Genomic DNA, 132883 nt, shown 5'->3' on the forward strand with positions numbered 1-132883 from the left:
CTCGGGCTGCTCCCGGTGTGCAAGCCCCCACGGACAGAGGGTGTTGTGAGCAAGTAACAGACATTGTACTGCGCGGATAAAACGGGTACCTGATAGAGCCGCTCCAGAAGCTTCCTTTCCTGCTATCACACAAGCGCCTGGAGAACCCTATGGAAAATTCCTTGATCGGCTCCAAAATGCAGTAGAGAGACAAGTAGATAACCGAGCAGCTCTTGATATCCTTATCATAGAATCATAGAATCATCCAGGTTGGAAGAGACCCTTGGGATCATCGAGTCCAACCATCTACCCTACACTACAAAGTTCTCCCCTATATCGTATCCCCCAACAACACATCTAAAAACTGTTATGAAACAGCGTTCGAAAATGCTGATGCTGATTGTCGTAAAGTATTGCGAACAATTAAGAATGTTAATCCTTCTATCACGATATCTATCACTTTATCATGATAAAAGCATGCCAAGATACCGGCACAGAAACTCATAAAAGGAGTCTCTTAGCTGATGCATTGTCAACACACCTCACTGGGGGCTGCTCAAAAGGCAGACTGCTGTAATTGCGGAAAGCCTGGGCATCTTAAAAAAGATTGTCCCTGTGCCCTGTACTTTATGGGGCCGAGACTTGTTAAGCCAGTGGGGAATCCTCCTGAAAACAAATTTTTAATAGTGGCTATTGACAAGCAGCAGGGCCTTTCATTGACATGGAAATCAGAAAACCATGTTTGGGTAGATCAATGGCCCCTGAAAAAGGACAAACTGCTGCATTTGCATGACAGTACAAGAACAACTGGCTGCTGGGCACATTGTACCCACCACCAGCCCCCGGAACACTCCTGTGTTTGTAATACCAAAGAAAAGAGGCAAGTGGCGATTGTTAGAAGACCTTCGAGCTATAAATGCAGTCATTGAGCCTATGGGTGCTCTGTAGCCTGGTCTTCCTTCACCTTCTATGCTGCCTCAAAATTGGCCAATAGCTATAATTGATCTAAAAGACTGGTTTTTTGCTATTCCTCTACACCCAAGGGATGCACCCCGGTTTGCATTCTCTGTACCATCTATAAATCGGCAACAGCCCACACGACGATATCATTGGACTGTGTTGCCACAAGGTGTGCTAAATAGCCCGACTGTCTGCCAGCTAACTGTAGCAAATGCTTTGCAACCTGTCCGAAATGCAAACCCTCATGTTATAATTTATCATTACATGGATGACACACTTTTAGCTGCTGAAAAAGACAAAGACCTGCAGACAGACTTCTGCCAAGTCTGCCTTGCTGTCCAAGGAGCAGGCTTGCAGATAGCCGAGGAAAAGGGCCAACATGAACCACCCTGGAAATACCTAGGATGGAAAATTACAACTCACACCATCCAGCCACAAGCACTGAAGCTGGCGTTACAAATAAAGACTCTGTGAATGGTCTGCAAAAATTGTTAGGAACCATCAACTGGCTCAGACCTTTTCTAGGTATCACTACACAAGATCTACACCCCCTGTTACAATTATTAAAGGGTGACCCTGACCTAAACTCTATAAGACAGCTGACACCTACTGGACTGCAATGTCTACAGCAAGTAATGGAGGCTTTACAGACGCGTCAAAGTCACTGTCTTTGTTTAATGCTTCCAGTGTATTTAGTCATCATTCAAAATACCTTTGAGCCATATGCCCTTCTAAGCCAATGGGATTCAACAAAAAAAGACCCACTTGTGATATTAGAGTGGCTCTTTTTGCCTTATGCATTTACAAAGACTGTAACTTCACGATTAGAAATGTTTGCCAACTTGATTCAGAAAGGTCGTCACTGACTTCAGACTCTAAAAGCTAGTGATTCAGAATTCATTTATATTCCCACCAACAAAAAAGACTTGGACTGGATGTTAACAGAATCTCTCGGTGTGCAGACTGCACTTGCAGATTACACTGGTCAAATTTTGATCCATTTACCTAAACATTGTCTGTTAAATTCTTTAGAAGAATTACCCCTGACCAATTGAAACTTAATTTCTTATACCCCACTTTCTAATGCAGTTAAAATACACAGGGCGGTAGTCCTTTGGCAATCCACTGACAATCTCTGGAACCAAGATATAAAATGTGTCGATGGATCGCCCCAAGTTGTTGAGCTTGCAGCTGTTGCGCGTGCTTTTCAGCTTTTTTCTGATGTAAATCTCAAGATCATAACTGATTCTTTGTATGTTACAGGAATTGTTCAGTGTATAGAAGGCACTTTCCTAAAGGAAGTCAGCAACCCAGTGTTATTTGCACAACTTAAAAAATTATGGCATTATGTTTCCTATAGCAAATTACCCTATTATATCACACATACACGGTCACATACCTCTCTGCCAGGACCCCTAGCCGAGAGCAACCGTGCTGCTGATAAAGCCACAGTCGCCCTCGCCACACCACAATTATTTCAACAAGCACAGCTCTCACATAGTTTTTTTCACCAAAACAGGAAGGCACTGCAAAAGCAATTTCAGCTAACCACTGACCAAGCATGTAATATCTTCTTGACATGCCCTGAATGCCAGTCTATAGCCCCGTTGCCACAATTGGGAGTTAACCCATGTGGCACCTCAGCACTGCAAATTTGGCAAACAGATGTTACACATTTTGGACAATTTGGCCACCTAAAGTATGTACATGTCACTGTTGATACTTTTTTTAATTATATTTTTGCCACTGCACATACAGGAGAAAAGAGTTGAGATGTGCGATGACACTGGCTAGCAGCCATCGCTGCTATGGCTATACCAGAAACCATCAAGACAGACAATGGCCCTGCGTATGTATCTAAAACCACACAACTTTTTTTACAGGAATGGGGCATTCACCACATCACTGGAATTCCACACTCCCCTACAGGGCAGGTGATTGTTGAGCGTGCCCATCAAATGCTAAAGCAATTGCTAATTAAACAAAAAAGGGGGAGTCTGGGAGATCCACCACAGGAACGACTATGGAAAGCCACTTTTGTTTCAAATTTTCTAAACAGAGACAACAGTGATGTGACACGAGTAAGTCAACACTTTGGAGCTTCCTCAATGTTCAAAACACGGCCAATGGTCCGTATTCGTGATATGGCCACTGGACAATGGGAAAGCCCCGTGCCATTGATAACCTGGGGGTGAGGATACGCTTGTGTTTCCACAGGAAATGGTCCCAAGTGGATCCCAACACGATACGTTCGTATCTAGAAGCCGAGCATCGTGAACAACCATCAGAAACGACAGAGCAATGAATCTTTTCTGTTCACAAAAGTATTGTTCGTTTTGATGTTACCAGCCTGGTAGTTCTGTTGATAATTATGTTATGTTTGCCATGTTATACAAGCATAAATCAAGTCATGTATGCTCAAATGCACACTGTACTGGTACACTGGCAGGGCACAACCCACAAACAGCGTCTAACGACCCTACTGATTGAGGGGGATTCCGCCCCTCTGGCAGTTGGGGGTTGCAGGGGCGTGTTGTCTGGGAAAGAAGATACTTAGCGCTATATAAGCTGCGTATTTGTTGGAATAAACGATTCTGGTTGCACCTCCGACCGGGGTCCGTGCCTTCATATGCTACACCACCCCAGTGCCCTGTGCTGCCCACCCATGGCCTGGGGAGCCCTCAGGAGACCCCCAGGGCTTCTGGGCCCCAGGAGAGCGATGGAGCACAGGGACAGCACTGTTCCGTGAGCCCTGAGACTGTGAGGCGGGGGGAAAGGCTGTGGTGACCCTGGCAGAGGAAGGCAATATTCCATCCTCTGACACACAGAAGACAGGGCAAAGTCAGGCAGTACTCAGGAATCAGGAGCTGAAGCTCCCAGAGTGTATTTGGACTGAAATATATATATATATACACATATATATATAGGTTGTGTTAAAAATCATGACATTATTAGGGCACAGCAAGGATGTTAAATAACACATTTCTGCTGTTTGCCTCTGGTTTCTGAGTCCCCAGGCATGTTCCCCTCACACTTTCAAGATGTGCCCAACCACTGAAAGCAAAATTTTTCTTTGCTTTAAAGGAAGGCTACGAAAAGCAAACAAACCACCAACCCCTTGAGACACACATAAGGTTTTTAATTCCCCTCTCATGGCAGAGGTACCTCCCAAGTCCACCCCACAGAAAGAGGCAGGAGACAGTGCCTTCTCCTGAGTGTGCTTCCAGGGGAATGTGGCAGCCCTCAGGCCCCAGACAACCACTTCTCCAGGCAGGATGGCCATAGGCTCAGGGATAAATGCCTCCACCTTGTTGGGTTTGGAATAGAAAAATTTGATTATAAGATGTTCACAGGAAGGGTCCAGCTCTGCCTGGGGTCCAGCTGAAGAGAAGTTCTCAGGGTTAAGATTACAAAGAAATGTCCAGTTACCCACTGTGTGTCTGTCCACACAAGTGGCAAAGTTTTCTGGAAGGAACAGGGCAACCATTTCACCACCTCCACTTACAAGCTTTTCGTCCTCTGTGGATGTTTTGCCTGTCTCTGGTACGCCAAGATTGCAATCCGTAGTTAACTCTGCTTCCAGATCTTCTTGTGGTTGCCATGGCCTCCCCCTCAGCTGCTACACACACAGCTGGGGCTGGAAGATAGGATTGCTAATGGGAAGTCCCATTCGTCATTCCTGATATCCCCTGATAGGCAGTGAGCATGGAGTCACGGACCTGCTCAGTGAGCTTGGGAACATCGTCTGGACACAGGCCAACAGTATCCACTTCTGGCAGGATCTGGATGACACTTTTCCCTGGAATAGTGAGACAGGAGGGTCAGAGATAGGGCAAGGAAATATAGGCATGGTGTAGAAGAGCAAGAGAAGATACAGTGAAGTGATCAGTACAAGTGAAGGAACCAGACAGAAACCAAGAGAGATGTCCTCTTTCATACACCAACAGCTGGGCAGCAACCCAGCCATGTCCCAGATGCACAGAGCAAAAACCCAAACCAGACTTTTCCCATCCACAGACCACAAAAATCATAAATACAGAAACAGGTGAATCTATCCTCAAATATATTCAATGCAATGATTCATATCAAATAAGCTTTCACAGTGGAAAAACCTCAGGATCTGTCTGGCTCACAGCCAAGAGAATGAGATGTCTGTAATACAACACATCCAAACTGGCCGTGCTCTGGTCTGTGTATACCAAACTCAGCAGAATCCCTCCTTCCAGAAACATGCTTTGAGATGAGAGAAATTGAGCCCAAGACCAAGGTGAGTCAATACTCCTCCTGGGAAGCTCCACTGAGCAATGGACTGGTGCAAACAGAAAGAATATACTGGGGAGCTATCAACATGCTCTCGCACCCAGTAGCCCTTTTTCTGGCCAGTGGAGACAAAACGCTGCCTGCAGAAACACCCACCTAAGGATTCGGGGAGTGTCTGTGTTATTTTTTAACTGTCTCGCATGTAGGAAATGAGATCCAGAAATGTGGCAAGTAGAGCCATTCAAGGGAGGCAAAACAGAAGCATAGAGAAGGGCTTCACTAAAGAAGAGGGCATGCTCCCTGCCTGCACATCCTACATCCAAAGCTAGGAGTCTACTCTGCTTCACTTGGTCCTACAGAAGAAGCTGACTGATGACGGGGCTATGCTGAAGAGGCAGGTCTGTTGGGGTATAACACACTTCCAGCAAGCACCAGACTTCCTCCATGCATGACACTGAACACACACTGGACACAGAGTTGATCTTTCCAGAAGCTCATCAGCATGCCCAGAGCCACTGTGGACATGACAAGCTGTCCTGACCTGAGGAACAGCCTGCTCAATGCGCAGAAATCTTGGCCATGTGCAGCACATCTTCAGAATCAGCCTTGGCAAAACTTGCAGGTGGGAAAAGTGTGGAGGTACAGGAAGAGCTAACTGTGGTTCTTCCTCCAGCAGTGAAGGTCCTACTTGTTTAACAGCAACTAAGAAAAGGGCTTAGGGGTCAGCTAACCACAAATTCCCAGGATAAAGTTATTATAAAGGCAAATGTACATTCAGCTGCAGAGTTTTTCCTAAAAAGCTCAGGGAGGTTGTAAAATCTTCCTTGGAGTTACTCCAAACTTGGCTGGACAAGGCACAGAGCAAACTCATCTGTCTTTGGAGTTCGCCTTGCTTAAAGCAAAAGGTTGAGCCGCTGCAGAGATCCCTCCCCACTGGGTTATTCTCCTTGGTTGCCCAACTGAGCAGGGATGTGATGGGGAGGAGAGGGCTAGCAGAGCAGCACTGACATGCCTGCTCATGCTCCTATTGACCCTGCCACGGGGCAATGCTTCCAGTACCAAAAGCCTTTGATATGTGGCCAACGGAGACAGGATAGACCCAGCAGGTGAAAGATGAGTAGAAACAGACAATGCTATGTTAAGTGTTTGCACCTACTCTGTCTTCCAGGTGTGTGTCCTGCAAAGAATGCCTACATCCAGGTACAAACAATGGGAGGAATGAGAATTTCAGATGCAAATCCTCCCCTTGGGAAAGGACAGGGCTTGCCTTGGGGAGGGTGGGACGTGGCAGAAGCCCATTTTGGGGTGCATCTCAGGGAAGGAATTGGAGGAACAGAGTGGGTTACTTTTCTCTGTTGGAACTGGAAAGATTTTTTCTGCATTTTCCTTCTGAAGTCCATGACTTACATCTTTTTTTTCCCCATAAAATTTTATCAGTTACCAGCAGAAATTTTTGTCACTGTAAATGGATGAAACATGGAAAGAACAGAGTAACTAGGAGGAAAAATGCCCTCAGCATGACTTTTGCTGAGAGCTCCATGTTTGCTATTGATCCCCAACTCTCCATGCACCTGCAGATCCAAGGACAGCATGGCGGGGGCAAGGCAGGCTCTGCCCCAGGACTCTGCTGCTTCTCCAGGCTCCCTCATATGGGTATTGGACAAGCTGTGAGAACAGTCTAGACTGTGCTTTTGCCAAGAAAGGTCACACCAGATGATGCTTGAGGTCCCTTCCAAGCTGGTGTTCTATAATTGAAATATAAGGGGAGACGCAAAAGTGATGCCTGAAATCCCCCATTCCCTCCCTCCTCTTCTGAGAAGACAGAAACTGCCATTTTCCTGCTGCTCTCTTCACATCGCACATGATCCCACCTTATGGTTCCCTCTAAGGACTGAGCTTACACCAACAACCAGCCCAGTCTCTGCACCAAGTCATCCTTACCTGGTGTAAATCTCTTCTCTTTCTGGTTGTAGAAGTCCTGGTAGGAAGAGATCACTACAGGAATAATGGGGACCTGGAAGGGAGGAAATCTACGTTGAATTTACACATTTCCCCATTCCTCCCCCAAAACAGAACTCGTGTTCTTAGGTGAAACCTGCACATTGCTGTAATTATCCCAGTCAGCTCTATAGTAGGCTCTCAGAGGGATATTTAGATCATTTAACTGTATCACACCATGTCCTCACTGTTAGTATTTGCACTTTCATCTCTATATTTAGGCCAACAATGCATGGATTGCCAAATCAGTATGTACAGAGGCCTGTTCAGCAGAAACTCCCCCGGTCAGGTCCAGGGCTTTTGTCAAGGTCCCCCCGCTTTTTTCCCAAGCTGTGTCATGAAGATTTTTCACCTGTCCCTGAAACAGCCTGTCCTGCTGGCTCTTGGATGCATGCTTGGTCCAAAGGGAAGCCAGGGACCAGAAACCACATATTCCTGGTTACTGGAGGACCATGGTAGGCAAACTGCACCCCAAGGGGCAGGAGGAAGGTGGCTCTCACCTGGGCTTTCACAGCCAGCTGGAAGGCCCCACGTTTGAAGGGCAACATGGAGCCACCATGATTGCGAGTTCCTTCAGGGAAGACCAAGACGCGGAACTGTAGGAGAGAGAAGACATTGAGAGAGAGGGATCTCCAGTTACTATTCTAAACCACTGCACAGATGTACTTCCCTGGGACCAATCTGTCTGCTCCTGACCATGCAGAGACATCCAATTCCTCCACTTCAGGCACTCTAAGAGCACACAACACACTGAACCCACCAGAGATGCTCTTACTCTGTTCTGCACAGTGCCCAGCCCAGAGACAAAGATCCCTTTCCAGCTGCATCAAGGTTCAAAAATGTTTTCCAGTGGCTCCTCACCAAGAGTCCTCCCTACTCACATTTTCTTTGTGCAGAGAGTGTGCCACCTCTGTCAAGGTAGTGATGGACTCGTCCCTCTTCTTGCGGTCAATGAAGATGAGCCCTGAAAGCCAGCATGCTAGGCCAAAAGTGCCCATGTATAGGATTTCCTTCTTTGCAATGGGCACACAGCGATTTGGTAACATCTCCATCATCACTGGAAGGGGAAAACAAGGACAGAACAAGTCGTCATCTGCACTGAGGTTTCCTCCAGATTCTGGGCTACAGTCCTCTCCTCTAGGACATGCCATACCTGCAGAGCTTATCCAGCTTCATAGGATCAGAAACATGTTGGGAAAGGGATTCTGGGGGTCTCCAGACTAACCACCCACGTAGAGGAGGACTATTGTTGACACCGAATGACAGCAGCTATGACACGGCTATGGTCAACTGACACTCTCATCCCCATTCTCTTGGAAAGGATGAAGCTGATTTAGCTTGAAAATACCTATTTGGCTCTATTACCCTGAAGAACAGCTCTGTTTTGGGACTATCTGGTAATGGACTACATAACAGCTGTTCCTGCCCCTCTGTGTGTGGTACTTGGGATTTTTTACTACCCTCCCGTACAGATACCTGGGGTCAGGGACAGAAGGCAGGATCACCACGTACCCATAATGTCAAGGGATGTCTGGTGATTCAACACGAGGACAAAAGGTTTCTTAGTCCTGAGGTTCTCCTTGCCCTTCACCACTATCTTGATCCCAAAAATGTATTTGAGAGGCAGCAATGACATGCGGAAATACCTGTGGAAAAGGAGAGCAGACATAAGCCAAAGAGATGGTGAAATTGGGTAAAGGAACCAAACACCATTCTTCCAGACCAGCCCATCTCACAGATTGCCTCTGCAGCCTGCTTCTCTGCATTCCTAGATTCGACCCGTGACTTGGAGAAGAGCAACTAGTGCATGTCTTCAGGTCATCACTTCATTGGAGAAGACAAATACACCTGGTAGATTTTCTTCAAGCTAGGCTAGACCAACGGCCAAGCAACTTCAGCTACAGCAATTCTGTGCATCAGCCAAATATTAGCTAATGCCCAAATTCATAGTGCTCCTGTTTGTACTCCCCTGCCCACCTTGCTGAATAGTGAACACATGCCATGCACTGAACTCCGCTATTGCCTGTGCTGTGGAAAGAGAGAATCTGCCCCTGGGTGACATTAGACTGTAATTCTAGTAGTCATATTTTAACAGATACTGGAAAAATAAAGAAAAAAAAAACCTCAGGCACAAAAGTCAAAAACTGAAGAAAATTTCTTAAAGTGACAGGCTGATGCTCAGTTAAGAGAGAACTCCCACTGCAGCATACAACGATGATCCTGCCTCTGCAGCACTTCAGGAGGCTACAAGCACTACGCTGCTCTGTAGCTGGGTCAGCTTCCAGCCCCCACTCAGCCCACAGCCCAAGTTACTAATGTCCATCACTGCTAATCACAGGCGTACACCCAGCCTCTGGGTCAGTCTGGCAGCTCCTTGCAGAGGCAATAACGAGGGGATGGGCAGCAATGTCTGCTCGTGCCTGTTCAGGTGGGCGCTGGCTCAGAACAAAGTTGAGAAAGAGAAGAGCACCTGCCGAGGCTTTCCCAACACAACTTAGAAAGGGAATGACCAGCCACACGGAGGAGGGAAATACAGCTCTGAAGACCAGATAGGAGTAAGTTACTTTACTTGTGCAGAGCATCCAGCTTGTTGGCATTACCTAGTCTGTTAAATTTATGTCATGTTTTACATCCTTTCCCTCCATCATTCATCATTCTTTTTATCAACTCAATCACAATACTGAAGCCCACATCCCTTCTCTGAATTGCAGAGCCTGGCAACTCTCCACACCAGTACACAGCTAATTGCTCCCCACTGCAGTGCAGCTCCCAGACAAAAACAGAGCTTGGGTTGACCCTACCCATGCCCAGAGCAGAAAGAAGCCACAGACAACTTACTTCATGTTTTCCACGTTACGTCCGCGAGGAATACTCAACACAATAACCAGAATGCTTAGGGTGAAGAGCCACAACTTATAGAAGGTCATCTTGCAGAAGTATCTGAATGCAGGATTCACCTGGTAAAGGACTAGAAACGCGATGAACAGAAAAGTAAATGGGTAGTGAAGGAGCAAAAGCTCCATCCTTCCAGCTCAGAGTTAACCAGAGGAGTGTTGCACGGAGCAGTAAATGAGTCATGAGCACCCGATGTTGTGGAGCAGAGTTCCCTTGATCAGCTACATGTGGGTGGTGCAAAGCTGGAACGAGATTTGGGAGCGATGCTTCAAAAGGGCTGTGTTGGTTCCTCAGAGCTAAACTAACCACGGGAAGCCGGTTTAACAAGGGATCTCCAGCAGCACGGTGTGTAGGAGCTGGCTGGCAAGCAGGGCAAACACGCAATAGCAAGGCTGCCGATGTGCAGGGGGTGCGTGGCTCTGGGCTGGTAGAGTAATGACTGCTCGGAGACACAGTCCCAAGTCTGGGGGGGCTCTGTGCATCAGGACACTGAGAACTTCTATGAAAATTGTTACCGGTTGGGGGCAGGTTGTGTCGGACACCACAGACACCAGTCTGTCTCTGCGCAAACACTGAACTTCACCAACAAGTGAGCTGGTTGCAAGATGTCCAGGAAACCAGAAATTAGTGTTATGGAGGAGAGAAAGAGAAAACCGGTGATCCAAGCAGCTGGCTCCTGCCCCATATGCCGAGGCATTAGAGGAACTAAGTCAAGCAAGTGGACATTCCTCAAATAGAGTAGGAAAAGTGGAAAAAGTGCCACATGTCTAGACAAAAAGATAAACAAAGCAAGAGCAGCTACTCCTGATGTTTCCATGGCCAGAGGCAGGCACATGTTTAGACACATCTGCATATGTAAGAAATAAATCATGAAAATGCAAGTATAACCTGGGGGCGCTCCAGCTGCATTTCATGTCCTAAAACCACTGCACGAAAAGGATCTTTGCAACAAGTACAATGACTAGGCTGAAAAACAAAAGTTTCATGTTTCATCATCTGCACGACAGATCTTGCTCAAGCAGCTCTCACTTAAGAGGAGCAACAATATTAAATTCCAGCCAGGACTGAAAGGTGCATATTCTCAGAAGGGAATGAGGAGGTCTGAGGACCCATCAACCCACATTGATTGTCGCTTGCAACATAAAGATGAAGATCAAATCCCTGAGGGCAGTAAAATGGAAAAGACTCAGCAGTATTTAATAAGAAACTGGGGAAATCATAATAAAGGCATTGGCTGTGCTCCCTGCTGCCTTGGCTTAGCCAGGAACTTGTCATCTCATGTCTTTCATGGGAAAACTGGAGAGAAGTGACTGAATGCCCTGCTGCTCAGACCTCCCAAGGCTTCCCTGCAACCACAGGAGAGGTAGCCAAAGCAAAGAGCTTCATCCACAGCCTCCTCACTGTCCCTGCACCAGCACATGGAAAAGACAAGCACCTCGTGTGTGCACATTTGGCCCAGGCACTGCGACCCCTCTGTGCTGGAGCTGCAGAGATGAGCTCCCTTTTGGAGACGGTTCATAGAAACTAGCCATGGCTGCTTTGTGCTTATCCAAGGCCTGATCCAACAAACAGTTAGTTACTTAATGCCTATTTACTTTCTTAATATCTCATCAATTATGGCCTTTCACAGTTGGGTGGAGGTTGATTTGATATGCAACTGGTTCATCCTGACCTACCAGGAGAGAGGTAAAGTCAGTTTGCCGTGGTGTCGGCTGGGATAGGGTTAACATTTTTACTAGCAGCTGGTATAGTGCTATGTTTTGGATTTGGGATGAGAAATAGTGTTAATAGCGCACTGGTGGCTTTAGTTGTTGCTGAGGTCTCAAGGCCTTTTCTGCTCCTCACCCCACCCTGCCAGCAATGGGCTGGGGGGCACGAGGAGTTGGGACGGGCCGGGACAGCTGACCCCAGCTGACCAAAGGGACATTCCATACCATGGGACGTCACGCGCAGTATATAAAGCTGGGGAAGAAGAAGGAAAGGGGGGACGTTTGGAGTGATGGCGTTTGTCTTCCCAAGTCACCGTTGCATGTGATGAGCCCTGCTGTCCTGGGGATGGCTGAGCACCTGCCTGCCCACGGGAAGCGGTGAATTAATTCCTTGTTTGCTTTGCTTGTGTATGCGGCTTTTGCTTTACTTATTCAACTGTCTTTATCTCAACTCATGAGCTTTTCCTCACTTTTACTCTTCCCCATTGCAACTCGGGGAGTGAGCGAGTGGCTGCAGGGTCCTAGCTGCTGACTGGCGTTAAACCAGGACACAGCAAAAGGCTGGAAGGACAGTCATAGCTTTCAGATCAAGCCTGCCTTTGTCAGGCTCCTAATGCAAGAGGAATATCTTACACGATGACATGGAAACTCATCCAGAATGTCTAGGGACAGGGAAGCGTGCAAATAGGAATTCATCACAAATTACTGAGGAGCTTTACTTTTAAGTCACTGACAGTAATTTACAAGTATTTCTATTAAGGCTGTAGGGAAATCATGTTCCTGCAGTGTACTACCAAATAGGTACTAAGCTGATGACTTACCCAAAGGAGCACAGCAACCCTAAAATACAGCTGGTCTACAAGAACAAAAGATCCTGAACCTGAGGGAAAGACAGAAAAACGTCTCCAGCACAAATGGCAGCCTCCATGTGGACAAAACAAAGCATAATTAGAGAAGGACCCACATAAGCAGATTTACAAGTTAGACTCTCACATTGCAAATTTATGAGAGGAGTTGCTTCTCCATGGCACCACCAAATTGAGGAATAACCAACATCGGCTGGGCATCGCTGAGCTGCTCCATGGAGAAAGGCTACTCCACACACTCAGAGCACTGAGGACAGACACACTCTCAAGAAGACATTAGATATGCGAGAGTTTGAAGCTAGACTAATGGTTATTTGGGGCTTTCAACAGCTGCTAAGTATCTCTGATGAGTATGGGAAAAGGCAAGGACATAAAGAGATAATAAAAATTATGCCATTCCCAGCTCACCACGGAGAGACAGTCAGCTCAGATCTAACAAAACACTTGGGCTCCAAACCCACAGATACCAAAATCCTCAGCTATAATTTTCTTCTGTTGCAAGGCTCCCTAGCACCAAGATCCATCATGCTCCCATGTCAAAAGCCGTCAGGTCTTGCCTAACCTGTAAGGTGTTTCCAGAAACTACAGCTCTAATGAAGCTCCCAGTTTCCAGAGCAAGTGTATCCATGCTCAGTTGCCTCCCTTTTGCCCCTGGGTCTTTGCACCTTTTTCAGAGCCTGGCACAATTTAAGTGAATCTTAGATAGGAGGAGGAGGGGCTTGCTCATATCATGAGCTTTCATGACTCTCCTACTCACCAACTCTAAGCCACACATTGGCCAGAAGAGAGGAGGAGGCAGGGAAGGTGATCTAATCTAATTAGAAAAGGCTAAGGAAATTGTCTTGTTCACAGTAGGTGAATGAAAGCTCCGAAGAAAACGGACTGTCAATACAGCAACACTGAGAGAGAGAAGAGTTGCTTAAGTTGATGATCACAATTGACTTTTAAATGCAAAAGCAATGATTTCAGGACAAAATAAGAGGGCTGGATTCTGAAATGGGAGCAATTTCCACTGGAAACTGCTGACAAAATAGCTCCACTGGAACAGACTGGAACAAGCTATGAAAAGGCAAAGTGTTGGGACTGCTCAGTGCCAAGGACCACATCAGCCACCCAGTCTTCAATAGGAGAACAGTGCTAAAGGGAACTCATCTAGTGCATAGTTACTATGCAGTTCAATAGAGGCATTAACATTGATATTAAAAACTTCAGAGAGATTCCAGGGTAAATATATTAGAGACAGGTCATCAAGGCTGAGGAAACTGTATTTATCATGTTCCAGCTGCAGCTCCATGATGAATCCATGCATCACTCAGTTTTACAAGGCACAGATTAGCTTTGAATACCTACTTATGAGCAAAGACATAGCTGGGAATTTTCATAATGGCAGGAGGAGTTTCTCATTAAGGTATCTGTGGCATCCAGACAGCCCTGACAGAAACGTAATGTGACAGCCTAGAGCAGCTTGTGCTCTAGGACTTACATTCAAGGGTCTAGTACAGGCAGGTGAATTGTGGGCTAGAAAATAAATCAGTTTATCACTTTAATCACAGAAAAATTGAAGTGGGGAGGGACCTCTGGAGGACTGCAGTCCAACCAGCTACTCGAACAGGTTAACAGGAAATGCCGTACATGCATTTCATGGGTTTGATCAGGCAATCAAGCTGATAAACTAGATTATATTTTCCAAATTTCAGTCTTTTTGGCTAAAATTGGAAAATTAGGTCCTCTGTGCTTAGTGTATGCAGAAAGATTTGAGCCAGTCATTTAGTCTCCCTTAAGTTAATTGCTGAAGTCAAGAGGTGATGAATGAGACCTCCTCTGTTCCCAAGAGGCTGAATAGACGCTGGAGGTGCAGACATTAGGCAACTAGTACTAGTAAACTAAAGCTAGAGAGACTGAGACGCATCCCCCATGTAGTCGGGCATCTCACACCCCTCAAATCTGTTGACTAAGCCCTTGTATCTCTCAGCACCAGGAACTCACCCAAGAAACGGTGGGCTCCAACCCGCTCCTAATGCAAGTTTGCATGCTTTCTGCCTTCAGAACGTGCCCAGGCCTATGTTTATCAGCTACACACCCGGGCCGTTACGCAGCCCCAGCATCGCCCCTCCACCCTGGCCAGGGGCTGGCAGAAGTCAGTAACTATGCCTGTTCTTTTTCTCCGAGGATCTCATGAGGAGTCTTCCCATTTTGGGGGTGATAAGGAGGAGATTATTGTCAAATATTTGTTGGAAATAAATTCTGCACCAGCCCCTTTCTCTGAAGAGTATTTCATAGAGCCACAAGACACAGGAGTACAGATTAGAGACTTAAGCAAGAAATTTCTTCTATCATTAAAAACACACATGTTCTTGAATTTTCTGTGTCCAGTATCCCCATACAAAAACTACCACCATCCTCCACTAACCTGTGGTTAGTGTACCTTTTACAAAGTGCAAGGTACATTTTGGCCTCAGCTCAAAATTGCAATTTTTTGATCGATAACGGTTACACAGTGTCACCAAAGTCGGGAGTAAATCTCTTAACACCAATATAGTCTTAAGAAGCAGGCATTCTCTTTATTCGGCCCCGGGGACGTGGGGGATCTCTCCACCCAACACGTGCATTGAATGAGAGACTCACAGAGACTTATACAGAATATACATAGTCATTACATTTCCCAGAACTCATTATAATATTCACATCACCCTGGCACACACACATTAAGCCAGTTAGGGGCTTCATGGAAGGTCTTGGTGGGTGGTCCCTAGTGGTGTTCAGTGGTCACCCAGGAGTGAACTCCTGGTTGTTCTTTTCATATGAGGCCTTGACTTGGGGCATCGTTCTGTTCGTCATGCTCTTTGACCACTGTGGCTGATAACTCTTTGTGTGGATTGGGGAAGATAAACGCCGAAGCTTTTTGCAACTCCTCCATTTATTTTGCAAGCTTGTAGAGTGGTTCTTTCTGATGGTATTGTTCACTGTTTGTTCTTGCTCGTGTTTGCGAAAGGCACCCTTAATCCTTTCAGTTACACATTTACATATCCGCTAGACTCATAGTTCCTGATTGTAACAACAGCAAACTACAAAGGAAGGGGAAAGCAGTTTTGATCCATTTCAAGCAAAGATATTGAGGGGACAAAGTTGGAGTAAGACCAGGTTAGCTTTAACTTTCTTGTGCTTTAAGACTGTTCTTATCTTTGCAGTTCACATCCGACCACCTCCACCTCCACCGCCCGGGGGGAAGTCACTCGGGCTCATGTCAGGCTGCAGGAATAACTTGTCACAGTTTTCCATCACACTAGATGATGCCTTAGGCATTCTGGACTAAGGGCAAAAAATGATGAGAGAACAGCTTTCTTCCAGGTGGACAATTTCTTCATTACATATTCAAGCAAAACCTGAAACAGGGCATTTTAAACAAGTCTATTTGGGGTACGTGAGAGCTATCGCTGCTTCACTCATAGGTACTATGAAATCAGTAGATTTTCTCTGGAAACTGAAGCGCATACTTTTTTTACACACAAAAAAAAAAAAAAAAAAAAGGAGAGCAAGAATAAGCAGTGATTCCAATGCCCAATATCTTTCTATGTAGGTTGGAAACTTTGAAAGGAGGGTCCAAAATATGTTTTTGACAGTAAACTTTACTGAAACCCAGTGCAAATGAAATTGCCTAAGCCAGCAGTTGATTTGATTGGGAGTCAGTCTCTGGTTAACTCATTTTGCTTTGTTTTGTGATATTGAGTGATTTGCACAGATCTGGAACATCTTTTCATTAAGTTCTTTTATTGCTGGACTTCATCTCACTGAAAAGGTTTCATGCAAACTAAATTGAGCAAATGACAGCAATCATGCCCAAACATTTCATGCAATAAAAGCATACACGCAGTAAAAAAAAAAAATTAAAAAAAAAGTCCATCTTAGTAGCTTCCCAAGTCCAGACTTCTGGGGAATCCTCAATGTTCAGCATTAAAAGTCACCAGAGGCTTCTTCTGCCAGACGTAAAAAGCAATGTGTTAGCAAAAGAGAAAAGGATATGCCATAGTTCCTTGTTATTCGTGTGATTTATTTCCACAGGTTAAGCTGGAAAAGAGGGACCAATAACTCCAGCATTAGTCTTGATTGCTCTAAAGACCTCCAGGGATCCCCCCTTGAAAAGAAGATCCTACGGGTCTCACTTGTTCTGGCACCATGAAGATGGCATTTACGGCTGTATGCAGCCATACTTTCAAGCTGATAATCCCATAGCCCTCTGGAGAATATAATGAACCATCCTCATGGAAAGTGGGAGCTGACAGCAGACGGAGCTGTCTGAGCTCCTAATGATTGCTGTTGGCTACAGAGATTTGCTCCTTCTCACAGCCTGGACATGGTCATAAGAGCATGGCAGGGCCTGACCATCAGAGCAAAGGAAAGATGGTGTTTTGTTAGGAAAAGGCATGGCCCTAAGGCACTGAAGCAGCCCAGGTTTCCCAGGGGAGAGCCACTCTTGCCTACGCCTACCTCCCAGGAATTTCAGAGAGCATTTTGGAAGAAAAGCATTAAACCTCAAGAACTTTACAAATCCTGAAGGCACCTGAGGGAAATACTGTAAATATGGGCAAAAAACTTTCCTAGCAGAAGTCAAACTCTCTTCCATAAAGTGGGAATCTCTATTCAAGTGCAGAGCTGCTTGTGGCCCGAGCAGGGTGTGCTGACAGGCTGCTCAGAGCTGTGCCAAAGACAGACCAGCCGTCTAGACAGAAAGACTAGCCTCCCTGATCCGGGCATCACTTCCCATGCAGAAAAGCAAGGGCATCAACAACAAAAAGCCAAACTGAAAAGTCTGTTCATCAGAAAACTCACAGAGCAACATCCTCAGCTTGGTCTTGCAATGCCGAAGCTGGAAAATCTGCGTGCTGGAGGAGCTGCTCACAGTGGCCCTGATGAAATGGAGTATCTAAACCTGTGCTAGATACGTACCTGGCACGTGTTCAGACCTGTGTTAGGAGCTCTGTTTTGGAGCTCTGATTACCTCACGTTTGCAGGCAGGAACTCTCTGCTGTTTGAAGCTTATACCTCGCTCTGTACTTTCCTCTGTCCTCTCCGACTTCCAGGCTGTGAGGTCCAGCTTTGGGATCTGGTTACAGCTCACAAAGCCAAAAGGGTATTTGTTGGCCTTGAAGATGTGTCTTGGCACTTCAGAGATGTGAGTGTTGTCACACATTATCTGTGACAAGAAGGTTTTGGCCAGGGAAGAGCACTGCTGAGAAGTGAAAAGCCCACTGTTCTCCCACCAAAACCTGCAGGAGAAAGAAGATGACACAACAGATTTTCCCCTTCTGGTTTCTTCACATTCAAGGCTCCTGCAACATTATTTCCCATTAACACCAATTACACATTTCTTTTGCCAAGAACAAATTTAAATTTCTGTTACTTAAATCAAGAGTCCTGGCTCACCAGCTGGATAATTTAAATTGCTTTTCTGCCATGGATATGTAATAAAGATACAATGGAATTAGAGCCTTTCCCTGTGTTCCCTCAAATGAGGCACAAGCACCCTCTTTCAAATAGAAAGGTCAGCACATACTGAATGCCGACTGTGGTTACATCCTCACGATTACCGTGCTGGAACCAGTCCTATAATTATTGTCTTTTTTAAAAAAAGTGTTCTTGTCTCCTGCCATAAGGACAAAATTTCTAGATGTGCAGTAGACTGTTTGCCTTTAAGTGCCCCATACCGGGTTTTGAGCTTATAGTAATTCTTTCTAGGCAGAAAAATTTCCAAGAAACACTGGTCTTAATCCCTTTTTCAGGCGATAGTGATAGCCAGTACAAGGACCTTGCTTCAGAAGTGCAGTTTAAAACGGGGCATATAACTCACTTCTGCACCTGATGCCCCTGAGCAAGTTCAAGGAGAAGGAGGAGTTCAGGTATGTTGAAAGAACAACACTGCTCAGATGATTTTGGCCAGCAAGCAAACCCCCACCCACCCATCTCCTGGTGCAAGCGAAGCCCAAACACTGCTACACATCAGACCACAGGGTTCCAACTCACAACTGGGATGAAAAGGAGAAACAGTGAAAAATCATAAGACTCCTGAGAAGTGCATAAGCCACTGTGATGGTGCAAAGTTGTGTATTGCAAACTCAGGATAAGGGAAGGTGGACAGATGTTCGACTTTTGGAGGGCACAGCAGCCCAGAAGGAGAGGTCCCAAAGAGAAGGGATGCTGCCAGTGCCAGGGAAGCAGCTTGGGCTGAGCGGCTGAGCTGGGACTTAACCAAGAGAGAGCAATGAATTTCTTTTACTCCCTGCAAAGCCTGAAAGTGTGTTAGTCTTTCAGCAACATCCCTTGGTCTGCAGGCAAATTTTCAAGATGACCCAAAGCACAAGCCACCACACAAAGAGATGCTGAGCATCTACTGTCAATGCAAGCCATTTAGGCTGATCAAACCTGACAGCTTTTCTTCTAATTGGTGAAGTCAAACCATCCTGGCTTTCCCATCTTTAGTCATACCTGTTTTTCTTGTTAACAAGCTTATATGTTTCCCTTTGCTGGAGTGAGCTGCTGTTTGAACACTCAGTAACATGGGCCTCCTTGAAACCACTTATCTGAAGGAGAAGGGCAATCCAATTTGGACAATTAGGGAATGGGCTGAGGGTGAAAACACTTGGCTGGGAAGGGACCTTAGCCCAGGATCTCAACCATGATAGATCTAGACAGGGAATAAGAACATCACCAGAAACAGAAAAGAACATTTGGAAGAGTAATGAAAAAATGAAAAACCAAAAAACTGGACAGTTTCCAAAGCTGCATAAAGAAACCTGCATAAACTCCAGTCTCCTTCTCTCCTTTGGGGTTTGTATACCCAGCTCCTCTCTTACCTCTCATGTCTCCATCATGAACATTCCTGAGCTGGGTGCCAATGAGACAAGTCATGAGAGGCCCAACTCTGCCTCCATTCACAAAGGACTCTGCAAGTGCCCCAATCCAAATACCAATATTCTTTGATGTCCCATACAGCTACATGAAGTTCTCTGCCAGACCATGATTCCTCAACACTTGAGCAAGTGTCTGCAATCCAGAGGGTTGTGAGAGCCCACAGAATTTTCTCCAGGAGTTATAACCTGCAAGGAGTTGGGTATCAGAGCAGGCAGAGGTCAGTAATGTGTTTTCCCCTCCTGGAAAGATTTTTTTCCTCTTTTCCCAAAGCTGGGGCACAGGTAGGTTCCCAATATGTTTAAAACATTTTTCTAAATTTTATTATATTTCTATTAGTGACATTGAATTTTCACTCCTCCAGAACCAGTTCATCTTTCCTGGCATTTCAGTGCTGTCTGTGGAAGGGCCATGCCTTTCCACTGCTCTCTGCTCGTGGGAGTTGCTCTATCATCTTCCAGTGCTGCTTTGCTGTTCCCCTCATCAGTAATCCAAGTGTCTGTGCACAGGCTCCAGAGCCATGGTGTGTCTGAAACAACCTCCTGGTGATGTGACCAAGGAACCATGGGAGACCCATGCCCTGCTGAAACTCAGCAGAGAGCCAGAGGGGTGACCTCAGGGCATTTCAAATAGCAAAGGAGACCTATGTTCAGGCATTTGCTCATCCATTTGCTGTGAATAGCTCAGGTGAAGGGTCTGGTCATGCCTAATGGCTGCCTCATTTTCACTGTGACCTAAGAACCCTAAGGAAGCTCAGGGAGCGCAGAGTCTCAGATACGTTTGGACAGAGCCACTGGAGAGAGGTTCTCACAAAACTCATTGATGTTTTCTTCACTGAAAGTGAATCTGGACAAGATGTTGATGCTACCTCTTTCTGTACAACTTGATAGTGGCCAAGTACTTCCCCACAGCTGGTCTCACTTGTGTCCCTGTCCCACAGGGACAAGCCATCCCACACTGCAAAGAGAGCTCAACATAGCCCAAGTTACTTCAGGTGGGAGACCACCAGACTTTGCCAGCTGGACTAATTTTTCTGTACTGCAAACAGCTGAAAATCCACTGAACCACAACTGGTGCATAATTCTGCATCTTGGCAGACAGGGCACATGCCCAGCAAAGGGCAATTTGCGACTCAGTGTCTTATCAAATGACTGCTTCAGTAGAGGAAAAGTCTACAGAGAACTAATGTGTCCTCCTACCTGCCAACCCAGCGAACTGTTAGGTGCAGAGATGAGATGATGCTGCAGCACACGTCTCTGCTGTGAGCAGGATGTCTCAAAACTAGGGATAATTCAGGGAAAAAGATACAGCATATGGTGCCTGGATGACACCACTATCGAACAATCCAAGGAGACTTTATCAGAAAAAGAATTAGGAAGTTTTTTTGATTTTGCTATACCATCATCATCTTCATAGGCTAACAACAAGGAGCGCAGCAGTACTCAGGGGTAGGCTGAGACCCAAAAGCTAGGAGCTAAACACAAATTCACACTAGAAATACACGTCAGTTCCACAGTAGTCAAAGCTATAAATTCAGGATTTGTGATCCAGATCAGGTTCTGCACAATAGTGTTCTTAAATAAAGCATGGAAAAAAATGACAAACTTCTGTTGCAACAAAGGCAGAGCAATCCTGTGACCTGCCCATGCACCTGGGTGTATTGCAAAGCCTCTGTCTGGGCTTAAAACCTGTGAATCCAGCACACTTTTCATCACAGTTTCCAAGCCAGCCCCATTGCATCTCCCAGGACATTACTGACACAGCAGCTCCAGGTGCTTACATCAGCCTAATAACACCCTTGAGCAATGACACACCCATGAGCCAGTTGTAAAGATCTATCAACAATCTATTTCTCAAGACCATCTTGCAATGCAATTACACTGGTTTTGCATCTGGCAGAGCCCTGAGAGTGGTTCTGACATGCTTTTTTTTCTGGGACACAGTCTTTATAGAGAAACTACAATGAGATTGTCCTCACATATTGCATTCTGCTCTTCCAGTCATGTGTGGCTGGACTGGACCACTACAGATGCTTGGAGAGAAGCCACGGGGGACTTCTGGCCCTAATTCCACTCCTGCAAACTTGTTGCTGAACTATTTTCCCAATTTTGCCATTTGAACAACAATAAAAATGAGTCAGTTACCAAACACTTGACTCTGGTCTGTGCAATGTGCCATGTTCTTCTGGTCATGTGCCTCCACATGTCTCTTCCAGCTTCACCCAGGCCCTGACTTCATCACTGAACCCCCTGTCCGCTTACCTATGGCTGTACAGAAATGATGAAAAGGTTTGAGAAAGAGTAATTTCAGCCAAGCATGGGCTGGAGATGTTTCTCAGTGTTCAATCACAAGAGCGCCTGATTTCTGTTTGTTTTCCTTTGGAAGTTCTGCTCCCACAACCAGCTCACCTGGAAGACCATGATCTCTGCCACGCTGCAAGTTAGGTGTGGGTAAATCAAACCCAATGCTTTCAGTCTGCTCAAACATCTGATCCCAGAGCTCATCCATGACCATTTGCTTCTGTGTCATCAGCTTGGCCTGGTTAGCCATCAGGCTCTGGAGAAAGGGATCAATACCACCTGCAATGGTTACACAGGGACTTGTGAGCAGTGCTGGGTGGCAAGTGGGTGTGGAAGAGGCTCTGGAGAGCTGAGCACAGCTCATGTTTAATTATAAGCTTCTACTGCAAGAGAATCAATTTTCCTGCACTTAAAGAATTAAAAAGAAAATACTTTGAATAATGTCCTTAGAGTCTACAGCAATTAAGCAATCAGGCTTCATAATAAGATGGGCTGTGTTTGACTGCAGAGAACAGTTATGTTGGGAAAAACTCTGGCTGGTAGTAAAGGTCATTTAATACATTCAAAGAAAACTACTTTTAAGTTTAACTGAAGCAGAAGCTCATCCAGAAAGGGCAGAAAATGCTGAATGAAATAAACTTACACTGCAGAGGTGCAAGAAAGGCTTTACCTTCTTTAACAATCCTCCAGATGGCAAAGGAGGTGTTTCAGAGTAGAATTTTGGGACCTATGGGCTTGTAATTTTGATTTAAGTGGTCAACAGTTGGGGGAACTGAAGTATGAGCAAAAGGAAAAGCCAGGGTGAAGTTATTGGACACTCGAGGATCCACAGACTCATTGTAGCCCCGGTAGCGAGGAACCAATCTCTGGAAACCACTCCCCAACAGAAGAGGGAGGAAGTCCCTGCAGGTTATAATCTAGGGGGAAATGAGGAAAGTGTGAATCATTAATGGCTTGGACATCAATTTCTTTGCAAGCAAAGTTATTGTTCATGTCTCAAACTACAGGTGCTCTCACACTGAACTTCTTTGATGGGGTTTACTTAGGAGATTTTGCCAGCACAGAAGCGGAGCAGAGAGGCTCCCCAGGTCCTGTGTTTCTTTCACCTCATCGGTCCTTCACCCAACTGCTCTGACAGTCTGGTGAGGATCCTTTCTGATGCTGTCAAGTGATGGTTTTGTTTCTTCAGCTCTGTGGCCTTGGTTCAAAGCCACTTCTGCACCTGGCCACTGTACCATGCCACAGGCAGCACAGCTCCAGGCATAGACACAGCAGGCCACTGCCCGGGCTCCTGGTTTCTCCAGCCCATGCACCCTCTAGCAGTGATGAAATTTGCATAAACATGCAGTGATTTGCATGAAAATGCAAAGTGGGCATAACTGCTTCAGGAACATTGGGAAGCAGCAGGACACTGGTCGTGCCTGACCCACGCTCCTCCTTCACTTGTGCACTGGGATCCTCTGCCCGTTGGTGCTGAGGACTTGGCACCAAGGTGTTCCCAGACATGCTCCTCCCTGCCTCAACGTCTTGGCAGGTCAGAGCAAGATGAAAGCCTGCCAAATCCTCCCAAATATTCCCTCCTTTCCTATAGGTAGAGGCCGTTCCCATTAGCCAGGTAGAACTGCATTTCCTCCCTCCCACCCTACATGCTTCAGATGACAGAGAAAAAGTCAACAATGCTGGCACAGGTGGTATCACCACCCACAGGCAGCTGTGTTAGTCCCCCCACAGCAGAGGTTTGCAAACCAGGTCTCATGTCTTTCTGGGATATTGAGGAGGCTGCACAATATAATTTAAAAAATAAAATTCTTTGTCAGTAGATGCAAATGTCTTAATTGTCTGAAAATTGCAAGAAGATTAAACCATTGATCTAAATGTGATGACGGAGACAATGCTTTTAGAGCAATTGTTTGAGTCTCTCCACATTGGCTTACCCAACATGTTTATTCAATAATACTATACTATTTAAATAGACGGTTTTAAAAACTTAAACTTTTATATTTCTTCTTTCTTTTTGTGTGTGTGTTTGTTGAACCAGCTCAGAACACATGTTTCTAATTAGGTGTGACTAAGCACTGCCTTTGGAAACCCCATGTCTTCTTCTCTCATAGGAGCCGGCCTTTTCTGTTGGCTGTGAACCTTCATCTGGCTTTGAAGCTCCAAACCAGAGGCTGGACAAAAGACCTTGAGATGTCCCTTCAAAGCACAGAAATATTTCTGTGACCTTGGGATTCCATCCAGGCTGAAGTCTGTGGTGTAGCACAGTCCCAAAGGGCTCTTTGCCACAAAGCAGTAAGGACAGAGGAATGCCATGGCTGGTTCCACCCACCAGCTCATGGGGCTTCTTTAGAGGAGGAGGCTCACAACCCAGAGGAACTTTAATCCAAATCTCCAAAACCATTTTTATCCCATACCAAACCCTGGTTACAAAAACTTTTCCATGGAAGGAGGCGAACGTCACGTTGGGAACTATTCACAGAGAAATGTTTAAATGTCTCGATATCTGCATTGTGAAGACGATGGGTAAGAAACACACAGGAGGAGAAGGAAAACAGGATCTGGGCCCCGGGGGTTGGAGAGCACCAGTGAAAAGCCAAATATCTGCTGAGACAGCAAAAGCCAAGATGTCACCATGGTTGTGGTCAGCATCCCAGAGAGATGGGGAAGGTTTTTTTCAAATAAGGGCTAGGAGCATTAACTTAAGAAACTAAATACATGTAGGTGTCCTCCAGGTTTCCATATCAGAGAGACAGTCTCCCAGCTCAAGAGAGAAATGAAAATGTGCAGAGGGATTCAGGATGGCCAAGGGAGCTCTGTAAGTTCCAAGGCATCCTTCGAACCAGCTGAAACTACGGCCAAAGCAAGGTGACAGTCACAATCAAGCTCTCTCATGAGTAAAAGTAAGGGCAAAATGAGTCACAACTTGAAGGAACAAATTACAAATAGTATCACTATGAAATATTCAATCCTTCTTCAAACATCTAGGGCAGGAAACCCAAGAGCAAGCAGGTGATGAAAGTATAAAGAGGCACTCATAGAAAAGTAAATGTCGTATTTAGTCCCTTAGTCCCATAGTAAATAGAGGGATTTGCTCTTGTTTTCAGCACAGAGCCCTTTTCATTTACTGTCAAAGGCTGTCTGTAAGAGACTGCGGAAGAAGAAACAAAAGAAGCACTGTGAGGTTTCCTCGAGCAGAATGCATCCACCCAGGGCTTCCAACAGAGCTCCAGCAAGAAATCACTGAACCCTGTTGGGCAACTGCGCACGTAAAATTTCCCCAGTTCTCAGGGACCGGAAAAGCCACAAATAAGACACTGAATTTTCAAAGGAGCTTCTGAGCCAGCCTGAACTGTTCACTGTAAATTCATAGAATCATAGAATTGTCTAGGTTGGAAGGGACCTTTACGATCATGTAGACCAACCATCAACCTAACTCTGATACCAAAAGCGTAACAAGGGATAAATGGAGCAGGAGGCTGTCTTGATGGACTGAAGGCCTGCGCTGATGTCCTGGCTGGTGTTCTGCCACTGCACCCCCAGCCTTGTCAGTGGTGGGGACACATCTTAAAAGGTCACTTTGGACTGTGGCTGTTCTCAGTCCAGCTGGGATCTAAGCTCCTCTCACAGTGCAGCAGACACACTGATGTGCAGCAGCATGGGCAAAAGTTTCATGGAGGTGACCCAGCCCAGCACCAACACACCTGTACTCATCCTGAGAGACAGCCACCAAAAGACACGTATGGACAAGCCATTGCCTTCAGGCCAGTCTGCTATTGCTGGGTTTGCTTGGCTCCATCATGGCATTGGTTCCCAGTCACCTCCAGCAGCCCTGTGTGCTCTCTGGGCTCTACACCAGCGCTGCCGAGCACAGATGGAACTCCAGGCATATAGTCACAAAGACTTGGAGACAAAGACCATTCTCCTACTTAGCACAGCCTGTCTCAGTCTTTCATGATGTTTTGCTATGCTCTTTTTTCTACTTAAATTAATGAACCAGGGCTGGTGGAAGTGTTCACTCTGTATTTCAGGATTAGGGGTCCCAGCACCCAACCTACCGGCAAAAAAGTAAGGGATTTTAGCTTCCCTGCTGACTTTAAGGCAGGGGTCCTTCTGCATGCTGTCAAAGGGCATATATGTCTTCTGACCACCTGTGAAATTCCAGTTAACAGCCAGAAAGCCCAGCTGGCTGGTCTGATCCCTCAGTTTGCTGGTCAAAGGCACTTCGCTGCCCTACACTACGGTGCCATCAAGAAAGGAGGTGATCGTATTGATCTGATCTCAAATTGCTCTGCCGCTGGTACAAGCAGGAGCTGAGTGGAAGAAAGGAAGGCAATCTCTTGGGTTTTTAATTCGTGGGTTATCAGGTGGGACCTGCAGAAAGATAAAAGAATAATTCATCACCAGTTCAGGGGTGGAGAAACTGCACTGTGACACTACAGCCATAAGAAAAGCCAGGCAGGAGCCATTTCAAAGGCAGTCCCCATGCTAGATAGTGTGGAGATCAGCCATAAATCCCAGATACGAAGGGTCAGATTGACAGCAGAGATGCTATTTTAGGAGCCCAAGTCCCAAATATGCATGAAAGCCTGGAGATGCCTAAATTTCCATAAAGCCCTATGCATACCTAAATGTTTTCCCCTGATTATATACATGTTCAGGTGTCTCATGTTGGACTCTAGAGACCATATCTACATTGTGGACAGTCATCATCCAGAACTTGTGACCCTGCCTGCATTCTTAAATGCATGCTGGGCAAATAGTCAGTGATGCTCCATCCTCTCACAGTTTTCCTTGAAAGGAAATACGGGTACATTGGAGAGCCAGAGCTGCAGTACATCTTCAAAGGCAGGAGAGCAGGGCTGCAGGGTGGACGTGCACATCATTGAGCATTTATTGGAGCAGACACTGCAACGTGACTATCGTGCTAATGTCTTAGCCGCTATTGAGAGATGCTCATCCCTTCCTTGCACCATGCACTACTGAGCATTTAACCATCAAATGGGCATGGATTTGCTGGGGTCTTGACACCCATCAGCTCCTGCCTTTGCCATGTTTACTATAATCCAGGCATCACCCATGTTGCCTTTGCACCATACCTCCAAAGCAAAGCCATATCATCAAGGGAGATGGGTAAATGGTTGGAAATGGGGAAAGACAGGCTGCGACTGCACCTGACATCTGGGGACAGCCCCTGGGATGCAGCACCACCACCACCTTACACAGAGCGGTCTGACCCCCTTGGCCTGCGCTGGGAGGATGTCCCTCCATGGCCAAGGCCCAGAAGAGCCACCAACATCTCCTGGTTGGAGCGCAGATACCCTCTCCCCCTCTTCCCTGCAAGAAGGCGGCTAGCTGTACCTCAATAGGAAAGCAAGGGGGCTGCTTGACACAGCTGGTGTCATAGTGCACCTTGCCACTGAAGGTGGGTTGTCTGAACTGAAATCCAGGTCATGGTCATGGTCAATAAACTGGCCCCACGATCGCTCATGAACATGAGCGATCTCTGCTGGTCCATCCTGAGCTGCTCCGGGGGAAGCAGACAATCTCATTGGACACTTTTCGAATCTACAGGCGATGAAGGCAGAAAATGCTGTGTTAGGAAATGACTTGTATGAGTGTGTGCATCAGTTTGTAGGGTCACCAGCAAAAATTCACAAGGCATTTGTTACACTTCACAGAAAAACACCCAAATCTCTGTCTGAGTTGGAAGGCATTACTGAGTGCACCTTTGCTGAGCATTGCATTGTTCTGGCTCTAGGCAGGTTTCTGAGCCTCTAGGCCAAGAGTAACCCTTGATGGACATATGAAAGCAGCAAAGCAAGAGCCGTACGGAATAGACTGGGAAAGGGAGGCACCAGATTTTAAAAGATGGCTTGAAATAGAAGTGTGGAACAAAATAGTCTTTGGGAATTTCTGATTATCAGTAAACTCCTTCTAGCAGGACACTCTCCCAAAGCCCTCTTCCCTTCTCATCCCTTCACTTCCATCACAATCCCCCCACAGTTCTTCCTTTGTATCTTACTACAGAAAAAGTGGTGAAAACTCTGCTCAAGCCCTGACACTGTGCGGTAGAGCAGAGTTAGGAAGTACCATGCAAGCACAACCACAAGGCACACAGAAAATTGCAGGGCTCCTCATTAGTGCTGCTGTTGTAGCAAACCCAAGAGACTAGAAATCACATCACAGTGGCCCTGTTCCTGTCCAGGTGCCATGAGAGCCACAAGCACCCCTTCAGGTCACCCTACCCATGGACCCACACACAGAATTTCTAGCTGGATATTTTTTTTCTGAGGATTTACTTATTCGTTTTATCCTCTGTCATATTGCTTTTTGGGAGACAACCAGCTTCCACAAACCAAACCAAAAAAGGTGAGTAAATTACTTTGGCTTAAATGCACTTAATTTAAAAGAACACGTTGCGTAATTCTTTCTTTATCCCACACTTCTGCAATAATCAGGTCAATTTTCCTTTGCTTTTCCTGACAGCATGGGTGTTAGAAAACATTTCTCTTACCTCACCCTGGAGATTCTCACACGATCAACCTGAAGCTGGTGAATTCAACTTCCTCCTCCTGATCACCAGCCACACCAGTTGGTGGATGTGCACTTTGGTGCCTGTGATCTCTCCAAGGACTGGCAATCCCTAAGCCCTGATACTGCATTTTCAGATGACTGGTACAAACATTACCAGCGGAGAGAGGAATCCAGAGAAACGCTTTCCTTCTGTCCACCTGCAGGGGAGTGACACACCATCCTCAAATTCTGCTGGTGCTATCTGACCAGGGCTCTGTTTGAAGCTCCTAGTGATGGGTTTCTCCTGACAGAGTGAGTGCAAGAACAGCAAAGTATTAGTGTCACCAAAATCACGGCAGGGCCAAGAGCTCATGGATGTGGAGAGAGACAGGAACCTTGGAATGGGACCACACAGTGATGCACAACAGCTGGGGAGCTGCTGTGGGTTTGGTGCTATTAATAAGCCTCAGGTTTAATAGTGATAACAACAATAATCGTAATATACACTGAGCCTCAGCTTCTTCCAGGCAAGAACTCAGGTTGCTGGTGACTTCTAGTGTCATCCAGCCTGAAGAAAGGCCCTCAGCCTCAGACTGTGGGTGGAAAACAAAGGTGAAAGCTTAATGTCAGAGAAAAGGGGCAGAGACTTAAGCCTGTTCATTGAATGGTATTAGGAGTAATCTCTAATACAAATGGGGTGATTTGGATTGTGTTACTATGCTGTAATTGGATTAAGTGATTATTATAGTTTGATTAGACCATTAAAGCCTTAATTAGACTAATAATATATTTAATATTGAAGTGCATGTATAAGATGTGTTCTCTGGTTGCCTGTCATACCCTGTGGGTGTAACGCTGCCTAGAGCCAAGCAATGGCGGGACAGAGAGCACAGGGCCCAGCTGAGCCCACCTTCTCCAGGGCTTCAGGGTCTGGTTCAGGTGTGATGGACCTGTCCTTATCCCAGAGTCCAGAGCCCTTTCCCGAATGAAGATACCACTGTCTGAAAATGGAAGGAGGCAGGTAGCTCTCTCCCTACTTCTTGTAGAGATACCTGAAGGCTAAAGCATCCCCTGGGCAGGCAGACCCGTCTGAGCTCCCTCCAGTGCCGGAGGTGTTCCCAGGAGATGCTCTGCCTAAGGGGTTCTTGGAAATAGGGGAGGGATGGGCAATGTTCCTATACCGTCCCTTCTAAAACATTCCACTCTTTAGCACAGCTTCCCCTTCATTACACCAGGAAATCTCTGGATACACTGAGAAATAGTTCTTATATCCCACATTACAGTCATGCCCCTACATTTGTCCAACCACAAGACATGCAGAGGGTGCTCTCTCCCAGCCGGTGTGCCCAGATTTCCCCCGAGGCACAATGTGGGTCATGGAAACGGTGAGATCATGCCCCAGTATGGGTTTGGGTCAGGAAGCGCTTTGAGACCCTGCAAAGGGGCAGAGCCAGAGAAAGCCCAGGAGAAAGCAGAAAGATGACAGAGACCCTGGGCTGGAGGGTCAGTCCCCAACACAGAGATATTTGCATTTTGGCCAAAGTGCTGGTTCAGGTACAACACCAAGAACCCTCAAAGCAAGACTGTAATTAAATCCCCACACATCAAGGAAACAACACTGTGGGGTGTAAAACCCTGAAGAATGCATCCTACGTGGCCGATCCTTGGGGATGTGGGTCTAGTTCTAGGGTGGAGGACCCTCCTGTTGACACAGCCCCCTCACCTGTTGTTGCACTCACCAGTGATCCTTCAGTAGAAGCGAGAAATGTCACAATCTATTTTCTTATCCTGCTGGTCACATCCAGTTGCCTTGAAAATCATCCCCAGCTGAGGTGGTGTCAGCAGGTCTGCCAGGTAACAACAGAGAACAAACATTCAGGAACGTGCCAGCCCTGCTGGGTCTGCGGTGCCTCCCAGGCCTGGGGAAAAGTTTTCCTTCTTGTACCCTTGAAATGTATCATCTAGGAGAGCACAAGGGGCTGCCATTTAAGGTTTCCCTGCTCAAAGCTGTGCTGAGGATGCTCTCTAGAGCAGCAGATTGCTTTCTCTGGTTTGGAAAGCATTAAACCCAACAAAGTTGTGGTCAAAACTTATTTATAATTACATGTTAGGTCTGTGCAGCAGCAGAATGATTTTCTAGTATTAGCAATCCTTTTTCCTTCCTCACCCCTCCCTTTTTATCTCCACCATAAATTTCTAACAGCTACAGTTAACAGTGGTGTGTTACCAGTTTTTTTACCCCTGTCAAGCAGCCAGCAGCAGGTACCACCACTGTTCGGAGCTGCCTGGAGAGAAACCACCAGGTGTCTGGGCTGCACAAGGGGATACTGGCTTTGCATTTCCACGAAGCAGATTTCCCTGTGCATGGGAGATAAGTGGCCGAGTCCAACCAGCAAAACCTTCCTGGCTATTGCTGCTAGCACAGCACGTCCTGAGTCCCTTGGAGGTTTCCTAGTCACTGCTGCCACCCACAGTCTGGGTCACAGCACGGTTCAAGAAGCCACTGTGGACTCCTGGGCAAACAGATGAGAGGTGGCAGCCGGCTGGTCTGGCAAGTCTCTGGGACAGTGCCGGAGAATCGGTGCTGGAGCATCGCTCCTGGATGGAGAGGCTGGAGCCGAGCACAGTCAGCCTTGTCTCCCTCTTCCTGCTCACCCCATGCTGGAGCGATGCTCAAGCACCCCCAGACGTGTGTCCTGGCCTGCCAGTGCTTTGCTGTAATAACGGGGATCCCCATGAGTCCATTTTACATGGCAGGAGCACTCCCTGTGCCTCCCTGACCTGTTTCTCTTACTGCCCTTAATTTGCCTTCTGCTCTCATCAAACTGCTCTTGCCAGGAGGCCAGGACTGCCACCTCATGGAGGACATCGCTCCTTCAAGACACGTGCTGAAATGTCCTTTCACATTGCTCTGTTCTCATTCTCTGTTTGCGCCTTTCTCACAGCATCCTGTTCCTGGTGCAGAACAATCTGGCAGTGACTTTGACTATTGTTAGCTGAAGTCCGACAGAAAAACCGCTTACCTTGGGGTTCAGCTATTGTGAGTCACATCCTCTGCGTTTGCTCATTCTCTACTCAAGGAAAATAGTATTTTCTACCAAAGTTTTACAAGCTTTGACCCATTGGTACATTAACCTCTATATTGCAGAAAGAACCAGCGGAGTGCACAAGTCACTTTCATGAACCGACCGACCCCCAAATAATTTTTTAAGACAGAAAGAGACCACAGAAAAATAACTCAGCTTTGCCTCACTGCAGGCGTGATTTGAGTTGAGGCCCATCATAACCCCCTTTCATTCCCTCCTCCTAAGCCCCAGTGAACAAGCCCCGTATCTTCCTCCTCTGTCTTCCTTCCAGCAGAGAGAGATCCCTGCCTGTGACATGGAAGTCCCCCCTCACAGCCCATCGCAGCTTCTCCGTGAGGAGGGTTCAGGGTGGTTTCCAAGTAATCTGCAGCCCGGATGACAGCCCAAGTCCCTGCCACCAGCTGTTTGAAATATCCCAGAAGCTCTACTGGGGTCAAGGCATCATTCTGCAGGTGCTCCTTTATGCTGCAAGGGAGAACAAAACAACGCCTGCAGGACTGAAACGGACCAAAGCCAAGAGTCCTGCAGGTTACACACCTGAGTGTCGGGCATCCCAGCTCTCCTGGCACGTTACGAGTCTGAACTGCAAACAAAGACAGAGCCGCCCACTTCCCTGCACGGTAGCTGGAAGAGACCAGGGCTGCTCCGGCCACCCTCGGCAGAGGAGCAGAGTGAGCTGCAGGAAGGGAATCTCTTAAATCGCCCAGCTCCACCTGCCAGAAGACAAATCTTAGGTATTTACATCCTTGAGGCAACCCAACCTCACTCAACTTTTATCCAGCTCATCTGTATCTGCATGTGATTCTCTCCATCCAGAGGTCCCAAATGTCTCCAAGTCACCCTGTCTTAATGCTGCTGGAGCCTCCTCCCAAATGAAGGGGTCCCTGAGGCAGCGAGGGGTTTCAGAGGATGGCTACTGAAGAAGTGTATAGGCTGGTAGGAAGCCATACACTCCCAAAACGTGGTGGCAAAAGATGGGCTCTCCTGTCAGATCCCACAAAGTGTCCCCACTGCAGCCTACAGCGGTTTGCTCCCTCCGTAGGAGGGAACCACTAGAAATCAACAGGAGCCTGTGCTGGCTCCAGTCCTGCTCGGAGTATCCCTGGGGGATGGAGCAGAGCCAAGCAATACTGAGCTGGGAGGGACGGCATGCAGGGAGTAGAGTTACTGCTCTTAGTGACCCAACAGACTGGAGATGTGGTGTCAAGAGGGGGAAGGCAGGCAAAATGCTGCATTACAGCCCACTGTGCTTCTGGAGTTCCTCACACCCTTGCCCGCTCTGCTGGAGAGTAGGGGGAAAGCTGGTGATGCTGCAGTGCCAGCAGGGCATGTGGCGTACGCCCGTGACCGAGCCTGGCCCTGACTCTCACTGGTCCTGCCTGCACTTGTAGGCTGTGTCCACCAGCCTCTTGGCCTCCTCCACGATGCTGAGGAAGGACATGACCGACAGCTCCGCTGGCAGGTCTCGGCAAGGGAGAGGGAAGAGCAGGGGTGAGAGCACCATCTCCCACTTGGGAGTGGCAGTGGCGCTCTCGTTGTGCCTCCAGCACCCAGGGATATCAGCACAGCAGCGCTGGAAGTAATTGCTGCTGCTCATTCTCCAGACAGAGAGACAGCCGTGTATACAACGATTCCTTAGGGGCGTCTGAGGGAGTCACCGCTGGGCATGAAAAGGGTCTCTCCATCAATGGAGGCTTCAAATAGCCAGAGTGAGAGAGGTAGGCATCATCCCTCCTGCCGTTTCACAGGAGAACAGTTGCTACTTCTTCAAGATATTTTGCAGCCCCAATTAGTGTGATTCATCTTATTTCTATGCCTCCAGTCATAGCTGCCTCCAGAGAGCCTGCACAGGTACCGCCGGCTGCCATAACAAGGTTTAAGAGCCCTCGTCTGCTGTTTTTTCTCATCACTGTCTTTACTACCCCATTTTTAGCCTAGGTTGGTTATAGCCTCATTGACCTATGGTGAGTTTGGGTCCTTCCCCATGGCACCACCCGGCCAAAGCCCATATATGGGCTTTGGCCCATATATACATATATATATATATATATATATATATATATCCCCCTGCACCCCAAGGAAGAAGGATACGCAGCCCTATTTCCCCACTGCTTCCCTAGTCCATCCTGCAGCCTCCTGCCACCCTTACTGATCCCTCTCCTTCTTGGGGGAGCTCCCAAAAATGAATTGTGTCCCCACCATCTGCTGGCTGCAGGTCACAGAACAGGCGGGGACAGCCTCTGGTGGGGCTTCTCTTTTCTTACAACTTCTAGGGAAGAAGAAAACTTCACAAACCGGCACAAAGGGGATAAATATCTCCAGATTCTCCCCAGATTCTTTAAAATATCTTCCCTGATCAGCCCAGGGTTCATCTCTCTGACAATCTTGGTGAGAAAAATTATTGCCTGCACTTCATTTGAGACAAATGAAAGGTCAGGCATGTGCATTCCATAAGGATTTTACGTTGGAAATGTTAATTAAGAGGTCTCTCTGCTTTGGAGCAGTGATTCAGGGCTGGAACAGAGTCAAGCGGCTGCCCCATCCCCAAATGCCACAGCCCCTGGTAGCTCCAGTTCACCAAACGCTGCAGCGGCTGCAATGATTTTGCTTAAGGGACAATAATTCATTCCTCGCTTTGAGAGCAGGAACCAGCCCCCTCGATGAGAGTCCAATTTTCAGCCTCCACCAAAACCAACAATAATGGAGTGAGGGAGCTGCTGCCGCCACCGGCACCGTGGTGCTGCGCTCTCCCCTTTGCTCAGTGTGCGGGGAGGGAGATCCATGGGCCCTGGGGATGGAGAGGTTCTGGGAACTGACCTCTCCTTTAATGGGATTTTAAGAAATCAGACCAGACGTTAACGGATAAAAACGTGAAACAGCTGGGATTGCTGCCACCGCAGACACAAGCTGACTGTGCTCCTTCTGACACATCTCCAAGACTTTGTTGCTTACAATAGAATAATTCAGGCTCTTCCAGACTTAATCTTTCCTACTCAGAAAAGCCCCTGATCTGCAAAACTGGCGAAAAGGACAATACCATAGGAAGAACATACAGATGCCTGGAACAGGCTGAGGACCACCAGCAACTCCAGGAAGATTTCTGCCTTCATCCCTGCAAAGAAATGCAAGAAGTGAAGAAAACCAAGCCTCTGTGGCTCTCGCCACGCATTGGGAAGGTCAGTGCCCACGCTGCTGGTGGCAGGTGTTGGGGGAGCTCATGAGGTGTCCCCTTCCCAATGCAACGCTCCCCAAAAGCAAGTGTCCTTGCAGTGGCACACGGAGAGGGAGTTGCCTCCTGCCCTGGGGATCTCAGGCACTGGTGGGAACACGCTGATGTGGGACTATGGGGGCAGCACAAAGGGAGCAGGACGTGGCCAGCACTGCAGGCAGGCAGCTTGTCAGGAAGTCCAGGCAGCAACACTGACTATGCTCCTTCTGACACCTCTTCAGGGAGAGCGGGTGCGTGGGGTGCATGGGGTTAGAAGAGCTGGAGGGGAAAAGAGATCAGCCAGGGCAGCATGGGAGATCCTCTACACATAGGCATTCGGGGTGTTTTTGCCCAAAGCTGACCCACTCCCCTCCCAAGGCAGCTCCAGAGCAATCAGCTCCATTGGAATGAGCCCGGAGCTGTGGGCTGTGCCTACTGCACGTGCCTTAGTACCCACCATGGACCTGCCAGCAAAGGTAGCCCAGAGTCCACCCTAAAATCCTGAGCAAAACCCACTGTGGAGGAACCCACAGACACAGCACCAATGTGGCCCAGCCACATCCTTGCCACGCTCCAGCTGCGCTTGGTGCCCGGTGGACAGTGGCTCTGCCAGCCCCGGAGCTGGGAAATCTGTCACACAAGCAGTGGGAAGCTCAGACCTCAGCTGGATCCTCCAAACACAGTCCTTCACCCCCAGCACAGAAACAAGTGCTCCAGCAGGCGTGCGATGGGCTGCGCTCTCACCTGAGATGCTCTGCTGTCCCCACCACCGCCCCCTCCATCCCTGTGCTTTTATCTGCAGCGGGGTGTTACCTGCAGCACGGGCTGACACACGGAGCTTGGAAACTCCCCCAGGGGTGCCAAGGCAGCGCAGCACCCACCTCCCACCCCAGCTCCTGTGCACCCACCTGGATACACAGCCTGATGCTCAAGCAGAGCGTTCCCAGCTGTTTTTTAGGCGCTACAACTTAGAGCTGCTGCAACTTTATTACTTCCAGACGTTCAGTCCATCCTTGCCCTGACCCTGACCTTGCCCACCACAGGAGACAGGGGTTCACTGCAATATCCTCCTGGAACATCTGCCTCCAAGGTGCAGCAGGTTCCCAACCGAGTCCCTCCTGCCAGGGGAATCCTGCAAAATCCCCAGAAAAGCCCACAGGGACTTCTGCCACCTCGGCTGCATTCCCAGAGGACTGAGGCGCAGAACTGCCCCTCCACACGACTGACCCCACGTTTGGGTGCCAGTGGCCTCCGCAGAGCCCAGTGTCAAGTGCGCACATTTCCACTGGTGGGACTATGAGGCATCAGCTACTCAATGAGTCTCAGAGCAAGGTACCGAGCCGAGACCTGCGGTCCGACTTCAGGGCTTCTGGGGATTCCTTATTTTTTCCCTTCTTTTAGCCAATGTATATTGCAGTGTGTAAAGACTATCACCCGGCTGAACTGTTCCAGCTGGATGAGAGGGGAAAACCACATTTTATCTTCTCCTTTCTTGGGGTCGGATGCCACAGACAGCAGCTTGCTCAGCTCCAGATGTCTTCTAGGTAAATAGGCCGAAAAATTGCAACTCCCAGCAAGACTTGGGGAAAGCTCCATCTGTCCCCAGCATCTCCACCCTTCTCCTGCCAGATCAGAGAGACCACACAGGGTTGAGGCCCTGCAGAACAGAGCAGCTGGAGCAGGTCGTCACAGGAGGACTGGACGTCGAGTAGCCCAAGACTCACGTGTCTGCTGTGGTGGCATTACAACAATCGACACCAATAATAATGGCATTGCTGATAATACACATTTAAGACTTTTGCATAGGGCAGCAGTCCCCATAACAACCCCAAACTGGGAGACAGAGCTGTGCTCTTCTCCAGGCACAGCACTGACTCAGGGCTCCTGGCAGGAGGCTGTTAATCCCTTGGTTAAGAGACATGGGAGAAGACCTTTGCAACAATCTCTGAGCAGCTGCTGGCAGTGCTTGGACAGGTTCTGCTCGGTGGCCAGGACCAGTCACTGCTGGCACAAAATGTGCCTGGACTCTCTGGAAGTTGCATCAGATATTCAGGAAGCCTGTAACTGGAGTGTAGATTCCACCTACAAGATCGTCGTGGTGGGACTGGTCTCAGTCTGTCACCTGAGCACTGCAGAGGCTGTGTCAGAAGACACAGTAACTGCAGAGAGTTGGTCCATCCCAGCCAAATTGTCCTGTCGGCAAAGCATGAGAAGAAGCCAACGTCTTCTAGCAGAACTCACCACTGACCTCTTGTTCTTTTGTTCTTTTCTAAAAATGAAATTGTCACGGAATGAAGCACCGAGGTCTGGATGCAGCCACCACACCTGAAGCTGCTTTCACTGCTCTGCCCCGTGGACACGACAGGGCAGTGTCGGCGCAGCTGCTCCCTGCAACCCCTCTGCAGAAGGTGTTCATTCAGCCCCCTGCCCTTCACTTCACATCTGGGAGCACCCTAACACGGGTCCCACCAAAAAGCAGAGAACAGGACTGTGGGAAGACACCCTGTGCAGATCCCCCAGGCTTGGTGGCACCCACAGGGAAGGGGTCCAGTGCCCAGACCCAGGGACTGGGGCTGCATGAAGCCACCCAGGCAGCGCAGGAGGGCTACGTGCACATCCAGCTCAGGTCTGGACAGGGTGTAACTGCGCTCAGGCACAGTACAACCCTGTGTAACCGCTTCCCGGTGCTGTCTCCTCTGGGATTAGGTCTCTGAAACAGGAGAGGCAAAGACTTTTCACTCCCAGAGCAGGCAGCTCACACCATGATGACAGGGAAGGCAGGCTCCTATATGAAGTGCTGCGCAGCATCCTCAAGGTGCAAGTGATTGGTATCATTTTTGCCTTTGCCCCGAACCCCCAGAAGAAGCATCACTGAATCTTTTGCTTTTTTAAGGAAAATGTATTTTTGTGAAAATAGACTTTATTATAATAAAATTTGATATTAAATAAAAACATACCGTATCACCAACACTCATGGACATTGTGCTGGCATCATTCATGTACCTCACATAACTGTCCTTCTCAAAACAAGTACCCACTGAAACATGCAAAGAAAGAAACACTGAAAAGGATAGAAACCATGTAGTACAAAACTCTCCGTGGCTTAGAAAGGGATGTGTCTTAACTCAAGGAACACATCATCTCATATGAAAATAGCTGCAAACTCTCCATCCCCAGCTCTGTTCTCCAAATGCTCCAGCTCAGGAGCAGCCCACTGAAACAGCCAAATAAAACTGTGAAAGAGGCAGACGAAAAATAAATACATAAATAAATAGATAGATAAATAAATAAATAAATAAATAAGGCGGAGTCCCCAGCCAGTGTGTGGTCAAGGTGAACCGGCCAGGAGCAGCCAAGAGCAGCTCACCCTACGGCAGAAGCATCGACCCCCGTCAGGGTATTGCTCCTTCCTCTGTGGGAACCCTCGTGCCGAAACGTGACTGAGGCAGCGTGGGATGCTCCTAGGCACAGCTGCGTATTTACAGGTTTACAGTACAAATAACTCACTCGTCAGCCCAGAGACAGCAAAGGGGGTTCACGGGAACAGAAAAGTGCAAATTTTCTTTGCAGGACGCGAAGGAGTTGACACAACCTCCTTTGGACCAGAGAAATACCAGGGTGTGTAGTACAAGGGATGTCTTCCTAAGGGGCCGGGGCTTTGCTGGGAAAAGCCATTTAGCTAACTTACAGCCAGAATATACTTTTAAAATTAAAATATTTACAGGAAACCGGTGCATTGAGGGCTGCATGGAGCAGGACACACTACTGTGGAGGTAGCTGTATCCTGGAGCTGAGGCCTCACACACACCCCAGTGCCATGACACTGTGTTCACAGCCACTGCCCATGCTGCACGGGCACCCACGGCCGGGCTCTCAGCAGAGACCACAGCGCACAGACCCACTGAAGAGTTTTCTCTATTCAACATACACTTTTTCCCCTATGAAAATACTCTAATCAACTTATTGCAGAAGGCTTCTCCTGAATTTTCAGTCCCTGTGTGTGTGGACTGCACAGGCAGTCTCTACAGAACAATAAATCCCTTGTTAATTTTTCTTACTGGACCCAAGTTTTTTGAAGAGCTTTTTTCCTTTGAAGAAGAAGCCTCTCTTCTTTTTACTCTGACCAGGTACATCACTGCATTTGAGAATGGCCAGCGATGCCTGCTCTGGACACTGCTCGCCCATGACAAGGCAGGAAGGTGGTAGAGTAGGAGGAGTTGGTGAGGAGTCGCTCTGATCAACAGACCCATCCGGACTTAACTGAGGGGGAAAAAGAGAAAACAAAAGAAAAAAAGCAGAAGTTAGAGCTGACAAAGGACATCACACCGACATAAACCTCAGCCAGAGAACCCTGCCTTCTCCCACCAGTCTGTCCCTCACCCTGCAAGGCTCAGCTCCTCCATGCAGTTGCAGATCCAGTCAGGAAGTTCCCAACGGATTTAAACTTTTCTGTACCCACTACCCAGACCCTGCCTGAGCTCAGATAGTCTGAAATTCCTCAACTTTGGGCTAACTTTGGACAGCAGAAAAGCCCCAAGTAGGACTTGGTGAAAGATACTGCTTCCCAGCTGAAGATGCTGTAAGTGAAGCACCTCCGTGAGAGCAGGGATGGACAGACACTGACGCATCCCTGTGCGCCTGGTGGGCTCCCAGCACACGCTGGGATGGAAGGCAGGACATTAAGAAAAACCCGATGTAATAAGAACAAGGGCAGTGCAAGACCTTCAGAAGCTCTGAAGGAGGCTGACTAAGCTGGGAGGCTTCTGCAACAGTAGCCATGGTCTGCCACGGTAAGAAGAGAAATTCGGGGTCTTGCAAGGCATCCATCAGATCTAGTCGCAGGAGGGGCAGAAGGCAAAGCCTGATGCTCTGCAGTAGCACCAATAATGGAGAAAAAGTTCATGATGGAGCAGGGCATGGAGAAGTCTCGGACCAAGCAGCACACAGCAACTGATGTGTTCCTAAGTCACCTGAGCACCTGAGAGCACTAACTGGGATCCACAGTCCCAAATGATGCACTTTATGCTGCTCCTTCTGGAAAGGTCTATTGGAAATCAGAAAGTGCCCTGGTCCTGGGCTCAGTTTGCTCTTCACAAAATACTAATGGCAGGTCAGTTCCCAGCAGCAGCCGTCTTTCCATGATTTCTTCTTGCTGGGTTTAGGCATCTGGACAGTGACCATTTCTGATGTGGCAGGGCAAGCTTTCCCAAGAAGCTACGAAGTTCACCAGGGAAGAAGCTCTGGGTTTCTGAGGCGCTGGAGAGCAGTTGTCCCACTGCCTTCTCTTCCACACAGCTTTCACAAACCAGCATCTCCCAAGCTCCCAGCTGTATCCCCTGTCTTGGCATTCCCCAAAACACAACATGACAGAAGCTGGAGTTGAAACATCATGCCTTCATCATCTCTCTGCTTGGGTCCCACCAAGTCAGGGAGAGTGGAGTGCATGTCCCTTCAGGGTCTGCAGGCAGCCACAGCTCCAAGAGGGGAGATGAGTTAATGACAGCAGCAGCACTGGGGAGGAAGCTCTACTGAAGAGCACAGACATTAGCCCTGCACAGCAAATGTGGAGAACCGGAGCAGCTGGAGTTCACTGGCAGGGGTGGACGTGGTCTGGTCGGGTCCCACACTCTGCCTGGGGGGAGCTGCTGAGTCCAGCAGATTCACAGACATAATGTTACTGCCACAGCAAGAGCACAGTCATACTTTTGTGTGCTGTGGGTTAGTTTATTTAAAGTTTCCTGGGGTCAAAAGCAAAACTCCTCTTTCGCCTTGCTGCTGTTTCAGGGGTGAAACACCTCCTGTGTGACCAAGAGCACAAAAAGCAGCTCCTCCTCTCACAGGTTGAAGTTCTGCTGCTGTATTCCAGTCACTTCTCTCTGCTGCAAGAAGAAAGCACTTCTGGTACAAGATGAGCAGAAACCTCTTCTGAAGTCACACTCAGTACATGCAACGCCTATAAGGTCAGCTCTGAGCAGACAGGAGCACAGTACTTTTAGGGAGCTCTGTCTTGGTGAGAATAGACAATCTCTCCCAACTCCAGAAAGTTGAGACTCAACTACTGTCTTACAGCAATGACTTTAAATCGTCTCAAGTCACAATGCCATCAGACTCCCTCTTACCTGAACTCAGGGTCTGTGGGTACAGGGACGGAGGTGTAACTCCTCTCCACCCCTCATCCTTACAGTAAACAGTACAGTGGCTGATTTTTCCTGAACTCACACTCTGTTTTCACTTGGAAATCTTGTTCCACACACTTTCAGAAGCACCTCTACGACTCTCCAGATACGCGGTGCTGTGTGGAAAAGCCAGCTACTGCCAAGGCCACACTGCAGAGGGCTCGATGGCACAGCCTGGACCATATGAAAGCTGCACTCTGCCAGCAAGATCCTCTCCTCCAACTAATGCTGCAGCATCAACTGCCATCTCCGTATCTCCTGGCTGCAGGCACATGCAAGATGCACACTTGGTGTTGATGGCCCAAGCACCAGTCAGGTCTGAAAACTCTAGAAATAAATCTGAATGAATCTAGATGAACCATTTCCAGCCCCTAATGCAAGATTTACAGAGGCAAAGAGAAGAAGTAAGCCAGATGAGGGTTAACTTGGTAGCCTACTATGTTAGCTGTGTGCGAAAGTAGGAATCCCTGGAGTCTGCTCCAGAGACTATTTATGCATTGTGCAATGAAGAATCCTTGGATAAAACGCACAAAAGCATTGGGCTGACAACAGAAGGGGTCTCACCAACACACAGCGAGTGATCTCCCCTACAAAGCTCAGGCCTTGTGCTGTCTGGCTCAGCAGTCCCAAAGGATGTAGAGCGATTGCGAAGGTCCCTGCACAGCCAGGGCAGCAGAGGATTGTTGCCCACCCACCACTGGGAACTGTTTTTCTGGCAAAGGTGGGACAGTTTTAGGGCAGTTCTGAAGTGGCCCAGCAAACCTCATAGAATTTCTCCTGTAGAGTGTAAAAGACTGCCTGCAAAACAAGAGGCAGGTACCCAGGCCAACTCACAAATGTCACAAATTATTTACTGTAATAAGGATTCCACAGCATCAACATCATTATCAAATAGCCAACAGTTAAGAGGAAGTGACTAACAGTTTCCTGTCTTTGTGGTCAAAAGTCCTGCTGATTCCCAGCCGTGGTACACATTGCCCAGGCAGCTTTCTACGCACAGAGGCACTCTCACCCACAAGCATGTGGAGATATTCTCAGAGGTCTCTATAAGACAGACAAGCAACAGAACCAGTTCACAGATTCATCTGGTAAGAGACAAATGATACTAAAATTAGGGTTTCTTCCCTAAGAGAAACATGAAGGAAAAACGGCTCTGTCAAGATCCTGATAAAATAAAAGCTGCTAGGGTTGATAAACAGAACAGTCACGTTAGTTTTCAGATGGCGGTTTTCAGTCTCAGGTATTATTGATTTGCTGTCTCAGGTATTACTGATTTGCACAATTTCAGGAAAACAATGCTTGAAATTAAGAAAAACACAGATCTCCTCCCCCTGTCCCCCAAAACAGGGGTCTCACCCCCCAGCCCCAGAATTGTTTCTTTAAGTGCTATCAAACAGAACAATTATCCACACAAGGTTGGTTTTAGGAACTAAATGTTACTACTTTAACTTGATGGCGTGCAGGGGTTTTTCAGGACTATGTTCAGGAAAGGGTAAAATCAAGAAGGAAAAAACCACAGGCTGAATATGGAGTGTGTCAGCCTGAGCAAGATCCTGCACAGGCTAAATGAAGCTTTGGTAAAACAGCCAGCTGAATTACAAAGCAGGTCTTTTCTAAACCTGAATATCCAGCACAGTCCCATCACGGTTCCCAAAACCACCAGATTTTTCCAAACAATTTTCCAAACAATTGCACTTCCTGTGCTGACCAGACTATGGCTTGTCTTTAATACAGAACCAATCATCTGGCAGGGAAAGGTCTGCCACCGGAGGATCTGAAGCTAACAGATTTGCTACCAGAGCCCCAAACCAGCCTGTCACACTACAAGGAAAATAAGGAGTAAACTGCAGGTGCAGGACCCTTGAATACACTCGGCTGGGTGGGAGATTGAAGAGATCTTCTCATACAAACTTACATGGTTGCTCTCTCTCTCTATGTATCATTCATATCTATCACTGGACTCTTCTCTTCCTCATTCTCTGAAGAAAAGAACCGTCACGGGTGCATAATACAGGCAGAAATAAATACATGAAATTAGAATCAAACACTTTCTGAAGATGCTTTACAATCAGTCTTTGACAGAAACTGCATATTACTGATGCAAAAATATTCGACAGCCGCAGCAGTGAAGCAATCGCTCTAAGTTGTGAGCATGCGCGTCTCAGGGCCCTGCCTTGTGATTGTAACTTCTTGGATACTCCTCTTTGGGTTGTATTTTTTATTGCTTAGTCAAATCCCCAAACATTGTCAGGTTGAAAGTTAAACTGCTTCACCTTTTTCAGTTGCCAGCATTTTAAGATTTGCTCAGAAATAATTCAAAATGATCCACCTTCCCCAGTTCAATTTGGAAAGTGAATTGTCCCTATTCTCAGGCCTTTGGCATTGCAGCAGGGAGAAGGGAAGGGTGAAGAACAGACAGGCTGGAAACATCAAATCCAAGAAGTTACAAGGGATTTAAAAATCACTCATGATCATGCCGGAGAAGCTTCTGTTAAGATCGGAACTACCTTTAATACAAGTCTAAAGCTCTGCCGTGATACCATGATGCATACGCATGTCCCTGGTGCGTGAGGTCTCAAATTCTGATGAATTTGAAGGGAGTCTGGTCTGCCCTGCTGTCTTTCGAAAGATTCAAACAATATTTCTCTAGAGGCTGCCAGGCACCTTTTGCCTTCGGTGATTTTTTGCATACTCCCCTCTCCCCCACCCCAAACAGCAGCTGCAAAGGTGCTTCTGTTTGTGCTGTATATGCCAACAACACACTACAACAAGCAAGTTCCTTAACTCTATGGAGTGAATGTGTCGCTGGGATTTGGGAAGCCCCAGGCATGGCTGTATCACTGTGGGAGTTCATTCCAGCTCAGGGATGGCCATTAGATTATTTATGTTTTACAGTGGGAGGTCTTCCTTCTGCCTCAGCCACCAGGTGTCCTGCCCACAGGCAGGGATGCTGCGACAGAGCCAAAAACTCAGTGGGCTCAGGTTCTGTCTCTCCTCGGTAATCACTACACATATATATATTCTATACGTACATTTAAGTATGTATGTATATAAATGTTTGCACATAATACAAGCTTGGTTATGAGCAGGGTAAATGTACCGCTTTTAAAAGAGGGCAAACATGGCCTTCACATTTGGAAGCTGCTTAGATGGATCCGGATTGCAAAGCCCAAGCAGGAGGCAGGACACACACAGAGCGCTGAGCCAGAACCACCCAGGGCAGGCATCCCGGTGACGCGGGGAGGCGGCGGGACAGGAGGCCATCTGCCACCGCACAGAGGCAGCCAACACAAAGTCATGCTTAGATAGTTAACGTGGATTGCCGCTGAAATAAAATTGGCTTAATCAACATCAGCTGAATTTTCCAAGTCCCCAGACTTCAGACTACAAGGAATGGATCGCTCATGGATCAATTGAGTACCAGAGCTGCTGTGCCCAGGGGAACCCAGCACCAGTGGAGAGCAGAGAGGAGAGCAGGGCAGCAGCAAGCCTCAGGGCAGCAAGTGGGAGCAGCTCCTGCTGCGGGCTCAGCAGCGGGGCGGGCAGGGCTTTGCTACCCTGTGAGGTCCGTGACAGAGACTGGGACACGGGAAGTCAAACTGGTGTCACAATTTCCTCACCGGTAAAACAGAAGAGAGGGATGCAAATAGGAATACTTGAAATAAGGGCAGATTTGTTGTATATGTCACCCTGTTTATCAGCAGAGTTCCTCTCTCTCACTTGCCCTTAATAAAACACCATTAGCTAAGCCAAACCCTTCACATTTGCAAGTGTCAGATCAGCTCTCTAAGCCCTGAAGGTTGCCTGAACTTCCCCACGGTTTCTGGGAGGACCCAGTCTGGGGGTGGAATAATGACCCCAGCACCTGAAACAGGCCCTTGTTGCTGCTGGCTGATGCTGGGGAGATGGGTTAGATCTGTAATAAGCTACACTATGAATTCAACCTGTATGAACCTTACTGGTTCAGGTCTCCTTTGGCACCCTCTGTTTCAATAGATGAGTAATTTGGGAAGAGCAAATCATTTGGAGACAGAAACTGAAGAAGGAAACCCACTCTGAATGCTTGTTTACCGCCAGGAAAGTCAGACCTGTGTAATCTCAGGGTTCTTAAACCCTGGTAGGAACAGCTAATTAACCTATGATTCCCCAGCATGGACCAACACTTATGGGCTGGGAGGAAAGGGACTGAGCATCCTAAACAGGTAAGCACAAGGGACCCAGACAACTTCTGAGTTTGGAAGACAATCCAGCACGCTACCCACAAACCTTATTTCTGAGTCAGGCCTGCCACCTGCTCTTCATATTCTTATGGCACCTTCTGGCACCAAGGCTCTAGTGCAAACCCTCTACCCACAAAGCCTGAAATGCCTGGAAGCAAGAGAAGAGGCTGCAGGTGAAGCCTAAGGGAGATCAGGCAGCATTTGAAGACAGAAACGGGAGGTGGGTACAAAGAAAAGGAAGAACTGAGCATGCTAAACAGGACAAGGAACACCGCAGAGAGCAGGAAAGCTAGCGTGGCACCAGTGGGGAGTTCAACAGAGGAGGATGCAGGGCCACTTCCTTAAGGGCTGGCTCAAAGCCAATCTGGGCCTGCTCTTACACACTTTTATAGGTCTGGCACCACTTGACGGTGCCAATAACCTCCCAGGAACTGAAGGTTGAATACATGCGAGCTGGGACCAAGCTGTGTCTCTCCCTGCCTCCCACCCTCTGGAATGACACAGCATACAAGGTCTGGGAGTGACCAGGGAGGAGCTACAATTTTGGTCTCACCTACTGAGGACTGACAGATGACTAAAATCTCCCACTTAAACATTTGTTTCAAAAATAACATAAAGCAAGGGGTTAGCTCAACCTTTGAATTCCCTGCATCTGTGGGATGCTTTCAAAGCCGTAGGATCCATTCCACAGATCTGTCTGGGAAACGACCCAATGTGTTTTGAATTTATCTGGAAGCACCTCGGATAGGATTAAGATATATCTAAACTCAGGATGGGTGGAAGAACATTGGTGTTTAGGTGTCCAGAACTCTTTGGCACGGATATGAGCATATCTGAGGAATTTCACATGTCTGGGGAGCTGGCTGAACTGCTTTGCTTGCAGCAGGATTCACCACTGACCCTTCTGGAGATCTAAAGAATTTGCTGGAGGGACCTGGGATGCTCCTTGCTCACCTGACCATAATGAGACTGAGGCCCCAGTGGATGTTGCTGCTTTGTGCCTCTTTTTTGCACTACAGCTAAGTCTTCAAGAATAGCGGCTTGCACTCCCCTCTAAACCTTTGAGCATCTCCCATGGGATGAACTGAGCGACATGCAATAATTTAAATGATTCCATCAGGTGCCGCATGCTGTGCAAAGCCCAATCTCCAGCCACACCACAGTTTGGGTGTCTGTACTATGCAGAGCCACAAAATCTTACCTGGCTCTCAGCACTCAGTGGAAAATCTTCTTTATCTTTTGAATGAATTTCCTCAACCATGCCTCCATCCGAAGTCACAGCTTCCAAGAAGTTAGATGGGACAAGCCCTCTCTGCTGGTTCAGCTCTCCCTGCAAGATCAACATGCATTTCTCACATCAGGTTTCCTGGCTGATGAAGAAGTAATAAATAGAGGAGCGGTCTCACAGCTAGGTTATGGTCTGAGAGAAGCCCAGGAACATGCTCAGGTTGGGAAGATCCTCAGCAAAGTTCATGATTCACATTCTTGCTTAGTTGTGGAACAATTTAGAGTGCAAAAACACAGAGGAGAGTAAAGGAACACAAGCTGGCAGCAAGCCATGACAAGTCTCTTCCAGCAACACGCTCCCTTTTACAATCTCAAAAAAATTTCCACTGCTATCCCAGACGCAACTGGAACATGACTGTGCCACAGGCTCTCTCAAGGCACTTGATTTGCTCTGGTATTTATTTATTTTTTTTAAAGAATGAGGTCCTACTGGTACAATGCCTGTAGGAATTGTCTCTGTGCTCACTAAGGTCCAGAGCTGCAAACCAAGCTTGGCTGTATTTCTAAAAAATTGTCTCCGGTTCAACAGCAGGTGGTTGGGTGAGACAAAACCAACCTCAGCAATGTTGTTTGGTCACCACTAAAGAAATCAAACAGAACTTTTCAATTTCAAAACAATTCACAATGATCCCCCTCCCGACTTTACCTGGAGCTGAACCTCAACTTTGACGTGTGAAGATACACTGCTTTCTGTGCAGTAAAAGGTGGAGGATCCAAGAGCCAAGGATGGTGTCTAGCACACAGCTCCTTGGCAAGCACAGTAAATTAAACAGATGCCAGTACTTATTGAAGTGTGGCCAGATGGGGGTGATCATACATTTTTATTCTCATGTAATCATTTTAGCCTCCTGCCCTGGATGAGACCACGTGTCTGAGTGCTCGGTGACAAATCACCTTGTAGCAGATGCTGATTCAGCTGATGTATGTACAGAAAAATGCACCCTAGGCTTCAGGAAACCTGCAGTCAAATTATGCCAGGACATAAACTGAGAACCATTTGGATATTGTGTTTACAGGAGAAGCATGGACTGCTAGAAACAACCTGCCCTGCACTAAACAGATACGGGTTTATTTTTTTTCCAGTAGCAGAATATTTTGTTCCCTGATTTGTGCTCTCCTGCCACTAGACGGACTCCCACGATTTCAGATGTAGCCACAGGACCTTCCCAACCCCTGTACTTACGTAATAGAATCCATCATCGTCCATGGACCCAAACACAGTGATAACGTCCCCTGCACTGAAAGTCAGTTCAGCCTGCAGAGAGCAAGAGAACAACGATCACAGGAGAAGCACTGCAGGAATTTCTCACCAGTAACACAAGGTCACCCAGGGCTTCTTGCACAATCTCAGGGGGGAGGACGGGAGGCCACAGTGTTAAGACTTGCAGGACCAGGATGCAGAAGAGCAACCAAAGTGGGTAGCTGTGGAATTAATTGCTAAGGAAGCATTTCATAAATTCACAGAATCACATAATAATATGGGGTCGGAAGGGACCTCTGGAGATCATCTAATCCAACCCCCCCTGCCAAAGCAGGTCCACCCAGAGCAGGTTGCACAGGAACGTGTCCAGGTGGGTTTTGAACGTCTCCAGAGAAGGAGACTCCACAACCTCTCTGGGGAGCCTGTTCCAGGGCTCTGCCACCCTCACAGGAAAAGTCCCTCCTCATGTTGAGATGGAACTTCCCATGTTCAAGTTTTTGCCCATTACCTCTTGTCCTGTCACTGGGCACCACTGAAAAAAGACTGGCCCCATCCTCCTGACACCCACCCTTCAAGTATTTATAGGCGTTGATCAGATCCCCCCTCAGTCTTCTCTTCTCCAGACTAAAAAGACCCTCAGCCTTTCGTCATAAAAGAGGTGTTCTAGGCCCCTAATCATCTTTGTAGCATCATTAAGACAGGAGCAAAGTCTGTTTCTTAAACCAATTTTGAAAGGCTTCAAAATAGTATCTACCACCCGTTCCGGAAAGGTATGTTGAGAACAAGCTGAACAAGCACCAGAAATACCTTTAATTTCTTTAAATGCAAATACTAAATCCCACTCCCTTGGATGAGCCTGTTCTGTATGCAAGGCTCAGGGATTAGTCACTAGCAGGAATGCATACAAATGGGAAGATTTGAGCTGGAAACAGAACATTGCTGCACAACACACGTGACCCTTCACCATCAGATCCGTCTGTCCTGTCAGCCACCTCAGCATGCCCTCCATGGAGCACAAGACTGAAGACAAAGGTCTACATAATCTCTTCTAATGGAAGGAACTGCCCAGTTACAGCAAGAGAGCTGCTCTAAGATAAAAAAGGTGGAATCTCCAAATAGGCCGTGTCCCACTCAAGACACACTGGTTTATATGCACTTCACAGAGTGTTAGCTGGAAGGGACCTACATCTAATATATTTACCTTATTATATCCCTAGTACTCTATTTATCTCTGGAGGCTGCAGGTTCCTCCTGTTGGCTGTGAATTACTTTGTTCTAGCAGAAAAACACTTGGAGGGAACTTCACTCCCAGACACAGAGTATGGCACAGCTGATGCTGCTGTGCCTGGGTGCGAGTTCCAACAGCAGCCTCAGAGCAACACAGGTGACCGCATTTTCTTGGAGTGCAAACGGGGAACATCTCCAACAATGCAACAGAACTGCACCAGCTTGTTTCAATAATTTCACCTCTGTTCACAGGAAAGGCTCTAAGGAATACCAAATCACTGCAAAAAGTAGTCATATTGTTGACAAGGGCTAAAAAGTGTTCTTTGGCCAGATGTATGAGTGCCTATACGGATGCTGGTTGATAGACGCTCTCACTGGATCTCTCCCAAAATAACCCACCATCCTTAAAACATTCTGTCCTCAGAGGCAGGCTGTCTTGCTCATCAGATACTCAGTTTGGGAGGCTACCATTACCTGAACTGTGCCACCTCTTGGCCATACGCTCCTTTCTAGATGCATGGAAAGAATCTGATCCCAAACCCCATGTTTATGTTTGCTCAGAGTAGACTAACGCTGCTAGGGAGAGAACAGAGCACGTTCCAATTTAGAAAGTCTTTTTGCAGAAAGGATTCTGCATTGCAATCTTTCCACCTGAAACAGACTCATCTACAAAAACACTGTTTGGATTATATAGAGGCAATCCCTGAAAAGAGGATCGCTCCATTAAATTGGAACTAAGTCTTCTTGCTTGCACAAAGACCTACCCAGGCAGTTAACACAAAAGACACGCTCACCTAAAGTATCACAAGTCCATTCACACTCCTGTGGGTGGGTGCCCTGGATCAGTTGCTAACACAGGGGCTGCTTCCTCCTGCCCCAAAACTGCTAAATCCTGTCTAAGCACTAGAGGATGCTACGAGGCCACAAGATGCTCACCAAGTTTCACTGAGACACATACCAAAAATCACTAGGGCTATGTCACTTCACGTTCTCCACAGATAACTGAACGCTGCTATCAGAGAATGCAGGAGAGAATCTATCAGCAAACTCTATGACTTCAGCCAATCTCTTTTAGCAGTTATATTACCAAGCTATAATCATCTTGGTTTTGATCAAAATGCTAAGTATCTTGGGATAGAAGTAAAAAGAGAGAAGAAAAAGAAGCCTGTAAGAGGAGTGAGCAGGTGGTTGTTACCTCTACATCTGCATTTGGAGAGCTCTCCTTGGGGTTATAGTCGAACACAGCCACCATACGTCGAGGAGTCAGCAGTTCAGCTTCAAAGTCCTGATGCTTCTGGCCTGCAGGACAAAAATAAAGCAAAATAGTCTGAGCTGGAAGCTGTAAGACAAAATCCCAAATCACAGCAACTCCTTCGGTGTTCTTGGAATGGACTGAGCAGAAAGAATACTAGGGGGAAATTGACTGGGGAGAGATCTTAGAGGCCCCAGGTAAAGCAGTTTTCTCATCTCCTGTATCACCTCACAAGCACAGAACTGGGGATATGTCCCCATTCCAGCACCCTGGTGTCCTGTCTATATATACAGGAATGTTTTATTTTATGTTTCCTACTTATACACACACACATATATATACACACACACAGAGGACAGCAGTCTCTTCACAGTGTCTTGAATAGACATTTCTAATCCCTCCAAGCCATGCTCTGGTATCGAGCTACAAAATTTATCCTCCAAGTGCCAGGGGAACAGCAAGAGCCCCGGGCAGCATCGGCTGGGACAAAGGCAAGAGCAGGCCTCGCCACCCAGGGAACACACTGCATTTTCACAACCACCTGCCTGCTCAGCCCCGTTTATTACAGACCTGCTCCGAGTCTGCAAACACAAAATCTGGTGTTACAGAAAACACACATTGTCCAGTCCTTTATCTTATGAATTTAATTGCTGCTTCGGGCCAGAACTGGAGGGTGTTTAAAGGGCTTTGGGGGTGTTTGAAGGGCAAGCAAGGGGTTTGAAGGCTTGGCCTCCTAGACATCAACAGCTGACGGTGCACCCAAGCAGAGTGAGCTTAGGTCCTTGCATTTTAGGGACCTTGGATTTTAAGGACTGCAGCATCAGATGAGGGAGAGATTTTCCTGCTCCTCCAAAGCACAACCATGCATGCCTTCCACCTACAAACACCCCCTGTTTAGTCAAAAAACCACTACTAAATAAAAGAACTAAACCTCTTATTTCCTGAGACTGACTGTTTTCTCACAGTGCTCTGAAGGAGCACTACAGGGTCTTGCATTGGCTCTTGACTGCAGAATGCATCTGTATTACGATCATGCAAACGTATCACCCCTCTTCTCCGTAAAAAAGAGCAAATCTCACCTGGCTGAGACTTGTATTTTTCCTGTTTATCCAGCCCTGCTGAGGGAAGAAAATGTCTCATCAGTGGGAGCTCATCTTTCAACAGTGACCACACGACATAACTGACAAACAACAATAAAAAGAACAAAGACCGAGGCAGCAAACCACAGAAGCAAACTGTTCATGCAACTCAAAGTCTACGCCAGTAACCATGACTGAGGGACGTAACAAGAAGCAGAGGTCAAGCTCCAAAACTATAAAAGACACCACTGTTGTTAAAAACTTAACACCAGCACAGGGATGGGCTCTCTTTCCACTTCCTAGCAGTTGTACAGAGACAAACAGCTGAGGATCCTGTAAGCAAGTAGTAAAAATTCAGTGCAGACTGTAACCCTAACGCAGAAATCAAAGAGGAAGCAGTGGGTGACACAGACCTTTCTTGGAGCGTCTGGGTTTTGGAGGAGGGACGGTTTGGCGGCGTGGAGGTGGAGAAAATGTGCCATTTCCTTAATAAAAATCCAAAAAAGCAAATAAATAGACAAGAGAAACAGACAGTGAATGGAAAGTGAAAAGCATCTTGAAGAGTGACCAAGCAACAGAGCAGCATGACGTGCTTCCCCTGGGAAGCAGACACCGTGATTCCTATGGGCAAAACCCAAATCTCCGTTTCTCTTATGTGGACTCAGATGAGGCATGATCCACATCTCAAATACACACAGAAACCCACATTGTATTTATGCCCATTAGCCATACCACAGTGCACAGCAGACAAACTTCCCTGCACTTTATCTTTTAGAAGCATCATCATAAGGATAAAATAAAACCTTGTACCATTGACACCTGAAAAAAGCCAGGTGAGGTGCAGCCAGTAAACTCCCTTGGGTGGGAAGGGACCCTGGGGAGGTCTCCAGCTAAAGCTTCTGCTCTTAGCAGGGTCAGTACTGGACGGGTCCCCAGATGAGCCTGCAGAAGGAGTTCCCAAACCAACCCCTCCAACACATTTTCTTAGTTATAAGGCCATAACATGGGTTTATGGGGACAGGTAACACCAGAGGTACACAAAGCCTGGCTGCCCAAGGACACAAGGTTCACTCTCTGATGCATGTGTAATGTCACCACCCTCCTGAAAACTTTCAAACACACTATGTTTCATGAAGTCTTCAGAGCTAGTAAGTTCCTTTATTCTTCGGAGAGAAAGCAGCGGAGCAGGAGACAGAGAGCCTTGCGCATCCACACAGGGACAAAGGGCACCACAGGCATCCAGCCATCTCTGGGCACCAGAGGACACACGCAGAAGAAACATTATGAATGTGTCGTGTGAAAAAAAGCCTTACTCGAATCTCTTCTCTCCCTAGACAGGAGAGAGGCCAAAGGACACAAACCTACCAAAAAATCACACAGCCACAAAGTGAAAGTTTTGCCCCCTGTGCTCCTTGGGATCAACCTTCCAGAGATCCACATTTCGGAGCTGGGCCCTGACAGCCCCTCAGCCTCTCAGGCTGGATACTGGGTCTCACAGCAGAGAAATGGAAAGAAGTTTGATCCTTCTGTTTCTTTCATTTTTTTTTTTCCTTTTATTGTTTTTCCTCCACTTCCTGTGAGAGGAGGTGAACAGCTCAGTCAATGTCAGGGCTTCTCTTTGCCCCCCCGAGCACCCATCAGACCCAGGCTTGTGCTGCTTTACCACGCTGAAGAATTTCCTCTTGTTTTAACAAGTGGAGCAGGTCAAATAATTGCCACTGGTGGCAGAGAGTACACAGAGAGGTGCTGGATGAGAGCTGGGAGGAACAAGGGACAGGCGCTGGGACCACTGTGTGTTGCCAGCAGTCTCGGGGCAACCACAGCCGCTGAACTGCAGCCTAACGCAGCCCCAGCTGATGATGGCTGCACAGCCCTCGGGAGGTTCCTCTCCTCTGAGTCCACGAGTGGGAAGAAACAGGAAAGTCTCTGCAGCGCATAAAGCACAAACCACCTACTTCAGAGAGTGAGTAAGGAGCAGCCCAAGGACCAGGTCTGCTCCCTGTACACTCCTGCCTGCCTGCCTGCCTTCCTGCCTCACACCCTTCCCCACAAGTGTCTTCCCATCCTTCTCCATTCCCAAGTCACAGACTCTCTCACCCAAGAGCAGGGTCACCCCTACAGATTCCAATTACAGACTCGCAAAACAAAGGAGAGAACACAGAAGTGAAAACTCTTGTTCACATCCTTCAGCTGCTCTTCAGACTTTTTTGATTCCCCTTCTCTAGTGAGGTTCAGCCTCTCACTCTCTGCGCTGAGTTCACAGACATGACACCTCAAGCACAGGAGCAGCTCCAGCTCACGCAGCCCGGGGCAGGGCTGTGTTCAGGGGTGAACTGAGACCTCAGAGCACCTGCCTCACTCATCCACCGAGACCTCCCTACTTCCTACTGCAACGACCACTAAACAAGCCTTCAGACCCTGGGGACCAGCCTGGGGACCAGGCCCTGCACTGGCCACACAGCTCGATAGCATGACTGAGCTTTCCACATTTCAACAAAGAAAGATGCTGACAATAGCACAGCACGTGTGTAAAGGAGATACAGTACCTACGCTCTCCACCGGTGTGTCGGCAGGCAGGAACCCTTGCTTTAGGAGCTGCTTCTTGATTTCATTATTCTCCACCTGGACTTCTGACACCATGTTGCAGGGGATGTACCCCTCCCTTCCCGCACATTCACCCCGGTAAAAGCCATCAGCGTCCTTGTCTCCACACACCTGCAGGGGAAGAGACAGGCCAGAGACTGTTTGTGCTACAGAGACTGAGATGCAGAGAGAAATGAGAAAGAGAAGCTAAGGAAACTCCTAAGATGAAGGAAGCTCTGCCTCCCAAGGTTTATGCTGTCCCTTGAACATCAGACGGATCCATACAGAGTAGGAGACGTCCACTAAGGTGTGCTCTTACTTTCAGGATCTGTCCCTCCTTAAACGGGAGCTCTTCTTCTGCTGCATCAGGATTAGGAGACATAGAAACGGGATCGTAGTCAAAGAGAGCTACAAATATTCTAATGTCATCATCTTTAACAGAGGTTTCTGAAGCAGTGCTCCTTGGAGGACCTGTGTGCAGACAGGGGACACAACAGAGAGACTGTCAGTGCCATCCCCTGCCACAGCCCTGCACAAACACTGCCTGTAGCCTCTCCCCACCACTCCCAACAGCCTCCCCCTCTCCTGCTTCCCAGCTCTCTCCCCCCCTGCCCACTCACCTGGGCTTGAGAGCAAAGGTTTCTGCATTTGGCTTCTTCTCATGCTCTTGTTCCCCCTCCTGCTGGGAGGCTGCCAGGCGGCAGAGCCAGGCAGCTCCTGGCCCCTCAGATCTTTGTTACCAGACGCCTGCAACAGGAACCACCAGAGAGTTAGGAGCAGCCTCCGCCTTGTGACTCACGTGAGCAGAGCTCAGCCCAAACAAAGAGCAGTGCATCCAAATGCAACATTCCTCTTCAGGGACACCAGAGCTGGAAATACCAAGGGAGTTGGAAAACAGGACTAAGCACAGGCAGGCACCCTGCCAGGCACCAGAGACGTGCCCTTTGGTGAGTGTGAGGATGCGGGAAAGGGCATTTCGAGGGGAGGCAATGACAGAGTCATCATCTACACAAGCTTTCACAAATCAGCTTATTTCACCAGGGATTTTCATTTGGGTCCCACAGCCTCCTGCCGTGGGGGAGGAAGACCCAGTGTGAAAAGGAATACTGCATCGGTGACACTCGGTCAGTTAGCAGGAAAAGCAGAAGCAGCTAATACAAGAAAAGCCACGGAGCAGCACAGAACTACAGAATCTCTCAGATATTCTTCCAGACAATCCTAGGGGAGGGTCCTTTTTCTGGACAACACCGAACAAAGCGAGATACAGGCAGGCCAGGGAAGCAGAGGGAAGCTAACGCCACTGCAAGCTGCTTCAAAGCCAGAATAGGAAAAGTCACCCAACCCTTTTGTGCAAGGAGGTGCTATGTATCCCCTTCGAAGGATGTTCGAGCCTCCTTCTCCAGCCAGGTGACTTACAGTCCAGCTCCCAGCCCTGCTCCTCAGAACTGCTCTCACATCTCAGCGCCTCCTTCTCCTGGCAGAAGAATCGCAGGCGCCGGCTCGGAGCCCCAGCCCACTCCATATTCTGCTCTTCCATCATCTCCAGTCTGGTCAGGTCCCTTCTGCTATCCATGTGGGCAACCTCAGATTGACTGGAGCAATCACTCCAGTCCCCCTGGCAGCTCTGGGACCTTTCTGGCCACCGCCTGCTCTCAGGGGGGGATGCACAGGTCGAATCCTGATCATCTTCGGAGTCGTATTCAATGTCTATTTCCAGGCTCCTGGAGCTGGAGCAGTGTGTTGCCATCACAGCAGGTTCTGCAAGCCCTGAAACCGCTGCTTTCCTGTGGCTTTTTCGTAAGGTGCCTTGTCTGGCACGACTGTACATATCAAACCCCTCCTTACCAGCAGCACTGCTCACAACGTCCAGCTCCTCCCTGAGGCTCGGAGCTCTGTACAACCTGCCTCCCATCGGGCTGCAGTTGCCCAGCAGACGACTGCAGTGCTCCGTTAAATCACTCTGTCTCTTCCTACCCATCTCAGGCCGACTCCGGATCTTCTCTCGATAATTATTTCCCTTCTTCTTACTCCAAGCAGGACTTGCCCCAGTCCCAGACTTCAGATCATTCTCCCAGTTCCAGTTTGCCGCCTTCTGACTCCAGGCCAGCTGGACAAAGGTGGGATTCGCACTGTCGCCATCCCCTCTGTTCTCCTTAACACCATGCTCCTCCCGCCGAGGCTGAGAGGACAGATCCATGGAGGTATTACTCCCATCTGCCTTTAGAAATGGCTCCTTGACGTTGAGCGGCTTCTCTGTCCTTCCTGAATGGCAGGTAAGCGTTTCCAAGGAGTCTGGAGGGTCTGCCTTTTCCTCCATAACACACTTCTCATCCTCATCTTCATCCTCATCCTCAGTCACTTCAGGGATGCTAAACAATTTCTTGCTATGGTTCTTCTGAAGCGGGAGCTCTAGTATTCTCTCCAGAATCTCCTCATCGCTGTCAGTATCACAAAGATCCATCTGTACCCAGCCCCCGAGAAAAGCCACAGCCAGGACAAGCAAAGGGAAAAAAAGAGGAAAGAAACATTAAAAAGAGAGGCAAAGTTACAGCCGATTCCCTCCCAGCACAGCAGTATGGAGCGGCGACGGTGGTCTGCAGCGAAGCAAGGGTTGGAAGCAAAGGAGAGCAATGGGTCTTCTGGCAAAAGACATTCAGATGAACCAGCAATGCAGCGGAAAGCGAGAACGGCCAATGCATGGAAGAGCTCCCTCCCAGCCTTTCCTCTACACACACAGCTGTCTGCAGCACCCTCCACCCTGCCCACTCGATTCCCCACAGCCTCAGCGTGCCCAGCTTGGGATGACAGGACACAGCTCCTCACTGCACCTGGAGCTGATGGGGTCTTCCCCCCTGCAGGGACGAGTCTCGCAGCCTGTGCTCACACAAGGACCCACAGTCCTCCCCCACCTCTCTGTCCTCGCACTGGAACAGAAGGAAGTGATCCTGTGCAGCAAGACACCTCTTGGAGATGTTGCTGCTGTGGGAGGACCTTCCCTAGGCCCTTCCCATCACCTGTCAAGGTCCAGCCCTGCAGTATTTACTGTTTGCAAATCCAGGTGAGCAGAGCTGCCACAAATACACATGAAAACCCTTTACCTTCAAAGGGGTCACACAGACTTGTATCTCACTTGCAGCTGAGTAAGAGCCTACCAGGTTACATAAAACTTTTGGGAAAACACTGCTGAATTTTAGAATTTGCCTTGGACCAGCTGTAGAATTTATGTTTTGTCTCTTACTACATTTACACTAAAATAAAAAGGTAGAATCCCAGATGCATAGTGCAATCAAGGTTGGAAGATACCTCTGGAGGTCTCTTGTTCAAATCCTGAAAAAGTTGGCTGAGGAGTCTTGAGATCACCCAAAATGTTACTAAATATGCAGAATCCTAGAGAAGAGCCCTGCTGAGACCTGGCTCGTTTCACTCACCACCTTCCTTCACTCCGTAAGGCAGCATTGGGAGCTCTGTGCCCTAAAGCTTCCCGCCTCTGATGCTCTCTCCCCATTCAGCATCTTGTCACACTCAGACCCTCAACTTGTCACTGCCAGAACAGGAAACAACCACTTTATCAGGTCAAGAAGCACCAGTTTGCTCAACTCAACAGGATGTGCATAGGGTTTTGGTGTTTCTTTTTCAGAAAAAAAGAAAAAAATCAAAACTGTTCAGGCAAATAAAACATCCAGGAAAAAGAGACAAAGAACAGTGTTCTTGACTGTTCTTATTTCCTCTTTTCTCCTTCCAGGGAAACTGTTTTTCTTCCATTTTGTTCCAGTGCAATCCCAACCCTGGAAGCCCTTTCAAGAACTCCTTCCCAGGCAGCCCCAGCATCTCCAGCCACCAGGCTCTCCTGGGGCTCCTGACACTGCAGATCCAAGCTCCCCACCCAGGACGCAGAACCCCCTTCAGAAGGAGAAGAGGAGCAGCAGCAAATCTCCTTCAGAATCATTACACTGTCTGCTACTGGCCATTTAATGCTCACCAGACCCCTCCCGTCTGTGCTGCAGACATGGGTCAGCATTGACAAACCACAGATGTTCTTTGGTCGCATGAAAAAAATGGGGGTGCTTTCCTGCTATCCAGGCATATCGCAATTCTTGCAAATCTGTCTCATTTCTCAGTCAACCTCAATACTTTCCCTCGTGCGCATTCATCTCAACTGCTGTAATTTGTATAATTTCATACCACTTTCCACTCGTGCAGCTTTAAGCAAATCCCCTGTCACACACACTAACTAGCTTTAACTGTGCTAACGTGAATTAACACGATCACTCACAGTTCAACTCAACCAGTGTTTCCCCACTCGCAATATTTGAGCTCAAAGCCATGGCTCCGCTTGTCCAAGCCGTCTGTTCCTACACACAGCACCAAGGGCTAAGCAAAATAATCTGCACTAAGTTATTCACATCCAGGACCGGTTGCAGGGCTGAGGCCAAAATATTCCTGTATTGCCTTAGGAGAGAAGGTGGCTTGGCACAGGATCTACAGATGGGTGGTCTTTACAGGCTCCTGTGCGCTCTCTGGTTATATCTGTATTAAGAACTTGATCAATAGGATTGATTTTTAACCCTGGGTTCGGAAGTTCACATTACATGGTGTGTTTTTCCAACTAATTAAACCCTGGGTGCACTCATTACAAACACACACCCTTCCGTCTCGCAAAGAACTTGCGTTTTCACTAGTTTATGACAACACCGGGAGTAAAAGCGGAGCAGGCAGGCACTTCACCAAGCACTGGGCTCAGCCTGGCAACTCCTCCTGTGAGCTGATGGCATGGGATGGCTGCACTGGAGCTCCCCGCAAGCATTACTCTGCTCCCAGTTACCTTTTCCCCATTCTCCCGGTAACATGGCTCTCTCTGCTCCCATTTCTTCTCTTCCAGAGCTTCTGAAGACAATTCATCTTCTTCCTCCTCTTCCAAAATATCTGAAAGGTCAGAACTACGGTTGTGCTCTGCAAAAAGGGTCAGCTGTCGTCTTCCCACTTCAGACATTTTTTCTTCTTGCTATTGAAAAGCAAAACAGATTTCCTCAGCCCTCTCAGGCACTCTATTTCAGCAATAAAGTAGCATTTTACCTTTCTCTAGTACAGATAGATCTAAAGTGTGAAATAAACTGGAAATAAATGCCCAGAAAATAAACTGGGCATCACCCAATGCAGCAACTGGCACGTGTGTACACACACACCCCCCAAAACTGGCAGACACGTTTTATGGCCTGCAGAAGAACCGTACTGTGCCAGGCTGTAAAACCAAGGGGTGTCACATACAATCCACATCCCTCCACGGGCAGAGACATTCAGCCAAGGTTACACAAACCTCTCTCTTCACTCTGGACATCTCTTTCATCACCTCCTGGCCAGGGGACAACCTCAGGAACTCCTGACAGCTGCTCCCACCCGCACTCGTGTCTCTGGAGGTGCCCTCTATCCCCTCAGCCTGGCCGGGGGAGGGCAGAGGCTCTGGGCTCAAGTGCTTCTCCTTTTCCTCTTTCTCTCTTTCAGTGCTGGGGTCTTTTGGCAGCTCTTCCACAGAGCAGGCATGACAGGTCTCCATACATATCTTCAGACTGCTGTCAGATGGGCTTTCCAGCTCTGGCGCTTTGGTTACAGATTGCTCCATCTGGGAAACAAACCAAAAAAAGATCATTGCAAACAATGAAACCTGGGAGAGATGTCATCCGATACGTGTGAACCAAAATGGGGACCTTACCCCCAAAAACTCTCTGAGAGAAACACCACGCATTCTCTGTCGTTGGCATATGAAGATCTTGGCAGGCAATTTGGAGCTGGGAAGGTTGGCCAGCTCTGGGACAAACCCCTCCCTGCCATTAACTGCAAGTACACACGTGGTATTTCCACTGCTGCGGCTGTGGCCACTGCACATGGCTCACGTTAGTCACAGAAGTGTATCAGCAATAACCAGTTTTAGAGCCACAAGAAGAGCCCAGCCTATACAACAAGGCCAGTTCCCACTCTCGTGTGCCAGAGGAATGTCCTACAGACCAGCCTGCAGGCCAGCTTGAGCTGAGGACACTACCCCAGTGCTTCTTGGAGCTAGTAAGGGCTGTGAAGAAAAGGCGAAGTAATGAAGAAGGGTGTACACAGAGAGTCGAACTGCACAGACTTGTGGTTAGGTCACCTAGTTGGATTACAGAAATTTTAAATTTTGGTCCGTTTTTCAGGCAGTTCAGTCTGGTGTTTAAGAAAACCTCTGGGAAATGGAGGAGTGAAGTCCAGGAATGAGGAGGGTAAGGCAGGTGGGCCTTCATCAGCCACACCTTTCTGTAACTCTTACTCTAAATTAAGGCAGCCTCCACCGTATTTGCAATGGAGCATGACCTTGTCCTTACACACCAGGCATGCTCTGAAAACATTTACAGGATCAGAGCCCTGGGGAGATTTAGATACCGCAGTGCCCAGTTTCTAAATGTCCCCTGGGCTCAAGAAAAAGGCAGATGGGTCTCGCTCTCATGTTTAATCTGACAGCTCAGATCCTTCTGCCCTGTTTCTCTTTGTTGACAGTCAAGTAAAGACACACATTCTGAGCAAGAAGGATCATTTGCACCCTGGAAGCACCCATTTCACTCCACTGACTCCAAGCAACCCACCCATGTGTAGCCATCTGCACTGGACATCTAACTGTGGGCAAATCAAACACAACAGCTGACCTAAGGTACCATGAGCAACAAATAACCAGAGGCTGAAGAATGATTATTGAAATTTTGGACTCAACATCTCAATTCTTCTGTGTATTTACCTGGCCTTTGGTCTTGGGCCCACACAGCTGCCAATGCTCCAGCAATTATCAGAAGTCTTCCCCACTTTTGTCTAACCCTGAGCCCTTGCAAACCACGATCAATAAGAACATGCTGAATTTGGCAGTCTGAAGCATTCCCTTGAATCTCCGATGTTAAAGGTCAGAATGGGAAAAAGATCCTTTTTCCTGACAATATGTCACACCCCAAGATCCACTTCCCTCCTGTCACACAGCAAGTACATTATAGATCATTTACCTGTTTTCTTATTGGGCTCTCCAACATCATAGAATAGTTTGGGTTGAAGGGACCTCAAAGATCATCTAGTACAATATCCTCACCGCTGTCCTAAAAAAACCCTGAAAACACTCACCCACCCTACAGGATTCCAAATACCCAACGTCATGACAGCTTGCCAGCTCTTCTCCAGACTTGGCTACCTCGCTGTGCAGTCCCTACAGTGCCCCGTCGTGCCAGAGCGCCTACTCTGCTTTGCGCAAGCCCACCAGACTGGAGAAGACCCCTTCAGGACAGAGCACAGCAATGACAGACTAACATGGACATCGTCATCAGTGGGAACATCCTTTCCACCTTCAATCTCTGCTGAATTCTTGCTTTCCTGACTCTGTTCCTGCTCTGCCTGCACACACGAGACCAAGCCATGAGTTTCACCTGCCCTCCCAGGTACACAACAGCACCCAATGTCCCTGCTGATTTGCTGAGTTGGACCAGACCATGGCCCAAAGGCAACTGTGTGTCACAGAAAGAGAAAAATGTTCAACAGCATTTCATTCCCCAAATGATCCACTCTCCTTCCTGGCACACCCGTACTGGGCAGGAGATGTCAGCTCTTACCTGCGCCTCCATCCCTTTGCCCAAGACTTGCAACTCCACTTCCCTTGGAAGGACCAGCTCCATGCCCTCGCTGGGGAGCGCGATGCTGCCAGCTTGCTGAGGAGGCACCGTCAGGCATTGCTTGTCTCGTGCAGCATCCGATCCCTGTGGGGAAGTGCCTGGAACCTGCGCTGAGGAAGCACTGGGAGAGGAGAGGTGCGGCAACGAAGAGGCTTTCTCTGGCGGAGATCGCGCCGAGCCGTTGTGGCTGGAGGAGAGATCAGTCAATTTGGCATCTGAGCTGTCAGTGGGAGCTTTTTGTTGAAGCAGGGGTGCAGCTGTCTGGTGCCTGGGTGAGCTGCGTGCAGGCAGAGAGCCCCGGGGCTCTCCTCGGGGCAGTCTGGAGGTAAAAGTGGTAGAAACAGTAGAATCTGAAGGTGAAGACCGGTGAGAGGCTTGCAGCAAGACTGAGGAAATCTGGGCTGGAACTGAATCCACTGACTCCCCGTACAGAGACATCGTTCTCACAGAAACCTCCCGGCACACCTGGAACATCTGAAGCTGGGACAAGTCCACCAGAACGCTCCCAGCTGTTGGAGAAGTAACTTCTATCGCCTGCAAGCAAAAAAACAGGGAGCAATTATTTATTGTGTGCAGCTCAGCCCTTCTGAGAACAACAATTCCTGAACCGAAAGTTAACAACTGTCCCCAAAGCTCTTGACAGCAGGCGTGCAGGATTCCCACACTTCTGTGATTCCTTCTTCCCTGATTGTGCAGAATGATATGGAGTTGGAAGGGACCTCTGGAGATCATCCAGTCCAACCCCCTGTCAGAGCAGGGTCACCCAGAGCAGGCTGCACAGGAACGTGTCCAGGTGGGTTTTGAATGTCTCCAGAGATGGAGGCTCCACACCCTCTCTGGGGAGCCTGTTCCAGGGCTCTGCCACCCTCACAGGAAAGAAGTTCCTCCTCATGTTTAGATGGAACTTCTTACGTTCAAGTTTGTGCCCATTACCTCTTGTCCTGTCACTGGGCACCACTGAAAAAAGACCGGCCCTGTCCTCTTGACACCCACCCTTTAAATATTTATCAGCACTGATCAGATCCCCCCTCAGTCTTCTCTTCTCCAGACTAAAAAGACCCAAATCCCTCAGCCTTTCCTCATCAGAGAGATGTTCTGGTCCCCTAATCACATTTGTAGCCTCCTCTGGACTCTCTCCAGCAGTTCCCTGTCCTTCTTGAACTGGGGAGCTCAGAACTGGACACAGTGCTCCAGCTGTGGCCTCCCCAGGGCAAAGTAGAGGGGGAGGATGACCTCCCTTGACCTGCTGGCCACAGTCTTCTTGATGCAACCCCAGGATGCCATTGGCCTTCTTGGCCACAAGGGCACAGTGCTGGCTCACGGTCATCTTGTTACCATAACCATTTGAGAAACAGGACTTTCTATAAAATAAGGCTATATTCCCTCCTGCTCCAGGTTTTAACTCTCCTTGATCCCTATGCTTTAAAAGGTCATCCCTTTTTTTGGCCTCCCTTTTGCCTACCTTCCCAGACTCCTCCTTTTTTGATCTGTGTAAAGGAAAAGACATTTCCATGATAACAGAGTAATTATCCAACACAGCACGACTGTTTTGCATTGTGCTCCTTTAAACAACTGTGTTTTGCCTCTCCCACGGCCAATAGCACAACATCATATGTGCAGAAGACCACAGGCCACTTTTAATACAGAATATCCTTGGAGGTTCTTTACCAGTATTAGTACTGGACCCTGGGGTGTTTGTACACCTCTCCCTTAGCCTGTTCCTAATTTAAGAAAGGGATGGAGAACTACACCTCACTCCTCACAGTCCAGAGACAAGCCCCAGGTAGTGGCAAGGCTGTGTACTTCTCTGTCCATGCTCTGTGAACTCATTGCTTATTGAGATCACTGCTTCCCCGAGGACTGAGCCAGTGCCTGGGCTGAGACAGAGGAGGCTGACGCTAATTGTCCCTTTTTGCTAGTTAAGGGTCCTGCCACAGAAACCTTCCTACCTTAGTTATACCAAGAACCCATCAAAAATCTGGACAGATGTCTTTTTTGGTGTGCATCAGTCAAAACAAACAGACCAAGCATTGTCCCTACTCTGATATTATTCCTTTCCATGCCACGGACTATGGCTGCCTGCTCATGGCATGCTTACTTTTTGAAGCCCCTCTCCATATTTTATCTCATATTGTCAATTTTTCCATATTTTCTACCTTCTCCATTTTTGTCACTATCCATTTCCTACACAGAGTGCGTGGGAAGATTGTTTTTGAAAGGTGGCGGTTTTTTATTGCTCTTCATTTTAACCAAACCACAACTTTTGGGTATAACACCAGTGACAGAGAATAGCTTGTCGGGTAGCTCTCTGATGGGCACCACTGACACTATACCTCTTCCCACCCAGGTTTCAGACAGGCACACTGGAAACATGGCAGATGGAAAACACCGTAATACCAGCGTTAAAAATACACAGGAAAGATAATCAACAGCAAGGAAGAGCTTAGAAACAAATTACCAAACTAAGCAGTCTAACAAGGAATGAAGAATCTCCCTACTGAAAGAGCATGAAACACCGTTCAACCATCGTGGTTGCATTCTGCTGTTACTGAAAGCCTGGGTAGGAGACACACAAGTCTGGATCAGCCGTACATTACCAACCTGCAGCCGAGTTGGTCCCAACGAACCATGCTAGTGACATATTAATTAGAAAAAGTCCTCTCTTGGTTTAAAAACAAACAAACAAAAAGTTTCCTTGCTTTTAAGAGGACGTCTTTACTTCTCACAAATACACAAAGTGCTACCCAGTCCTGGGTAGGTCACAGGAACGCCTCAGTGACATTAATATTCATCACGTTGGGGCTGACTGGTGCAGTCATCAGCTGCTTCCCTGGTGCTACCCCTGCGCCAGACACCCCAGCACAGCCATCAGCCTTGCCCAGTATGCACAGTACCTTCTGTCCATCTGCATATACAGCGTAACCAGTGACTCGAACCCCGTTGGAAGATCCTTCGGCGTCAATGGTGACAGGTAACCAGCTGATAACCAGGATCCCTGGGGAGGGACCAGCTTCTACCTGGACGTCCAAAGGAGCATCAGGTGTGCCTGCGAGAGACCAAATGGATTTTCCTCTTGTTTTCCTCATTACAGCATAAAGCTAAACTAACCTTGGCTTGAGTCAAAGAGAAAACTCTCACACTGGACCTGCCACTGCAGAACCGCGGCAGAATAGCCCAGGATAGTCTTGGGAAATGACAGACAGAACCAGAGAAAATAAGGTACTCTTGTTCTGTCAAAGCTTTAATGCACAGAAAACAGAACTTTGCAAAAGTAGCTGAGGCCAAGATGCAGCAAACCCTTAGAGCAAGGTCATGGCAAACCAGGTCTTCCATGCCCTGAGAGGCATGCTGTTCAAACCAGCAAAGGGGATGTCTTCCCGAGCAAATGAAAACAAAAGAGGTAATAATTTTTTAAAATAAAGGAAGAAAAACACTAAGACAAAACAGGACAGCATCTCAGGCTTTGGGACCTAATAAACCTTACTTCCCTTCGCCCCAAGGCTTCACAGCACAGTAACGGCAGCATGCACAGCTCTGTGCAGAGTGGGAATGGGCATGACTGCTCTGGTACCTGCTAGTGGGGTGGTGAAGTGTATCACCGCCGAGTTCTGCTCCTGCCCCTCTGCCACCTCTTCCCAAGGTGTTTTCAAGGGCCGGGCCTCCAGCTTGGCCATGTACTGAGTGCTTGGCTGCAGGTTGCGGAAGGTGTACCAGTAGACCCCAGGTTTGGTTACGTCACATTCCTCCCCATTGAGATAGACCGCGTGGTTGTAATTGCTGTTGCAGGGAAGCCACGTCACCTCTGCTGACGTGGCAGTGACGCTTCTGACTTTCAGCATAGCTGGTGCCACGCAAAAATCTTGCCCCACAAAGAAAGTGCATCGCAGTTTATCAGAACTGCCTTGCTCTGTCACAGTCTGCACAGATACACGGTAAGCCTTTGTCTTTAAATCCAGCTTTTCAATCACTGCTTTGGTCTGAAAGCCACTCTTCACATTTTGACGTAGCTCTTCATCCACATAGATGTTGTAGCTTTGTATGTCTGGGCAGCCAGCTGGCAAAAGTGGTGGTTCCCAGCCTACAACTATGCTTCTGGCAAGCTGCTTGATCAAAGTCAATTTTCTTGGGTAAGGCACTGCTGTATGACTAATGGGTTCCTCCTGGTCTCCTTCTGCTCTACTGGCCAGTGGACTGATGCTACTCTCTTCAAGAGAGAAATCACTCTTATCTCCACTGCTGGTGCTTGCACTGACAAAACTTTTCTCCTGGTATGAACTATGGGTGAGATCATTCAGCTCCGAAGGCAGAAACGTCACGAGGTCATCATCTGAAACTCGCTCAACAAAATTGGAGGGGACCAGCCCTCGCCGGCCATCCATCAGCTCCCCTAAACAAAAAACAGGAAACCTGTTACCACTGCACCTACCGTTCCGCCTTCCAACCCAGCCATGAAGACAATGTGACAACGTCTATGCTAGGCCATAACTGCGCTCTAGTCAGGAATGAAGGAAAACCTCTTGGAGGTTATTCCTGGCAAAGTCTCCTGCATTTCCTAAGGCTGCCCTAGTTAGATCCTAATGGCCACAGTGAGAAGACGCACTGCTCTGCATATTTCAGAGCAAACTAACTAGAAAGTTATTTTGTGAAATTAGCTGAAGGGCTTTTCCTTCTTCATTGTTCCTCATCACAGCTTTCACTAACTCAAGTGTCTTTTTCTAGCCTTCCCAAACTATGCAGACTGATGATTTTACGTCTTCTCCCAGCCACACAGATTTGGCTTTTGTAGTATTTCCTCAAGAAAGTCCATCTTTCCAGCTCTGTATTCAGCTCTCGCCTTCTTTTTAGTTCCCTCCTTTGTTACGCTAGCTTCTGTAATAACGATGTCCCAAAAGGACCCATGGGGATGACTGACACCACAGCACTCTTGGGATGTGCAAGAACCACTAAATCACAGTCAAATGAGCAGTGTGTAGGGATCACACTTACTTTCCCCTTTCAAACTCTACCTACAGCAAATCAATTGAAAGCAGGGAAAGCAGAAAACATTAGTAAAGAATAATCTTTTTATTCTTTAAACAATAAACAAACAAACAAATACATGAGAAGCTTGGAAATAGAAAGAAATAAAGAGCCAGAACAGTCAAAGAGCAAGCAGTGCAACATGGCATGCATTTGCCTCAGCTCTTGCAAAGCGCCTTGGTAAATTAGAAGCCTTCAGACCATTAAGTATGTCAGCTCCACAAAGACACTTCATTACAAATGAAGTCCACAATTCTTGGTTTCAATTCCATCTGCCTATTGGTCAAGCAGGACCATGTTTTCAAAGATGCCAAAAGAGAAACACACTGTACGACACCAAACAGGATAACGCCTGTAGTTCGGGCTGCTCAGCTTATACTCTACTCTGCCAAAGCAGCAAGAGGTAACGAGGCCAACAGCTGCCTGCTGTCCCTGGCCCACCAGAGGGAAACAAACCATCTGCAGAAGGTGGCCAGGGCTGAACATGTTCCTCTGCATGCCCAGGGAGGAACCATATGGGGATGAAACCTGAAGCCCTGCTGAAAGCAGTGACAAAATTCCCACTGAAATCACTAGACTGGGATTTCATGTTTTAAACTTAATTTAATCATGACACAAATAAACCCTTTTCCAACAGAATCTGCTCTTCCCTCTAACAAACTAACTTTGGGCAGAAAACTTTAGGTTTCAAGATTCACTAATTTCCTCTTACTTTTTTTTAAAAGGTATCACCTCTCCACAGCAGCTCAGTCACAGTTCATTCTACTAAAACACACCTTCAAAGAAGCCATCTTCATCCATGTCTCCATAGATGTAAATATATTCTCCGGCAGTCAGCGGCAACTCTGCCTCTGGATTTTCATTAGGTCCATCAAAAGGATTGTAGCTGAAACAGTTACAACATGAAGACTGACTTTGAATAGGAACTTTCACAGGAACACGTTCAAGCTGTGATGTTACATCAGATTACAATTCATGGGGACTGCATCCTGTTTTTGGAAGCAGCAAATTCCACAGACAAAGGTGGACTATTCTATGTTGTTAGCTTTCTACATTTCATGTACTTCATAGTTTTGAAACAAAAAAACAAACAAACAAACAAAAAGCAAAGCAATGAAAGTGCCCCAAACATCTAAGATACACTTTATTAGTCATATGACCATCATGGACAAGCACAGCACAGAATCTCAAAATTCTTACGTTTAAAACCCTAACAATGAGCTGATTTGTGCAAGAAGAAAGTTACGGGAGTGAAGAAAAGGTTTCTAGCCTTTTTCTTCATAATTATCCAGCCCTCAGGATCCAAGTGATACACGTCTCAGTGCCGTAACTCCGCATTTTAAACAGCGGTTCAAAAGCTGCACTAGCATGAAAATGGTAAATACACTGGTGATAGGACTTGGACTCCACGTGGTTCTAACCTGCCTGCCCAGGGATCCTTGAGCTAATGAGAGGGTCTCTCACAGGAAAATGCCTCATAAAAAACCTCTTTCTTTGCAAGCACCTATGGTTAATTCCTGCTCTTTAGTCTTCCAAAGGGATTTCAACATGCGAAAGGATTGTTACCCTCTCTCTGAGCTGAGCGAGACTTTATGGGCCCACGACTCTGACATGAAGACACAGCTCACATTTGATTTGCTCCTCACAAGCACAAAGTCATCCTAGTTGTCCTCCTCCCAACCCACAGGCTAAATACTGAAGGGTATGCCAATACCCTTTGAACTGTAATAGCTACTGGCTATTGCTCAGTGGATTGTGACAGTTATCAGAAAAACCTGGGTTTATTCTGTGCTTTTTTTTTTTTTTCAAATTACAACCAGAATTATTTTGGTCAAAAACTGCAATTCAGAATTTCTGGGCTGAAATTTTCTTAATTGTTGGAATAAGATTTTCTTGGAGAAAACTTCTTGGACTATTCTGTAGAAATCAGACATTTGAAGGAATGTGTTAATTCAAACTCCATTTCCCATCCAATATCATATTAAATAATAAAAGAAAAAGTTTCACACAGTGCTGTTCGCTGAACAACAAATGAACATACTATGTTTTTGTTAAGCCAAGCACATTGGATTTGCTTGTACAGGAAATAATAGGTCACAAAAAAATTGCACGGAGGAATAAGATACACGGTCCCACCTGCAGGATAGGTAACACCCATCCCTAACCGTGGTCGGTGCTAGAGAACAGGGTAAACTGTAAGACAACCAGTCTGTAACCTCATAGACCACAAGAAATAACCCAGTACCTGTATCGAGCTAAGAACACCTGCAGCTTTGCAGGGCCTTGGCTGCCGGGCTCTGGCATTAGAGAGACACTATCAATGTCCAGTTCTTCCATTTCACTTGCAGTGTCCACCTAAAAACATTAAAGACAAAGGACATGACATGGACCAAATCAGAGTAAAGGAACACTCAAAGGGTTCAGACGTCAGTGAACAAGTCCTCTAAGCTCAATTATGGTGACAGTCTGGCCACTGGGCTAAGAACCACCTGGAAGAATTTCACTGAATTTTTTTTAGAGTTGGAAGGGACCATAGAGATCATCCAGTCCAACTCCCCTGCTGAAGCAGGATTGCCTAGAGCACGTTAGAGCATGTTACTCAGGACTGCATCCAGGGGGGTCTTGAAAATCTCCAAAGAAGGGGACTCCACAACCTCCCTGGGCAGCCTGTTCCAGCGCTAATGACTTTTAAGGTGAAGAAGTAGCAGTAAGAGGCAATAGTTCCAAGTTGCAGCTTCAGGGGTTCCAGTCAGACATTAGGGAAAACTCCTTGCCCAGGTTCCCACTGAGGTGAGGGATCTCCGTTCTTGAAGAACTCAGAGCCTCAGCTAGGCAAAGCCATGGTCACACTGATCTAGTGTTGGTGCCAATGCCACTTGAGTAGGAGGTTGGACTAAAGACTCTGCAGGGCCCTTCCACCCTACATATCCATAATCCAGTATATTAATTTCTTACTATTTTGAAATGGAACAAAGGAGACCTTACAGCTCTATCAGATGTCTAAGTCTCCAAGAGCTTTTGTTCAGGCAGTTCATCTCCAGCACCTGCAAATACTTCAATATAATATTTCTGTACGTTCGGAACATTAGAAGGCCCTATGAGTTCCAACCAAAGCTCTGTCTAGTCCAAACAGCTAGCTCTGGTGACAGCCATTAGCATACGCTGAAGGAAAGTGTACAAGAGACAGGGCAAGCGTGAAACTTTCCTATTCCTGGTACAGACCCTCGGCTTCTAGCCATCAGCTACTTATGGACTTCCCAAGCTGGAGGCTGCACACTGAACACATTTGGTGGCTACTGGCAGGAGCATTTGAGAAATTTGTCTCTGTCTTTTTGTTCCCATTGACATTTTGGAATTTTACATCCAGTGGCAACGAGTTATGTCATGCAATCATATTTTTTGAGGAAATGCACTTGAGGAATTTCAGGTTGCCTTTTTAAAGCAGACCTCAAGGCAAACGTATATTGATGAAGACCCATCACAGGCACCAGAATACAAAGTAGGTATTTTTCCTAGTTATATGAACTGCCAAAGTTAATCTCTGAAAGACTTCAGAGCACCTTTTCAATGCAGCGTACTCCTCGTAATGCCATCTTGCATCATGTGCTAGAGTAAGAAACACCTGCACCCTGTGACACCCAAAGGTAGACCCAAATGGAGTAGCTTTTAGTAGCCTGGCTAAACTCTGGAGTGTTGCCATAACCACATGCCACTGAAGCCAAATGCTCTACATGCTGGGTCTTCTCCAAGGTTCCCACACTGACCTCTGTAGGCACTACTGGCCTTGGAGACATGGTGGTATCCGAGCTTTCTCTTGGACTCAAAAATAGTAATTTTTCCCACTACAGAAAGGATAGTAGTCACATACCTGTTCCTTCCCAGGTGTGACCTTCTCTTTGTCTCTGAAGATGACAGCTTCTCAGAGCCCTTACATGACCCCTCTGGGAGACACAGCCTGCCACAGCAGCATCCCTTCCTTAGTGCCCTGACCTCAGTCGCTCAAGACTTCAGTGTCCTCCACACATACAATGAGGCACTTCACGTACCCTCGAAGGTTTTAGTGCTCAGGAAACAGCAGTGGGCCAGAAGAGCAGAAGCTGCCTCCCATGCCATCGTTCCCAGCCCCACTCACAGCACTGCTTTACCCTGAATTGTCACACCAACTGACACAGAACACAGAGAATGAAAATCTGCTTAAGTGAACCCTACAACACTACGTGAGAGCTCCCAGGGAGGAGAAGCAACAACCATCTATGAGACCTTGTTGACACAAACAAGCAAAGCCTATTCATTTCATCCCTCTGCTAGCACAAACTCAGCATATTTTCATGGCTTCTTTCACCAAGTAAAATTTTAATACCTAAAAGCACCAGCAAAGAAGTTTGAGCCCCTCATCCACAGCTCAAGGCCATAAATAGTCTGGATACAGTTCCTCAGCTTGTCAAAAATAACACTTTGCAGCCTTTGTGTGTTTTAACAGCAGCCGAGATGTCACAAGGAAGCTTAGCAAGACCTTTCCCACACTTCCCAATAACTGACCTCCCCATCCCACTCCTCCTCCAAGCTCCCAGCCCTGTCTCGCCATGTGTTTCCTTCCTGCAGCACAGCAACGTGTTCAAATGAACATTACAGACATGGGCATCCAAGGCCATTTCAGTTTTTTTCCTGCAGCTTTTCTCTTGTTTTTGCCCCATTTTCTTCAGGCAGCCAAGAGGGAATATGTGCAACATTATAGGTGCTCTCAGCAATGTATTTATTCCCTTTTCGCTAGAAAGCACAGGCCGCAGAGAGGACTCCCATACTGACCTCTGGAGTTGGGCAGGATTTTGGACTGTTCTGCATGGATTCTGATTTTGAAGAGTTTGACTGAGATTCCACTCTCTTGGCTTGTTTCTGAGAACCGGTAGCAGCAACTGGGGAACCACCAGTGGCATCAGGCGCCCGCTGTGGCAACTCCAACTCAGTCTCTTCATTGTGAACCTTCTTTGCGTCCTGGTGAGGGAGCAATCCAGGGACAGTCGATTCTGCAGTAAAATAACCTGTCCGTTACTTTTAGCCACAGGCAGAATACAAGATCAGCAGTGAGCATCACGTTGACCCTTTAGAACAGCTCAAGCCTCTAAAAACGTGAATCATTTAACAGTGCAACAGACTGGACACCTTGGGCTCCCTTTGATCAGAGAAATGCCAAGTTCTCTTTATGACTACAAAATGAACCAAAGGTATTTGAGAGACAGAGATCCCAAAAGTTAACTAAACACTTGCATTACCTCCTTTACACCTTTCCCTTTACATAAATAACAACTCATTTGTCAAAACATTCACAGGCATCTCCAGTAATTACCCTTCTCCCAATGGGACTGTGGGGTAGAGCTGCACAGAGCAAGAGGAAGCTCAGAAGTCACCAGTGTAGAGGTGAGAAGGTCGATTTTTCCTGTTTGAAGCCGGAATTGTTTGAGTTCCTGAGACAGGAGGCTGAACTGCTCTGTTTGACTGCGACACTGGTCTTCTAGATCTTTCACCCGGGCCTGACAGGAGAGACACAAGGTGAGGCACAAACCCATATCAAAACCACTAGTGAGGCTCCAAACACCATTCGCCTTTGCTGCAGCTTTTCAGTGGGTCTCAGACTCCAAGAACCTAAAGGTGTGCCCTGCCCAGGAATGGTAAACAGGAACTGGCAGCTCCACACCTATGGTATCTTTGAAAACCTGAGCCTCATCATCTTTGAGGAGACTGACTGCAAGCTCAATTAGGAATTATCCCTGAAATGCTGTGTTTGAACTTCAATATCTTGTTCAAGCCCTGCGCAAGACCGGATGAGGTAAGTCAAAGATAAATAAGCCTTGAAGAGAAAAAGATTGAAAAGGTTTTGCATGTTTATTGGAGCATTAAAATCACATCTCCTGAAAGAACTGTTCTCCCGATGCTCTATCTCATCCATCACTCCAGAGGCTCCAGCGAGCTCCTCCCAATGCCTCACCCTGGCCTCCCCACCATTCTGGGCAGGACTCCCGACTCTCCCTCCAGATCTTGGCTCCTCCAGGCACTAGGAAGGGCAGAGAGCATCAGCACCCTGGCCCACGCTGCAGAACATTTATTCAACACGAGCAGCCCACACTCCTTGCCACCAGGTCCTACAGGGATGAGTTCCTCCAGGAAAATGCACATTGAGTACAAGAAAGCTGCATCTCAGCAAGATGAGATGCAGGGGAGCCTTGGGGAAATACTGCGGAGAGGGAAGGACACAAATGGTTCTCTAGTAGGAATGTATTTTCTAGTATTCTCTTTCTACCACCTCTACATCTTTCCCCTTCCAAAATATTGCTGAGTCTTTACGCATCCCCACACAGTGTGCAGTTGTAGCCATATCAATTCCCAGGAGAACGCAACTGCTGCTTTCCTTCTTCTCCTCCACCATGCAACAGCTTACTCTGGCTTCCCAGACAGGTATCCTGTGTAGACCCTGCTCATGCACTTCAGGTAATAAGTAAACAAAAAGCATTAGTGCTGGATGAGAATATATTAGCTAATCAGCAGCTCTTCAACTGAGTGAATGCAGAAAATATTGAATTTGGCATTAGTGCACCTGGCTGAGGTGCAGGCTCTGCCTTGCAAGACATGCCGTTTGTTCTCTTTTTCCTCTTTGGGCTGAGATCACACCAGGCTTTGTAGTCACTCCTCATTGTTTTGTGTAGGTAAGATGCATCAAAACAGATGACTGCACTGTGCTCTTCAAAATTTTCCATTCTACAAAATTTTTGAAGAGTCTTTTTCTCCTTCCAACTCAAAAAAAAAAAAAAAAAAAAGCCTTGAAATATTCTGAGAGACAGAAAGTCTGGGTTTTAGTCAGCTCTAAAAATAACACATCTGACCTGGAAAAAGCTTTCTTTCTGGTCTCAGAGCACTGCAAAGTCTTTCTAGCCCGCTCCCTACCACCTTCCAAGTTTGCATGCATTTTCACTTTATTGCCGCCTATCTGTTTTAAACATGTCAGTTTATCCCTTGCTTCCTTCCCAACTCACTAGGAGCCCACAGTCTTTAAGGGAAGCCTTAGTGAAGTCTCTGAAGTCCGGTAAGAAGTAACTGTCTCTGAACTGAAAGGGAGTATCAGATGCCATGAGCAACTTCCAGAAGCATCTGCATTCTCCACTTGCTCAGAGTCAGCTCCCTGTTCACCAAGTCGTGTCGTACAGGATTCCTCCACAATCATAAGGGTTCGAATTTACTTACAGATAAGATTTTTCACATAAATGCTTCTCCCCTATGCATTACATCTTAATAGAGAAAAGAAACCATGAACAGTAAAAGCAGTTGCACTGGATAAAAGTACAGCTTCCTCTAGACCAATATCCTGGGATTGGTCCCAAGGTGGGATTCCTGATCCCTCCTTGGGATGCAGCTGATGACAAGGGACAGGTACAGAGGGACTGCAGGACCAGAGGGGGACTTTCCCATCTTGGAGACCTGAGCCAGCAGATGCATCTGGATATTCTGTTTAATGGTATCATAATAATACCTCGGTTCTGTAAATTTATTAATCACAGTTTAATCCATTTACACTGGTGGCCAAGCCAATAGTCTGGATAATCCACAGTTTAATTCTGAGATACCTAATTACTCACATGTCTTTTAGATCTTGTGTTATTCAAAGCAATGTACAAACATCCTTAAGTGTTACTGCCACATTGTACACAATGCGCAAGTAGCAGACTACTGTGTTCACACACAGCTGGGCAAGCAGCAAGTTCCCAGGGCAGTGTTAGGACGCAGGGGGAGAAGGAAGAGGAGCCTCAGGACACAGCCAGGAGCTTCAGGGAACCAGAGGGAATCAAGGCCCAGACACAGAAGAGACTTTTGTGTCTATGCCCAACACAAAAGGGGAAGAGGAGCCACACACCAACCGAGACTAAGTAGCACGATTACCAGAAGAGGCTGCAAGAGCAGGGAGCGGAGCTTTGGGGGGTCAGTTTAACCACCAATTCAGGAACCTACTCTGATTTTCCACATTAAGCTAGACCCAATCACCACCAGCTCAGCCCTGTCGTCTTAGACACTCTCGATCTTGGCTGCTTTATTACACTTCTCCTACAGGTGATGTTCCCCACCCAGATGTCCCTTGTTACCTTTCTCCGCATCTTCTGCTAGATGTTTTTGAGATCAGACAATCACGATTTTGCTAGAAAGAAACTCAGCAGGTCTGCAGTCCAAACTCTGCTCAAATCAGGGCTAAGACCAAAGGGATTAAAGGAACATCCATAACTCCACACAGATGTGGGTGCTTCTTGTACAGAATGTGGGCATACCCTAATAATGTCTTTGGGCCGTTCCCAATTCCTTTCCTAAAAGTTCCCAACACCGCACTTGCCTTTTTGACCAGACTTGTGAATTCGACCAACATTTTTCAAAAATCATCCAAGCTCAAACATTGCATTTCCTGCCACAACAAGTAATTCAGAGCCCACTGCTGTGCAATGTTTAGTCACGGCTGCTTCTCCATGTGCACGCCTTTGCACAGTCAGCGTTACCTGTCACTGAATCTCCCCATCACTCAAGAGATCTTCTCCCAGCTTTGCAGTCAGATCTGAAGGCAACTGTTGAAACGAGTTTTCTATCACCTACAAACATCACTGATTCTATACAAGCCTTCTTGCCAAATCACTTGTGAACAGGCAGCCAGCACAGGTCCCAGACTATAACTTTATTAGTTACTATCTCTTCTGTGAAAAATGTTATTCACAATCTCCGCTTCCCATCTTCCAGCCAATTCCAAAGCCAGCAGGACCTGTCTTTTTCTCCACGACACTTTCACTTGCAATGAGATCACCATTGTTTTTGGGTTTTGAAGGAAACACTTCACTCTTGGAATGCAGGTAGTTCCCAAAAGACTTTCAAATGTATGTGACACGTGGAGAAGGCACACAGTTGGACAATTCTAAAAATCTGGAAATGCCAAAAAAGTAAAGCTCCTAATTCTAATTGGTCAAGAAAGCAAAGCATTTAAACAGAAAAGCAGCTGCTCCATTAAACTCATAGTGTTAGCTCCTTTAATTACATTTATTTCTTCAAGGTGACACTCTTGCAATCTTTTCCAGAGTATAGTTAAAACAAGAATATCAAGCAACTATCAAAATCAGTACAGAGGAGAAAAATGTCCCGTTTGACAGGATTCTAGCAGTACCTGCATGCAATCCAAAGTACTCTGGTAGCAAGAAGAAAAGTAAAAAGAGATATAAAACCACATCAGCAGTTACACTAGCCAAAAATCAACAATCTGCCAAAGATTACCCAACCCTCTGTTTGAATGAAACTCTTTTCTCACCAACTTACAGTGTCTCCCTTGTTTCATACTGAGATTCCCACCTCATTCCCAGGAGCATCTGGTTGTGAAACAAAAGCCAAATCCCACATCCCAAATGCATGAATAAGAAAACCACACACTTTCTGGGGGCCTCCAAATCACAATATGCCTCGAGTCAAATCACAATATGCACTGAGCATCAGTGCTAAATTTCAAGCCCTCTTCTCCCTACCACATTCCAACCGACCATAAAATCAAGGGAACGGACACTTTGTGTGGTCCAGAGGTCCCAGAGCTTTCCCCAAGGGGTGCTGGGAACCAAGGCCCAGCTCAGAACCTGGCTCTGACATGATTTCTGGCAGCTAATGGCCTGCTCAGTCGTGCACACTGCTCCTCAGCCAGGAAAAAACAGCAAAGTTAAGAAGCTCTATTCATATTTCCCAATAAAATAGCACACTGGATTCCTGAAATCAGGCTGTTGCCTTTTGCATCTATGTAGTGCAAAAGGCAGTTGAGAACTTTCTCTTTGGAACCATTACTGAGCTCCTTCATTCACATCACCATAACCCTCAAGGTTTTCTTTCTAAACTGAGACTTTCCTTCTATCCGTGGCCTTTCTGCACACCAAAACCATCCCATACCTCTGCTCACCCCCATCACTGCCTTGTCACAGAACTACAGAGTAGCTGAGGCTGGAAGGCAGCTCTGGAGATCATCTCACCCAACTCCCTCAGCTCAAAGCAGGGTCAGCTCCAGCAGGCTGCCCAGAGCTTTGTCTAGTTAAGTTTTGAACACTTCCAAGGAGGGAAGACTCCGCATGACAACCATGTGACTGAACTCTTCCAAAGAGAAACAGACCACACTCATTCTTCATTAGTATTACATCAAAAATGTAAAAATGACAATACACATTGTAGGTACCCCCAGGCCCCCTAATTTTGCCCTACACTGATGTTTTGGAATGACTATGATTGCAGTTAAGTAATCTAAATAACTTGACATTGCTCCTTAAACTAGCTTTTAATCACAATTTCTCTGTCTTTGGTCTATCTGGTGTCATTGACTTATAAAGCATCTCTGTACCAGCAAGAATACCTAATGGATGAGGTCCGTGCAGAACACAACCAGCCTCTCAAACACAGAACAAAACGACTGTCCCTTTCTTCCCTTGCACAGGCAGATGTCTAGTTTAAACTTAAGGAGCTTCTCCAGTCCTTCAATGAATTAGTTCAGAAAACATTTGGCAAGTCTCAAACCTTCCTTCCCTTAAAGGCTGCCAAGAAGCCAGCTAAATACAAGTGACCTAAGAGCAGCACCTGTACCACCTCTGACCCTGTCTCTGCAGCTGAAAGCAGATGTCCCAGAAAGGACACGGCAATGGGGCAATAATGTCACTTCCCCACGATACTCACCCAGCTTGCAAAAATTTCAGTCCCATCCAGTAGAAGCCCAGCACTCTTGGGCTTTACGGCTCAGATACGGGTCAGGCCCCCTTCAAAGCAGATGCTGTTTGCAGCCGTGGAGGAATCTCCTCCATCAAGGACACTCACCACCTCGCTCAACTCTCCTGGGCTCCGAACAGCACAGCAGTGGACATGGACAATTCAGCCAGGATTTAATCCCCCAAAACTCTGACCCCAGAGACTACTCTGCCAGTACAACTGGTACTTATTCACAGCAGCAACGTGTTGTGTCCAATCAAGATGTTAAAGCATTTTGCTGAAGAACCAACAAAACCCAGGGCATCAAGAAAGCTGATACTAAGAACAAAAGATACCAAATCTTCAGCCACTAATCCACCTTGTTTTCTTCTGTCTTACCTCTAGAAGCTGCACTGCTCCTTCATGTTCTCTTCTTGCCTCTGCCTGCGCCTAAGAAGAAATATGAAATGGATTAAATAAGAAAGCAGCCTACCTAAGTTCACTTCACCTATCATCATCACCCTCACAGATCATTATAGATTTAAAACACCATACAGACTGAAAGCAGCTTTGGTCTTTGGACAAGAGGCAGTGAAAGATCAGAGCTGCCATTCATTCAACTCTGCTCAAGTACAAGAGTTCGCCTACAAGCAGACTCCCTTCCCTGGTTTAGTTTACCCTCTAAGCTCACATATACCTCCTCTAAACACTGCACTTCCAAGGAAACAAGCTGCAGGAGCCCCATCACTTTCCAGGGATTCAGAGAGTAAAATTTTGCTGCATACCTGCTGCAGCCGCCTGACTTCCTCTTGCTTCTCCTGCAGGACTAGCAGTGCTTCTCTGTGCTCGACTTCCAGCTGCTGCCTTCGTTCAGCCACATTTCTCATGTGCTGCAGAACAAGTCAAAGAGAGCTGACAGGTGACATTACTGAAATACTATCCTGTGTCCTATCATGGGCCGTGAGGTCAAAACATGGCCTGTATTTCATGTCATCATTAAGCAGAGGAGAAAATAAGAAACTCTTGCCACAAGCCAGAGCAACAGTCAAAGAAAATCCTTACATCAGTGACGGCCACCTTATTTCCCCTCCCACCCAAATCCCTGCAGCAGCCTTTCTAAGGCACTTTGGAAAGCCACGTTCTAGCATTCCACAGAAGCAGAACTCCCAATGGAAGTGCAGAGACAAAAGAATGGACAAAAAGGCAAAGAGACAACATGTGCCATCCAAAAGCAGTGCTAAGTGTCTGGACAGTCCTTCCAGCCATATGGATCCTACTGACCTTCAGCACCTGCTCTAGATTCTCCAGCTTGGTTTGGAGTCCTTGATTCGTCTGAATTACTGAATCCCGTTCCTTAGTAACCAAAACAACCTGCAATTTCAGGTCAGCATTCTCGGATTCAACCTGAAAAGAAAGGATTTTTAATTAGCACAAGTAGCCAATTAATACTTAATTCGTTGTATAAATAACAGAAGACATTTCTGTATCTCAATAGGTTGTTTTGCAGACCTGCTTTCTACTTGTAATGATACCAAAGTCATGAACCTCCTCTCCCTCTGGCTTTCACACATACATGTGCATTTATATCAGTCCTCAATGTGATGAGCACTTGATTTGCACATACTGCTTCCCCAACTCTTCCACCATTCTCACACATAACATGTTCCTAGAACACAACCCTCGGAGGTGCAGCCACCCTCCCCTGAAATCCCTCTGCAAACTGGGCAATGCAAGTATTTTGTCCCAAGACCTGAAGTTTTTGGGTTTTCCATCTGGTCAGGGCAGCTCTGAATTCCAGGGGTGGCTTTCCCCCCTGCCCCATTATCAGCCACCGAAACTCCTCTTTGTGGATGACAAAAAAACATCAGAGGTGACCAAGGACTTTCCAACACCCCATATGCCCGTACCACTTGCAGTGATGGGTTCTGCTCCACCACCACTGTGACCAGCGCATGCTCTTCCCCACCAGCCACTGTCCATCTTTGGTTATGAACCCATCAACAAGTTACACAGGTAAAGCAAGTATGAACTTAAGTAAGGACAAAGCATCTCGCTCAAGTCTTGGGAAACTGTCATAAAAATAGGGCAGTTCACTGCTCTGCTTGTGGTTACCATGGGGCACGCAGGACAGAGGTACACAGACGGGCACTCAACTATTAGCCAGTTGGCCACCTGAAAACCGAGCATGGTACCAAGTTCATCCCAGCAAAATTTGAGAGACCCTAATGCTCCATCTGACAAACAAAGATACAGCTTTTTACCTGTCCTGCCCATCCAGCCTTCTCGTTCAGCTGCAAGTTCTCTTCGGCCAGTCGTGCATTTTCACTTTGTACCTCCTGAAGCTGGATCTCCTGCCCAGAAACAGCAGGCATTACTACACCAAGCCCTCGGAATAACTTCTCAAATTATTCCACGGAGCGACTCCGCTGATTCTGTTGGCTGATGGTGCAGGATGCTGACGGGATGCTGCTTGAGGGGCAGAAGGCAACAGTGTGCAGCACTGCTCAGGCAGATACCAGCCCTGCACCAGACGGTCTCTTAAGTTTCTTTTCCCATTTACACAGCCTCAAAGCTTCACAGCTCCATTGTCACATTATTTATATACTGCTGTCCAGAACTCAACCTCTAGCTACAACGATTCATCAAGTTTCACTGTTGGTTCAAGATCAGAGTCTTCATGATAAATTTCAGTTAAGGAAGGAAAATTATTTGGAAGAATGATGCTAAAGAGAGTTCTATGATGCAAACTCAAGGATTTTAAATGGGTGATTCTAGTCTGAAACCAGAATTCAGTTTGGACTTAGAGCAACCTGAGCCATCTATCACTGCCTTAGAGAACATTGTCTCTGAGCAGGCAGGAGGCCACGGACATATGGAGAGACACTGACTGAATTTGTCAGGTCCAGTCTCTCTGCAGCAACTTTGTATGGCATTAGAAGAATTTAACAGTTCCATAATCACACCTGACTCCACACAGACACACACGTATTTCCCCATCCCAATGTTTTATGGATCATTAAATATTCTCTGGCTATCCCTGTGTGTACACAGGCTCACCCCCAGTACTTCAAGGTGAGTTGGTCCCTTTTTGACCTTGAAAAGCTACTGTCTAACAACATACAATGACCAACTTATTCCTTAAACATTCCATTCTAACCCAGACAATGAGGCTGAGCTGTGCACTATGAACTGCTTATGAGGCTGAGCTATGCATTAGAACTGACCCCAACTGAGATTTGAGCAAGACATAAAACATCTATTCAGAAGGTAACACCCTTGGCCGAAACTATGCGTTGTCATAGTCACTAATGCCACCAGCGCTGTCAGCAAAGGAGACAGAAGGAGCAGAAACAGAAGGGAGACATCCAGATGCTGTGATGTGACCTGCTAAACCTCTGTGAAACTAAACAGGTGCAAGATTTCATCCAACAAATAAGCAGCATAAGAAAACGACCGTGGGTTTGTGTAGTTACCATCTCAAGATGCAGAAATCTTTCAATACTTCTCTGGAGTGCATGTAAAAACGGTAAGTATCTCCTCAAACTAGTGAAGGCCACAGAGTTTCACCCAGTGATTCATGTAGCTATATTCAACCCACAGGCAGCTGAAAGACTAAATAAACAATTCCTGCCTCAAGGGCTGGACCCCAAAATTTGTGACACTGTTCAAATTAAGAGAAAGACCGGTGATTCATTATTAAGATAAACTCAAGAGAATGCAAGAGAGGCACACATCAACCTAGATTCTCTTCTACCATTACACTTACAGCAGTAGGCAACAAGAACACCTACCAATTCTTTGCATCTTTTATGCTTTTTCCTCACTTCATGCTCAAGGTTTTCACATTTTTTGCGCTTTTTCTTGAGTTCAAATTCCTGCATGAAACAAGCATAAGTAGATCAGCAAGTCCATATTCTTACAATGCGTAAGGAATTCAAGCTGAGCTTCTCGGATCCAATGCTGTGTTAGGTATTTTGATTTTCTTAGAAAATCTCTTTGTGACAAACACAACAGTAAAGAAACCAAGGGAGATTTTTTTTAAAAGGTAGTAAAAACAACAAACTTTTCAAGATAAACTATTCCTCTTCCCCAAGCCTTTCATCTTCTGGAAACAGTTCTCTGTGTCCTATTTGCACAGACTGTTCCTATTTGTATAGAATAGGATGGAGGACAGGATGTGGGGGACAAAAAGACAAAGCTGTGCAAAATATCTACCTTGAAATATTAGCTGTGCTAGCTCAGTTCCTCTTCCAATCCAACTGACATCTGGCAGCGTGCAGACATCCTCTGGTTATGTACCTTTATCTACAGTTTCTTGCTACCGCTCTTGGTTCCCCAGACAGATAAGAACCGCTAAACCTCCCTGTGAGCTGTCTTTGCTGCAATCATTCACAGGGGACATATTCCTCACATAACATCTGTCCCAGGCCAGTCACAGCTGTTCCTGCTTCAAGTAAGACTAAACCGAACACAGCACAGAATCTGTAGGTGTGTTTCCCTCTCATTTTAGGGGGACATATTACCCCACCAGCCCCCAGCCGCCACCCAGCAACAGTCTCCATGCAGATGGCCTGTGTTTTCCCACCAACTCCCCAGGCTCCCCACTTCTGCACATAAAAGACTTCAGTCTCCCAAATCTCTGCCTGGATTCCAGGGGTGAAAACTCCAACAAAAACCTAGCACTCCTTTACCCAAAAGCAGGGGCACAACTCACCAGCTGCTGTATCTGTTGGCTGCTCTCTTGGTTGGTTATTGCATTTTTAGGAGGGAAATTTTCATGTCCTTCAGAGGCAGGTCCCAGCGGTTGCACACCTGGTTCCACCTGGAAAGCAAGCAAGACGCCAGAGAGCTGAGGGACAGCCAGGACCACGGAGCACACCATGGGAGAAGAGGCTCTCCTGGGAGTGCCCCCGGGACAGCAACGCTCCACACAAAAACCCCTGACCTCTGAACTGCATGACTGGACGTGGAGAAAGGGGGACACCATGCCAGGGATCTCTCAGCCACCAGAGACCTGTGCTGGGAGTCTTCTGGAGCCCAGGACCAATCAATCCAGTTTGACTAAACCACCCCCATGCAGCAGCGGGCTCCTGAAAGCTCTCAGATCTGAGTGCCCTCATGCCTCATCTGAGGCTTCTATGAGAGGCATCAGCAACATCTTTCATGGCCCTCTCTAAAGCAATAAAACAAAGATGGAAGATGGTCAGAAGGGAGAACACAACGCTCATAAAGAGCAGAAAGCAGAAATCAGCGAAGATATCTGAATCTAAAGGCAGAGAAGAGCAGACAGAAAATACCAAGAAATGGAGCATCCTCCCTAAGCTGGTAGCTGAGGACTGAAATGGTAGCAGATGTGCTGTGGCTTATGCACCACCATCAAACTGGATGAAAGGAGACACCTTTCTGTACACGTTTGTACAGAAGTTTCTAACAAAATGCCTTTTAATTTGGGCTAGGGACAAACACACCTTTAATCCTCTGAATTTTCACTCTCCACTGATATTTGACTTGACATTGTCTGCCTGGAGTAATCCCTGACAGCAGGGCAAGGCCTGAGGTAAAGAGAAGAAAGAGGGCTCTGGTGATATTTCAAACATTGAATTTAAAGTTATTTTTGTTACATAACTTGTAGGGACAGGAGATCTTTAGGATCATCAAGGCCAATCCGTACAGTGAGCAAACAGAAGGATTTTGTGACTCCATCTCAGGCTCTAACCTTCGCTTGGCCTCTCGTCAGAAGTGGAATTTCTCATTTCACTTTGAACACCCGCAGCGCTGAGGGCTCTACGTTACTAAGTCTGAGCTCCCTTTACAGTCAGCCCTTCGGATGGTGTCTAAGCACTACACTTAAACCAACATTTCTTTTACCTATTTTAGGCTTGAAACCCTGTTTTTAACTGCGTCTATATTCATGGCTCCACTGCTGAAAGCCAGAAAACTCTAAGAGGCTACACTCAAGCCCAGGCTACCAAGGCACCCGCCCTCCAAAATTATGCTTCCTCGCAAACTGAAAATGTTGCATTTTAATCAAGGGTAATGAAATTAAGTCCCAAGGAACGCTAATGGATACCAGCTAAGGTTAGATACCCACTGCACGAGTACTGTGCACCATGCTTCACAAGTCATGCTCTCTGGCAAATAGATATGCAAGACAAATTTGCTTGTTTGTGATCATTTCCCAGCAAAAAGCTAAACAAAATGATGACACTTCTAATTACAGACAACTTACAAAAATTGCAAAATTATAAATTTGCCTGCACGGATCTAATTTCCCCCCAAGAACAAAGACATGCCCCCAGCCACATGCTCATATACTGTTATTTTTCCGCAGAGTCCAGACTCATCACCCTATTAAACAACTGATAAATGAGACTGGCACAGATCTCCAAGAGAGCTGTGACCTGGAGCTGTGCCACCTCATTCACAGCAGCGCCTGGAAGATGCTCGATGAATGAGCCAGGTGCATGGAATCTGTTCAACCGTACAGTGAAAAATCAGTGTACAACAGCTGCTTCCCACCCCCAGCGCCCCCCGTGGGGAGCACCGAGGTGGGCAGAGCCCCTGCCGAGAGCGCACGGTGGACTGTACAACCGGTCAGCACAGGACAGGCTGTACCAGCTACAGCCCAACAGACAGCAGGCACAGAAGTACCTCTACTTTGGCAAATGACCAGGAAGCATAAAGCACACAACACTGTAAATTAAAAATGTTGTAGACTTTCTAGAAAGCTCTGCCCTTGGCACCCAGGAAGCATCTGAAAAGCAACCTGAAAGGAGGTCTCTTCTACCAAGGAACAAGCAATGGGACAACAGGAAACAGCCTCAAGTTGCACCAGGGGAGGTTTAGGATGGATATTAGGAAAAATTTTTACACCAAAAGGGTTGTCAAGCCTTGGACCAGGCTGCCCAGGGCAGTGGTGGAGTCACCATCCCTGGAGGTATTTAAAAGCCGGGCAGACGTGGTGCTGAGGGACATGGGTTAGTGGTGGGTTTGTCAGTGCTGGGTTGATGGTCGGACTCAACGATCTGAAAGGTCCCTTCCAAGCCAGAATGATCATCACAGTCCTGCCCCTAAATAATTGTTACAGCATTTCCCACCTAACCGCGGCCCATTCCTTCAGCTGTACAAGGTCAGGCAGAGCTGGACCAGAAAACAAGTGTGGGTTTCAGGAGAAGGGGGGAGGAAGGCGGGGTTTGCAAGGTTGTTTTTAACTCAGAACCATCATGTCCCACTGCTCAACAAGAGTTGCACCGACACAACTGAAGGGGCAGCGGGAACAAGCAGTGGTGAACAAGAGGCTGTTAGAGCCAGCACCACCACCGGAAGAAATCCCTGCTAAATTAAGGTTTGTCACTACAGAGATATGCAACACCTCAAAACCCTACATAAAGAAGTACAGAAATCAGAAGGAGAACAGAGAAATGGGATTTTCCAAGGACACTTAGAGGAAAAGTTTTGCTCTTTATACTCTGAGGAAGTTCTTTGAAAGCCAGGGAACACTGCACTGATGCACCGTTGCTGGGGAGCAGAGTAGAAGAGCAAAGTCATTCCTTTTAATTGCAATAACTTTGGTTACTGCCGCAAGAGCTGACTTCACCCTCCGCACGACACCACTGCACCCGTGTGCACAGAGCCTGCCGAGCCCGGGGTTTCAGCTAAGAGACTGGCAACAGCCTCCTTGCTCCCCCCTCACTACTGCTGTCGGCTTAGTCTTGTTGCTATTTATCAGCCAGAAAATCTTCTGACAATGAGGACAGACTCTCCTGAATCAGAGAAATAAAGAGGGTCCATGAGAAAGACCATAACCCATGTCCTTGTCTGACAGAACCCGCAGGCTCAATTGAAAACCGAGGTATGGAAGGGTCATTCGAGGAAGACAAGGGCAGAGCATCTGTCCGTGAGTCCCTCCCCATCATGGAGGAATCTGAGGGGTGAGGGGCCACCAGGGCAGAAATCTCAAACAGTGAATAACCGAGCCAAGGATCTCTCTCAAACTGAACTGTCTACAAGAACAACTGCAGAACCCAACAAAATAAACAGGAACAAATCACCAAGATTAGACAATATTCACCCAAGGGTTCAAAAACCTCCTTCGGCACGAACTGAATCTCTCAATTCAGCAGTAACTGAATCAAGATGTGCAGTGTGTCACTTCTCCAACATCGCCTTAATATGAAATAACTGGAAGCTGGCAAATGTTAAGTTTTGAGTACTCCAGCAGAGATCTAGGGAAACACAGAGCAGTACATTTGACACCTATTCTGGGCAAACTGATAGAAACTGCAACAAAGATCAGGCAGATGCTTAAAAAATCCCCAAACGTATACTGGGGAAAAAACCCCACGCTCACAAATCTAGAAGGAGTTTTTCTAAGGTACCATCAAGCCAACAGGTGAGGGAGATCCAGCAGGTACAATCTGCTTGGGTGCTCTGAACACATTCAGCTACAGTGCTTTGAAGGCTTCTGCAGACACTGGGCCACCACGGGATGAGGATGAAGGTTTTCTCTCGGGTAATTGTCTAGTAAAAATGAGAGGACTAAAAGGGAGGCAGCAGAAACCATGCTCTCCATGTAGAAAAGAGACAAATGGTGAAAGGGCCTCGACACTGAGAGATTACAGAGGGCCATCAGACAAATGGTGTTTTAATAGAACTCAGTGCTTAGACAAAAAGGCAAAGAGATCTATTGGGAATGGGAGAGAAAACTTCATTATGCCACCATATAAATCAAAGACACAGCATCTGGGATACTGTGGGCAGCGCTGCTTCCCCCAACACAAAAATGAGAGAGAAAATGTACAAAGGAAGGAGAACACTGAATAATGGAACAGGCTAGAAAGAAATTAAAAAAATATATATAAATGGCTGAAGGAGAGGGGCCTATAAACTCACAAGTGACTTGGAAAAGACCAACAAGAAATGAATGAATATTCAATACATCTTCTATAAGAGCCAGGGAGCAATAAATGAGAGCAGCTGGTGGGTGTTCCGAGGGAAGACAAGCAGCCCGTCCTCACACCGCCCACGGATGTGAAACTGCCCGGGCACACTGCGGGTACCGAAAACCCCGGTAACAAACCGGGTGAACCCACGCCGGACAGGCCCCCCCAGGAGCCCGCACCCCGCGGTGCCGCCCCCGCTTCGGACACCCCCAGACCGCCGGAGCCCGGGGCCACCGGGACTCCCCAGCCCCGGCTCCACGCACCCCCCGCGGGCGGCCGGGAGGCCTCCGCCGGCCCCTCGCCCCCGTCCCGGCCCCGCTGCGCCCTTGCCGGAGCCACCCATCAGGACCGGCTCAGGCCTCGGCCCCCAGGCGGCGTTGAGCCCCTCGGCCAGCCCCGTCCCTCTCACCGCCGCTCCGGCCCCGAGCGCTGAGGGGAAGCCCCGACCCCGCAGGCAGCGGAGGCCCCGGCGGGCCCGGCCCGGCCGCCCGGGAGCGGTCCGGCTCCGCGGGCGGGAGAGGCGCTTCCCCGGCGGTGCCTCGGTCCCGCCCGCCCCGTCCCCCGGCGGAGGCGGCGCTGCAGCCGCCCCCGGCCCGGCCCGGCGAGGGGCCCCGCGGGAGGCCCGGCCTTACCTGCCGGCTGCGCGGCCGCCAGCGGGGAGGCGGCGCCCGGCGGCGGCCGGGACGTGCCGGGCCGTACCACTGCGGCCGCGGAGGGGCGGCCAGGCCGCGGGCCTCATCCTCAGCGCGGCCGCGGGGCTCGCCGTGGCGGGAGCGGGCCCGTCCCTGGCAGGGGATGGGGACGGTCACGGAGCAGCAGGCCTCCCCGCCACTACGGCCACCCGTCCCTCACCCGCCGGGAACCAACGTCCGCACCACCACAAACACTGAAAACTCTGTGTTTTCAGCAAACGAGGGCAAAAAGCGGTGTTGCCTGGTTTCCTAGTCTGGAAAACGGCGCAGAGGCGCGGCCGGGGAAGATGAGCAGGAGCGAGGCCTTGGTGCCCATGTCCCCGCTGAGACCTGGCGCTTGGATCGGGCATGGGAGGCAGCAGAGCGGAACCGCAGTGCTCACGTACTCTTAAGAAGCTTCCAAAGCACAGCAATTAACGGAGTAATTAAATAGCAAAGCTGTCAGGTCGCTGGCCCGCGTGTCTCACCTCCCGGTGTGCGTCCCCTCCTAGCGCCGGCTCTCCCGGGCGAGCCTCCCGCGGCAGCGGTGGGCTCGGGATGCAGGTGTTTGGTGTTGGTACGGGGCGTCCCGGGTGCCCGGCCGCGCTGGGCAAAGCATCGCTGGACCGGGCCTGAGAGGAGCGCAAACACTCCTTGAAGTTTTTCAGCGCGATCTGTCTCTGCAGCCGTAGCACCTCTCGCTGGGACTCCCGCAGCAGGCGGTCGAACTCGATGACGTTCAGGCAGCGAGGGTCATCCTGCGGGAAACACAAACACAACACCCTGTTGCTGAGAAGCTCCGAAAGGCAGGACAGGTCGGAGTGGTGATATAACATGCATACTCAAAAGCCTTACTCTGGAAGAGACTCTGGTAAAAAGCAGGTAAATTGGCAGACAAAGATTCTGTTTCCTCAGCCTCAAAAGAAGTCACTTTACATCCCTTATGTGAATATGTTATTTCTCCCGCAGATAAAAACTAGCCTGTAATGCTTCTGCAGCTGTCTCAGCGCAAAGCAGAAGGGCTTTTCTAAGTCTGTGCTTTCTCACTGCTTGCCAGCAGAGAGCGTGTCAGGATAATAAAATTTCATTTCCCAGCCAAACCAGGGCCGTAGCTGGTTTACCTCCTTGGTGTGGGTGCTGGCATCTTCTGCAGCTCTACGCATGCACGGTGGTTAGGGTTTATATGCTGGAAAGAATGAAGAATGTCTAGGACATGTTCAGTTTTCACTCACGACAAGTTTGGTTTTCAAACATTCTTGATTTCTAGCCTCTTCGGAGAAAGTACGTGTGGATGCGCTCCTGTCTTTAGCACAAGTGGTCATTCCCATCCACTCCGGACCAAAAACCAGAAGCTTTTGAAGGAATACAGTGCAATCTTATTCTGACAAAACCAGTGAGAATATATCACCAGCTTGTTTAGTTCTTCAAAGGCTTTCAGATTTCAAGAAGCTGAAGAAACACGTACCTGCATGTCCATACGTATGTACAAAACCTGGTTATGAAAACCTGTCTTTACAAATGTGCTGCTGGAAGAGACATTGCTCATTCCCCTGGAAAGCTCCTAAGCCAGTGAATTCATAATTGGTCCTGCTTCCCCATTCACTTCTTACTCGCCCTAAAAATAGTGTCTGCTTTATAAATGCAATTTATGTACAAAATCGTGGTTACTCTCATGCTACAAGGGGGAAACTGAGGCAGCATTAATGGGAACTGATGACACATTCAAGAAGTGAGCAGCTGGGCCTCCTCTGTGCCAGACCCATGGTCAGGCTATCAGGGTGGTAGTTCTTTAAACAAAATTGGCTGTGGCTCTGTATAAAATCTCCCTTCCCCCACTAAAAAAAAAAAAAAGCAGCTATTCCCAACATACAGCCTCCGAAGCCTGGAGGAACAAGGGAGTAGAAAAAAACCTCAGTCCTCCGCTCAGAGTTTCTATTATACACGTCCCCTGCAGCTGCCTTGCTGTTCCCTGCAACCCCCCGCTTCCAAGAACCTTTGCTGCAAGAAATTGCAGCCTGGGTTGAGCTGGAGCTGGGGTTTGGTTGGAAGCCCATCACCAGAGCGTGATCTCAGGAAATCATTTTATCCTAAAAGCCCTGATTATGCAAAACAAGGCCATTGCTGGGTGCGGGGTGTCTGTCCTGCCACTGGAAAGGAACTGAGTAGATCCATTTCATAGCTACTGAAAAAATTGTGCCGATTTAAATACCCTAGATTAAAATTGATTTGGTTACAAACTCTGAGCATGCACATAATATCTCTGCATATAAACCCCTTCATTGGCATAATGCATTTTGCATGCTGCAGACAGATTAGGTGAACTTTGAATTTTAACTAGCTAAAAATTAAAATTTAATGAGCAGCTTGCTTGGAAGAGAAATGGGAAAACCAAGATCAGACAGAATGATTTCCTCCTCTCTTGCTATCTTTTCGCTGCGGATTCCCTGCCCGTGTCTCAATGCCCCAGTCACCGATGCCTCGGCAGTTACAGGGACAGACGGTGTCACCTCCTGAGCCAGGGGTGTCACCCAGGCCTTCGAAAGGCAACGGCTTAACTGGTCAGCCCTGGGGATTGCAGCCATATGTATTTCCTTGGCCAGCAGTGAAGCTTGCTCACCTGCTTTTGTCACATTCCTCTACAATTTGTCACTCTCCTGTCCCTGGCAGATTCAGGTTGCCCAGCACGCTCTGCTATGAAAATGCTTTGGAAAGAGTCTGTTCCCCCTTCTGTGGGGGCCTGCGGTGAGAAATCAAGGGGACGGGAAGGAAATTTCTTCTTGCTGACACTGTAGAGCTCGGTCAGACCTGGGTCACTTTCTGCTGTGGTTTAATGTCAGAGGGATCGGGGGCAGATCTGTGCAAATGGCAAACGACAACCGCTCATCCTTGTCCTCACTAGATCTACCTTAGGGAAAGACTGAGAATCCACCTTTAAACCTATATTTGAAATGAACACATAAGGAGCTCAGAGACAGATATAAAGCTGCTTTCAGCGAGGAAGCATTTGTCACCTAAATATCATGTAAGCAGGGTAGGTGGAAATGTCAGTATTCATTCAGCTCAGCTGGGTGCAGGAACGTAGGGTTGCACTTGACCACATCTGCATTAGCAAAACAGGGGGAACTCAATGCGAGCATTACTGGGCTTCTCAATTTATTAACTGATGTCAGCTGAAAATGTCCAGCTCGTGAACAAAAGATGTATCTGATATGCCCAGAACAGGCTGAGTGGGAACCATTTCACCTAGCTTCAGAGGTCTGCAGAGACTCCTTTCAGAGTCATCGCGGAGAAGTGCTTTGAGGGAGCGACATGGCTGACCAGTTTTAGATATCTGTCTCAGGATGAGCTGAATTATCCCTTTTATCTCACCATTTATATTGGCAAGTCCTGTGCTGGTGCTGAGGGGAACGTAGGTCAGCAGCCCAGGAGCAGGCATCAGCATCGTAGATGGCTTCATGAACACCCACCCCGTCTAATGATTTGTACCCTTAGTCATAGTCGTACAGGGATGCACCTCGTTATCACCAGTCTCGTGGTGGCTGTGGGCACTCAGAAAGCTGCAGTTCAAGACTGGCTCTTGGGAAGGGGCTCAGCTGGTTTACTTCCCAAAGAAAGACTTTAAAAGGAGGTCCTGCTTCTACATCTTGCTTGAGTTCAGCACTGTGAAAAGTCATCCTGTATCTGTGGCTTCTCGGGGTTTTCCAGAGGGAGAGTTACAGTCGCTGCTGAAAATGGCAGTTCAGACCCATGAATTCATGGAGGGACAATGGGGGTGTCCCCCAGCAAACTGTTCTGGAGGGCTCAGGACACCACCTCTGCCACACACTCACTCAATGTCCCCCCATCCAGCTCACACATCAAATGCCCTCTGTTTTCAGCTTGCACTTGGGACTTAATTGCCCTCACACCACATCACTGTTGTCGCACTGCTTGTCCCCAGCCACCGAGGGATGTCCCAGAAAGTGTCTCACCTTCCCTGCAAAGAGTTTAGCCTGCAGCTCCCGGCACTCCTGCTGCAGAGCCTCAATCTGCTTGTCTTTCGCCAGGAGAGCACTGGCTTGCTCTGTCAAGTCCTTGGCACGCTGGCGGGCAAAGGCTTTTTTGCAGAGCTCCAGGCTGGAGCCCTTCAGAGGCACCGGAGCAGTGACCTACACAGGAGAGAGCAGTGGAGGGAGAAAGCCACGTGTTGGTGTTCGTTAACCACCACCCCATCACCCTGACAGTCATCAGGCAGGGAGCACTGGCAAGAAACCCAGCCTAGCCCCAAAGGACAAACCTAAGGAAAAGTGGGAGAAAAGAGGAAAGGCTGGATGGAGAAGTGGGTCAAAGAAGAGGAGAGGAAGGAGAAGGTCCTCAGCAGATGAGGCCAATGGGTATGGTCAGCACAGGGGGCTGCAGGCAGGGCAACAGTGGGTGGGAGGAAGGAGGGAAAAACAGGATGAAGGTGGAAAGACAGGAGAAGGCAGCAGAGAAGCAGAGGGGAGGATGGCAGGAAAGATGAGCATGGGAGCAAGGATGGAGGTGGCCAAACCAGGAAGAGATGTGAGCTTCTGTGTTTTTCTAGGCAGCAGGAAAGAGGACGGATGGGTGGAAGATACAGGCAAAGGGAGAGGCAAGAGAGAGCCCAGCAGGGGCCAGTGCAGCTGGGGAAGGACTGGGAGGTGTTCAGCAGCAGAAGCGGTTCAGGTCCACGTGCTCCCTGTGATGGTGGGGACAGAGGGCAGTGTGCATCAGGGGGAGCAGGGCAGACAGGGACAGGCAGCTGGCTGGGCACAGCAGCCGAGACTCCCTGGGATGCCCACCCTCAGCATGCTCCCCATCCCTGGGGCCGGCTCCCCCACTGGGTACCAGCTCTGCTGAGCTGGACAAGGGGCAGCTCACACACCCCCTGCCCATCCCAACCCTCTGGCAGTGGGGCCACATCCAGTCCCTGGGTTTACCAAACCCTGCCTCTCCCTGCCCAGCTATTTTTGTCTGCACAAAGCCTGCCAATTTGGCGAGGGGGGACTCTCTCCCTTGCCCGATCAGGAACATGGCATCCTCTCTGCAAACTTTTCTTCCCCAGGCCTTCCTGAGCATCTCACCCACGTGCAGAAGCTGCGTGCCAGGCCCTAGCTCTAAGGCAACCGCTGCCAGATGAACCCCAGGTCCTCAGGACCCCTCCTCTGGGCAGGCAGCTGCCTGGTCCTGCCTCCAGCCCACCCTCCGTGAGCCTCAGCCGTCCCACCACTTTCTGTATTTGGGAGGCCCGGGCCAGCCCGGGAGCCCAGCAAGCTGCTTCTCTCAGGGTTCACACAGGTCTTAAACCATCACCACCCCAAAGTTTCACTCGGGGAAAAAATAAACCAGTATTTGGATAGTTGCTGGAGGGTCTGCATAGCTGTTGGGTGTATATCAAATGATTTCTCTTAACATAGTATCTGACAGGTCCATCTGGCAGCAACTGTTGGCCTGCAAGTACCAAAACCCCGTGACAGATGGTGTGATGCCTGGGGACAGAGAGGGCAGGCAGTGCCAGGAAAGCCCCCTACCTTCTCTTCGGCAATGCTTTCACTTCCTCCTTTCTGTCCTAAAGGCCTTGAATTTCCCATCACAATCCCTGGTTTCCTTCCAATGGAGGAAAGGTTTTGCCTTACTCTGCTGCAATCCACCTTTAGGAAGCTCATGCAAGTGCTTGTGCCCGAGATCCCGCACCCTTCGGCCGTGTCCCACCACTCCTGCACCCTGACAGTCACTACAGGTTTTGCAACAAGCTGCTGTTGGGCTGGAGAAAGCAAAAAACCCTGCGGCTGGCAGAGAACACCAGCGAGGTGTGGATGGTGCGGAGCGGAGTCTCTCACCCCTTCCTGTTTTGCTTTACCGCACTCCTTTTCTTATTGAAATACTTCCTGTTTCTTGTCGATGAAGTCAGATGAATTATTTTCACGACTTGCCCAGAGAGAGCTGAGCTAATTACCTTTACCTTAAATGAACACCTTAACGTAGGTCAGCACATCTACAGCAAGAAACTAAGCAGGAGGAAATTGCCCAAAGCCAGCTCCCCAGGCAGGAGCAGGAGAAGCTGGCGATGGCTGGTGATTCTCGCCCTGCTGTAGGTTTATGAAAAGGGGAAAGAAAAAGCCTTTCTAGCTCAGTGGAAGTAGCAAGCGAGAAGTCCCGGTGATGAGGTGCTCTCCTACCTCAGCTCCCCCGCAGCGGGAAGCCCCCACACTCACCACTTTGAGGTTTGCCTCCTGGAGTTTCCGAGCTCTCTCCTCCAGGCGCTTGGCGATCACCGCCAGCTCCGCGTTCTTCCTCTTGAGGTGCTTCACCTTCTCCTCCGTCTGGGGGAAGCAGCTCCTGCGCTGGATAACAAGGAGAGGGTTGAGGTGAAGCCCCCGCTCAGCTGGAAGCTGTGCGCTGGAGGCATTAGGGGAAGCCAAGGTCCCTGGCCCTGCCTGACCTGCTCTGGGCACACAGGGCTTTTCCCAGCCTGTCCTCCTATGACTCTCCCAACCACTGAATACCAACCTCTGCTCTTGTTGCCTCTCCAGTCACTGAAACCTGTGTTTTTCCTGGTATTTTTGTTAATGTGACCTCTTGGTCCCCATGAGATGTCCCTCACCCCACCCCAGGCCACCCTGCATGGTCCCTCTCCAGCCACAACTCGCTCGTTGCAGGCTCTGCCTTTGCCAGTTGGGACTCGGCGCATCTCCAGCATCACTCTATCCTGGCCACCCACCCTTTGGGCTTTCTCTTCCAAAATCTTTCCAGTTTATTTCTCTGGCGTTACAGGGCTCAACACATCGCTGTGAATTTGTGCTGCACTGCCACCACAAGCTTCACCGCTGTCCTTTTTCTCATGACACCGAAGCACGAGTTGGGGGGAACGGGAAGAAAGTGGCAAAGGGCTTTATGATGTTTGCAAAGCAAATTTCCTTTTTCTTCTCCTATTGATTCTGTTCACTCTTAATCCCCTTTTATTTGTTATCTGTCCGTTTCGATAAGCTGCTGCTTGCCGATGGCTCGTTCTCTCAAGGTCGTACCCAGATGTGTTGTGCTGTCTTTTCACATCAGCAAAAATGTCAGATCAGATGATCCTTCCAATTATTTTCCTCCCTGCCCCTGTGAGATCCCACCATGGGTGCTTGCTGCTTTCACTGCTTTTCTTCAGCCAAAAGACCGAGGCTGGTTTTTGGGAGTAAGATTTGATGAGACCTTACGTGATAGTGCTTTGTTAAAATCCAGATGACTGATAAGGGGTAACCCCAGAGCGTGCAGGTCATACTGCATTTATGCTGTTAGTGTAAGAAAATTATCTAAAATATGCATTTTGAATTTGATGATATTAATCTGAAATGCTAAGCAATGAAATTTTTGGGGGCCCGGGGTGGCCGCATCCCCATGCGGCAGGGCTGCACAAGGGCTGATGCTCTCCAGGGAGGATGCGGGAGGGGAAGATCACTTCTCCGTATGTCCCGAGGGTCCTGACTGTCCACCATGGGCCTGGGGAGCCAGGGATGGGGGAGCAGGACAGAGCGGGTGGCCCAGGCTGTGGACTTCGGGTGCCAGGGGTGCAGCTGGAGAGGAGGCGGGTGCCGAGCTCCCGTGGGAGCAGGGGGCACTGCTGCACTGTCACCCGCAGCCCAGCCTGAGTGAATCAGTGTTTCTGCTTTTCCAATTAAAGAGGAAACAAGAGCGACTTCCCCCTCCCCTGCTGTCAGCTCGCTGCTGCCCTGCTCTCTGCCTGCTCTCACTGGCGGCTCTGTTAAAGCCTCTCATGGTTTCCAGCAGGCAAATAGCACCAGGCAAAGATGGCAGAGAGGGCAGCCGAGAGTTCCAGTCCACTCTGCATCACAAGGAAGGGGTCCTGCTGGAGCCAATGACGGGTGCAGTGCGAAGGCACCCAGGGGACCCAAAGCACTCAGGCCCTCTTTGCCCCCCTGGCTCTGCCCAGCCCATCCCGTGTGTCAGCATTTCTTAGAGTTGGCAGCAGACAACAACTCGCCCCAGCAGGGACCCCCAGCATCAGAAGGACATGGACCTGTTGGAGCGGGGCCAGAGGAGGCCACAGAGATGCCCCAAGGGCTAGAGCCCCTCTGCTGTGAGGACAGGCTGAGAGAGTTGGGGGGGTTCAGCCTGGAGAAGAGAAGGCTCCGGGGAGACCTTAGAGCCCCTTCCAGTCCCTAAAGGGGCTCCAGGAAAGCTGGGGAGGGACTCTGGATCAGGAAGGGGAGCCATAGGGCGAGGGGGAAGGGTTTGACACTGAAAGAGGGGAGATTGAGATGAGATCTGGGGAAGAAATTCTTTGCTGTGAGGGTGGTGAGAGCCTGGCCCAGGTTGCCCAGAGAAGCTGTGGCTGCCCCATCCCTGGAGGGGTTCAAGGCCAGGTTCGGTGGGGCTTTGAGCAACCTGGGGTGGTGGGAGGTGTCCCTGCCCAGGGAAGGGGGGTGGCACTGGGTGGGCTTTAAGGTCCCTTCCAACCCAAACCATTCTGTTATTCTATGACTCCCTCCCCTTGGAGCATCCCGTGCCAGCAGCTGGCCCAGCACCCATCTCTGCTCACCAGCAAGCTGTTCTCCTCGGCCAGGCTGGAGCAGCGGTGCCGCAGGTCCTCCAGTGCGCTCAGGAGCTTCGTGTTCTGGCTCACGAGGAAGCTGTAGTCAGCCCCGCTCTGCAAAACAGTGCAGGAGAGGCAAGGCAGGGCTTTGCCTGCCCAGGGCGAGGGGCGAGGGACCGGCCACAGCTCCCGCTTGCCCTGTCCCTGCAGCAAGCCCAGCTGGCCACGGGGGAGGCTGGCAGGGCCGGGGTGCGGGCAGGGAAGGGGCAGGGTGGAATGCGGTGGCTGATTTCAGGAGGTGGCAAGGGGCTGCCTGTCCTTTGGGGGACCAGTGGCCTTCAGGACTGGGCTACATCACCCGTGGGTGACGGCTGCCATCTCCATAGCTTTAAAGCTGCTTTCAACTTGCCCAGACCCTCATGTTGTCCCCAGCCACTTGCATTTTTCCTCGGTACCATCTAAACCAGCTCAAGAGCCAGGAAGAGCCAGGCAGGCAGAGCACAAGCCATGACATCCCAGACACGTGCTCCCCACGGCTCAGGGACCCAGCAGCCTCTGGCACCGCACGGCTTTTGGGGGCGACGAGAGCTCCTCACCTGCTTCCCCACACCAGCCACCCCGGTTTGGCCCAGCAGCCCTCCCAGGAGCCAGGCGCTGGGCTCTGCCCTCTCTCTGTCAGCCTCGGCTGTGGAAGAAGGCAACATGCCGGATTTCTTTGCAAAAACACCACCTTAATTTTGTCACATCAAAAGCAGCAGCAGCTCTGCCGGGAGCTGTATATATAGCTTTGTGGTTACTGCTTCCTGCCGAGAGCTGCTCGCCGCAGGCTCGCTGCTGAAGCAGGCTCCCAGAAAGTATTTTTGTGCGTTAGTAAAGCTGGTAGCCAAGCTATTGCTTCACGGCTGCCATATGGCAGCAGCGCCATGCACCTCGGGAAGACCCAGCCAGATGTTTTCCCAGCAGCCGGGCAGGTCCTGCAGGACCCGCTCCCAGCTCCCACAAAGTCTTTGCTGGTGCCACTGAGCGGCTGTGACCTTCCTGGGGCACAGGTCTGCCTCTGTGGTTTGCAAGCCACGGCTACGAGTGAAATGTCCCTCAGCCACCAAAGAAATGCTGCCCAAGCTCTCTCGGTAGTAAGAAGTCAGAGAGGCAGCTCACAGCACTCGGGTGCCGCTGTGCTCCAGGAGGTCTGAGACTGGCTAAAACTCACTGCACTTTTGACTACTGCTATATTTTGGCTTCTCAGTCATGGCTGTTGGAGCAAAAGGGCAGGAGACCAGTGCCACAAAGTCCACCCCATCGAATCCCCTGGTGTAGCCGCCATGCCCATGCCCCAGCTCTCCCAGCCCCCCAGCTCTCCCAGCCTCTCATGCCTGTATGGAAATGCCTTGGAAGAGCAGGGAGGGAAAACATAACCAAAAGACGTTGAAAACCAAAAAAACCCACCCTCAAAAGATAACTCCCAGCCCTCCCTACTGGCCTCACGCAGTGTCACCAGGTCCCACAACCCCTCTGAGCCACCAGGAGGGATGGTAAGTGCCAGGAGCTGACAGGCCTCGGGCAGAGTGGTTTCTAGTTGTCCACCCTGCAGAAATCCCAAGGCTTGAGAAAGCTGGAGTGAAATGCCCCATGGGGAAAGATTGTACTGCTTTCCACCTGTGGGAAAACAAAAATATATTTATTTTCCTCTTATTTTTTTTTCCTCCCCTAGGAACAAAGGTGCAGTTACTGCCGCAGCCCCCAGGCACCTGGGTGCCTTCTCCTGCTCTCCAACCACTCAGGCCTGCTCCCAAGGGTGGTTGGGGCAAGCCCAGGGACCAAGGAGCTCCCCAAACTCTTTGGCCTTGGGGAGCCAAGAAACACCTCTGAGAGCCAGGCACCCTGCCCAGAGACCTAGTCCCAGATCCTGCGGCATTGGTCCCATTCCTGCATCTCTACAGGGACAGTGAGGAGTCCCAGAGAATATTTCCCTTATCGCCAGCTCCAGGAAGAGCAAAGCACCTCCTTGGGCTGGGCACCCATGCAGGGGACGCTGCGGGTGCTGATGGGAGACACAGCATGGGGGGTGCACAGGGCAGGCGTCCTACCAGCATCTCCCATGCCCTGCATGGCAGTGCCTTGGGCTGGTTCACTCCCACCACCTCCAGAGCCAAACAGGCAGCCCCTGGGATGAAGTCAGAATGCATTATTTCCATCTTCTTGCCCCTGCCGAGAGGCCTCAAGCTTCTTGTCTGTGCTTGCTTGCACTGAGACAGGCTGAGCAATCTCACCCAGCAACCTGTGCGCTTGGGGTAGGAGCTGGAGAGCTTTTGTGGAGGAGCTGATGTGCTCCTGATTCTCCCCGTCAGGCAGATATAACTTCTGACATCGTCAGCACCGGGTCTCTGCAGGGAATGGTCAGCACTTCCAGCTTGGCTGGAGATGTTTGGGGGACTTAAAACCAAATTTCTGTACTTGAAACCACTTTTCTGTAGCTATAAAACAACATCTTCATTGGGGCAGGATGCAAAGACTCACAACCACTCACCCTCATCTTACTGGGCTGTCCCCAGTCCAGCTCAGGTTTCTTGCCACGACTCCAGAGCCCGTGACGTGGCAAAGGCTGGGATGTCCTAGACCATGCAGAGACCTTTCCAGTTCCCTGGGTGTTGCAGGATGCCTGGCCACGGATCAGGAGAGCGTGACTGCGTGCTCCAGGCTGGGGCCAGGCACGCAGCCAAGCCTCCCGCCTGCCAGCACGTCCCACTGCAGCCACAGCTCCTTGGGGCTTTGCCCAGAGAGGCACAAGGGGCATCTGCAGCGAGAAGACATGGAGGCAGGAGATCCTTGTTGTGCCAGGACATCTGTCCCGCATGGGGACCTCACTGCCTGGGAGGCTTTGCCAAACTGGCGCTGGCTGCATCAGCTGAACCCTCCTCCAAGACAGCGTAGAGCCTGGAACTGAAGGACTGTCTAGACGTCATCCCACGCTCATTAAACATTAATTTCCTATAATGAAATAGCTTTTAATTTATTAACCGCTCCACTGTTCCTTAAGGTTCACATGCTGCGCGGTGCAGCCACACTCATGGCCCCCATGGATGGTGCGTTTTGAAGAGAGCTGAGGAAATCATTAGGGAGAAGAGGCACCGAGGCTGCCCCCGACACGACTCTCCTTGATAAAGACAAGCAGAATTGCCAGCAGGAGCTGAAATCCAAAAGCATCCCTTGGTCAGGGAGGTTTTCAGTTAGCTGGAGTCGGCAGGAGCCGAGGCAGAGCTGACGCTGCAGGGAGGTCTTCGGGCAGTCACATCCCCCAGATCAGACGCATCCTTGGGCACTAAAAAATTAACCCAAGTGACATGTTCTTTGGCCGTGAGGGAAATGTTCCAAAACCCGAGCAAGGCAGGAGAAGAGCAGCAGGGATGCTGAGGGCGGAGAGCAGACGGCGGCTCCCCAGCGCAGCAGGCACACAGCTTTGAAGCCTCTGTTACAGGGAGATCATCATCATCTGTTGCCTCTTTTGGCAGGTAGAGCCCAAAATACAGTTTCTCCAGGATGCACTGAGAACCAGCAAACAAAGAAAAGCCTCAGCGTGGCAGCTGGAAGAAAGCTGCTGCTTTTTCACCTGAAAACTTCAAAAAGCGAGGGAGAGCTGCAGCAGCTTTTGCAGAGAGAGGTGCCCAGCCAGGCTGCTAAATGGGTCACGCAACCAAAAATCCCCCTGGAGCACCCGGCATCCAGTGCAGTCTTTGAGGTCCTGCGGAAAACTTGCAGGAAGCCATCTGGGGGACAGTAAATCAAACCGCGGCCAGGACAACAGTCGCTGCAGCGACTGCTCTGCAATGCGGCTTGGGCTGCCGGCGCCTCGCGGCACGGCCGGGCACCCACCGGCCGAGAGGGTTTCCCCCATGCCAGCCCCGGGGAACGTGCCAAAGTCTACACTCAGCCTTCGTGTAAAATCCCTTTGGAGAGCCAGATGGGAAGGAGGAATTTACCAGGTAGCCCTGTGAGCGGGAGGTCTCAGGTGGCCTTTGGAAACAGGCGGTCTCATGAGTGATTTTAAAACATACACGATTTCAAGATGTATAAAACATGCACAATTTCAACACGTCCCTGCAGTGACTTCCTCATCTGCAGCAGACATGGGTCCAGCTGCTGGGTTTGCTTCCCAAAAGCTGTCTCCGAAACCCACCCTCCCTTTGCAGAGACTTTGCAGACCTATTTCCAAGGTGAAACTACACCAGCTCTCCTGCTCTCTTGGATACATTAAACCCACCGCTCCTTCATTTGAAATCATTGTCACCAAGCCTCCACCATGTCAAAGACCTTTCGCTGTTTGTTCCAGCTGATGTTGGTAATTAGTTTCCTTAACTTCTCAATCCGCACCACTTGGAGGTGAAACCTGTCACTGCCAATCCATTTTCTCCTCTTCCATCCAGTTTTCAAGGGAATCAGCTCCCTCCCAGAACAAAGTTATTTTCCATAGGCTGCTCTTCAGCAGTGCCCTCGCTGCGTGTCAAAAGCGAGACAGAAGTAGCATCACCTCCCGTTGGGTCAGTGGGCGAGGGCAAAACCCCCGGCGCCGGCACAGCCAGCACGCCCGGCGCCGCGCCAGCAGCATCCCGGCACGGGGAGAAGGGGCACCTGTGTTAAAGGTATGGGAGAAGTAAGAGACGTGCCTGGGATGCAGTCGTGGTTGTTCTGCCACTCCTTGTCCTTGTTCTGCTTCCTTCATTTCGTGCCGGGTTCCTGGTTTCGGGCACAAATGTCGCTGTTCTTCCGTTGACTCCGTGGCACTTCCCCACCAGCTCCTCGCCCTGCGCGTTGCCAACACTCGTTTCCATGAGTCAGCGTTTGCTCCTGCTGCCCGTCCCTCTTCCAGCCTACCACTTGCCCCTATTTATGTGATTTCCTCATTTATCTGATTTTTATCACCCCATGTAACATATTCATGGAAGAAAAAATCCATCCAAGGCTATTAACTTCAAAGATACTGCCTCCAGCATGGGGAGTGCTGGAGCCACAAATTGCAAGATATTAAGAGAATATTCAGGGGAACATTCACTGTATATTTGCTCTTTCTTACACTTCCCCAGGCATCCTCTCCTGCACGCTGTCTGACCACTGCCAGCTCTTCATGTATTCCTTACAGTGTCCTTAAAATGAGATATGCAGCTAAAATTGGAGTCTCACAAATTCGGGTCCTCTCTCTTTAAAGCCTCTTATGAAAGCACCATCACTGATCCTAGGAAAACAGCTACTCCAGGAGAAGAAAAATCAGCTCAGTAGCCCTGGCCACCCTGGCTTGGCTGTCCTTTGATGAGCTCAGCTTCTCCAGCCACCCCAACCAGGGAGAAACTAATGTTCCTGCAAAACTGAGACAAGGAGGAATGCGAGCGGAAAATAAACTCCCAGGGCAGAGGCAGAGCGTCAGCACTCCAAAATCCAGGCCTGCAGCCGGGTCCAGTGTGCAATGTGGCACGATTTCTTGTCTTTAACAGCAAATCCAAAATACAAGAGGTTTTGCAAGTGGACGAGAGAAAATTACACCGAAATACTGCACGGCTGCTGGATACACAGCTCTGAACTGCTCCTGACAGGCTGCACACGTGTTTCTCCATCTTTCACCATCAGATGCAAAACAGGGCAGTCAGTTGAGGGGGACGGGGGATTTGGAGAAAACCTGTCCTTTCCCCCAGGGCCAGCCTGTCCCCACACGGCAGAGCCCAGCACAGACCCAGAACCGGCAGCCCCCCTGGGGGTGGACCCTGCGGGGACTCCCGCAGGGGAAAGGTCCTCCTTGGAATGCAGGTGTCATCAGTCCTCGATTTGCTCCTCGCCCTGCTCTCCAGTGTGGTAGAGACCTGGAACCCCTTCTCCTTCCAGCTGGCCACTACCTGACTAAAGCAGCAGCATGACAAGGCGTGTGTGGCCCCGGATGGGTTTTTCCCAGCTGTGACCCAACTGCTCTCCATGGTAAACACAAATGGTTTTGCAAAACCAGGATGTATGCAGCCAGAAACTGCAGCTCATGCTTGCTGGGGTAGGATTAATCTTGGTTCCCAGATAACCTGCAGCACAAGGTTGTGCCAAGCAAGCTCCTCAAGTACCACAGCAACATCACCTTCCTGCCTTGGGTCACTGTGACCCCTGGGCACCCCTCTGTCCCTTGTAGGGTCTTTTCCCACCTTCTGAGAAAGAAGTCTGCATTTCATAGGATGAGAAACACATACAAAGCCGGTTCTACCAACTACCATTTTAACACTGATGTACAAGCTTCTCCCTTGTCTCTTATCAGCTCTCAGAAAGATTTGGCCCAGCCCCATTTTGGTAAAGCCGGACTGTGCTCCATCCCAGGGGACACTAACGGCATCTCTGCTTCAGTGCACAGCTTGGAAATGTATGAAAGCGAGGATATATACCATAAACCCCAGTCTGGTTTTAAAATTCAGGTGCCCGATCAGGAGCCAAGACAGCCGAGCTACCTGTTTCCCCCACTGCGGATTTTTCTGGGTGCTGCTGAGCAAGTCATTGAATCTGCAGAGAAGGAGGCACAAGCAACAGTATTTCCACTAGAAAAAAGCAAAACATAGAAGAAGTGGGAAGTAAATGTGTTAACATCTTCAGTGCAAACACAGAAAGACTTTGCAACCTCTGCTTCTTGCATACTCATGTGCGTTGCCAATCATTTGAGCAAGATGTGGGTATTGGCTTCCTATAGAAATTGTTGGGGTTTTTTGTTGTTCGGGTCGGAAGAAAGGTCAGCCTGAAGCTCCCAGCACTGCAGGCTCAGGCCCAGGCAGCCCCAAGGTCTTCATGGAGCATCTGGACTCTCTTTTTGGATGCCACATGTCAGATAATTTTAAGTTTGCAAGTATGAAAAAAAAAAAACCACACAAAAAAAAACCCTGGGGAAGAATGATAAAATTTAGCTCTTTCCAGGTTTAGTATTTTGATGGCTGGAGTGGGCATGATTGTCCTCTGATATCTCATCTTTCTTGTAACAGAAACTCTAATCCAAAGAAACACTCCCTAGAAAGGAGTGAGACTTCGGTACTGACGGATGCCCTTGGGAACAAAGGCCTGTCTAGAGTGAGTGGCCACGGGCTGTGTCAGGGCTTCTCCCTGGGAAGCCACCAAGCCGCAGCTCAGTAAATCCCCTGCCCGGACAGAAGTGTCACTGCTCTCTAACAGGATCATAGCTTGAAAAGTCAATACCAGGTCTCCTTCCCATGTCAGAGCCTCAGCAACTGTGTTCGTGGTCTCACAAGTTTGGTTTTATTGAGTGGATGACCTACCATGTTCCACTCTGAAGATGTGCTCTTCCACCTTGCAAGATACATCAGGGAGTGGCAGATTTTGTAGGCACAGCTCAGTTTTTGCCCAGATATCTGCTCCACAATTCTCCCCTGCCTGTACCTGTTTTCCAAATTACTTGCAGTTTCCCAGAAGCCAAGAGCACCTGGGAAAGCTTGGGTCACATTTGCCTAAAACCTGTTCCAATTGCCCAGATATTGGGAACAGTGTTCCTTGCACCTCTTAGTAAAGCAAAAACTCATTTGGAGCAATTACAGGTTTTTGTCCTGGAATGAGAAACCTCAAATTTCCAATGACTTTAACAAGTAGCTAAGAGATGGAGGGGGAAAAATCATTGTGGAACACTGGAACAGGTTGCCCAGGGAGGTGGTTGAGGCCCCTTCCCTTGAGATATTCAAGGTGAAGCTCGACAAGGCCCTGGGCAACCTGGTCTAGTTGGGGGTGTCCCTGCTGACTGCGGGGAGGTCGGACTAGATGACCTTTGGAGGTCCCTTCCGGCCTGGACCAATCTATGAATCTATGAATCCCCTTGCGCCACTCAGAAGAGCCAGAGGTGCTGTTCAGTGGTCATTGTGGAAATGTGAACGGCAAGAGCAGCATAAACTAATGTCCAAAAGGGTCTTTTCCCAGAACTAAGCAGATGGCTGGGATGCAGAAAGCCTGCACTCGCAGCAGGAAGAGGGCAGCAAGGCTGCCAGTGTGGCACGTGCCGGTTCTCGTCATGTTATTTCAGCAGGAAGGAAGACTACAGCCATAGGACACCCAAAACAAGGAAGCAAGGACATTGGCAAGTCCCCTTGCCAAAAAGTTAGAGAGTGAAATGAGAAAGATGCTGAGGTGAAAGATCATTCTGCAGTAATGGCCAACACCCAGATGGTGTGACAGCCCTGTCCCAAAACCAGTTTGTCGTCACCAGTCCGGAGGATCCAAGGACACAGTGAGGAGGCAATGGCTGGTGTCCCTCATCCTCCGTGTTCCACACAAGTGCCCTGGCCAAGCCATTTGGACATGTCTTTGTACAGAGAGCATGAGCTTACTTAAAAAGATAGTAAAAATGAAAACTACCTTCTCCTCCATACAGTCTTGCTTTGTGTTTTCTTCCATTCATTCCTACAAATAAAGTCACACTGACTCTTCATGGCAGGCAGTGTCTGAGGTTGGCCATACAGTCGTACAACCATAGTGCTGCAGAAAACAGCAGTAAGTCATTTCCATGAGGCTGAGCATTGCCAAGACAAGAAAAATTAATTTACTCAGATTTTGAGCAAGATGGAGTACGATCTTTTGCTAATAGGGATTGTAGGAAATGGTGTCTGTAACAGCAAGTACTGGCTTCATTGCCCAGGAAGACCTTCTCGCCTTAGTGCCATCTTTTATTCTGCTGACCTACCCTTTCCAGACAAGGGTACAGCTCTGTGCACCCTCAGAAAATGGAAAATTTGAAGCTCTTGAAATGCCACAAATTCCTGCAAAAGGTACTGAGTTTGTCGTTAAATGCAGCCTGGCCTGAACAATTGACGTGGAGGATCTTCACCAGCATTTTATAATTCTTACTGTATCTGTGCTTTGTGTTGTCAAGCCCCACTGTAAGAAACAGGGTTTTTTTGTAGATATTTAAATTCCTACTGACTGGGAGGCTCCTTGGTTTAAGCATTTTCGTTTGAGTTTTACAGAGTTACTGAATACCCTCAGCTCCATCTGACCTCAGGGGAAGCTGAGCCTTGGCTTTTAAGAAATTCAGATCCAAAGCAACCTCTTCAGATTAAGAAGTCGCCACGATAGCCAACCCCGAGCACCCTTGCTGTGCTCCTTGTGTGGCTCATGGGATGCCAGCACAGGGACGTGGTCAGACACTGAGCTTATCCCTTTCTGAAAGTGCAGCTGGGGAGGTTGGGGGGGGGCAAGTAATCCTGGGATGAAGAGCAAAGGGAATATGCCAAAATTGAATGACTTTTCTCCTCTCCCCTCTACCGATTTGGGGCATCAGGAGAGAGCCTTGACTTCAGCAACCCGCTCCCAAGCCATCCCGTGTTGCCAGGGCCAAAGCAGATCCCATTGGAGCAGCATCCCATAAGAGATGCAGACAGCTGAGCCCTTGTGGGAAGTGCTCTAAAATCCGTCTGACAGCATTATGGGAACTTTCCAATTTCCAGCCAGACTGTATCTGTGCCACTTTAACCCCATTCTTCCTACACAGGCAACATTTTTCTCCTTCTCTGATTTTCATTATTCTGACTGGGAGCCCACACCTGCAATGCCTGGAGATTCTCAGCAGGAAAGTAATTTCTTACCTCCTGTGCCCACACAGGAACTTTGGAACGCAAGACCAGGGCGATTTCAAAGGCCCAGGACCAAGAACACATTTGTGACAGCAAGCCCCCAGGTAGCGTTAGTCAGTGGTAACGTGGTGGGACACATTACTCTGCGGAGGAGCTAGGATCCCCTGCAGTGCATTGCAGGGTGCAGAGGCACACAGCAAACGGGTGGGAAGACACAGGCACGAGTTACAACAAGAGAAATTCCCACCAGACCTATGGAGAACGTTCCTCTCCATGAGAGTGCTGCAGCTTCAGGACAGGGTGGTGGGATCCCAGCCGCTGGAGATATTCAACACTTGCCTGGTCAGGCCCGGAGCAACCTCTTCCAGCTCTGGAGCCAGCCGTGCTCAGGGAAGGGGCTGGACAGGAAGCTCCACGTGTGTCCCCCCCAACGCACCTCTAACTCCAGAGATCACTTGCCAGCTCCCAAAGGGCAGAAGGGCAACAGCTCTCCACCCTCCACGCTCGGCAAGAAAGCTGAGATTAACTTGACCTAGAGATAGTCTCAACGTCTGCCCATAGACTGTCCCTGAGGGAACAGCAGAGCAATAGTGGCAGAGGCTAGGACACACGGCAAGAGCTTCATCATAAAATCAACATCTTTAATCAACTCTGTCAGCGACGAGCCCTCAGGAGGCTCTTCCCCACACTAGGAGATAACTCCCTGGAGGCAGCTGTCCTGCTTGCATAATGCAGCGCTGACATCCCAAGGACAGATGTCCTAAAGGAAGCCCAGCTCCGGCAGCAGGACACCCAGGGTTGGTAGTGCTTGTCCCAGCCTGGCCATCCATGCAATGTGGCCATCCCCTCGTCCCCAGCTGTGACACAGCACCTTGCTCCCAAGGAAGTGGGTTTGAGGATGGATCTTCCACAGCCCGGCAGCACCAGCACTTGCTCTGCCAGGGTCAGCAATGCCGAGCTCCCTCCAGGGTCTGAACTCCAGCCTTTCACATCACTACAGCCACTTGACTTCAGGAGAAAATGCTGGAATGTTTTTCCAGGAAAAGCCAAGTTAGCCTTTCTGTGGATCAACATCAATGTTAAGGATGGTACCGCCATGGTACCACCAGTACTACCAGAGTAACATCATGGTACCACTATGGCACCACCACAGTACAGCACAGTACCACCAGGTGCCACAGTACCATTGCCTGATACCATCATTGCGCCATCAATATCACCGAGTACCACCATGGTACTGCCCCAGTACTCTGGTACGTGGTGATATTACCATGGTGCTGCCCCAGCCCCATGGGAGTGGGAAGGGAAATATTAGTCACCCACCAAGCCAGGAGCCTGCAGGATCATGGGGAAACATTCAAAGCAGCCCAAGGACCAAGGGAAACAGAATGGCAGGTGCTTAGCAGTCATCACCATAGAATCCAAGTGGGGTCCTCACCCCTTCCACCACCACCCATGTGCACAGCTGGTGCATGGTGAACCTACTGCAGGGATCAGCTGGAGATGGGTGCACGGCCCCCACCACACAAGATGTCGTTTGGGTGCTGGAGCACCCACGAACACCTCTTTGCTCCAGCCACCTGCCCCCCTGCCTCTCCCAGCCTTCCCCACCAAGACAGGTGGCCTATTCCGCCCTCGCCAACCTGCTCTCCCACAGGGAGAGAGGGCAGTGAGTTTGGCACAACTGATTTGACTGTTGGGATGGATGGAAAAAGTGGGTGGGAGCAGAAATGCTTCCCATTCTGCTGCCCCATTTTTTGGCTGGGGGGCTTCTGGAATGGCCAGGGGCTGTGGTCAGAGGCAGACCAAGGACTGCACTGTTAAACGTGGTGTTTCCCTAAGCATCTTGATCAACAGCCCTTCCAAAAAGACACAAAAGAAACTGCTTGAGTGAAACCATTTTCTCTTTCAGTGGGATTCCAGCAGCTCCGTTTCTCCTGTGGGCTGGTCCAGGCTGCTCTCCAGCCAGGCACAGGAGCACAGGCTGGGCTCAAAAAACCTCCTGCTGAACCCCAATCAGCACTGCTCAGCTCTGCTCCCCCATCCGCAAGAAGAAAAGGCCAAGAGCTTATTCCTTCCCTATTTTAAAAGCACCGCGGAGCTACCCTAGACCCCAGGGGATCCCAGGAAAATGACTGATTGCACCTATGGGAAAAGAGGGCAAGCTGTCCTAAGCAGGATAAGCTGATGAACTTTTGTGGCTTAGATCAAGGTGGTGAGGCTCTGAGGGAGTCTTCTGGGCTGTCTAGAGCTGTGCAAGGGGCCGGGCATTGCATTACCTCGAGGTGTCCCAGTGCTGTCTGCAGGGCCAGTTTCCCCTGCAGTGCAGGTGCCCTAAGCGCCCCCCCCCCCAGGCCACCCTGAGCAGAGAGGGGATGCTCTCGAAGGGGATGGCAGTGAATCATGTCCCCGCCACCACCTGCAGAGCCATTGACGCTACTGGAGTGAGGAGATGCCGCAGGGATGGCTCAGCCTTTGTGGGTGCAGGGGCTGTGTCTGCACCAGGTGGGCTCTGCCCAGCGCTGGCCCCGGCAGGGCTCCGGCGAGACCCTGCACCAGCTCCGGCACCAGCCAGGGGACAGGCAGCTGGAAATGCCTGCTGAAGGGCAGCGAAGACAGCAGCTCCTTCTCCCGCATGCCGGTGCGTGGCAGCGGCTCTGGCAGCTCCCAGCCCCACAGCGAAGGTTTTGTGGGTGTCTCAGCCACAGCCAAGCACAGCGATTTCCCATGCCTGTCTCGTACCAAGGTGACATCTCCCCAACGCCTCTCCCCCCAAAATGCACCCCCCCCTGCCAGCAAATGCACCCCGGCAGCTGCCTTACCTGGGGGCGTCTGTCTATCCGGTCGCGTCCGAGCCCGTCCATCGCTCTCAGTGGCCTAACGAGCTCTGGGGCAGAGCGAACCCACTGGGGGTCCAGAGGGGGTCCGTGGAGGGTTCCCGGGAACGCTTCCTGGGGCTGGGGTGCTCCGGCCCCCTCCGACCCCGGGGACAGCTGGCAGCTTGCCCTGTCACCGTCACCCCCCACGTCTTCACGCGTGTCCAGGTCCGGGCAGGCGGAGGCTGTGGGGACGGCATCGCCCGCTGCCGGGGCACCGCTCTGCCCCGCTGCCCGCTGCGGCGGGTCGGCGCTGGACACCCCCCGCTCCGGCTCCTGCATGGCTGGGGCAGGGCGCTGGGCTCACCCGGTAGCGGCGAGAGCTCCCCGTGGCTCCGAGAGCCGGCACGGTAACCCCGAAGGCATCAGAGCCGCGGCGACTGGAGCACCCCGGGCCGCGCTCCCTCCCGGCGGGGACGGAGGCGGCGGCAGCAGCAGCATCCCTGCGCCGGGGGAGGCTCCATCCCCGCCTGGATCCGCCGGATCGGCGGGCGGGCGGCTGCCGCCCCCCCTCTACACACCGTACAAAGGCAGCTCTGCCCGCTGCCCTCGGCCCCCCGGCCCCATGCCCGCCGCCCTCCCGGCCCGGGATGCCGTAGCGGAGGGGCCGGGGGAGCTGCCAGCCCCTCACCGTGGCTTCGGGCAGCCCCCGGCGCAGACGCTGCCGAGTCATCAATATTAAGCCAGGCCGTGCACCCCGGGGGGGCTGCGCCGCGCCCCGGGCCGCCAATAGCGGCGGCTCCGCCGGTTTCCATGGCAACGGTGCGGGAATGGGGTTTGCTGCCTATTGATGAGGCAGCGGGGGTGATGCTGCAGCGGGGGGGGGGTGGGAGCGGGCAGCCTGCCCCCTGCATCGCATCACCCCTCCGCACTCCGGGGCCGGGGTCCCTCGGAGCCCCGCACCCCGCCGGGATGGGGGATTTGGGGACAACACCCAGCGCTGGGCGAGCCAGGCTGCTCCCGGGAAATCCAGCGGGATTTCCCCCCTTCCCTCCTGCTCGGGTACCGCTGGGCACAGGAAGGGGCAGCTCGGCCCTGCCCCGGGGATGCTCGCACACCCTCCCTCCGGGCCAGCAACACCTCAGCCCCCACCGACACAGAGCCATAGAATCATCTGGATTGGAAGGGACCTTTAAGATCATCAAGACACTGGAAACAACCCGCTGCCAAAAACGCAGGCTGGGCCCTGCCTGCAGCGTGCCCAGGGCCAGGGCTGAGGGGGCAAGAGGCAGAGGGTGGTGTGAGCAGGGAGGGAGGGGTGAGGGGTGGGGGGGTTGATACAGAATGGGTATAGAATGGGTAGAGTCGGAAGAGACCTTGAAGATCATTTCATTCCATCCCCCTTGTCATGGGCAGAGACACCTCCTACCAGAGCATGGTGCTCAAAATCAGATCCAGGGACACAGGAGCTGGCAGCAGAAGGTGATAGCAAAAGGAGCACTGCCATCTCTGAGCACACACACAGCGAGCAGGCAGATGCGTGCTCTTGTCTCTCTCTGTCTACTCCCTATGTCTTTGATGGAGATCATCTCATCCATCAGGCTGCACAGCGCTCAGGGGAAAGCCACCGGGCCACCCTACGGGACATCTGTCTGTCCTTGCTCCCCAGCCCTGTTCAAAGCTCGCCCCACTGCAGAGCAAGGTTTGATGCTCCCAAAACCAAGAGGGGTGCTGAGCAATGGGGCCAGGTCCTGCCTTCCCCCATCCTTGTGTGTGACGACAACTCCCAGTCCACTGCTGGTGCCTCCCCATTGCAGCGTGGGGACAGCATTTGGCTTTTCACAGCGTGCTGCTCCCTTTGTGGTTATGGCTCCTGCTCCAGGAGAGCCTGGTCTGGACCTCCCGCTCCAAGGGAGGTACTGGGGGTCTTCAGTGCCCCTTTCAGACACCACTTTGCAAGCATCTCCTTTGACAGCTTCGTCAGCATATCCAGATGTGTACAGTGCAGATGTGTCAACTCCTGAAGCGGATGCCTTTGGCTGTGTGTCATCTCTGCCTGAGTGGAGAAACCACAGGCAAATCACCGTGAAGACAGTTATTTCTCACTGCTGGCTGCAAAAAGTGCAGATGACCCACTTAGATGGAGTCCTGTGCTGTGGGGAGTTACCTCCAGGTCTGACAGTCTCACAGCACGCGGGAGCCTGCCATCCCACCGAATCCTGGATCCCCAAGCAGTCCGTTTTTAAGGAGTGCATGTGCATGGTGGGGGGAAGCACCAAGCTGGTGTTGAGCAGTGAATGCAGCCAACAGACCAGAGGGAAGATTCCAGACAACTGATCCCACCTTCCCTTGGCATTTTCTGGTACTTGTATATCTTCAAAACAACAGCTCTTCCTTCCCCTCCAGGAACAGCTCAGGATGGGTCCCACCACCTCCCACTGCTGGGATCCCCCCCCAGTCCCTGCCCATGACTGTTTCCACCCTCCCCGGGAGACACCAGGCAGGATCTCCGGGTGCTGCACAGCTTGCTGACAAGACAGAACAAGCGGGTTTAATTAGCAGGAGGCGAGAGCCAGCAGTGGGAAGGGAAATGCACCGCTGATAAGATCGCGTGGTTGTGAGCAATGCACACGCCGCTCAGAGCACGGCCTCCTTGGAAACCCTGCTCCAACACGTCTTGTTTTGCACTTCCACTGCCATGTGCTGCTCACCATCTCTGCTCGTCTCATCCGGACACGCCACTACCGTGGCTCTCTGGGCAGCTTTTTGGTTCTTCCACTCACCAATGCCACTCCCAAGACCTTCTGCCCTAGAGAAAGAGGGGCCAGCATCCACCCCTGGGCCAACCCAGGCTCAATTTTGGATCTCCCACAGCCTTCACTGAAGGCCCTGGATGGGATGTCCACACACCTCCCACCACCAGCCCTGAGGAGAGGAGGCCTCCTGGGGCCCTGAGCTTGGGAAGCTGGAGATGATCTTTCACATTTCAGCCAGCCCACAGATAAATATCCAGTCCAGCTGGATAAGTCATGGCTACAGACCACCCTTAGAAAGGCAAGAAGAGAAATTCATGTTGGCTATTAAAACAAAGACTCAGTGGCTCAGGAGCTCCCTGAGCTGCAAGTCAATGAGAGCTATGGGGGTGGGGTGCTACAGGCACCCCTGGTCCTCCAAGTCACCCAGGGACCTGCTGTGGGGCTGTGCTCCCTGTAGAGGAGATGGGCCAAAGCACTTCCTGGAGAGATCTTCGATGGTCTCCCAGGCCAGGGAGCTCATGATCAGCAGCTCAGCTCTGGGGAGATGAAAAAGGATCCCAGCAGGGCCATCTGCCAACACCCACTGTTCTTCAAAAGCCTCCAAGGAGCCAAGCCTGTGCCTGGTGGTGCAGGGATAGGGGTCCAGTGCATGGTCCCACAGGACCTCCTGCCCTCTTCTGTCAGGGAGCAGCGAGTGGTGCTCCACAGTGGGCAACAAATGTGAAGGCAAATGTGACCCCAGCACAGATAGGGTCCTCAAAAACCAGGGAGCCTTTGAGCAGGACACTGATAACAGGGTCCCTTGGCAGTCCCAGACAAGATGAGGCAGGACCAGGGACCCCAGCCAGGAGCCAGAGCCAGCGCTACAGACAAGGCTACAGCATAGTGCAGGGTGCAGGGCCAGAGACCAGCTTCCTGCAACACGGATCTAGGGTCCATCACATGGCTGGACACAAGCTTCTTACAATATAGATCCAGAGGCCATCTAGGAGACAAGCACAAACAGAAAGTTACCTTTATCAAAGCTAAAACAAGGACTGAAGCCCCAGGGCTGAGCTTAAATAATGCTCCTGGCCCAGGGGCAGCAGGTCCAGGGGGTGGTGCTGCTCGTGAGGCTGCTCGTGAGGCTGCTCGTGAGGCTGCTCGTGACGCTGCTCAGGACAATTAAGACCAATTAGTGCTTGCTGGGTCCTGTTGAGCTTCTCCTCTGGCTCTGGGGATGGCATTTGGCAGGAACTGGAGGGGTTCAGGGGAGCTGCACCGTGGTCTCAGCTGGGGAAGGAAGCATGAGGATGAGTGCCTGAGGCCATGCCACCCATGGGGGACCTGCACGTGGGTGTGAGGACAGTGACATGTGTCAGCACTCACAGGCACCTCCAGACTGAGGTGACCGGTGGGTGCCAACCCATTTCCACCTTCTTTCCAGCAGGTCCCTGGGGATGGTATCAGTATCAGGCCCCTCGTGTCTCTGTGCGTGAGGGTGACTGCAGGAACATGCAGTGACACAAGCAGGTGCCTGCTGTCCCAGGGGAGTCCCCTTCCCACTTCTCCACCAGCGTCCCACTTCCCAGCTCCTGCTTCCCGCCCTGTGGCCAGGGTTTGCTCTGGCATGTCCTGACATGGCTCCATGTTGCCCACACTCGGTCTTCCCCCTGATCCTGCCCCCACCAGCAGCACACGGCCACTGGTGGGACCATGCCGTGGAGCAGCGCAGGGCCCAAACCCCTCACAGAAAAGAGGATGTGATGAGCTGGCCCTGCCGGGGGTCACAGTGCAGCCCCAGACATGGTGGCCCAGCACAGCGCGGGGTGGAAACACCATTACACGCACTGGGGCTGGTGTGGGAGAGACAGGGTCTTATCCCGGATGCCGCAGAGCCTGGTGGTGGCCACTGGTGTCCGTGGCCCTCCCCAGAGCCACACCAGCAGCATCGGGACAGGCACGCGCACCCTCTCCAGCACCCGGAGGGGTCCCAGCCCCAGCCCCTGCCCCACTCAGGGGGTTTCTGGCTCTGGGAAGCAGCAGGGACGGGGACCGTGCTGCCCACCCACCTCTGCCATATCCAACAGGGCAAGGATGAACCGGCCGAGGCCCTTCGGAGACCAGGAGCTCACCCCAATAGGGAGAAGACACGTTTTCTTGTGGGAACCTGCCAAAATGCATTACTGAGTGGGTCCTGACGGAGGTACGGCACTCAAAAATTGTGGTTTGTTTTTTTTTTTTAAAAAAAGGAAAAAAGTAGCAGTTTCTGTTTTGCTGTTCTCAGCAAGAAATATATTTCCAAATGTCTCTCCCGGCAATGAACGCTGAGTGGCTGCAATATTCATAACCACAATAGCCCTTGACTGAAAACATTCATTATTTGTCCTTCCTAATACTTGAATATTAATTATTAGGGGATGAACTTTCAAAACTTTTGCATGTTAAAAAACCAGACTTGCTTTTCCATTCCAGCGCACGGCAAAGCGAAAGCTGCTCGGGGCGGTTTGCGCTGGCTGCTCGGGGGTTTTTTTTTTAGCCCTTTTTCATTTTTACTGTTTAAAAACTTGCCTCCTTGTGACCATGACGACAGTTTTGATTTGATTTTTTTTTTCTTTCCACATCCCCTTCGAAGAGCCACAAAGCCAGGGAACGTGGGAAAGCCGGGACAGCAAAGAGAAGCAAAACACCCTCGTCCTTTCTGGCCAGCCTGGAGAGGGGTCAAAGTGAAAGAAAAATACCCCAAACTCAATAAAAAGACCCACAAACACTCCCAAAACCAGCACGAGAAGTTTTACAAAATGAGGAAACTTTCCATTAATATGTGGGCTCAAAAAAGGAAAAAAAAATGTGTATTTTTTATAATTTTTTCTTCTATTTTTAGGTGGCCTCTCTCAAGGGCAGGTGATAGAGGGTCAAAGCCAAGGGTGAAGAGGGTTCACCCTTCACCCTGGGGAGGGGGGTTGGGAGCTAATGTTTGGGGAACTGGAACCCTCCTCCCATGTCCCTGGAAGCCGGGTTGGTTCTAAAACCCCGCCAGAAAGGACAGGCCAGGGGTACGTGGCTGGAGGGAGATGGGGACCACAGGAGGGTCTCTTTGCTCCGTGTGTTCTCGTGACCATGGCGGGGGCTGCCATGGGACACAGCAACTTTTCCAGTGAGCCTTGGGAGACTGAAGGCGAAAGCCTCCTGTCAATGGACTGAGATTTACCGGCTCCACTGGAGCTGTTTCCACCACCCCCGCCCCTGGTCCCGCCAAGGCTCCTCCAGGGCTTTGAATATTGTCTCCAGCAGCATGACAGCTTGTGGTGCCACTGCGGGATAACCTCGCTCCCTGTGGCGCTGGGCACTGCAAGTGTCTCTTCCCCGGTTAGAATAAACATTTCCCAGGAATAGAATAAAACACTCCACGAGTCAATGCCAAAAGAGTTTTATTTAGCAGCCCCTCACCCTGCTGCACTCAGCCGTCATTCGGCAGCACAAAGCCACCCAGGAGCCCCCGTCCACCTCCCATGCCTCTCCCCGTTGCACATGGCCACCACCGCCCAGCTCTTCCCAGGGCTTCGGCATGTGAAAAATGAACATGGGGGGAGGGGAGGGAATGGGAATTGGAGGCTTTGCTACCTACCTGGCCTCCGAGCGTGGTGCTTGCTCCGACCCGACGGGCCCCTCCGCCTTGCACATGGGTCACTGGACCATGCGGCCCCTCCTCCCCACGTGGCCAGTCCCAGGTGCCAGCGGGACAGCAGGGACGAGCAGACCATCCACAGCCTGGGGAGGGTGGCAGTGCCCATGGGGTGGGCAGCAGGCGTGGGCACCCTCCCGTGAGCCGGGCCCCCTCTGCTCTCAGACTGCGGGCAACTCGTGATGGGCACGTGGGTCGCAGCGGTGCTCTCTTCTCCGTAGCCCACAGTACACTCATCCATAAAGTAGGAAACACTACACCCTGCAGTGCTGTTTAGTAGTGCTTTCTACTTTATGGGTGACTGCACTGTCTCTCAGTCGGTGTCCGGCGGTTGCTCTCCTCCGGTGAAGTGCTTGCTTCCGCCCATGTGGGGCCACCTTCCTCACCCCACGTGGCCCAGCCATGAGGCCACCTTCAGCATCAGCATGGCCAAGGATGCAAATTGCAGGCCTGGTCTTGTTGCAGGGACAGAAAGCCTCTGCCAGCATCACCTCCCACCTCAGGGAGCTGTGCCAGGCATGGAGGACATCCTTGTCACCATGGGGGAGATCCTGCCTTGTGCTCCCTCTTCTCCCCTAAAATCCCATCCTCGGCACAGGAGACATCCTCACCTTGTCCCCATGGGTAAGACCCTACCTCATACCCCATTGCCCCACCTCGAGCCCTTTCCTGGGCTCAAGGGACATCCTCATCTTGGACACAAAGCAGGAAAGCCACCTGATACACCATCCTGGTCATAGGGGACAGCTTTGACTTGTCCCCAAAAGAAGAACCCCACCTCAGACCCACCCTGGTCCCCATCTTACTCCCCATAGCAGTAAGCTTTCACTTGTCCCCCAAGGGGGGACTCCACCTAATAGTCCATCCTGGCCATAGGAGACCACTTTGACTTGTCTCCAAAGTGGAGGATCCCACCTCAGACCCCATCCTGGTCACAGAGAACCCAATTGCCTTGTCCCTGCTGGTGGGGACCCCACTTCAAAGCTCATCATCCTCTCATAGACCTCAACCTGGGCACAGAGGGTGTGTTTGCTTTGCCCCCATAGGGAGACCTCCGCTTCATACCCCATCCCATTCACAGAGGACCCCCTTGCCTTGTGCCCATCAGGGAGATCCCACCGTTGAACTCCATCGTTGCCCTTCAAACCCCGTCCCGGTCTCAGAGAATCCCCTCGCCTGGATCCCAAGGGTGAGATCCCACCTCAAAGTCCATAGCTGTCCCTCAAATCCCATCTGCGTCACACAGGCCCACCCCTTGCCATGTCCCCATGAGGGGACCCCATCTAAATGGCACCGTGGTCACAGAGGACTCCTTTGCCTTGTCCCTGTGGTGGAGACCTCACCATGCACCATCCTCATGTGTATGACGGGGAACCCCTTATATTGCCTTGTCCCCACAGTGGAGATCTCACCTAAGTGCCAGTCTGGTCACAGAGGACTCTTTTGCCTTGTCCCCATGGTGGGGATCCTATGGCAAACCCCATCCCCATCACCCTTGAAACGTTCCCATGGGGGAACCCCACCTCATCCCCCCATCGTTTACCAAAGACCCCCTTGCCCTGTCCCCCTGCCCATGGCTTGGGGCGCCCATGGGACACCACCTCACCCCATCTGCCAGCCACATGGAGACCCCTTCCCGACCCTTTCCCATTGGGCCATGTGGTGGGGGTCCCCATGCCTGAGGCCACACAGACCCCAGCCCCAACAGCCTCACCTCATCTGCCCTGCCAGCCTCCGTGTCCACTCGGTCTCATCCTCGCTGACACTGAAAACCCCCTGGGTGGCACTTCTGCTTTGGGCGCTTCCCGCCTCCGCCCGCCCGCCAGCACGGCGCCTCCTCCCCCCGCGCCGCCCCACTGCGCCCCGGGATGGGGGGGGCACCCCCTTACCTGCCATCGGCCCCCGGCACCCACTGCCCCCATGGTGGTGGGATTGGGGCTGCAGCCGCCGGCACCACAGGACACCCCATGATGTTCCTTGAGCGCCATGTGGGCGCTTCAGATGGGTCCCCCCATTACCGGGTCAGGGTGCGGGTGGCCCATGCCGGGTGCTGATGGCCCATGTCGGGTGATGGTGGCCCACGCTGGGTGCTGGTGGCCCACGCTGCGTGCTGGTGGTGCCTGCCAGATGCCGGTGGCCCACGCTGGGTGCTGGTGGCCCATGCCAGGTACCGATGGCGCATGCTGAGTGCTGGGAGCTGCGTGGGATGATGGTGGTGGCCAGGGAGCAATGGGCCCCTGAGGGGAGCGGGGCTGCTTTTAACCCCATCCTGCCCACGTGGCCCCGACCACAGGAAGAGCCGTAGCTCAGAGGAGATAACGGTGCAGGGTCCCACCCAGCGCCACCCCACAGCCCGACCGCAGCCGGCCCAGCCGTGGGGCGAGGGGCGGCCGCCGCCAAGCGCCGGAAGCACCGGGGGCCGTTGCAGAGCAGCCGGTTACGCTCTCCTGGGCTTCGCTGCTGAGAGCGACAAACATGTTTGTGCCAAAAAAAAAAAAAAAAAGAAGACAAAAAAAAAAAAAAATAGGCTGTTTGCACAGGGTGAGAGTAACCGAATCCACCCCCGTCCCCGGCTGCGTGGGGACCGGAATGGCTGCACGGCTCCACTGCGTTCCCTCACCGTGTCCTGGTGGTGGGACCTCTGCAGGAGTGAGATGTTCCTGAGCATAGAGGGAGCACGTGGAGGGGCCGTGGCGGGGGTCTGCAGGACTCAGGGTGCTGCCCGCTGGTAGGGGCGAAGCAGGCAGGGACGTGGCGGCCAGCGGGCTCCGAGCCCTGGACCTGCTCTTTAGGAAATGTGTTGCCCAAGAGACCTCCTGGAGCCTGCCACCCCCTCCATGCTCTGCAACACCAGACTTCCCCCGTCCCCGGGCAGCTCTAACGGTTGAGGGGGGCGTGAGGCAGCCATGAAAAAACCCAAAATCCACGTTTGCAGGGTTTGCCTGCACAGGCTGCGCTGGCCGTTTCTGGCACCAGGGCTGGAGCAGCCACAGGACACCGAGCAGGGGCAGTTTAATGGCACGGCTCTGTGTGCCAGAAACACACCCCGCCCCAGCGCTGGGTGAAGCTGCCCATTAAACTAGGTTAAAAACTAGGAGCTGAATCCCCCAAAGTGACTGTAAATGGGACCACATCTCTCTGTGCAATGGTTTTCACGCGGCTCTGCAAAAGGCTCTTTTTTAGGCCAATGCGTTTCACTCTTTACATCGATAATCTGGACAGAAATGTAAAAGAAACCAAACAAAACTAACCTACTGGTGAGTTTTGCAGAAGGCAGGGGAAGAGCGAAGTCAAAAATAACCGAGCAGCAGCACAGTCAGAAGCGATTTGCCTCGGGCAGCATGTGTGCTGGTGGCAGCGGGTAGAAGGGGCTTTGGCAGAGAGAGAACTGGTCAGAAAACTCCTTCCAAACCAGGGTTGAATTGCTAGAGAGTTTCACCAGAAAAACAAAACAAAACAAAAACTCCCAAAAAGGCTGGAGTGTGCCCATCTTCCTGCTCAGCAGGGTCCATCCCTGTGCCTCTGGCCCCCAGAGGGCTGCCTGGCTCCCACCCTCCGCTGGCCCTGTGCCCATCTCCATCCCTTCACGCTCCCCATGCTAGTGAGAAATTCATCAGGGAAATCTAAGTAGCAATGGGTGATGTCTCCACAGGGACCGTTTGGTAGTTGACACAGCTCTGACCCAGGAGAGCATCCCTCTGCCTTGCCGGAGCTGTGTGCGAGCAGCTCCTCACCGGCAGTGGAGGCCACCACGTGCGCAGCTGGTTCCACGTGGAGCTGGGCTGGGCTAGGTGCCTCCTGGGCTCCCTGAATTAGGCCTCCTGGGGACACCTGAAATGTAGCAAGCAGGTTGTTCCTGACCTAAAGACCCCGCTGGAGACAGCAACCAGCACTGTTGGCCACCCCAGTGCCATGGGATGGTCCCCAGCGGTGGTGGGTGCCATCATGGGGAGTCAGAGTTGCAAAGGGCAACTGGGCTTTTACAGCAAAGCTGAGGAGCCTTTTTTGGGGCAGCCAGAAGGAATTTTGGTCCCAGAGATGCTGCTGAGAGACTTTTCCCCATGCTCTGGGGTTGAGGCCACGTTTCTTGCAGCGTGCCTTGCTCCAACAACAAGCCAGTCCCTGCTAAGTACAGAGTGCCGGAGGGCAGGGGGTGATGGTGAGAAGCCAGGCCCTACTTGGCAATTTACAGACTACCCTATAGTTTTGGAGAAAAGGTCCATTTAACTCTAACCGTGCTGCAAAGCAAGATGAAGACGTGTTTCCTAACGGAGGCAGATGAGCGAGGCTGCACCGGAGCTGGCGGAGGGAAAGATGTCAGGGGGAGGGCGAAGCACGTGGCTTGTGCCGGGGACGCTGCGGGGACCGCGGCGGGGAAGGAGCTGAGCCCTCCCGAAACAGGCCCTGCAGCAGAGCGCAGCCCATGCTGCGCCGAGGAGCCCTGCGGGAGGGACACGGGCGCCTTCTCAGCAGGGAAGTGGGGGAGGCGACGCTTCCTCTTTCCCCAGCCAAGCACGGACTGGGGGGACATGACATTTTGGGTGTCCCAAGCTGGTTTCCTTCTGCCATCAGCAGCCGCCCGCCGCCTGCGCTGCCTCTCGGAAAGGAGGAAATCAGCAGATCTGGTTCCTCGGGCTCAGACCAGGAGGTCTGAAAGTCTCCAACTGATGATGAACTTACCACATCCCCTGGCCATTGGTTAATTTTACCGACCGGCAAATGAGGCTGCGGGAATTTCTACCCCAGCCCTTGCCCCACGATCGCTGGTCCTGCTCCGCCTGGCTAAAATAGCTCCCAAAGGACTGAGAGCACAGAGGCTTTTTGGGGTTGGGGGAGGCTGAAATAGCTGCGTTTCCTTCCCCAGGACCTCATGAGAGTGTCTGGTCCCCAGCACTCCTGAGGCCCCTCTCCGCTCCCTGCCTGCTCGGCATCACCCGGGGACGTGCTGATGGACCCCCAGGGTGCAGCTCCCTGACCCAAACCATCTCCCATCGTGGCACCACTTCCCCAGCTCTGCCCTCCCCTCATCTCGGGGCACCCAGATGTCGGTCAGACACCCGCAGCATCCCCCTGCACCCGGGGGTGTCACCCACTCTTTGCTCTGCATTGAGCACTGAGGGTGCATTGCCACCGCCACCCCCAGGACCCAGGCTCCCCACCGCCCCGCAGGACACGGGCTGTTGCTTTTCCAGTAACTCTCCCAGTATCGGCGAGCGCAGGGGAGCGGGCGCTGGGGGCTCGGGGGGCAGCAGTGCTGCTGGCCCAGGGGCAGGGGGAAGGGCCCTTGTCGGGCTGCGCAGCTCGAGTGCTGCGAAAGCGCTGATATTTCTTATCGCGCCTTGCAGCAACTTCCCCTCCTCGCCTGCGGTCACGGCGCTCACTGCACACAGGGGAAGTGGCGGCCGGGATGGCTGCCTTTGGCCTGCGCCTCGTTTAAAGGAGATGAACTCCTGCTGCCGGCCGGGCCGGTGGGCCCAGCTCCGTGCCGGGGACAGGCAGTGCCTGCTGACCAGCCATGCCCACGTGGCTCCACCCATCCATCTGTGTGGGCCTGAGAGCTGTGCTCGGGGAGGAGGAGGAAGAGGAAGGGGGTTGTCTCATCCAAAGTTGCCCTGAACCCCCTCTGCTGTCCTGGGGCCAGTGGGAAAGGGTGTGCTAGCCACTGGGTCCGCAGCCCCAGTGGCACAGGCAGCCGGTAGTGTCTCTCGGCCACCATTCTGCCAGACCCCAACAGAGCAATTGTGCTTCAGTTGTGCCACTGTTAACACTGAAGCCTAATGACTGCGTTCCCAACACAAGCCACCTCTGAGGACAGGGACAGAGGTGCAGGGATGGGCACAGCTCGCTCTGCTTTGCAGCACAAGGGGGTGGCCTCAAAAAAGACCCCTGGGGTCCCACCTGGAGATGCTCCTGGAGAGCGCGGGGAGGGCTGCTGCTGCACCAAAAGAATCAAGGGTGCCAAAATCAGCTCCCGAGAGCTTTTTGGATGGGCAGAGCATCGAGCATCGATCACCGCCACCCTGCGGGGCACAACGGGGCACAAGGGAGGACTGTGGCACCTGTGGCATGGCCAAGTGCCACTTCTGCGCCTGAAAGAGAGGGGCTATGGTGCCCACAGGGCTTGGGATGATCCCCCGTTGGGATGAACCCCCGTTCACCACGGGGCAGCAGGATCCCGGCGCTGGGGAAAATGCTGGTGGGGGGGGGCTCCCTGCGTGCTCTCAGCCTGACCCTGCTGCCTGCACCCTGCCTGTTCCCCTGGGAAGCGCCGCTGCCGGCGGGGCCAGGGTTGGAGCGAGGCCGTTAAAAGTGAGTCAACTAGAAACTGCCGGGTGAAACAGGCGGCGAGCGGGAGGCAAATGAGAGCGCGAAGGGAAACCTCAAAAAGCCGAAGTGACGCGGCAGGGCGGGCGCGGGGGGACACACGGGTTAACGCGGGTGCCTCGCTTTGCCCATATATAGACAAATCGTGGCCCGTCTGCGCCAATGACGGGCGCGGGACCGTTGGGCTGGCGCCAGCGGGGCACAAAGTGCCCCATCATTTTCCATGTCACCTGCTGCAACCGGTCTTGCAGGTGGGGGAAGGGGAGGCCACAGGTCAGGGGGCCCCGGTGCCCCCAGAGAGCCCCCCCATGGCACCCAGCGCTGGCACTGTGACAGCACAGATGGGTGACTCCTGTTTTCTGCCTTTCCTGCCTTAATCCAAGGGTTGCACAACTTCCTGGCGTGCTCAGCGCCAGGGTGGGCCTGTTTGGGACAGAGGATGCTCCGGGATGGAGCCCGACAGTGATACAGGGAATGAGGGATGAGAGCTGCCCCACCAGGCTGTGGACCTCCCAGGGCAGGACGGGCTCAGGAGACGTGGGACTGAGCTCTGTGGTGACAACCCCTCCTTCACCAGCAGTCTCTGCCCCCCCCCCCCCCCCCAGGACAAGGCGTGGGGACACCTGAGGCTCTCCCAGGCCCAGAGACCCCAAGGAGCAGGGACAGACACCCAGGGCTTCCAGAAAGCACCTCCCAAACCTGGCATTGATGGCAGATTTCCAGAACGGGCTGGGCCAGGTGCTTCTGGGCCAGTGGTATTAGAGCCCCCAGCCTGGCTGAGGGGCTGGATCCTGTGGCCGTTGGGGCGTGCTGACACCCTGCCCTGCACCACAGGCTGGGTTGTTTGGGGGCCCACCGTAAGAGGTGTGATGTCCTCATCCGGTTCATGCCCCAGGGCTCTGGTCGCTCAGCAGCTCCTCCGTGACTCCCTGTACAGGATGACCATTCCCATGACAGGGACAAAGCCCCTTCCAGCCCAGCATGTGCTTTGGGCAGAGCCTGGGTGATGCACAACTGGCCAGGAAGAGAAAAGACAAGTGCCACCTGGGATGCAGCAGGAGGTCCAGGAGAGCTGGGGATGGGGTAGGTACTGTCAGGTTCCCAAATTCCTGCTGTGACTTCAGCTGTGGTCTCACTTTGCCATTTGCCTTAAGGAAATGTGCCTTCAGCACCCCCACTGACCACCACCGTCAGGGTGAGAACCCACTCTGCCCCACCAGCCCTTGGTGTTGCCCCTTCCTGTGATGCAGAGCTGCAAGATCAGACCGGGGACATGAGAGGTCTCAGCCCGGAGGAGGTTTGGGACCCTCCACCAGCTTCTTGTGTCCCCCCAGCCACCAAAATCCCAACTCTGTCAGCAGATCAGTGGGTTTAGAGGGGTCCACTGTGAAGCAGCTGATGGCCTCTTTGCAAACAACACCAGGCGTGCAAGGGGTGGCAGTAGCTTCTTTTGCAGGCCCTTCTTCGGGAACTGGTGGCCCACCAGCCTGTCTCTTCACCTCAAAGCAGGGCCTCCTCCTTCCACTGCAATTCCTGAGGGACAAATACCCAGGGGACCCACCATACATCAGAGCTCCCCATTTTTCCTGCAGATCCCTTCAGCAGGGAACACGTCCTAGTTCCTCACCCACCCACTTCCATCACCAGTGCACCAGGAACCCCCTGGGAGGGCGCACATGGCAGCCCTGCCTCCTTTCTGCCTGCGCCTCCGAAACCTGCACCCATCCCCTCTGCAGCCTGTCCAAACAGCTGCTGCCGAAAGCTGCCCGTGGGACCCCTCCTCTCCCCACCACATCAGACACACTTGGGTGCCTCGGTGGCTTCTCCTCACAGGCCCTGACACAGAGGTGATGGGCACGATGGGCCACCTGTTAACGGTGGGCGCTGTGGCTTTGCCATCCTTGCTCCATCAGTGTTTCACCCCATGGGTACCAGGAGAACACCTCAGGTCACCTCCCCCGGCACCTCCACCCTGCCAAGGTCTCCTCGGCCAGTTTCCAAGCAAAAACAGTTTAAAGCTGGGGTTTTGGGGTTTGTAACCCCTCCACCAGCACCTACTACCAAGGGTCTCTGCACCCCTGCGGTAGGTAACCAGCCCCCCCAGGCACACGGGGATGGCCGAGAGGCACCTGGGGAAGTCCAAGTCCACATTCTAGAAGGCAGCGAGGCAGCAAGTGAAAGCGGATTTAGGGTGAAGCCTCCCTGATGCTGCTGCCGCCGGCCCTGGGCAGCACCCCTTCGCACCAGCACCGAGGTGACAGAGGGGGATGATGCCACAGCGTGCACAGAGCATCCACGGGGGCCAAACTGGGGGGGGGGGGGGGCTGAACCCATCTCACCCCCAGCCCCCCTTGGCTGGAGCCTGACACTCTAACACCCGTCCCCGTTCACCTCAAGCCCAGCTTGCCTGGGCTACAAGACAAAGGCCAATGTGAGCAGCTTTTGTCCCCGGGTGGGGGGGAACGGGGTGTGTGGGCAGGTCCCCGTCCCTGGGGTGGCAGGTCTGGGGCCCCCATGCAGGTGGGGATGGCTCGGCCGGGCATTTCCCAGAGCCGCCGGCAGCTGCTGCACGTAGAAACACCGCGTGCTCTGCGGTTTTGGAAAGTCACTTTTCTGGCCCGGAGGGAGAGCCGGGGTATCGCTTCTCAAAACCCGCATGAAGAAATCCACTGGCTCGTGGTTCCTGCCCTGCCTCCCCACCCCCCCCCGCCGCTGCCCCCAGCGCTGCCAGCCCGCTTCGGGTGCCAAACCTGCAGGATTTTTAGGCCTGGCTGAAATATTTTAGCGTCATTTGGTGCAGGGGGAGGAGCCATCTTAAATTGCCTCAGATCTACAGCTCCCTGCCCGGTTGACGCTTTCTCTCCCGATTACAGCCCAGGCCGCCGCACATTTTTCCTCCAATTTTTTCAACGTGAGAGCTCCCTGACCTACTTTTCTCAGCAAATAAAGCTCTGCATCCACTTGCTTTTTGCCGCTACAAAACCCTGGCAGTTCTAGGTCTGGAGTCTAACCGAAATGCTCATTTCAGGTGCTTTGCAGAGGTCCGATGCTCAGCTCCGGCAGCCTGGGAGCAATGAATCACTTGGGCAGCGTGGGCTGGGCGATGCGGTGTGTGTGGGCGAGTGAGCCGGCAGGGAAGCGTCTCACCGAGCCAGCCCGAGTGGAGGCACCAGGTTCTCGAAGCGCTGTGAGCTGCTGCAGGCAGAAGAGGTGCAGCTCTGAGAGACCACCGCCGTTCAGCCCGCCAGCCTCACCGGTCTGGCTCTGCTGCACCCGCGCTGCAGCTTCCACCGGTCCTAACTCTGTATAACCCAGAGCGGCTACTCTTCTTAGCAAGGGGTGAGGTCCCTGGGGGGCTCACAAGCCCCCTTGCTTTCCCCGAGAGGCACAGTGACAACACACACTGCTCCCTGGGGACGATTTCCCAAGCCAAGCTCCCGGTGCCAGGCAGTGACTGTGTTACTGCTGCTTCCTGGGTGGTGGTGGGGGCACACGGGAACCCCCCGTGCCCACGACCCATACCCAAGGCTGGCTGAACAAGTGCTCTCTTGTCACCTCTTCTGCACTGTGGGGCCAGGGGACAAGGTGGCCTGAGATCGGGGAGGGGATCCTGATGCACCTCCAGCATGGCCAGCCCTATTCCTGGAGCCAGGGAAGGGGGACACAACCTGGGAAATCGGTAGAGAGCGAAAGGTGCTGTGAAATGCAGTGGAAAATGGAGATGTGCCTCAGGTCCTTCTTCAGCAAGTTCAGCTCCAGCCGCGCTCCACAAAGCCGTGCTGCCACCCGGTGGCACTGGGAGGGTGAGGCTTCCAGGTCTGTATGTGGCCAGGGTGGTTATCCTCTCTCATCCCCACCACCCTTCCAACCCAGCTGGAGCCAAAACCTCGCTCCCCAGACCCGTCTCCCTCCGGCCAGAGGAAGAGCTGCCCAGCTCGTCCTCCCTGATCCCTTTCAATCTGGACCTTCTCAGCTCTTGTCAACCTCACACGGCTGCCCAGGCTGCAGCTTTCCAGGACTGTTCCCCAGGGAACAAAGGGACCCCAGGGAGATCCCAGCTCACCCTGTGCCTCTCACAGCACAGACAGGACAAACCCACCCTCCAGGGCCTGCAGGTCCATGCCTAAGGTGTCCAAACGCGAGCACCCTGCACCCGGGCTGCCGGGACAGTCACACCTCTTACCCGCAGACCTGATCTACCAGGTTTTTCCAAGGTAATGGATCTCCTGCCCGGTCTCTGCAACCAAGCAAGCCTGGAGGGTAATTATCAGGTAACTCAAGTGCTTTGGGCATTCACCACGGATGTGAGAAAGCCACGGCCAACTCCCTCCTCTGCTTGCGGACATGAACCTGCTGCTCCATCTTCCCAAGAGGGTTAGAAGCACTCTCAGATATTTCCACAAAAGGTGATCTGCATCCAGAGGCATCTGCTGGAGCCCAGAGCCCACCACCAACTTGACTTGGTCTGGTCCGCACCCAGCAAATACTCTTGACTTCAGCATCATGTCTGCAAGTCCCCAAGAGAAACGTGGTTGAAGACGTCTTTCTCTGCAGTGTTTCATCTCACCCCCACGCAGCCTCCCCCGTGCTCTCTGCAGCCTTCTCCAGCCGCACGCCTGCTCTGAAGCCCTGCAGGGAGCCGTGCTCTGCCTGACCCGCAGCGCTTGGGACCGTTTCTCGTGGTCAGCTGGACAAAGGACAAAGCAGAGCAGGGCAGAGGGTACGCTGCCTCCATGCTCCTGCCAGCATCGCTCCCCAGCAGCGAGGCACTCCCTTCGCTGCGGCCGCTTTCGCCCCAGACCAAATGCAGTTTTCAGGTTGTATCGGTTTTCTATTTGTCTAAAGAAAACAAGAATCAGGCTTTCCTGCTACAGCATTATCTCAGAAAAACCAAAATGCTTATTTCACGGGGCTACTAATCTAGGATTCTGCTCTTGGACAAGGTACCTTTGTGATTGGTGGCTGCTGCTGAACTGGAACACAAGAAACGAAGCAGGAGCCATCAGCTAAGGAGACCAAATCTCTCAGGAGCCCACACAACGCAGACACTGCCCAAGGTGACACTCAGGATGTGCACAGTGACAGCCAGACCTCTACAGACACGAGGCTGGATGGGTGTTTCCACCCGTTTGTCCATCCCTCCCCTCCACAAGGCCCAGACCTGCCTCCCAGTCACACCAGCAATGGGCTCATCTCGCTCTGCCTGCCCTGGAGGCCAGGAATGGCCACATGAAGGTCCTTTGAGCTTGCTTCCACGTCCCTTGCACATGGCCCTGCAGGCCCAGGGCACCGTGACCTCCAGATAACTACCTCCGTATGGAATACTTAACATCACCTTACCTATTCCATCCTCGCCATGAGACGAGAGGCAAAAATCACTTGTCTGCTTGTTCCTACAGCGAAGGACACCCCGATTCAGCAAGGGCAGGGTCCCCTTTCGAGGCAGGAATGTGGTCCATAGCATAAGAAGTGATGGCAACCATAGGAATCCAGTTTGGCAAGTGCCAGGCTGAGCGTAAAGCCCCTCACCGCGCCTGCAGCGGGTGAAATGAGTGACTGCACATACAAGTTGGACCCGACTCTGACCAAGGAGCATGTTTTATTGAAATATTTACACAGCTATCCCTTATCCCAGCTCCCCCCTTTTCCACACCAACTGTAAAAAAGCTTGTGCATCACCATTAAGCGCAGTTTTCCCACACCTGCTCCCCGCCCTCCCCCTTGTCAAGGCTCAAAAAGATTTCTACGGTCCTTGTGGGCAGAGTCCAGAGGTACTGAGCTGGAGGAGTCGAGCCAGCGAGCTCCCTCTGTGTCCAGGCTCACTTTCCCACATGCTAAAGGTTTCAGAGCAGGGCCCCCCGTGCCCGATGCACCACCCAACGCAGCACCAGGGAACCCTCCAGGCAGCACAAGATCCCCTTAGGTTTTTATAGCTGTGTCTCGGGACTTGTACGCCACGCCACGGCTCTTCAGTTCCCGGACAATGCCTGCAGCAAGGAGACAAACACATGTCAGTATTCCCTAGGAGCCCTGAAAAAATCTGGTTGCTCTGTCATGTAGCCTTCATTGCAGAGATCAAGAACTGGATAATCACCTTCTTCATTTCATCTAATAGAACCGTAATAGTGTTCCCGCTTCTAGTTTTAATGCCTAGACAGAGCTCCCAAACATCAACTCTCTGTTGTGCCTTGGGAAAGACCCAGGTAGAGGTTTTATTTACATTATTTCCTACCTGAAAATGTTTGAATATTATGGCTGTACTGAACAGGTCAATCTCTTAAGGGTACTTCTTAAATCTTTCAGTCACTTCTGTGACCTGCCTGCACATCCCACCTTCTCAGTAAGAAGAGGGACAGCAGAAGAGCACTGCGGAGTTCAGCACAGCTCTCGCCGGTACCAAGGGACAGTCAAATGACAGCGTGTGAGGACATGAGTGCAGGCTGCTGGTTCCTGTGCTCCCCAGCCCTCTTGCTGCTCCCCGGGACATAAAGTTGGGCTGAGCAAGGCCGAAGACAGCATCGTCCACCCGCACTCCCTCCATCAGCAGCTCACAACATCACCTGCTGCACCCCGATTATTTCGGATGTGCCCAAAGCTGTGCCTGCAGCCCTCAGCTTCAAGTCCTGCGATGTTCCAGCTCCTTCCCAACGCAGATGGCAGAGCCCAGGTCAGAAATGAGCCTGGGACTCCAGACACAGGCACAGCTTTCCCCGAGGGATACAGGGCTGCTGCGCTCCTGGGAAGGGGCACAGGTCGGGAGTCTGCTCCAGGGCTACACTCAGGGCAGCGGCTTTCAGCCACACAGACGATGCAGCTTCTGCATTAGAGAGATGAGGCCAACCCTCTACATCTCCACTCCATTTACACGGGCAGAAAACCCACCTTAACATAAGCCCTCAGTGCAGTAAGACGATGGAAAGGGGCATCTGATTGCCCTAACAGCACGCCATCCTGCAAAACTCTTTTCTATGGACAAACCTTGGTGTTTCCCTGTAGCTGAACGGTTTGAAATGTGCGTGCTTTCCGGAGTCACCCTTTAAGCAGTTTGTCCCTCTGATGGCCTGCCTGGTAACACAGTTTTAGTCCGCAGCATCTTCAGTATCACCCTCTGGCAGGCAGAGCACTGAATCACTGCAGGTAGAAAACCTGTCTGCAGGACTCCAAAACCACCCTCCTCTTCAGCGTCTCCTTCTTGCGCTCACCTTGCTCATCCCTCTGGTTTGGTACCATGTGTGCTCTGATCGCAACACACAGCATTCACTGAACCCCCAAATCCTGATCTATCACACAGGTACAGCCCAATGCTGTACCAGTTTGTCACCTCAGAGAGATGGCTACAGCCCCAACACCTAATATGCCCTCAGCTGCCATGTGTGCAGCAGCCCCCCTCACACAAGCCAGTGGCGTTACCTTGGGGCAGGCGGCCAGTCACAGACACTGCATAGACACCCGGCTTGAAGTTACCTGGGGGGAAGAAAACACTGAGTTACCCCACCTGTGTGGGCAACCTTCCCTGCCCACCTCTGCCGGTGCCCCCATCAGGAGCAGGAACCCCCTCAGCAGCCCCGAAGGGCAACTCCTGCTGTCCCAGAGAAGGGTTTGCTGGAGAAAAAGTTGCTCTAGCTCCCAAACCAGCTGGGAAAAACCACTCACTGATTCGCTGCCACTTGGAGACCCAGCTGTCCTCAGGGCTCATCATGGCGATGATCCTGTTGTCAAAAATACAGAGTTAACAGCCACAAAAACTCAGTTTTGCAACCCGGTGGGCTTGTGTAGTTGATGAATGTGGGGATGGCCCCAGGGGCAGGAGCCTGTTCCCAGGTCATCAGACTGGATCAGACAGCACCAAACCCCTCTCAAACAAAGCCAGCCCAGGAGTCTTGAGATTAAGAGAATTTCTGCTTTCACATGTAAAGTTAGAAGAGTAAGGAATGACTGACTCACCATCCACTATGGCTTCTTCTTTGTTATTATCTTTGTCATTGACATGGACAGTGGGATGAAGTGCACCCTGAGCAGGGTCTACGCATGCTGAAGGGAAGGGATGCCATCTAGAGGGACCTGGACAGGCTGGAGAGGTGGGACCATGCCAACCTCATGAAGTTCAACAAGGCCAAGTACAAGGTCCTGCACCTGGGTTGGGGCAATCCCAAGCACAAATCCAGGCTGGGCAGAGAATGGCTGGAGAGCAGCCCTGAGGAGAAGGACTTGAGGGTGCTGGTGGATGAGAAGCTCAATATGACCCGGCAACGCGCACTGGCAGCCCCGAAAGCCAACCGCATCCTGGGCTGCATCCCCAGCAGCGTGGCCAGCAGGGAGAGGGGGGGGATTCTGGCCCTCTGCTTGGCTCTGAGGAGATCCCCCCCAATGCTGCCTCCAGCTCCGGGGCCACCAACATCAGAAGGACATGGACCTGTTGGAGCGGGGCCAGAGGAGGCCACGGAGATGCTGGGAGGGCTGGAGCCCCTCTGCTGGGAGGACAGGCTGAGAGAGTTGGGGGGGTTCAGCCTGGAGAAGAGAAGGCTCCGGGGAGACCTTAGAGCCCCTTCCAGTCCCTGAAGGGGCTCCAGGAAAGCTGGGGAGGGACTCTTGATCAGGGAGGGGAGCCATAGGACGAGGGGGAAGGGTTTGACACTGAAAGAGGGGAGATTGAGATGAGATCTGGGGAAGAAATTCTTTACTGTTAAAATTGTGAGAGCCTGGCCCAGGTTGCCCAGAGAAGCTGTGGCTGCCCCATCCCTGGAGGGGTTCAAGGCCAGGTTGGACGGGGCTTGGAGCAACGTGGTCTGGTGGGAGGTGTCCCTGCCCAGGGCAGGGGGAGAGGGAGAGGGAGAGGGAGGGCACTGGATGGTCTTTAAGGTCCCTTCCAACCCAGACCATTCTGTGATTCTATGATTATTTGGTACGTAAAGCCTGGCTTATTTCTCAAAAGGCCTGGTAGCTTTGTGGAGCCACCACCCAGCACCCACCTCCCTCAGAGCGGACAAACACCTCAGCTCTGGGCGTGGATGGGCTCTTTGGGCGCCGGGTGAAGTGCCCAGGTGTGTGACACCAGCTCTGGGGTGGGGGGGAGGCGACAATTCCCGGCCAGGTGCCACCGCGGCGTCCCCAGGCCCCACTCACCCGTCGAAGGAGGAGCTGGTGCAGTCGTAGACCATCTCCCGGTTGCCCTTCATCTGCAGGTAGGCATCGCAGTTGTCGCAGCCATCGTACTCGAACTGGTCGATGGTCTGAGGGGAGGGGGGGGGACGACACGGACACAGAGGCGTCAGCGCCAGGATGAGGGAGAAAGGACGGGACGGGAGCCCCGGGAAAGGCCCGAGGGACGAACCGGGTGGTGAAGGGAGGGGACAACGGCCGGCGCCGGTCGCACCTTGACGAGAGAGCAGAGGAGACAGGCGCGGAGGTGCCGCAGATCCTTGGGGACGGTCTCCAGCGCCATCTTGCCGCCGCCGCGCAGGCGCAGAGCGGGGCAGGGCCTGACAATGGCGGCGGCTCGGACCTCACAGGGTCCCCGGTCTTGTACCCGGGGGAGGGCGGCAGAGAGCCGCCGAGGAACGGTCCCAGGGCTCCAGTGGCGGCCAGAACCGGCACAACGACACGGGCCCAGCCACTGATCCGCCGCCGGCCCCGGCCCGGCCACCGGCCCCGGCCCCGGGCCCCGGGGCCGGGGCCGGTGGCCGGGCCGGGGACAAAATTTATTTCCACGACATTTATAACAGAGACGCAACCCTCGTGGGTCGGTACAAGGAAGAAAAAGGCCAGCAGACCGGGTATGTGGATAAATATATTAGTAAATAAATATATTTCTCAGCACATCAGCATATTCACACATCTTTTGTTTCTATCGGACATAAATACACAGTTTTGCATATATATAAAATGTATTCTTCCTTTTTTTTTCTTTTTTTTTTTCTTTTTTTTTTTTTTTTTGGTGGGTCATAATTTATTCCCAAGCCCCGAGAGCCAGGAGAGACTCGGCAAAAAAAACAAAAACAACAACAACCAAATCAAAACAAAAACGAACAACAAAAAACCCCAAGCCTATATTCACATTTCAAAAGGATCTGAACATTATCAAAGGAGAGGAGAGGTTCTGTGTGGGAGGGGAAGAGGTCCAGCCAGCCCGGTGCAGGGCTGGGGCTTCGGTTTCGGAGAGAGGGAGTTTGGGATCCTCTGGCTTCCATCACTTTTCAGCTGGGACTTTGGAAACAACGAAGGAAAAAGCTCCGCTTCATTGCAGTGATGCTGAAGAAATCCGGCGACGGAACCCAGGAGTACTGAGTGCTCAGAAGCATTGCCCAGAAGCAAGAGATGCAAGAACTGAGAGGACCGGTCTCCATTTTTCTCATTTCTTCCCTTCCAGGCCGCCAAGGATGGTAGTCCATCTACTGAAGAGGATCTTAAAAGACCGCCTTCCTGGGGAGTTCCTCCCTCTCCTCCCACCTGAGAACCCACAGAGGCAGACCTGCACACCCTCATTCAGCTCAGCAAGCCGCGGGGAGGGAGCCCAGCAACCAGGATGGCCGTTTTCTAGAGGAAAAGGAGCAGCAGCATAACATCAGGAAAGGAAAACACTTTAAAGCAGGCATTGCCCTGTGCAGCCTGGTAATACTGCAGTAGGGAGTAGAAAGGGTGCGTTAGTGCTCACCACTTTCTCCAAGAAGCTTGGGGCTTTGCCGCAGATTCAGAGCCCTCCTATTTTTTTAAGGGTAAGGAGGGAAAGAGAGGAGGACTTTTAGACTGCAAACTAGACACTTGTTCCTTTGAGGCAGTGAAATGCATCCCTGGAGGCTCTCAGCCTTCTTGATTCCTAAAGAAACCAGTGGGAGTACCCAGACTTCATGACTCTCCCCTCTGTAAAGTCACCTGAGCCCTCCAGGATGGTCAAGGAAGTAGGGAGCTGGTTGAGTCAAGCCACGGACCATGCACACAAGAAGTTGAACAGCGGGAATCTAGACCCTCTCCTGGGTTTTTTTCCTCTAGTTTAAGACTGACTTCCCTGCAAGGGAGAAAAAGTCTGAGCTTGTGTCTTCTGCTTGCTCTGTAGGACAAGCCAGAAGAGCCTGGAAAGGTTAAAATAGAATTCTGCTGGGTTCTTTGATGAAAGAAATTCAGCTTTTCTGTAGACTGAAAGGTCCTGCAGTGGCTCGCTCACAGGAGACAAGAAATGAACACTAGCAAGGGAATAACATTTTGCTTTAAAACAGTGCTATTGGCAGACTTCCAATACCATCACTTGAATGTGGGTGACTGATCAGCAGCTGGAACAAAGACACGTTTTTCAAAGATGAAGGGCAGCAAACCCCATAAAAAGCTTTCCTCGCTGACGAAGGAAGGCAGAGGCAAGATTATCCTGAACTGGGACTACCAAACCAGTGCACTCTCCTGAACTGGAGAAGAAGCTTCTGCTTCAAAGGAAGACACAGAAAGCTTAGTGAGCACTGAGCAGATGGGGGAAGCCTGTCCCTACAGCAAGATTCAAATCGTCAGGAGTTACCTTCAGCTCCAGTGCTGTAGCTTCACCCCTGCTTCGTTAAGCATCAACTCTGGAAATGCCTGGTGCCATATTCACTTCACATGGAAATCTGGCTAATTCTTTGGCCTGAACAATCATTTAGGGCAATGAACTTGACAGTCCTTAGACTAGACAGTCCCTGCTATATGAAAACTGTTTGGGTTCTATATACTTTGAATTTAGCAGGTTTTATTTTACTTGAATGTCCCCAAATTATGAGATGTAGGAGATAAGAACTAGGGGCATTCCAAAAAAGACCCTGCAAATGGGAGGGGGCAAAAAAAAGTAATAAACCAAGAGCCTAGCAATTTCTCGACTTTTCTCTCTCCATCATCAAACTGTTAAAGGCAGAGGGTATTTTGAAAAATTCCTTCACTGGATCATTTTGGGTGTCTCAGAAATAGGAAGATAAGGCTGGGTGATGAATCGGGGCACTGCTCTACATTTATTATGGGTGCTTTTGCTGGGAATTTTTGCTGTGTCTTGGGGCAATGAGGGAGGAAGGAGAGAAGCAGGAGCTATGTGAAGGCAAGGGTTTTCCATGACTCCTGTGACGGGGGCATCTCAGGTCTGAAATATGCTCAACAAATGAGTTGCTTTTAACAGGGCTGGCCACCACACCTATTTTGAGGGTAGGTGGAGGAGTTAGAGGATGAGTGAGAGATTTGTTCACGTTGCCAGATGAGAGGGTGGATTCTTTGCAATGGAAAGAGTCTGACCCAGCTCCCTCCTAGAAATGCTGACATTGTCCCCGTGTCTTCACCTCTCCTGCTGCTGCTGGCAAAATGCAGCAAATGGCCGAGATGGCGTCAGCTGAGGGACAATGAAGTGATCAAAAGTGGTGACAGCTGCTGGTTTCCAATGAAGTCAGAAGAAGCACCTTGCAGGGCAGACCTGTGAGTGGTGAGATGGAGAATAGCTTGTTCCTGTGTCTGAAATAAGAATGGAAAAGTTAAATGAAGAAG

The 132883-nt window shown here is 50.5% G+C and overlaps 3 protein-coding genes and 1 pseudogene across 4 annotated transcripts; all 4 read right to left on the reverse strand.

Moving 5' to 3' along the window:
- Positions 1 to 4592: 4592 nt before the first annotated feature.
- LOC141473311 (1-acyl-sn-glycerol-3-phosphate acyltransferase alpha-like) lies at positions 4593 to 10220 on the reverse strand. The gene is made up of 6 exons (XM_074160741.1): positions 10036 to 10220; positions 8710 to 8843; positions 8079 to 8254; positions 7698 to 7793; positions 7141 to 7213; positions 4593 to 4738 (listed from the first exon to the last, which is right to left on the reverse strand). Exons 1-6 carry the CDS (start codon positions 10218 to 10220, stop codon positions 4593 to 4595), a joined length of 810 nt encoding a protein of 269 aa, XP_074016842.1.
- A 6398-nt stretch (positions 10221 to 16618) lies between these two features.
- LOC141473403 (myeloperoxidase-like) lies at positions 16619 to 36420 on the reverse strand (annotated as a pseudogene).
- Positions 36421 to 37567: 1147 nt separating this feature from the next.
- Positions 37568 to 107998, reverse strand: TSPOAP1 (TSPO associated protein 1). The gene is made up of 31 exons (XM_074160464.1): positions 107663 to 107998; positions 95269 to 95376; positions 92939 to 93067; positions 90695 to 90871; positions 87212 to 87481; positions 81825 to 81932; positions 80902 to 80985; positions 79372 to 79461; positions 78392 to 78514; positions 77896 to 78000; positions 77510 to 77560; positions 75570 to 75590; positions 71733 to 71916; positions 71195 to 71412; positions 68634 to 68743; positions 67165 to 67274; positions 64941 to 65756; positions 64264 to 64415; positions 61310 to 61903; positions 59017 to 59319; positions 58525 to 58704; positions 55045 to 56163; positions 54323 to 54449; positions 54022 to 54173; positions 53666 to 53834; positions 51533 to 51604; positions 51120 to 51158; positions 49984 to 50087; positions 47544 to 47615; positions 46275 to 46403; positions 37568 to 38937 (listed from the first exon to the last, which is right to left on the reverse strand). The coding sequence occupies exons 1-31, from the start codon at positions 107996 to 107998 to the stop codon at positions 38722 to 38724; spliced, it is 6468 nt and encodes a 2155-aa protein (XP_074016565.1). The 3' UTR covers positions 37568 to 38721.
- A 17973-nt stretch (positions 107999 to 125971) lies between these two features.
- On the reverse strand, positions 125972 to 129854 carry SUPT4H1 (SPT4 homolog, DSIF elongation factor subunit). 2 transcript variants are annotated; one of them, XM_074160699.1, is made up of 5 exons: positions 129774 to 129854; positions 129524 to 129630; positions 128054 to 128109; positions 127811 to 127864; positions 125972 to 126387 (listed from the first exon to the last, which is right to left on the reverse strand). In XM_074160699.1, the coding sequence occupies exons 1-5, from the start codon at positions 129840 to 129842 to the stop codon at positions 126320 to 126322; spliced, it is 354 nt and encodes a 117-aa protein (XP_074016800.1). In that variant the 5' UTR covers positions 129843 to 129854; the 3' UTR covers positions 125972 to 126319. The 2 variants fall into 2 exon arrangements, with proteins under 2 accessions (XP_074016800.1, XP_074016799.1); XM_074160698.1 differs by having other exon boundaries at positions 129732 to 129845.
- Between the last annotated feature and the right edge of the window lie 3029 nt (positions 129855 to 132883).

This window comes from Numenius arquata, chromosome 18 (assembly GCF_964106895.1).
Source record: "Numenius arquata chromosome 18, bNumArq3.hap1.1, whole genome shotgun sequence".
NCBI lineage: Eukaryota > Metazoa > Chordata > Aves > Charadriiformes > Scolopacidae > Numenius > Numenius arquata.

Bases quoted from the DNA above. Each gene is read 5' to 3' on its own strand.
- LOC141473311 (XM_074160741.1), bottom strand. From the start codon at position 10,220: ATGGAGCTTTTGCTCCTTCACTACCCATTTACTTTTCTGTTCATCGCG. The intron at 8,844-10,035 runs GTAAGTTGTCTG...CCTTTTCCACAG, and splicing joins CGTAACGTGGAAAACATGAA to GTATTTCCGCATGTCATTGC. The intron at 7,214-7,697 runs GTGAGAGCCACC...CCTCCCTTCCAG, and splicing joins AGCTGGCTGTGAAAGCCCAG to GTCCCCATTATTCCTGTAGT.
- TSPOAP1 (XM_074160464.1), bottom strand. From the start codon at position 107,998: ATGCAGGAGCCGGAGCGGGGGGTGTCCAGCGCCGACCCGCCGCAGCGG. The intron at 67,275-68,633 runs GTACTGGGTTAT...TAACTGTTTCAG, and splicing joins GTGTTCTTAGCTCGATACAG to CTACAATCCTTTTGATGGAC. The intron at 64,416-64,940 runs GTACCAGAGCAG...GGTCTCTCGCAG, and splicing joins CTTCACCACCCCACTAGCAG to GCACACCTGATGCTCCTTTG.
- SUPT4H1 (XM_074160698.1), bottom strand. From the start codon at position 129,842: ATGGCGCTGGAGACCGTCCCCAAGGATCTGCGGCACCTCCGCGCCTGT. The intron at 127,865-128,053 runs GTGAGTGGTTTT...TCTTCCCCCCAG, and splicing joins CTCCAAGTGGCAGCGAATCA to GTAACTTCAAGCCGGGTGTC. The intron at 126,388-127,810 runs GTAACGCCACTG...TCCTTGCTGCAG, and splicing joins GACTGGCCGCCTGCCCCAAG to GCATTGTCCGGGAACTGAAG.